The sequence below is a fragment of the Curcuma longa genome, chromosome 20 (assembly GCF_044706935.1).
Source record: "Curcuma longa cultivar G26 ecotype Majalengka, Jawa Barat chromosome 20, ITB_CL_G26_1.1, whole genome shotgun sequence".
In the NCBI taxonomy this organism is placed as follows: Eukaryota; Viridiplantae; Streptophyta; class Magnoliopsida; order Zingiberales; family Zingiberaceae; genus Curcuma; species Curcuma longa.
The window spans coordinates 2,988,223-3,130,201 of NC_133880.1; the positions used below are offsets into that span (position 1 = coordinate 2,988,223).

Consider the following 141,979-nt stretch of genomic DNA (forward strand, 5'->3'; position numbering starts at 1 on the left):
GGAAAAGAAAGAAGAAGAAAAATTGACAATTTTGTACTTTTAAACTGAGTCAATTAAATTAATGGTTGGCAAATGAGGATCCTCGTCGACATAGTCAGAAAAGAAGACAGCCATTGAAGACAGCCGATGGCTGTCAAATGTTAGCATTATTGGTGATTGCGTAAGGGTTCTTAAACTTTAGCTTCGATCACTTCAATCAATTCTTCATTTTCAATTTCTACTTTTCAAAAGCAAACAAAATTTAAATATTTATTATCATTTTCTTTTAAATTTTTTTAAAAAACGGCAGCACTACATTTTTTTCTTTTCGACAATAAAATACCAATTCAGGAAATAAAACAATACCAAACTACCAACCACCGTATCTATATGATCCAAAAAGAAGAAGCTACTTTTGGCTTATACCAACCACAGTAGAACTACAATTCTACTTTAATTAATAATTCAATTGATGATAAATCTTAATCAGTTTTATGGACTCAATCCTTGAGAGTGGCCGATCCGGTCTCACGAAAGTTTTCCACCGACCACCAGGGTAAATCAGGAAGCGCATACGACGGGCAATCCAGATGCCCAACATCCTTTGATTGTGTTCCCCATTTAAAAGAAAATTTTTGCAAATACACCGTAGCTGGGGATCGAATTGCAGGTCCCTGGGTCACAACCCGAATGTCCTACCGTTGCACCATTGTCCCAGAGATAATAATTTCAATTGATAAACATAGTAGAGATGGACCATATATTTACTAATTATTTTTTAAAGTAATTTAAATAGAATTTTAGGAAGTAAAAAATATTTAATCAAAAGAAATAACACTATCCCAATTTTTCCATTTTTTATTTTGTTTATTTTTTATAATACTCAAAAACAAGTAACTGTCCCTGAAACTTTCCCTTACTCAAAAACAAGCAGAAAATATCATCCAAATGAAGGAATTCATTGAAGGGAAGAAAAAAACGTGTGAAAAGGAAAAAATAAAAGGTAGGTCTTTTAGGAAAGCATTAATGAGTTGTTGTTTTGTTTTCCATAATTTTTCTTGCTTTTGATTGATATGGAGGTCAGACTTTAATGCCATCAACTTAATTAGAGAGGCCTACTTGGGCATTATTTGAATGCTAATTCTTTTTAAGAACACATAATCAAGAAATAAAAAAATTTGGATCGCTAAAGTCCTTTTTTGCCACCATAATGAAAAGATAATTAAGTAATATAGAAGACTAATTTGAACGTGTTCTTGTCATGTTCTGCTTTTTAAAGAACATACTCGGTAAAATTTAAAGAACGTATTTAAACGGAAATTCTAGCTTTGAATTTAAGGACTATTAGATGGTGACATAATTTGCAACAGCATGGAAATCTAGGGTTTCGTATTGCAGAAGCATCGCTAAGAACTATCAATGGTATACGCGATGAGGATGATCCCAGACCTAAAAGACGCAACAATTCTAGAACTAAATGATTCTGGATGTTCCGTGTGCAATGATGCATAAATAGCGGAGCATAAAACCCCTACTTCTGGAAGCAAAGCAGATGCCGATTGCTCAGTCTCGAAGAAACAAAGGAATCTACATGATAAAAGAGGGAATAAAGCAGGAGAGAGACGAATCGAAATCTCAAACAAATCAGACGGCTAATCCATGCACCAAATTGCAAAATTTCGACAAGGAGAGAAAAGAAAAAAAAAAAAAGTCGAACAATCGACATTAGGGATCACGGACGCAATGAGCCCTAAATCCGTTCTCGGCGAGGCGCGAAAGATATTACCTCGATCGGAGACGGGATCAAATGCGGCGGAGAGGGATCGTCGGTGGTATCCGCATCGATGGGAAAAGCTCGGAATTGATGAGAGTTCAATCTTCGATCGGGGACACCTTCGGCGAAGGAGAAGGAGGAGGAGGAGGAGGTTTTGGATCCAAGGGAGAGAGGAAGCCAGCGTTTTCTGGCGTTGGCGAGGGATAGCCGGCGAGAAGCGAGGAGCGGCATTCCCCGCTTTAAATACTTCGCTTGCTTTCACGGCACCAAGTAGATAAATAAAATAAATAAATAAGAAAATATTTTTAAATGAAAAAAAAAAAAGAAACTTGTTGCTTAGAGTTAATTTGAGGTTGCATATTTATTAAAATCTTGACTAATTTTCTAAAAATATTTTGTGTTTTAATTAATATTTGGAGATGAAAATTTAATTGAATGTTTTAGAATGGAAAAGGAGTAAAATTAAAATGGAAGGAGGAATAGAGGAAGGAAATAAAGAGGGGGAGAAATGAAATTATTTATAGAAATTATTAAATAAATTTAGAATTGTATAGGAAAATATTCACTAATTTCTCGGAGTACTTAAAAATTCAAAGACAAATCTTCAAAGTTATTTTTTTTTGAAAAATTATATATATATAGAGAGAGAGAAATGATATACTGCGCGAATTCTCCTGCGCGACCCGTGCGCAACACCCGTGATCTACCGTCACTATCACCGCCCTCGCGGCGCCATCCGGCTACCGCCGACCGCCGCCTCGGACGCGATCGACGCGCCACAGGGAGAAAATATTATATATATATATATATATATATATATATGTGTGTGTGTGTGTGTGTGAGTTTTGATATTCTATGCGACCTCGTGAGCAACACAACCGACCTCCGCCGCTGCCGGCCGCCATGCCACGCGTTCGACCACCGCTGGCTGTCGCCCCAGATACGATCGACGCGCCACTCATCGGCACGTCGGATTCCGATCGGATTGTGGGCGGAATCCGGTGTAATTTGGTTAGAACGCAACGGTAGTGACACGCACCGGATTCCGACCAAATCGCAGTCGGAGATCCGGTCGCGATTTGGTCGGAATCCAGCCGCAATTTGGTCGGAAATCGGTGCGTGTCACTGCCATCGCATTCTGACCAAATTACGCGGAACAGATTCCGACCACAATTCGGTCGGAATCTAACGCCGATCGACGCGCCAGCGAATGGTGCATCGATCCTGCCCGGGCCCACGGTCGGCGGTGGTCGAACAACGCGGCGAGAGCGACCAGCAGCGGTGGGGGTCGGGGCGGAGGAATACTGTGTATTCTCACATTTGGACGGTCAGATCTGGTGCGCGATCGCATGATAGACGGTGAATCACGTGACACTCATGGGCGCGCACGAGGGAGTCGCGCAAAATATCAAAATCGTGTATATATATATATATATATATATATTTATTTATTTATTTTGTTCCTAGGGCGACGGCGATGGCGACGGCGATGGTGATGGTGACGGTGTCGTGGTCGATACACTCGTCGAAGTTGGAGACGGGAAAGGAAGCTGAGAATGCAACCAAGGCAACCAGACGGTGTCGTGGCCGACATAGAAATCGAGTCGCCGCGTCGATGCCAACCAAGGCGAAGAGGACCTTGACGCTGACCTCCTTCAGCTCCGTCAGCGTCCCGGCGTCCACCGTCTCGCGCCGTTCTCCCTTCCGTACTTGAGCAAGTACCCGCCGCCGAGGAACACCTCCAGTCCTAGGCCAGATCGCAGCCCCTCGGGGAACTTCGCGAGTTTCTCGATCGTAGGCGGAGGACCGGTCGGCTGGCCGGCGAGTCTACGGCGGAGAAGACGAGGAGGAGGAGGGTGCAAGGTCTGATTTTGAAATTTGAAGCCCGGCATCGTCGGGAGATCGGATTTTGAGACGGTTTTGTGGAGATCGTGTTGCGGGGAATTGAATTGAATCGGAAGGAGAACACAAGGAATTTGATAACGATGAACGGGAAACATGGCCGGAAATCGCAGGCGAGGAACAAGGAATTAACGGTGCTTTCAGTTGATCGAAATCGATCGCATGAAATTTATATAAAATAAAATTTAAATTAAAAAAAAAATTATGAGCATTTTCCATTTCAGCCCTCAAAGGAATCATTTTTCCGAGAGTGGGGTTTGGCGGAAGACCTTGATGCGGTGTGGATGGCGGCGCAGCGTACAGCTGATCCCTTCCGCCCGCCTCGATCTCGTTCTGCCAGACGCCACGATCCGCAATGGATCTCCGCCGTCCGTTCGCCCTCCGCTTCGGCTACCTCGGACAGGAATGTCGTGCTTCCTCGCGTTGCGGCTCTGTCTTCCTTCTTCCTCTTCTTCTTCTTCCTCTCTCCTCCTCCTCCTCTTCCTCCGCCTAGTCCCATCACTTTCGTATCGGTCGCAGTATTTTACGCCCTAAAAGTGCGGCTTTTCTGGCCCATCTTGTTCTTCCGCCGTCTCTTTGATTCCATTGCGAAAATATCTGCGTGTCTCCTCCTGGCGAGATCTCTCCTCTTGCGGCGGCGACCTCTTGGTTCTTCTTCCCATTGGATCACACAAAAATCGCGCCTTTTGCCCTTTTTGGGTCGTTTCTTTGGGAGAGGGAATATACTGGTAGTTTTTGGCTCCTTTTCGTTGTTCCTCATTTGTGATTTTGTTTCCTCGTCTTCTAAAAGATTCGTCGTCGAGAAAAGATCGGAGGTGGGAGAATCAGAGGCAGCGACGCCGAAGTTCGAGCAAAATGCTCATATTTGCGCTGACTACATAGGATCATTACCGGATTCCGTCGGTCTTCGTTGTTGAATTCGTCTATTCTTCTATTTGGCGGATTGCAGGCCTGCAACTGGCCGACGGAGAGATATCTTGACTTTATGCCATTTGGATCGTCATTTGACTGGCTATTTGTTATTGTTTCAACTGATAGCTTCCCTTTTGGATTTTTCTATTGGGACAACCAAAAGGGTTATTCTGGAGATCTCGTGATTTTTTTCTTCGTGCATCGTTGGATTCAGCTTATAAGGAGTTCGTGGTTCCATTCAAGATTTCAAAATGGTTTTTGGTTCCCTTCAGTAAAAAAGCCGAATTTTTCCTTGATCTAAGTGCGTCAATAATTACGATCGCTTGGTTGTAACGGGGGAGGTTTAAGAAGTTTCTTATGGGCTGCGTTTCCTCCAAGGGATTCAGGGGAGATGACGTCCCGGAGTTTCAGAGACCCAAGGCCTCAAGAAGGACGCTAAGTAGATTGCTTTCTTCAACGACTGAGGACTCTTTGCATAGGCTGGTTTCTTCTTCAAGGAGAGATGAAGTTGGAGTGATAGATGTTGATGCTGCTGCTAGCACTGATGGAAGTACCGCACAGCTTATGTCCATGCCACAGGAGAATGGAACCACTTCTCCTGCTCCATTTGTTGGCACGGGAGAGAGGAATTTATTGCCTATGGTCGAGAGGAATGGAAGAGTCACAACTCTCTCGGTGGATGATGGAGAAAGAAAGGTATCCCCTGGAGTTAGGACGAATTCTAAGGGGGCTGGGCTGCAGAGACAAGCAACATTTGATGCTCAGGCAAGTATGGTAGAGCCATCTTCAGCAGTTGTCAGGTCTGCTACAGTGGAGGAACACAAAACAATGATCCCTCATGTATCAAATGGGTTTAAATTCGAGTATGCTGCAGCTGGTTGGCCTTCTTGGCTCACAGCAGTTGCTGGTGATGCAGTGAAAGGCTGGCTTCCTCGAAGGGCAGATTCCTTTGAGAAATTAAACAAGGTGGGTAACAGCATCATCAGAGTTTTTTCACACCATCATATATTGTGCAAATTATTTGTCATCTGCACGTTGTATATGGTGAATCTTTTGTTTGTATGTTTAATCAGTTGCTGTTCTATACCTGAAAATATAATTGTCTCTCAATTATTTTGTTTATAATGCTCATACTAAAGCAATTTGATTAACTTCTTTTTTTAATGCTTTCTGAAGCTTCACAGAAACTATAAATCTCACAGCTCAGACTTCTTCCTTATATCGAATATTGTAAATTCTGTTATGAGGCGCTCATTTTGGTGCAATTGTCATATAGAAAGTAGAAAAAAAAAAATACTGTTTCCACAATTATCTGGTTGATATTTTTCTTTTAGACAACATGGTCAATCGCTTGCAAATATTGGGATAGGAAGGTCCAAATCATGGCCAACACTTCCAGTTCATGCTAAGCTGGCCAGCACATATAATAATTAGTGGAGATTAAACTTGATTTAGTGAAGTAGGGGGAAGGGGCACTTTGCAACAATAGCTAACATATTATTTGGTATAATTCATTGAATATTTATCTGACAGTCCACATTGGTTGGCAACTTAACGCACAACCCTCGCCCTTTTTCATTCGAGCTTAGGACCAGCATTGGCGGGATTTTATTTGGTATAATTGCTGGGGAAAATAATGTTTATGATTGAAGTATGATAGGTTGTGCTGGAAGTTGGGTAGGAGCTAAAATGACAAAAGCATGCTATTTTAGTGGCAATTACCTTACTTTCCCCTCAAAAAAGCTAGTTTTGTTATACAATACCAAAGGGAGCCGTGAAATTGAAAACCTATCGTGACACAGCTGTTCTTGATCACGATTTATTTAGATGGATAAAGTTGCCTTTTGAAATTATTATCAAGTATTTGTCCCAACTATTTGGAGTCGACCATGTAAATTTATCTTTCTATTGAGTTATAAGCAAGACTATTTTTAGTGATATTCAAGTTAGCTAAATCAAAGGGGAGCCTTGACGCAACTGTAAAGTTGTTATCGTGTGACTTAGAGGTCACGAGTTCGAGTCTCAGAAACAGTCTCTTGCAAAGCAGGATAAGGAAGGTTGCGTACGATAGTCTTCCCTAGGATTTCGTATTGGTTGGAGCTTCGTGCACTGGGCTATCCTTTTATTCAAGTTAGATAAATCATGTTTATCACACTAAAGTTTTCTGAGTCTCCCTCTATCCTTAATATCTTTAACTATAACCAATTCAATTCAACTAACTATATAATTTATTAGTAGCTTTTCAACATGTTCATATCTTCTCAGTTTATTTTCTAACATTTTTATAATTACTCAGAGCTTACCTAATTGGTTCCTCATTAGAGGTCTTTTTTTAAAAAAATATTTCTACTTTATTATGGAAACTACATTTCATATTCAGTTTTAGTTCTACTTAACACTTCTAATTATTCATTTGATTCTTATCTTAACAATTACTTGTCTTTAACTGTAGTTTTTCTCCACTACTTCAACGTCAAATTTAATTTATTTACACTCATCAATTAAGAGAATATTATCTGCAGCAGTTGATAACATTTTCCAATCATGTTTAATCCATGTCAAGCATAGTTTATCAGCTTCTATAAGGACAATCGAAATCCATGAATCTGAATGAAAGACTGTGTATTTATCTATTTGAGGAAAAAGTAACTTATTTAATTATACAACTTGTGGAGAGTTTATTCTGCTTCTATTAGGACAATGTAAACCAACCAACCTCAATGAAATATAATGTGTATTTATCTATTAAAAAATTAATTATACAACTTGTGCATCACTTTCCCAGTCAACTTTATGGTTTCTTGATAAACAACTGGAAGCTGGGCGTACAACTTTTGCTAGCATTTAAGCACCCTATTACACTCGTTACAACCTTTAATGTGCAAATTCTTCAAATTTTATCATATTTAACTGAGCTAGGATTTTTTTGTTTATTGTTGTTTATTGCTAAGGTGAAATCAATTATAGTAGGGCTACCATCCCTATTTACATTTCATTTCCTAATAGATATTTTTACTACGAGATCATCAGATTTTTTTTTTATTCCACAGTTTGTTTAGGTGATTTTCTTTCTTTTTGAAAATAAGGATGATTTTTGTTATTTCAGTTGCACACCAATTTCCTTATCTTGTATTAGCATGCTATTTTGCATGAGATAGGTCCAAGCTGGAGAGGCACTAAGTAATCAGTACTTGATGGTTCCTATTACTGTGACCTAAAATTGTTATATTATAGTTTATCAATTTGTAGTCTAGGGTTTTCTGTTTTATTTGCACTCTCTTTTTTTTTTTGTTGATAAGTAAAATTTTTATATATAGCACTGACAAAGCGTTCTGTTTTATTTGCACTCTCTTTTTTTGGATAAGTAAAATTTTTATATATAGCACTGACAAAGCGTACAATAAGCGGACTTTAGTAGCGAGCTCATGATTGACAAAGTGTTAGATCAAAGTACACTCCTAAGGACCGAAATACATGAATTTGCATACTCTTGAAAATTTCTCACAGTCTAACTGCCCCACATCAAAGAAACTATTATTTCTTGCTCTCCACACATAGTGGATCAAAGAGGATAAGGCAAGATGTCGGATCTTTGTCAACATTCAACTCCCACGATAGTATCTCCCGAAGACTCTCAATGTCCTCTGATAGGTAGACATCTCCTGCCGCATGTGTAGTCAATCTCGGATCCTCCTCTATAACTCCGTAATAGGGCGCATCTGAAGAATAGGTGCTCCTGCGACTCTAATACCTGTCCTCTGGTAGGTAGACGCCTCTGTGCTAACATCTAGAGTGTGACTGCATGACTCAGCTGTAAGTTGGCCTTCCACACTGTTCGGGTCCATGTCTTCTTAGAACTAGGATGTCTAAAGAAGTCATATGTCCGAGCCACCCCGCCATCTTGAGCAAACCATATCTGCTAGTCTTTGTCCAGTAGCCTTCGGGGAGCCGACATCCAATAATATAAGATTCTGTATCTGCAGCAGGCGCTTGATCAGAGGGGAATCCGAGTGGATTGCCTCTCATGTCCATATATTGAGAAGACACATACATTGAGAAGCTTACATGTATAAGTGAAATTCTGATGTAACTGTATTTCTGTTGCTAATAGTTGGTTTTCAGGATTTATATATGGATCTTCTTAATTTTAGCTCATCTTGATCGTTTTTGTGCATCATAGGTTTCTAACTTTTAGCACTTTTTCCCTTGTTTCTATTCACTATCTTGTTGGAACCTAGCAGCATGAGAAATAGGTCTGAATTTTGTTGTTTATAGATTTTCCATTCCGAAAAACTTCTTTTGTTATCTGAAGGACCAATCATAATGATGACGCTGTTGTCTTTTATCAGCAACAAGTTAATTTTAGATGTTACTTGCTTGTGAAATTTAGTCGTATCTAATTTCCTTGTGGAAATTATTGTTTAGATATATACATAATTGCATATTTAAAATTATAAATATATGCTGTTGAGTTCATTGCGAAATATGTGATGGTTAAAATTTTTTTGTTTTCTGCTGATAATCTTTATCATTCCTGCAGATTGGGCAGGGAACTTATAGTACTGTGTACAAAGCCCGTGATCTTGAAACTGGCAAAACTGTTGCACTTAAGAAAGTTCGTTTTGCTAATATGGATCCAGAAAGTGTACGGTTTATGGCAAGGGAAATACACATTTTACGTAAACTTGATCACCCTAACGTCGTGAAGCTTGAAGCTTTAATTACCTCGAAAATATCATCTAGCTTATATCTTGTTTTTGAATATATGGAGCATGATCTTGCAGGACTTCTGGGGACGCCTGGCATCAAGTTTACTGAACCTCAGGTATTTTCCTCGATGCATAATTTCTTACTGCGTAATTTTACTGATCCTGTTTTTATTTTGGGAGTATACTCATTATGGAAAATGGCATCCAGGTCAAATGCTATATGCAGCAGCTACTTTTTGGTCTTGAGCATTGCCATGACCGTGGTGTGCTGCACCGGGACATCAAAGGTTCAAATCTTTTGATCGACAATAATGGGATCTTAAAAATAGCAGATTTTGGACTGGCTACATTATATAATCCTGGTCAGAAGCAGCATTTGACTAGCCGGGTAGTTACATTGTGGTATCGTCCTCCCGAGCTCTTGCTGGGTGCCACAGAGTATGGTGTTGCTGTCGATATGTGGAGTACTGGTTGTATTCTTGCGGAACTGCTTTCTGGGAGACCTATTATGCCAGGAAGAACAGAGGTAGCACTTGTCTTTTAAACTAGGCATGCATTTACGTTTCATGATTACACCTGGAAAAAAGGATCAAACTATTAACGGGTTTGATTCAAAAGCATCTAGAATGGACTATGGTGTGTTGAAGAATTGGAAATTATCTTATCTAATATTGTCCAAATAATATCTTCTAGATTGGTATATAGCATAGAACTACATGGTTAAGTAAACATCACTCATAGCACAGTGAGATGTATGGAGAGGGACTATTGCTATTAAATAGAGTTTAAGTAGGTTGTTCAAAGAGGAGGAAAATGTGTCGGAAGAAAGAACAGATCACAAATAAGGCCAACACTATATGCCTAGCTCTATGATAAATTCTATACTGATTCTCTTTGTTAATTGACATCCCTTGTGATGTTATTTTCAGTTAACCTTTGATTTGGCTTGGATTAACTTTCACAAACTTTTATAGTCACAAGTTTTTGGTTAATTTCTGACCTCTGGCTAAATCAATAAATATTACATTTGTCTTTTGATCCTCTTGCTAAATCTGAATAAAATATGTCAAATATAAAAAGATGAAAAGAGAATCCTGGTTACTGACTCATACTTTATGTTTATTATATGTCGTTACATTATTAAACCAAATATAAGAAGAAGTTTTGACATCTTGTCGATGTTGAATTGATGGTTGAGAACACGCTTTCAAGTTTCAACTCATGGTCTGTAACCAAAAAGAAGGAAAAAGAAGAAGAAAAATGTTTGTGGGGCAATTACCAACTTCTACAATGGAATTTCCATGTGAAATTTTGATATTTTGTTGTGGATTGGACTATATTAGTGATCCTCAAACCTTGAAGCAGGTGCTGGATTACAGTTCATTCAATCTGCATTGTCATCCACAACAAGAAGATAGCATCCACCAAACTCTATTATTTATTGCGTTCGCTTGATTAGTAAAAGAAATAGAATATGCACTGTCAACTGTGTATGAAAGCTTCTTAATGTACTCATTGCAAGCACTTTATAATGAGTATTACAAAGCTAGTTTTAATCTGAGTTCTAATTCCATATTTTTCTGCTTAGCAGTTTGTTTGATTTCTCATGGCCTTCTCTTTCCAGTTTTCTTTTGCTATGTACAACTTGTATATGCACATCAATCTTATCGCCAAGTATCCCTTGATTTTTAGGTGGAGCAACTGCATAAGATATTCAAGTTATGTGGATCACCTGCAGAGGAATTCTGGAGGACATCAAAGTTGCCCCACGCTACGTCCTTTAAACCCCAACAACCCTATCCACGATGCATCAGGGAGACATTTAAGGATTTTCCTTCTTCGGCTTTTGCTCTTCTTGATTATCTACTTTCAGTAGATCCAAGATTCCGTGGAACAGCAACTTCTGCCCTCAAGAGCGAAGTAAATATTTTCCCTTTCCTTTGGTTCATCTAATTCCCTAGGCCAGCATCAGAAATCTGGTTGGAAATTTGCCCTCATTTCAACAAGTTAAACAAATAATTCTTTTGTCATCATTTATCGTTCTATTGGTTTACTAATTGCTCGTGATGATCACACTCATTCACTGGTTCATGCTAATTCGTTCCTCAAGATGCGTTTCTACAGGCCAACATTTGCCATTGTTTGAACTTATCCTGCATGAATGTGTATGCGAAAGAAGAGCATGAAAAATCCTATGTGCGATTATGTTGCATAAATGGATCTTTTGTTTTGGACTTGTTTATGCATATTCCCTTTCGGCTCCAAAAGTTAATACATAACTGCAACTATGGTGCCATAAAATGATGGTCGAGATGTTTTGGGACGTTAATTTTTCCCGTTGAATGTTACATTAGTTCCATATCTCCTTTTTTAATATTTAATTGTTACTTCTTATCAGTTCTTCACCACAAAGCCTTTTGCTTGTGACCCTTCAAGTTTGCCAAAGTATCCTCCAAGCAAGGAATATGATGCTAAACTTCGGAACGAGGAAGCTAGAAGGTGCTTTACTATATGCTCAAGCACATTTCGCAAAAGTCCTACTCGTTAAACTGAAACTTTGTCTTTAGTTTAAGATATCGACCTGCCTTGAAATTCACTACATAACTAAAAGGGCAATCTTTTTGTTTGCAGGCAGAGGGAAGCCGCCATCAAAGAGTATGGAAGTAGGAAAGGAATGCCTGTGCACGATAGCAACATTGAGTCACAGGTATATTCACTAAATAAACTATTCGCAAATCTTCAGTTTGTTTGAATGTACAACGAAAATGGAAAGATTACCATTTGCAACTGCAAAATAAAACATTATTATTTCTTGCTGCAGTTACAGAAATTGCATGGAAGTCTTAGAACAAGCAGTGACAAGTACAAACCGAAAGATGATGCACTGGCAGGTTTCTGGGTAGACCATCCGAGAGGAACAGCTCAGAATGGTTTCACTCATGGTGGCCCTTCGATGCACTCTGGTCGATTATCTACTACTGGAGTGCCCACTGGCCCGGAAATAAAAACACATGCGTCATACATTCCTCAGGGTGGGGGAACTGCTCTCGCGACAGGTCTGGTGGTTGCGAGAAGCCATACTGCAAAGTTGGACCGTAGGCAGAGTGCTAAGCACACACATTTGCCGGAAAATCAACCGGCCTCCAAATACAATCAACTTGAATCTGATTCATCAGAGAAGCCAGAATGGACTCACCACTTGCTGGACGTCCCTTCATCTTCCCACAAGAAGGATGAGAAAACTGGAGAAGAGGAACAAGCAACTGTAAGTGCTCATACAACCTTGCGATTTGGCCAAATGGCACATTTTATCGAAACACCTTAGCTATTGAAACTGTGCAATGCATGATTTTTAATTAGTTTTTTTATTCTTGTATCATTTTGTTTCTCCACCGAAACCAACGGTTTAACATACTCCTTCTGCTAGGTAACAATCATATAGAAATCCATTGTCTTAGCTTAGATTGCAAAAGAAAAAGTTAATTAGTAGGGATTTTCTGAAGGAAAGTGAAGGTAGGAAAACATAGAGAAGATGGAAATTATGGTAGGTAATCGGTTTCATCGTTCTGTTATATGTTTAAAAATCGAATCTGAACTCTTGTAATATTGTTATAGGATCTATTTTTTATGCATCTTATCCTAACATTCAGATTGTATAATCTCATAAACCGACATATTCATACCCTCACAAATTATGTTACCACATGTTATTCAGGGCCATGGCACTAGGAAGAATCGCATCCATTACTCTGGACCTTTGATGCCTCCAAGGGGAAACATTGATGAAATTCTCAAAGAACACGAGCGACAAATCCAGCAGGCTGTTCGCAGAGCCCGCCACGACCGAGCCAAACCCCGAAAATATGGCGAGAGGGCTCAGTTCGAAGCCTTGCTTTATGCTAGCCGAAATGGCAGGTCAGATCATTGATACATCAAACATACGGTTCCATTCTCCAGGCGGAAGAAGACATTAGACAACTTGGCTACATCACTTTGCTTGGTCTACACAAAAGATATAACCAACACATCGAGTTCGCTACGTCGAAAAGTGAGTTGTGAATTGTTTGTAACATCGAAAAGCTGTACTTTAGCATTAGTTTGACCCTGATCCTGGCTAGGGATGCCTAATGTGTAGGTGAGATCCATCCTATGATTAATTGTATATATATCATAGAAACAATTCATGACAAAATTTGGCCTGTGTTTCTCTCCATTGGTGTTACCTGAGATTGCATTCTGAATTTGGGAAGTGGAAAAGGGAAAAAAAAATTGCTGCACTGGCAGATTTTGTATGTGAAATGTATTTGTCTTGTAATTTATGTGCAAGTTCTTCATTTTGTGTGATGATTTGTGTATGAGTTTGATTCTTATTTATTTTTGTTTGAATTGGACAGCAATAACATTGGCCAAAATGAAAATGCAGTTTTCCAGTATCCTTTCTGAGTTTTGTGTAACGATTTCAGTTAAGAATTGTTTCCAAACTGTTCTAATAAATGGAGTTTTTGTAAAATAGAATGTTCTTATTGACAATAATAAAAAATTATCATTTTAATTTTTAACTAAATAAAAAGATAGTTGTAGATATCTAGGAAGAAAAGATTATTTTCATGATTCAAATCTGTTATGTCACTGTTATGTAATAGCAACTGTACTATTGGATCAATGCTCTCCTTTAATTTTTGTCCAAATAAAATCTAAAAAATAAACAGGATTATATCAAAAAAATAATTTGATATTCAAGTGGTAGGAAGATTTTTAAAAAATGAAATAAAAAGTTGGAGCAATAACTGCAAGATGGCAAGTTTTCAAAGAAATAAATAAATTTCAAACTTAACAAAAACATATCCAAGTATATGAGAAGACTAGCACCATCCTGTTCTTCCAAAGGTAAAAAACAACACAACCAAGTATTTTTGTTATTATTCCAAGAAAAAAAAGTTCTTTTGTTTAACTTACAACAGAAATACTCCATTTTTGGATTTAAAATGGCACAAGCTAGAAATCCTTAGGCAGCTTCTGTACAAAAAAAAAACTAATTTGAAGCCTCACTTCTGCACCTCAATCAGCCTTCAAGCATCATCCTGTTTGGGCTTCCTGCTCAACTCCAAATATCGGCCGGCCATCAGCTGCAAAACCTCCTCCGACAGGTTTGACGACGTTTCAGAAACTTCATGAATCAGATGTGAGCTGCAAGAAGCGACAACCCAGTATTTGGACTCGAGCTCATCGATCAACTGATCAAATTCCCAACCTGAATAACCCTCAAAGAACATGTTTGCCTCAAAGACCTGGCAATGGTAAATTGTGAGTCGACTTCAGTAAAAACATTGGAACATTGGCACCCGTCGAGTTTCTCCGTAGCAAGTAGCATGCATCCAGTCTCCAGCATTGGGATGGGGTGTGCCCACTTGGAACCAAGCATCTGGGGTTGCTGACTTAAGGTGATACTAAGGCCATCAGTATCAAGTAGACGTTCCTAGAGTAATTGGTGAATTCAGTTTTCGATTGATCCGAAACTGGCATCATTTAGCCCAGCCATGAAAACAAGTGGCACGGTGTTAAATAATGGCAATAATCAGAACATACAGAACAAATGGCAAGGAGCAAAAGCCTACAAACAAAAACTGAAATTGTCTGATATTAGGTAATTTATTTGCTAGTGTGATCATAAGCCAGTAACATTATGTGGGCAATTCCATTTAGTAGAAAAAAAATATAGAAGTATCAAAATCTTCTTTTGAGTAACTGGAAACTAGTTTCTGTACCTATTTTGCATTGCGACTAGAGTTTTTGACATTAATTACTTGAAAAAAAAATGACTTAAGAGTGAGTCAGCTCACAAGGTTGAAGTTCTACACACCAAAGTTTATCCAAATATCCAACAAGACTAAACAGCATAAACTAGTCCTCAGACGACCAGTCCAGTGATATTCAAATAACCTAAGCATTCTTGACCTCATTCTTGACCTCAGCATCAATGCAAAAAAAAAAAAAAAATTGTACCGATCTTAGATATTCTTAAATCAAGATTCTGTTGTGAAAGAAGGATTTGTTTATGACAGGTTTGGTTTCTTGTATTGTTTTCTGTCCTCTGGCATCAAAGAAATCTGTCCTCTGGCAAAAGTCTGCTAGGTTTGGTTTCTTGTATTGTTTTCTAACCAACACTAGGATAAAATAAGACAGGATTACAGGCGAAGCAACAAGAATAATTGTATCCACAATCCAAATTATATCACCTAATTATTCGGAGATCAAGCAATAATAATGATCAAATGCAGCAGTATATGTTGACTATTTAGAACTCCAATGTAAACAAACTTAACTATTATTAGTCCAGAATGAACTAGTTAACCACCAAAAAATTCCTGGAAGTACTGACCAACAACAATGAGAAATAAACTGGAGGGTGGTCCTTCATGGTTCACACTCAAATCCTAGGACGACCACTTATGTGCAAGTCACATAGACCCCCCCTTAAAATTGTTTAATGTTTACTCGAACATAAAATGTGACATGCATTCAAGAATACGTACATATCACTAGATTACTTGGAGGAATACCATTATCATTTTCAACTGACCTGTTCTTTGGCAACAAGATTTGCTCTGACATCTCACCAAATAGACAATGTAAAATGGGGCTTTCTGAAGTAATCATTGGTTTTTGATTTGTCATCAGACTGTGGAGCAGTTACCTCAAGACCATCTTCTTCAGGAATTGAAGGATCATTTTTCCCTGCTAACCAAAAGGCTTAAATCATAAAGGCAACAAACATCAACCAAAAAAGATGATATATTAACAACGCCGCATGCCAAGATTGGAGCAAGTAGGTCATTTTTTACCTCATCAATGTACGCTAAAAGTCTATAATCCTACAAAATCTATGAATAATGGGAGCCCGCCAATTGACAATGCTGCTAATACTTTCAAGAGGAAGACCACAAAAGAGTAAAAATAAGAGAGAAACGAGCATAAAAACAACCATGTGTTAGTATCTAATGGGACATTTGTATAATTAATGAATATATATGGTCATCGAATATATTAAGTCAAAAATTGTGATCTAAATTTTATTTGGAATTTGACTTAAGGGCATAATTGTTATGAATTATAAATGTGGATACCATTTGTAAGATTTCTAATTTGATGAGGGGCCAAATTAGAAATATGTCAATCCTTATAAGGGGTTATGGTCCCCAAAAGGCAGAGCGACAGAATTGTTTCGCTGAATCCCCATCGTCAGAGAAACCTAAGGAAACCTAAGGAACTCTGCACCTTTTGGAAGATCATCCTCGGCTGCTAGCGATGGATTCCGGTACGCTTCCGAATTTTCCCTTCTTGTTGTTTCTTAAGAATTGGATAGACGATGCATGCGTTGAGATTTCTCGACATTAGGAAAATTGTAAAATTTCAACAATTGGTATCAGAGCCAGGTTTATCTCAGTTCTTAAGAAATTTCATTATTTTAAATCGCCTACTGTATTGTTCGATTTTATTTCTGTTTTTCGCGATTTCTCTACGTGGTTGGACGACGAACACGGCAGTGCACCGGCGCTGTCCGCGTCTCGTGACACCGGCGATTTGGCAAGAAACGGGCGGCCTCGTGCAGGCGCCGGCAAGGCCGGTGCAGGCGGCGGGCGGCCGGAGAACGCTCGTTTCTATTAGGGCAGAGAACGTGAATTAATCAAGTTAATTAAAAAAAAACCCACGTAAGCAGGCGGGCGGAACTGCAGGCTCGGCGTGGGTTAGGAAAGAAACGTGTTTTTTTTAAAGTTAATAATTAAAAAAAACCACCAGAAACGTTGCATTGGTTTTGGCAACGTGGCATTTACTGTTTTTTTTTAATGAACAGTTAATTAATGAAGAAAGTATAACGTTGATTAATTAAAGGAAAGAGTTAATTAATTTTACAGTTAATTACATGGCCGTCAGTTAATTAATTTTACAGTTAATTACATGGCCGTGAGTTCATTTAAAGAGTAACTTTCATTTTTAATCTTGTTCTTTAATTAGCATTTAGTTCTTTATTCAAATTAAATAAGTTGAATTATGATGTTGCCAAAGTGACCTCTCTAATTTGGTTTATTTAATTTTGAATTTTTTGAATGTTTGTAATTGTGTATTTCCATGTGATCATTTGATCGACCCAAAGGACGGTCAATGGTTGACCGGAGTACATAAATTACCTGTGATAGTAAACACGTAACAATTATAAGGATTTCACATGAAAATAGCAAATCAATCCAAAGAGGGGTTTGTTATTTGTCATGCTTTATTGTTAGTGTTTGATTATTACAACAAGAATATTACTAGCAGTTAATTTTACTGTCCAAAGACTTGAAATTAATGGTGCACTAAATATCTTGGATGGGTTTGCTAATTATTTTGAACTAGATTGAAAATTAAAGTAGTGTGCATGTTATTTATAGTTTATTTTCTGTTCTCTTTTCAGCTAATGTTGCAAATATCTCTGCCAACTTAAATTCAATACCGGTCCTTAATGGTTCCAACTTTAAGGACTGGAAGGAGAACATTCAGATAGTTCTCGGATGCATGGACATGGACCTTGCGATACGGACGGAGCAACCCCCTACTCCTACGGTAGCTAGCTCTCTTGAAGAGAAAGCTAAATTTGAGAAATGGGAACGCTCTAACCGCATGAGTCTAATGATCATTAAGCGTGCAATTCCGGAGGTGTTCAGGGGTGCAGTGTCTAAGGACACCACCAATGCTAAAGATTACCTTGCAGAACTTGAAAAGCGCTTTGCCAAAAGCGATAAGGCTGAAACAAGCACTATTCTTAAGAGCTTGATTTCAATGAAGTATAAGGGCAATGGTAACATAAGGGAGTACATCATGGAGATGTCCAATCTTGCTTCAAAACTTAAGGCATTAAAGCTTGATTTGCATGAGGAGTTACTTGTGCATCTCATTCTGATTTCTCTTCCAGTTCAATTCAACCACTTTAAGGTCAGTTTTAACTGTCAAAAGGAAACGTGGAATTTGAATGAACTGATCTCTCATTGTGTTCAAGAGGAAGAGAGATTGAAGCAAGAAAAGACTGAAAGTGCTCATCTAGCAAGCACCTCTAAGGATAAGGGCAAGAAAAGGAAGAATGTGGATGTTGCAGGTTCAAATGCAAAGAAACAAAACAAAGGAGATTGTTTCTTTTGCAATAAGGCTGGACACATGAAGAAGGAATGTACCAAATATCGTGCATGGCGCGAGAAAAAGGGTATGTTTCTTAATTTGGTTTGTTCTGAAGTAAATTTAGCTTCAGTACCTAGAAATACTTGGTGGTTAGACTCCGGTGCTACTACTAACATCAGTATTTCAATGCAGGGTTGCCTGAACTACCGAAAGCCAAGTGATGCTGAAAGACGCATTTTTGTGGGCGATGGAAAATCGGTAGAAGTTGAAGCAATAGGGCACTTTAGATTGTTGCTTAGTACTGGTTACTATTTGGACTTAATAGATACTTTTGTGGTACCGTCTTTTAGACGGAATTTAATTTCTGTTTGTTATTTGGACAAATTTGGTTACTCTTGTTCATTTGGAAACAGTCAATTTAAGTTATCTATTGGTGATTCAGTTGTTGGAACCGGTTCATTAATGCAATATGACAATCTATATTTACTTGATACAAATGCTTCATATAATGAAACCCTAAACATTGAATCAAGAGGTACTAAACGAAAACTAAATGATAATACTTCGGGTGCATTATGGCACAAACGTCTAGGTCACATCTCTAGAAATAGAGTTGAACGTCTTGTGTCAGATGGGATCCTGAATTTCATTGATTTCACGGACTTTAATGTCTGTGTTGAATGCATTAAAGGAAAACAAACCAAAGATAGAAAATTGAATGCATATAGAGCTACGGAACTCCTTGAGTTGATACATACGGATGTATGTGGGCCATTTCCAATTCCTTCTTGGAATGGTCAACGCTATTTCGTATCATTCATAGACGATTTCTCTAGATATGCATACATTTTTCTTATTCAGGAAAAGGCTCAAACATTGGACGTGTTCAAGTCATTTAAGGCTGAAGTTGAAAATCAACTTAACAGAAAGATAAAGAAAGTAAAGTCCGATCGTGGTGGTGAATACTACGGTCGGTATGACGGTTCAGGTGAACAACGTCCAGGGCCTTTTGCCAAATACCTAGAGGAGTGTGGTATCGTCCCACAATACACCATGCCGGGCTCTCCAAGCATGAATGGTGTAGCGGAAAGACGAAACCGCACTCTACAGGATATGGTAAGGAGTATGGTTAGTCATTCTTCATTACCAAAGTCACTCTGGGGTGAGGCATTAAAAATTGCAGCATACATTCTCAATAGAGTACCAACAAAAGCAGCTGCTAAAACACCTTATGAGCTTTGGTTAGGGCGAAAACCTAGCCTAAAGCATTTCCATGTTTGGGGATGTCCAGCTGAAGCAAGACCTTATAAGCCTCATACGGATAAATTGGACCCCAAAACAGTTAGCAGCTATTTTATTGGCTATTCTGAGCGATCAAGGGGCTATAAATTTTATGATCCCAACTTAAAGTCGATTTTTGAGACGAGTACAGCTGTATTTTTTGAGGATATTGAGTTTGGGGGGAAGAATCAAATAAAAGATTTTGTCTTTGAGGAAGAATCAACTTCTACTTCGGTTAACGAGGAGTTGATTCCTATTCCGATTTCTTTGGACAATGATCAGGATTCTCGTCCGGTCATTGAAAATACCGGAATAATTCTAGAAAATCAAGACAATGTTAATCTTCCAGAGGTGCAAACTCAACAACCTCAAGAAGAAGCTATTGAGGAACAAGTGTCATTACGACGATCTACAAGAGAAAGGAGAAACACTATGTCGGATGACTATGTATTTCTTCAGGAACATGAGGATGATCCTGGTATGACGGAAGATGATCTCATCAATTTTAGTCAAGCTCATGTGGAAAAGAGATTGTGGCAAAAGGGATGCCCATTGGATTTCGACGGTCATACCCTTACGGTATTTCTGTATCGTGGTATGTAGATAATAAATTTGGGGACCAAATTTTTGTTAGTGGGGGAGAATGTAAAATACCGAAAATGTAGGGGTTTTAATTGGAAAATAAACTAAATTTATATTGAGTGGGTTTGATCAATTAAAACTAACTCAATTAATATGATTAAGGTTGATGGGGTAATAGGATAATGGATATTAGGGGTTAATGGGTTATTGGATGTTAATACCCAACCCGATAAGGAAAACCTTAATATAGCTATAGTAACCTAGGTCTTTTCCAATCACGATTCGTGGTTTCTTCCCTCTTGCGCCGCAGCCCTGTTTCGCCTCTGCCTCTCCCGTTTCTCCCCTCCGTCGCACCTTTCTTCCTCGCCAGCAGCACACCACCGCCGCTCGACGCCTTCTGTCCGCCGCTGCCTTGCCCCCGATCGCTGCTGCACAGCCGCGCTCCTTGCTGCCGCCGCGTTCCTTCCCTAGCCGCCGCTGTCGCTCGCTTGGCAGCAATCCAGCCCGCAGCCAACCCCTGCAAACCAGTACTGCCGACCAGCACTGCGTCTTCCATCGAGTTGAAGTTGGCAACACCATTCGGAGCTTGATTTGGGTTCAAGCTGAGGTGAGTTGAACTCTAGTTTAGCAACGAAATTGGAGAATATGGGGAATTCTTGATTTGGTTCTAGTATATTGATTTGCTCTGTGTTCGGTTGGAATAGGTAGTAAATGGGATCCCGATTTTATGTAACTGAGCTAACAACTGATTAGTAGGGTTAATTTGGTTAGGTTATATTGATAGATTAGGTTTGGTTGTGGGTGGCCTAATTAATTGACACAAGGTTGTTAGGATTAATCCTGTTTTGTAGGGTAGATGAAATTGAAGTTGGATTTTTGGGGTTCTATTTGATTAACTGAGTTAATGGATTAATCTGATCAAAGAATGAGTTTAATGGAGTAAATTAGACTCAAGTTGCTTATAATTAAATAATTAAATTAATTAGATAATTAATTAGTCAGTTAAAGTATTAATAGTTAATAATTGATTTAATCAGTTTAATTGATTCATTGGAAATGATAAAGGTTAACATTAGATTTGGTTAACATTAGGGTTAATGGATTTAAATTGGTTTGATAATTTGAGCTTAATTGGAATAGGATTAGATGTTGTTTTGTTTGATTTAAGGTTTCTGTTGGGACTTTTGAACTGGTTAGGATCTTGTTTAGGGTTGAAATTGTTAGAATATTGATCTAGTATGGGTTAGGTGAATGTTTGATGCGGTTAGCATGCCTAGTCAACAAAGAGAGTAATTTAATTGGAGTGTAATGGGATGGGTTAGTTGGATTCGATTCCGGTTTGATACGGATGAATAGTGGTTTGGTGAAGGTTGGTAAATGAGATTTAGGTTGTGTTTAATTGATAAACAAGTATAATTGAGTAAATTACGGATGAATAGTGGTTTGGTGAAGGTTGGTAAATGAGATTTAGGTTGTGTTTAATTGATAAACAAGTATAATTGAGTAAATTAGGATATAGTTTGCATATAGTTAAGTAATTAAATTAATTAGATAATTAATTGGTTAGAGTAATAATATGCAGTTAATAATTGAAATATGTTTAGTTAAGGGGGTTGATAATGACTTCACATATCATGGTTGTTGTTAATAGAATTCAATATGTAATTGTAGTTAGTAAGTATTGGTTATTGTAAATTTCAGGACTTGAATCTAGCGATCCTGCAAGACACGGAGGATTTTATTAGGGTGTGTCGTGACGATTCATCAATCAGGTGGGTACTCCTGTGCTTGGTCAACACAGGTCTCATTTTCGTAGTGCATGATTTATTATTACTGTTATCTATCCTGTTGATACTTTTGTTGCTCGTGTTATTTATCTAGTTGATACTTTTGTTAATCGTGGCTTGATACTTGTTGCTTGACCTTTGAATAATCTATGTTGACTCCTGTTGATTCTTGTCGATACCATGTTGATACCTAGTGACACCATGTTGACTCCTGTTGATTCTTGTCGATACCATGTTGATACCTCATGATACCATGTTGACTCCTGTTGATACTTCTCGATACCATGTTGATACTTATGTTGATACCTGTGGATTATGTTGCTATCATGTAGTTATTATATGTTGAGATGATCCTCATGACATCTGCATGTTGGTTGCTATTGATTGTTATATCTCACTGCCGGTGTAGGTGAGATCATTATAGCACTGCCTGTATGGGTGCGAACATTTTAGTACTGCCTGTGTGGGTGCTACGTATTGCCTGTGTGGGTGCGACCATTATTGCACTGCCTGTGTGGGTGCGACTATTATTGCACTGCCTGTGTGGGTGCTAGTATATATTTGTTGTAGATTATACTGCATTGTTGGTTACAGTATTTTCGTGTGATGATTGATGCACTTGTATGCTTCATGATTGTTGCATTGTATGCCATGACCTGCATTGCATGATTTTACATGATTCCTATACCTGATACACTGTATTGATCTTCCCTTATTATCTTAGTTGATATATCACGATCTATTACCATGATTCCTGTTACCTGTTGATTAGTAGTTACCTTTTCCTTATGTAACCTTTGGAGGAACTGTTTACCTTTTCATTACCTCAGTTGGTATATCATGGTTTATTATCCTGATGTCGGTTACCTGTTGGTTAGTATTTACCTTTTTTTATTTATCCATGATAGAGATTGTATATCATCTGTGTTTCTGTTATTATTACTCTTACTGATACCTATCTTTACATGCACTTCTTCCCTGTACCCACTGAGTATCTAATACTCACTACCCAGACCCTGGGGTGTTCCTTGTTTCCTCCCCAGGTAGCAGATAGCGTTCTTGGAGCTTGGAGATTCTGGCAGCTGGATTCCATCTCACATGCAGAGGGTTTTTGGTATAATGTAGTTCGTTGGGTTGTCATTTTATTATGGTATTTCTTTTGATTATGGAGTACATTGCTGGTGAGATTCATAGTGTTGACTTAGATTGTGGGGTATTGGAGTCGTACTTGTTATCGGATATTGTGTCGGATTTTGGATGTTTTCGCTTAGTATGTGTTGCTTTTGGTGCATATGAGTTATTTGTACATGTGTTGTGGTTGTGTGGCCGTGTAGGCCTTATTTTATAGTTGTTTGTGGTGGTGGTGATTTACATGGACGTGTAGTCCTTAGTCCAGCCGCCTGTGGCTGTGTATGCATGTTTGTACTAGGGGAATTGTCATAGTTACTGGGGAGATGCTGCCGAAATCTTTCGGACGGCCTTCCCGGGGCGTGATACTTTGTGTCAGGAGATCCAAAGAATATTAAAGAAATCCATCTATGGGCTTAAGGAAGCGTCTCGTCAGTGGTACCATAAATTTCATGAGGTAATTCTCTCATTTAGTTTTGGAGCGAATTTAATTGATGATTTATCACAAATTCAGTGGGAGTAAACACATATATTTGGTTTTATATGTGGATGACATTTTGCTTGCCACAAATGATATAGGCTTATTGCACCAAACCAAGAATTTTTTATCAAGAAATTTCGAGATGAAAGATCTTGGTGAGACCTCATTTGTATTAGGAATTCAGATACATCGGGATCGTTCTCGAGGTATTCTTAGATTGTCACAAATGAGCTATATCGATAAAGTACTAAAAAGATATGGCATGCAAGATTGTAAACCAGGAAACACCCCGGTCGCTAAGGGAGACAAATTTAGCCTCAAACAATGCCCTAAAGGAAATCTTGAAATTCAGGAAATGCAAAAGATTTCATATGCTTCGGCAGTTGGAAGTCTTATGTATGCTCAGGTTTGTACGCGTCCAGATATTGTGTACATAGTTTGCGTATTAGGCAGATATTTAAGCAACCCAGGTATGGATCACTGGAAGGCAGCTAAAAGGGTTATGAGATATCTGAAGAGAACTAGAGGTTACATGCTCACGTATTAGAGATCAGATAGTCTTGAGATCATTGGGTATTCTGACTCTGATTTCGGAGGATGCCAAGATAGTTTGAGATCCACTTCGGGCTATGTCTTCATGTTGGCTGGTGGAGCCATTTCTTGGAGGAGTTCCAAACAGGGACTTACAGCTTCCTCCACCATGGCAGCAGAATTTGTAGCATGTTATGAGGCATCAAATCATGCAATATGGCTGAAGAGTCTTGTCACGGAGCTGCACATTCTAGAAGGGATTGAAAGACCCCTTAGATTATTTTGTGACAACAAATCAGCTATATTATATTTCTAACAACATCAAAGCAGTATTCCTAGTTGTGAAGGAAAGAGTACAAGGTGGACAGATTTCTATAGAACACTTGGGTACAAACTCCATGGTAGCTGACCCTCTGACAAAGGGTTTGCCACCTAATGTCTTTCTTGAGCATACTGCTCGTATGGGAGTTTTAGAGATGGATGATCTCTAGGTTGAGTGAGAGTTTATAATTCTGATTGTTTTTCAGTTTGTTTTATAGATACTCATGTATTTGTTATTCTGATCAGTACTAAAGCATCATTCAGTTATTACATTTTGTACAATTGAGTTAAAGTTTGATCTCACTAAAGTTAAAGTTGGACAAGTTGAAAATTGACATGAACAGATCACCTTGCATGTAATTTTCATGCCACTAATTCATGATTGATCTATGTCATTTAGTTATGTTGATGTATGTGACCATTGATAGGTTTAGTTGTGATTGATACAACGAAGACCGCTTTGATCCTATGTTAATATGACTAATGGACGAGATTGTTAGGAATGTCCTCGGATTTAATGACAATATTGTGCACACTAAGGATATATCATTCATTTTAATTATATATATGTCCAGTGGGAGATTGTTAGTATCTAATGGGACATTTGTATAATTAATGAATATATATGGTCATCGAATATATTAAGTCAAAAATTGTGATCTAAATTTTATTTGGAATTTGACTTAAGGGCATAATTGTTATGAATTATAAATGTGGATACCATTTGTAAGATTTCTAATTTGATGAGGGGCCAAATTAGAAATATGTCAATCCTTATAAGGGGTTATGGTCCCCAAAAGGCAGAACGACAAAATTGTTTCGCTGAATCCCCATCGTCAAAGAAACCTAAGGAAACCTAAGGAACTCTGCACCTTTTGGAAGATCATCCTCGGCTGCTAGCGATGGATTCCGGTACGCTTCCGAATTTTTCCTTCTTGTTGTTTCTTAAGAATTGGATAGACGATGCATGCGTTAAGATTTCTCGATATTAGGAAAATTACAAAATTTCAACACCATGGTCCCAAACAAATCACTTTGTTATAGGCATAGATGTGAATGGAGTAGGAGATACAGATGAAGGAAAGTAATTTGCAGTATGGACTCATTTCTTCCTTTATCATGGTTCTATTTTTCCAGTCGCCCTAATCAATTTTATTTCTTCCCATTCTTATTATCTTATTCTTCCACTCACAGATGTATAAGCTGAACACAGTCAAATCTTTCACAAATTAGCTAACCCAAGCTGAGCTCTCACAAGTAATTCCACAAATTTTCCAATTCTATATAATTCAGAACCATAAGTCATTAGCTCTACAAAAATATTTACTTTGCCCTTTACTTCTCAGGACTCAGATTACTCAATCTCAGTGCTCGTAAGCATGTTTTAATGAATCTTGGACCTGAAAAGATAGTTTTATCATATGGGCTGATACAACGAAGATCGTCATACACCACTGTTCCGGTTGAGAACAGCTTCAGGACGTGTCACCGGACCTCCTCGTAGTTAGCCGTGAACAGTGGCGGATGACGGGGGCAATGACAGCTTCACGATTGCCGGGAACTTCGGCGGAGCAGACCAGGACCAGCAACAATTTCAGGGACGGCCTAAGAACACAGGAATCGTCAGTAGGATTGACAGGGGGATGCCCTGGCACGACCACTCCGACGATCAAGTCAGGGACGAAGGAGAAGAAGATGATAAACAGTAGAAAATAGAGAATAGTTGAGAGAGCGAGAGTTCGAAAGAGCTACCTGTCGTCAGGAGTGGTCTCTTTAAGGGGAGATGAGCGTGCATACCTGTCACGTCATCATTTAAGGAATGTCTCATTATGATTAATGAAGTGGCAGGAATAATCGAGTTTCTTGTCCCATCACCGATAAAGCGTCATGTTGTCACCATCTGAAAATGCAGCGGGGCATGCCGCAGAGAGATAGCATTAAATATAGGGGGCGTGGGCTTGTCAGAAGATCATGATGAGGTGGGACAGGGCAATGTAGGTGGTCTGATAGATCCCACGTGCTAGTGTCTAAGTGTCTCTCCTGTCCGATTCAGCCAAGTTAGCTGTCGAACGGAAGGATTCGGCAAGGCTTCCACCGAATATAAAAATTCGGCGAGGCTTCTGTTGAATGGAAAGGATTCGGCATATAGTTAGCCGAAGGGAGTGATTAGGCCTGTGGTTAGCCGAGGGGGAGGATTCGACATGTGCCGAGCCGAATGGAATGATTCGACGTATAGTTAGCCGAATGGAGTGATTCGGCGTATAATTAGCCGAATGAGAGGATTCGGCATGTGATTAGCCGAATGGAATTGGTTCAGCGTAAAGCTGGCCGAATGGGAGGATTCGACATGTGATTAGCCGCATGGAATAATTCGGCGAATAGTTAGCCGAATGGGAGGATTCGACATGTGATTAGCCGAATGAAATGATTCGACGTATAGTTAGCCGAATGGGAGGATTCGACATGTAATTAGCCGAATGGAATGGTTCGGCGTATAGCTAGCCGAATGGGAGGATTCGGCATGTGATTAGCCGAATGGAATGATTCGACGTATAGTTAGCCAAATAGGAGGATTCGACATGTGATTAACCGAATGAAATGGACGTACTTTGCTGGTGTATGCTTGAATGCCTCGAAGGAATCAGCTTAGCAAGTGGGGTCCTCTACAGTGGAACCAACTCCAGACTCGAGTCTGATCATAGCTAACCCCTTGTATTATCTCCGGAACAACCACTAAATAGAGGTATTAAAATGAGCTGACTGTGTTGGCATGGCATGAGCCCAATTAGCCTGTTCATCTGTCAAACCTGTTTGGGCATGGCAAGATTCGTTCATTGTAGCACAAGAAACTCTTTTTTCCACAAAAGATGGCATTGCATTTGCATATCCTCCACCATAGACTTCGTGGTATTCATCAACTATTCTGCAAATTATGACCTTGATACCCATCAAATTGTACTAGTTGGAGACAAATCATGCATTTCTATCCACCATTAAGAGACGAAAAATCCACTAGATTTCAACAGATCCTGACGAAACACCTACTCCCCCAAATCCAACCAGCAAAATCAACAGAAAGTCCATTTCTCCCTTCGATTAGGGTTTCGATCGAGTTTCGGGAGGAGCAATCGACCGGCAGTGCTAAGGCGAGAGGAGACAAAGACGGGAGGATGGAATGGGCGAAGCGAGCGTTGTCACCGGTCGGTAATGATAAGCAATTGACTTTCGATTGAGAACAGCGACCCGGAGGAAGCGAGTTAGCGTCCAAACAAACAAACAATCCAGAAAGCAAATCGATCGCTTATTTACGAACTCATACAATTGAACAAGAACAATCATTTGAGAGAAAAGAAACGTCGATCCAGTTGGAAATCATTATATTACAGCAAGAATCCACCCACTCCAACATCAAACTGATATTTCAAAAGGTCGCATTCGGCTAATCAATAAAGCGCAGCAGAAGAACAAAGAGATCGTTGCCATAAATCAGAGTCAGATCTGAGATGCCACTTGATTTGAAACCATAAACATCTTGTTAAGAGCTGGTGAACTTCGTAACGGCCTTCGTACCTTCGGAAACAGCGTGCTTGGCGAGCTCGCCGGGGAGCACCAGGCGCACAGAGGTCTGGATCTCGCGCGAAGTGATGGTGGGTTTCTTGTTGTAGCGGGCCAGACGGGAAGCCTCCGCCGCGAGCTTCTCGAAGATGTCGTTGATGAAGGAGTTCATGATGGACATCGCCTTGCTCGAGATTCCGATGTCGGGGTGGACCTGCTTCAGCACCTTGAAGATGTAAATCTTGTAGGTCTCCGTCCCCTTCTTGGCTTTCTTCTTCCTCTTCTTGTCGCCGGAGGCGGCATCCTTGGACGGAAGGCGCTTCTCGGCCTTGGGCTTCTTCTCGGCGGGGGCCTTCTCGGCCTTCTTCTCCTTCTCCTCCGCCGGCTTCTCGGCCGCGGGCTTCTTCTCCGCCGGCTTCTTCTCGGCCTTCGGCGCCATCGGATCCACAAACGAAGAGAAGATCGAGAGCACGAGGGTTACCACGCAGAAACCTACCGCGAGCGATGAAGAGGGAGGGCGCGTCGGTTTCCTATTTAAAGAGAAAAGTGCTGCCTCCTGATTGGTTGCGGGGTGAGTCTCGGGGATCGGTGTCCGGGCGCGATCGGTACGTTGATTGGTCCACGAAACGGACGGACAGGATCTCTTCTTGGCCTCGCGTCGCGTTCAAACGAGCGCGCTAATATTTGAAAATTGGTGGGAATATCCCGCTCGCGATTTCAACGAATTCGACCGGTTTATTCGGAATTTTCTAACGAATTGAACCGATCGAGCACCCGGTCCAGCCGGTTCGATGGATAAATTAGCCATAAGATAATTATTTAATCATGTGATAAAATTAAAGATTTATATATATAATTATATTTCATATTCATTTTAAAATTTCCTCCTTCATGACCTTTTTCATGAGCTAGAGTTGACAAAAGATTCAGTTCTAGGTCAACCTCTTGCAGTAAGGTCAATGCACTAGGGAAGCAAAATTTTGCTTATTGATACAACCTTGAACACTAATGGGAGATCAATTTTGTAAAAGTCGAAGAGACAGTCTTTTCTGCGCTAACCGTGTCTAGTATTTGTTGTATGTTTAAATCATCACCACCGTAACATATCAAAATTTGAATGTCAAGAACATGAAAAAAAATGTCATCGGTAGTGATGTGTATGTATAGTTAGTTTCCTTAGAGACGAAGATTCACATTTATTGTTTAAACTAGTCTCACTCGACTAATAACATTATTTTCATCACTTTTGACTATATATGATCTAGGGGTAGGGGTGAAGTTAGAATCTTAATTCAATGTAAGTGATAATATAATCTAATTAATAAAATAAAAAATATATATATATATAATCTTATAATTATAAAATATTATAAAATAATTACCTTACTATCATTTTTTTAGAATCTTTATATCTTAAAATTTTTATATAATAACTTCATTATTAATTATTAAATTGTTTTTTACATACATAATAAGATTATCATTCATAGTGCTATCCAACATGAGCATATTATTCATTTTAAAAATATCATTATAATATTATTTAAAAAAATAATTAATATTTTTTAAAAATGAATATTAATCATCATCTCTTATACTTTGAAATTGATGTTTGTATACTTGTATCAAATCCATTGCATTCATAATATCTTGATATTTTCTTTGCAATGTCGTTGATAATTCACTTAAAATTCCTAAGACATGTTTCATAAATGTAGATTGAAACTGTTTCTGTTTGAAATCACCTATGGATGAGTCACCGGTTGATGATGGTAAAATCATGCAAGACCCACAGACAGTGGAGCTCCTGTTAGGCTGCAAAGAGGAGAGTGAGAACGAAGGCCAGAGGGGTGCCTTGGCTTAACCGCTCCAACGCTCAAGTCATGTCGCGAGCCAGAGATCAACCACTGAGTTCGAGGGGAGAGCTTGGGCGGTTGACTAGGGGGTCGAGTCGGAGATCGACTACTGAGCTAGAAGGGAGAGCTCGGGCGGTTGACTAGAAGATCGAGTTGGAGATTGACCACTGAGCTAGAGTGGAGACCTCGGGCGATCGACCAGGAAGTCGAGTCGAAGATCGACCACTGAACTAGAGTGGAGAGCTCAGGCATAGAGTTAATTCGAGGCATTGAGCCGAGTTAGGTAATGAGCCGAACTAGCTGTGGGGTTGGGTACCAAACTAAGCCAATCAGCCACGAGATCGAGTCTTGTCTCTGTCGTGTCGCTGTCAATTGATCAGATTTTGACTTTCTTGACCTAGGGGTACTAACCCATAATAATACAAAATCAAATGAAAGTATTAACTCTGATAAATTTAATATCTCAATTTTTTAACTAAAAGAACTATAAATGGCGTTTCCAAAGCATGTTTGGAGCTTTGTGCTATTTGTTTATCCTTGCATTGTAGAAGACTACATGCCTCATTGATCCATTTGATGGATCTTTACCGTCGAATATGTAAAGTAAAGATAGCAACCACCAAGAACAACACAATCAAAATCAAGAGCTTCAAAATAATCAACAAGAACAGGTAGAAGTGCCCTTCAGAATTGATAATTAGGATCAAATGTTTGTCTTGCCGGGATATCTTTCTAGGTTTCTCTCGATGACATACACCTACTCTCTCCTTTGTCACACTTAGCTTTTGAATACAAAATCATTTTTTATCTGGGCCCACCAGCCACGTGGGCAATGAATTATTGCAAACCTCTCAAATTAAAACAAATTACTATTTTTCAACTTGAGATAGATCCCAAGAATGTGATAGAGAGGCATTTAGATACATCATTTCGGAAGGCATTTGTTGTTGTTATGAAGAATGCAACCATAATAGATGGTAACATCTTGTATATGTTACAATGTAGCTTAGTCTCATCGCGAACTTCGATTCAATTTTGACCACAGCCAATAACTTCAACAAAAGGTGGAATCCGTCATCCTAGCGGCCCCATGACCATCTATAAGGAGGTAAATCGAGAAATTACAGTTGATCACTACAGGGAGGGTATTACTTCGGTTTCGTTGAGATTCGACCCTCGCTCACTTCAGTAAGTCTATCCCATAGTAACCAACTTAACCATCAGAGTTGTCAAACGGGTCAACCCATGGCGGGGCGGACCAACCCACTAAAAACTCGTCATATGGTGGGGCGGGGCGGGGCGGGCCGACCCACTAACTTAGCGGGTTGAAAAATCTCCAATCCAATCCAACTCAGTGTTAGGACCTTGTGAGCTAGAAGGGGGTTGAATAGCTCAACTCGCTCAAATTAAATCTCGATGAAGACTTCTTGTTACCCAATCATTCAATGAACACAATGCTAACTCAACAATTTACTTGGTATCCGCCTCCTTGAGGCAACTAATCCAATGATTCACACTCAACGTAACTCACCACTTCCACTATATCTTCTCCTTCTTGGACAAATTTCGAAGGTGGAGAAACCCTCTTACAGCAGAATTTTAGTTGTACAAAATAATCAAAAATCACAAAGAAGAAGAAGAGAGATTTTACAATAATCTTGATGAATTTGCTTCTTCTTCTTCTAGGAATTGCTCCAAGTTTTGTAGTTGAACACCAAATGTTTCTTCAACACTATAGTAAGAAGACTTGGGGCAAAATGGCATTTAGGGTGTCCATCAACAGCTAACTCTCACCATTTAAACAGGTTCAGCTTCTCTTGAGATCAGTCGACTGATTTTCTCATACCAGTCGACTGATTTGGTCATCGACAGATAACGACCTCTGAACCTTCTGAAATCATTTCTGATTTTGTCGAATTTCAAATGTCAGTCGACTGATTTTTCTCATCAATCGCTTGTTATGAATTAATCGAGTCACCAGTCGAATTGATTCTCTTCTGTTTGTATTTGAAATAGAATCAGTTGATTGATGTGAAAAATCAGTCGAGTCAATTCTATTTTATTTGCTTCCAAAACAGAATCAGTCGACTGATGTAAATAATCAGTTAAGTCGATTCATAATCAGTCAACTGATATGAAAAATCAGTCGAGTCGATTCTATTCTGTTTGCTTCCAAAACAGAATCAGTCGACTGATATGAAAAATCAATCGAGTCGATTCTAAAATCCATTCGACTGACATGAACATTAGTGAAACTGGCCAAAAAACTTAGTATCAGTCGACTGATATTTCTTCAATTGACTGATACCAATATCAGTCAACTGTATATTATAATCAGTCGACTGATAGAGGCTTTACTGCATCCATCTAATTTACCTTTCGCGCATCTAATCCGTGATGCACTCATTCTTTCCTCGCTTGCCAAGAGTCTGGTCATCGACCTTCTTGAATTTTATTTGTCTTACATCCAACCTTCTGACTTGTAAGGACTTTCTCACGTCAAGAGTTCGCTTCTCGACTTTCTTGGACTTCCTTTTGCCTCACACCGGTCTTCTTACCTGTAAGGACTTTCCTACACACTTGATGCACAAGTGAGATTTCTTATATTGTGCTCCAAGCTTTATTGATGTCACTCATCAAAATTATAACTCATAAGCATGATTGCATCAACAATTTCTCCCTTTTTGATGTTTGACAATACGAAAGCTTTAGAGCACAGTTATCTCCCCCTTTGATAAATATCAAAATATGATGACAGTATAAAAGGAAGAAGAGAAAACATAACGAGGGTCACCTCCCCCCTAAAACAATGCATGCGGAAGAAAGGCTCATTTAGCACACATATAGCAATCAAGACAACAAAGATGGAACATGTATCAAAAAATTAAAGGAAACATTGATACAATACACAAACACACATAAGAAGAGATACAAAGTAAAAGGATTGCATTTACTTCAAAAGGTTTCTTATACAGAAGCACTCAGATGGTGCTAAAAATAAAATACAGAGTGAAAGACGGTTAGAGTGAAAGATGATAGTCTAATCAAGATCCATATCTGGAGGAGCACGGCTAGCAGACGCCCCACCGGAAGTAGAAGACGGCAGAGGAAGATGATCGGACATCCATGACTGCAACATCCTAGTCAAATGGGCAACTGACCCATCATTGAAGTCAAGACGACTGATAAGCTCAAGGCGTAGCTCCTCAATTCGAGTGTCAAGAGACTCAATAGTCGCCTCCAAGTAATCGTCCCGATCCGCCGAGAACTCATCGTCGTCAGAGGCAACTCGGGCTGGCAAAGGCAGTGCTCCCTCAGCCTCCTCACCACCAAGCTCGTCAGCATGATCATCATGCCCGTCGTCCCACTCCATGGTGTGAAAGCCATCTCACATCCCAGCGAGAGAGAAGTTCCGGAGGCCAATCCGATCATAGTCAGTGAGAGGCTTAGTCTATCCCTAGTCACAACAATGCCTAAAGATGTAAGTCATGCAGTAATAAGATGAGGGAAATACATATGGATCTTCTTCTGGATGGTTTGGTAAAATGGACAATGCAACGAAATATGTTTAGACCAACATCGACATCTAACCTATGACGAAATGCATATAGAAGAAATAGATGGCTGAGCCTCATGGAAGCTAGACCATGCATGACAATACGAAGTAGACACCCGACAATGACCTTATGAAGGACATTATTGGGAGCTAAGATACCCTGAGCAGAGAAAATTTTCTTATGCAGTGGCCGAACTCGGTGAAAAAAATACTCGAACATGTGATCCAAGGTCAAATGAGCAAAAGGCTCTAGAAGAAGCTCGTAAAGAGTCGGATAACATACAAAGTCGTTGTTGGCCGGATGACAACCCAAAAAGAAATGCCAAATGGCCGGAGAGAAATCAAGGTCACGTTTGACCACACGAGTTCTATATAAGAGAGGGTCATCACTGACACAATGGAGGTTATCATAGAACTCAACAACCAAATCTAAATGCATAGGACTATCACAAAACATGATGGTTTTTAAATGATAGTGGGTGATAATGTCTACGACGTCAGGACACTGTTTGCGAAAAAAATTATCGTGCAAATAGTGAGCAGGAATGATTTTGAACGAACTCGGTCGTTCATTGGGGCCCTTGCCCTTAGAGGAGGTCCTAGAAGGACCTTGACTCACCTTAACATGTCTATGGTTATACCTATATGAATGCATGAATGCATTGACAATAATGGATTAGTGATAAGTAATATGAAAATGGATAAAAGAGATAAAGGGCAGGATTATACTTAGGGGCCATTATCATCGTGGAAGTTGGAGATTGGAGCTTCGGTAGCTTCTACCGCGGCAATGTCACTAAAGAGAAAGCAAAACCAACCCTAAAAGTCAATAAAATGTGGGTTAAGCATGAATACATTGGAATCCATTAGACAACGAATCAATGAACTGATGGGGTTAGGATTTATCAGGGTTAACGGGCTTATAAGACTGTTGGAAGAGTTACTGACGTGAAATCGCTGGAGAGAGTCGCCGGAGGAGAAAGAAAGAGAACCAGTGCTAATCTTGGCTGGAAGAACGAGAGCGAGAGGGAGAACAGTCGACTCGCAGCGGAGAAAGTCGCGAGATTAGGATTTTTTTGGGATGAATCGTGATGGTATCGGGCAGTTACAACTCGAGTTGGGGGATAAGTCAGTCGACTGATTTATACAATCAATCAACTAAATCGAACCACAGTCGACTGTAATTTTTTTCCAATCGAATCAATTTGTTGTTGTACTGATCCTTTTAATAAACTAATCGATTGGACTTAAATCCAATCGAGTCAATTTGCTACTGTGCCCAACGTTTTACCAAACAGTCGACTGAAATTAATCTCAGTCGAGTCAATTATCTACTGTGTCAAACCCTAAACCAATCAATCGACTGGAATTAAATCCAGTCGAGTTAATTTGTCACTGTGCCTAATGTTTTAACCTAATAGTCGACTGGAATGAAATCCAGTCGAGTCAATTTGCTACTGTATCGAACGGTTTAACCCACCAATCCACTGGAATGAAATTCAATCGAGTCAGTTTGCTACTATACTGAATGATATAACCTACCAGTCGATTGTAATGAAATCCAGTCGAGTCAATTTGCTACTGTGTTGAAAGTTTTATCCAATCAGTAGACTGATATTGTGAACCAGTTGATCGGTATGTGTGCAATCGACTGGTTACTAATATCAGTCGACTGAATGTCTGAAGATAGTTGTGTCATATGAAATCTAGCAGAGTAGGATTTTCATTGTGAATCCCAATCAAAATTATTGGATCGAGTTCGACCGGCTAGAGGGGGTGAATAAACGGTTAAGCAAGGTTATAGGATAGACACTCGTTGTTTTTTTTTTAAAAAGAAAACTTAGTTGTAACTCGGTTGTTGCTTCCAAGGCAGTTGACGCTCGAACAAAACTCCTTTAGACGGAGAAGCCTTTACAGTTGAAAGCACACAGACTTAGTGAGTTTACAATAGAATGTATTTCTTGTTTAACTCTAAAACTCTAAATCTATTTATAGGCTAAGAAAATAAATCCTAATCGTAGATCATTGATAAGTTTCTCTTAGCCGTTGATCTTCAGATGCAATCTTGATCGTCGATCTTAGATGAACTTAATAAAAGATTAATCTTTAAACTTCAGCCAAAGGTTTCAACAGAAATTCTGTCAAAGCTTTTTTGAATCAATGCTAAAGCTTTGATCGTATTTGGCTTTATCAAGGCTTTATCATTGATCAAATTTTGGCTTTGTCAAAGCTTCATCAAGAAGCTTTGTTTTTATCCTTGATTAGCTGTTCTTGAAGTTCACGTGGCTTCACAACTTTGTATCCAATTAATAAGCCTTAGCAAAGCTTTAATAAAAGCTTTGACCAGTCAACTTCTTGATTCATTTTCTTCACAGCTTTTGGTCTTTGATTAATCTTCATCGTTGGATGGCTGAACTTGAAATTTGGAGGCGCCCCTCCAACCAGTCAAAGTCTTGGTCCAGTCCAAGTGAAAGGTTGACTCGATCAAAGTCAACTCTATTGACTTTTTGTAGATTGATTCTGGGTGATTTCTAGCCAATCGGAGTTAGGTTCACCCGAACTTTATTCTGGCCTTTCGTCCCTTAAGCGTGCTTCCTCCCGGCTTCTCGTCCCTCAGACGTCACATACGTCCTTCTCACTCCACTAGCATACTCTTCCGCAGCTTCTGCATTCCTCGGATTGCACCGAGCCCCGTCAGCTCACTTCCCCGTGCAATCCTTCTTGTCCGCTACGTCTTACGTTTGACTTCCTTCGTACCTAAATTATTGCATACTTAGCAGAAGAATCAGAACAACACAGGACCTAACTTAATATTGTTGATCACATCAAAACTAATTGGGACACCAACAAAGATATCAGGTTGATTAATTTATTTTTGGATGTCCAACCATGATCTTTGAATCAAATACACATTGATTTTATATCGATCTTCCCCATGGTTGGTCAAATGAATCATTCTTTAAAATTTTTACCATTTAGCCTAAAGTAATGCATCATAACAAGCATTATGAACCAAATAGATAATCCTAGCATCTCATCCCATCTAGATTGCACAATACACAAATAAGATATTTCCTATGTGTGTAAGAGATGCATTCTAGTTGAGGTTCTAAAGTGGTTTATTAGGCTACGGAACACATTCTCAATTCTCATCTTAAGTAGTTAAATTCGAATTCAGAAAGTGATTTAGTAAAAATATCAACTAGGTTTGATTTTGATTCAACATAATTAAGTACAATATCACCCCTAGTTACATGATCTCGTATGAAATGGTGTTTTACTTCAATGTGTTTTGTTCTAGAATGATGAACTGGATTTTTAGTTAAATTTATAGTGCTTATATTATCACAAAGAACTTGAACATTTTTATAAGTAAGTCCATAGTCCTCTAAAGTGTGAGTCATCAATAACAATTGTGAAACACATTTTTCCATAGCGATATATTAAGCTTCGATTGTTGAGAGTGCAACACAATGTTGTTTTCTACTTGTCTAGCTTACTAGAGATGATCCAAGAAACTGACATCCTCCACTAGTACTTTTACGATCCAATTTGCAACCAGTATAATCGGAATTAGAAATAGCCCACAAGATCAAAAGTTTCAGTTCGAGGATACCATAATCCTACATCCTGCGTTCCTTTCAAGTATCATAGGATTCGTTTCACTGCACTAAGATGTAACTCCTTGGCACAAGATTGATATCTTGCGCACATACCTATGGCAAATAATATATCAGGTCTACTAACCGTAAGATAGAGGAGACTACCTATGACACTATGATATAGTTTTGGATCAACATCTTTTCCTTCAGGATCACTATCTAAGTTTTGTGTTGGTGGCCATAGAAGTAGATATTTCCTTTGACATTTTTCATTCCAAATTTCTTGAAGATTTCTTTTGCATATTTAGATTGATGAACATATATACCTTCCCTAGTTTGTTTGATTTGTAAACCCAAGAAAAAAGTCAGCTCACCAACCAAACTCATTTCAAATTCACTTTCCATGTGATTTATAAACTCATTTAGATAGTCTTTGTTGATAGAACCACAGATAATGTCATCTACATATACCTGGGCCACAAAAATATCATCTCCACTATTTTTCAAAAATAATGTTGGATCAATTTGCCCGTCTATAAAATCCCTTATATACTAAAAATGTTGACAACCGTTCATACCAAGTATGAGGTGCTTGTTTTAGGCCATACAGGTCTTCTTAAGCTTAAATACGTGGTTTGAAAATTTTAAATTTTCAAACCCCGGTGGTTACTCAACATAGACTTCTTCCTTGATATACTCATTTAAGAAGACTGACCTCACATCCATTTGAAATAATTTGAAACCTTTTTGAACAACAAATGCTAACATCATTCTAATGGATTCTAATCGAGCTACAAGTGCATATGTCTCAAACCCCACTTCACATCAGTCGACTGATTATGTTTCGGAAGCAAACAGAATAGAATCGACTTGACTGATTATTCACATCAGTCGATTGATGTTGTTTTAGAAGCAAACAGAATAGAATCGGCTCGACTGATTCTTCTCATCAGTCGACTGATGATGAATCGACTCAACTAATTTTTTATATCAGTTGACTGACTCTATTTCGGATCTTTTTTTAAAAACAAAGATTGCAGTGAAAAAATGAATTAAAACATAAATTTTTTATTTGATTCATAACTTTTATAGAATTTCTATTCTAAATAGGAGCTAGCAAAAGTTTGGTTAAACCGAACAACCCCACTGAATTTAAAAATTTAGATCAGTTATTTCAGAATTTTAGTTTTTATTCTAAAAAAATCAATTATATCGGTTAATTCAGTTTGGTTTCGATTTTAAAATTTCTTATTCGAATAAATCGAATAAATCAAAATAAGAAATTAGTAAATTCCTAATTAAGTGAATCTATAAATCCTTAATTAATCGGTAAATCTCCGATAATACTTGAAAAATTCTATTATTTCGGTTAATTTAATTTTTAATGAATTAATCGATATTTTATCGGTTCGGTATATTTGATTTTTATTTAAAAATCTAGTTAATTATGTTAGTTCGAAAAAATTTAATTTTTCAATTATGAGTAATTCAGTTCAACTCAATTTTAACTGAATTATCAATTTTAAATGTAAAGGATATAACTTATTGCTTAACATGTGAGAGACTCGAGGATTGATACTCCACGTCTTTATGTTTTTAATTTTTTTGAGAAAAATATGATTTAATATAATTGCTCACAATATAAAAATAATAATTTTTAAACCTATAAAAAATTAAATTATTTTTAAATATAGCTACTAATACAGTATCAAAATTTAGCAATGAGAATTTTATTTTTTATTAAAAATTAATTATTAAATAATTTTAAATTAGAATATTTAATAAAAATTGATTAAATTAGTTTAGTGTTTATATTAAAATAGGGGAATTTTTTATTCTTTATAAAGTTTATTTTTTATTAAAAATTAATTATTAAATATTTTCAAATTAAAATAATTAATAAAATTAATTAAATTAGTTTAATGTTTATATTAATAGGGGATGTATCGGTAAAACATTTGTTTAATATGCAAAATGCATGGAAATATCTTACATCTTTAGTGGTTTGATCCCTCCCTTATCGTATACATACATGACTATTAGAGGAGACATTTCGATAATAAAAAGAGAAGTTTGAGGGCAAAATCAAGAATTTGAAACTAAAGGAGGTTTATTGCAAAATTAAAAAATCCCATATCTCCTGCGAAGGATCGAACGAGAAAAGGTTGTTAATCTGCCGCGAACACTTTGTGATTCAGTTGGTGAGCGCCGGTGAAGAACACGAGCAAGCACAAGTAGGTCGACAAGGCGCTGCTCATCACGCACGCCCCGACGAGCATGTTGGTGACCACAATCTGCAGCTGGATCGCCTCCACCGGCGACGCCCCGGCCATGATAAGACCTGTCATCGTCCCCGGTAGCGTGATGAGTCCGACGGTCTTGACGCTGTCGAGATCCGGTGACAGGGCGCGACCACCAGCGCCCGCTTGGCCTGCTGAATCGTGGCCTGCCGGGGCGTCGCGTCGAGCGCCAGCGCGGTCCGATCTCGACCAAGTTTCTCTCGGTCCTAATTAATGTCTTGGTGAAACTACTTCATCGCGACGCCGGTGACGGCCATGGCGTGGCCGACCATCATCCCGGCGACGGAGACGATGTTAAAATTAACCCTTACGGCTTGTTTGGGAAGAGGTGAGGGAAGGGAAAGGAAGGGTAAATAAGGGGAAGGGAATTTGTAACCTTGTTTGTAAAACAGTGAGGGAAGGGGAGAGAAGGGGAAGGAAAGGTAAGCTTTCCCCTTGCATGCCCATAAATAGACATAATTCCTTACACTCCGATTTGGGGTGTAAGGAAGGGGAAGGAAATGTTAAAACATATTTATTTCAATTTTATCCTTATATTAAAATATTAATTATTAAAATAACGTATCTATTAGATTTTTGCACCGTTGCTCCTCGTCACATAATCCAGTCGTCACATAATCCAGTCGTCACATGATCTCATCACTCGCACTCCTCGATGTCGACCTTCGTCGTAAATTTTTACATCAGTAAATTTTTATAAAAAAAAATATATATATATATATGCTGATTTATCTTTTATCGTACTAAAGTGTACAAATTCTGAATTTTATATATTTTTTATATATCTATTTATTATTTTTTAAATTTTTTATTTATTTAAGTTGTAAATATTAATTTTTGTTAATCTTATGAGCTATATATATTTTTTCACATATAGATTTATTTTAAAAAATAAAAATATTTTTGTAATTTTATATATTTAGTTTATAATTTCGATTGACGAACTAATAGTTATAAGACATTAAATAAAATACCTAATGAACAATTATTTCTAAATTATTGTGCATGTGAATTAATAAAATATTAATTTCGTGGATCACTGAAAGTCAAGAAAACCCTTCATCCTTCATATCTCATGGTGGGATATAAAAAGAGGTGAAAAGCTCTTGATGAAGAGGTTGTTGGATGCTCTTGCTCTCCCTCTTCTTCTCTTCTTCTTCTCTTGGCCGAACCCTATTTTGTGGCTAGCACCACAGTTTGGTTCTTCTCCATCTCAGTTCTTCTCCATCTCAGTGTTCGTGTAGATACCATGGAGGCGCAAACACACTGATCGTGCTGAGATCCGATGACCTTGAAGGCAAAAAGTTGCTGTCGGGATTGCGAAGGGCACGCATCGAAGGTAACCTCGATTCTAGTAGGTAGAATCGTCAAACGAATATGTTTTTCACATTGATCTTCTGGAGGAATCCTGTTTTCCGATGCGTTATATGCGGTTTAATAAATTTTTCGCGCATATAGATCCTACGTATCCGGGAGAGAAAGGCCCGATATTTAGGGCGATAGGCAGCGCCGACCACGCTGCGGCGATCCACTTGCCGCAGGGAACCATCCTCGCGCGATGCCCTGCGGTGTGCCCTGCGACGAGTACCTGTCCGAAAGGAGCGATCTTTGAGAAAAGCCCTAATTTTTATGCTCTCTCGAGAAGGGATACCTACCATGAACAAGTAGGGAAGCAGAATCCAAGCCGCGGTCTTCTGAGAGAAGATAAAGTGGAGGAAGAATCCGACAAGGGAGAGCTGGAGAAAGGACCTGGCGGTGGCGTAGATCATCTCGGCATGGAGATCGAGGCTTTGCGAGAAGGAAAGCGCCACGGCCATGGCGACCACCGCGGTGGAAGCCACCGGCTTGAGCATGCCTCCGGCGACATCGATCCAGAAAGAAGAAAACTGGTACAGATCCATGGCGGACTATGAATTGGAGGATCAGTAGTGGTCCCCACGGGCGGGGTCAGCTGGTCAGGGGCGTGGATGCTTGCAGCATGAGGTGGGCGGTTCGAGGTCTCATGGTTGCATTTGCGATAACATCAATCTGTGCCATGTTTCAAATTCCTCGGCCACCACGCCCTGGTCAGTCCCGCATTCACCGTGATTTACTCCCCCTCATACTTGTGGGGCCGGGGTGGGGGGCCGCTAGGTTGGCGGTTCCAACCTTTTGCAGCAGGAGGATCAGTAGTGACCTGTGGAAGAACTTTATCTTAAAAAGAAAATTTCATTTCAGTCCTCCTAATCGTTAATATTACAACATTGGAAATATACAGTTCTACAATTTCTTCCTCCAATCTATCCATTGCGTCCATTACAGTTCTACATTTCATTTCAGTCTACAATCCACACTAACATTTTGCTTTATACAAAGAGTAATCCACACAACCTTATTGTTCTATACAAGACAGTATCAACACCAAACACTTAAAAAGTATTCAAACATCATCCTCAAGAAAGAGGAACAATCTTATGAAACTTGTTGATCTTCCCACAAGAGACTCCTTGATCATTTCTGTTCTTGCATTGCTAGCTACCCAGTGCTAAAGTTCTTTGTAAACGCCCTTTTCGGTATTGTAGGATCTTCGAATCGGAACATGAGTAACTCGTGGATAATCTTCACCTTCCAATCTCAGCATGAATTCTTCAGGCATGTCGAACAAATGAATCTCCTTGAGGAGCACTAGTTGCTGAATTCCCTGGGGAACCTCCTGTAACTGCACGCAGGATCTGATGTACATCTTTTGCAGGTTAGGCATCGAACCACCATCCACAACGACATGGTTCAAGTTGTTCAGTCGCTCTAAATCCAGTATCTTGAGCTTCTGAAACCCTCCTTTCTGGCAACGTAAACTGGCACCATCGTATGCATATATCAGCGTGAGCTCAACTAGGCTTGGAAGTTCTTCAAGAACTCCGAAAGAGTCCTCCGTCAGTCGCGACCACCTCAACCTCATCCTCACCAGGTGCGTCAGCGAGGAAATCCAATTCGGCAATGTCTGCAGTGGCCCTCTCAAGTAGAGTCGCTGAAGAAGCGGTGGGGGAGAAGTCAGAGATCGCAGATTGAGATACTCATCCATGCCAACAGATGTCACTGAAAGGGAGAGAAGTTTTTCCATCTTTTCGATCGATTTGCAGAGGCTTGCTCCGTCCACTCTTCTCAATTTCACCAAGCCCAACCTCTTTAGCTGCGTGAGATTCCCCAGCTCCCTCACAATTCTACTGTCTTGATTTATTTCCAGGTACGTGAGCTTCTGCAGTTCTCTGAACTTGCCTATTCCGTGAGGCAACTTCACACCATCTGCGAGGTAGTAAGGTGGACGATGGCTCGTGTAGTAGTGGTAAGCAAGGAGATGGCGCAGGTTTTGGAGGTTCAAGATGGTCTTAGGCAATGCAGTGACGTAAGTTCCCTTCAGGTCCAAAGTCTCTAGGTTCTTGAGCTGCCCTAAGGACTTGGACAATTTGCTGATCCTTGTGTTTCTGAAGCTCAAGTACCTCAGATGTGGTAGCTTTCCGAATTTAAGAGGGAAGCTTTCGATCGGTGCACCGCACAAATCCAAGATCCTCAATAATCTGAGTCTGCTTAAGAGATTCACCACGGAAGAAATGGGGAGTACATTTTCTCCATACATGAACAAGGCACGCAAGTGAGATAAGTCGCTCTGTAGCAAATGCTCACCGGCGGCGTGCGTAGACGAGCGACGAATCTTGCCGTGGCGCTTTGTGTCCCTTGTGATCATCAGCGTGCTGAAATTTTCTTCCTCTGATTTCAGAAGGATAACCTCGTGGATGAGATCATGCACTCGGCAGCTTCGGACTCTTCCGTAATCATAGCGCTCTGCCACTTGGACCATGCTTCGGTCAATGAGATCGTTGAGGTGATCGGCGGCGATCCTCTCCATGGTCTCTCCCCTTTCACTCTCTATGAATCCTTCAGCAATCCACAGTCTGATCAGAGTTATTCGCGTGACAGCATGCTCCTTGGGGAAGATACTGAAGTACAAGATGCATGACTTGAGGAAGTGTGGCAGATCATTGTAGCTCAGCAGCAGTATCTGTGTGATGATTTCAAGCTTAGGATTGTTGGCTAACTCCGCATGAAGATTATCGCGCAGCTTTCTCCATTCCAAAACATGAGCTTTTTTAGACAAGAGGCCAGCTATCGTCACGATTGCCAAAGGTAATCCCCCACAAACTTTTACGATATCTTCAGCGACATCCTGCAGCTCCGGCGGGCAGACTCCGGCGGAGACTGATCGGAAGGCCTTCTTGCAGAAGAGGAACCATGCTTCTGGTTGAGGCAGAGGTTGGAGTTCATAGAGGGAGCCACATGACTCAATGCACGAGAGACCAATATCCTTGTTTCGTGTTGTTACTACGATTCTGCTACCACAATCACTGTTAGGGAGTGCATATTTGAGACACTCCCATGCATTTATATGCCACAGATCATCTAAGACGACTATGTACCTCTTGTCCTGCAGGAACTGCCGCAGTGTATCTATTAGCTGGACGCACTCCATTGTTTGAATTCTGACTGGGAGCTTCTCGTGTGTTTCTTCATAGAACTGGATTATGATGCGCTTGAGAAGCTCTTCGACTGTAAATGATGGAGTGACGGTGATCCAAGCATGGCTGTTGAACCATCCTTTTACTTGTTCATCATCGTAGACTTTCCTGACAAGGGTTGTCTTGCCCAAGCCGCCCATGCCCACCACCGAGACCACTGTCAGGCTCGAAGATCCTCCTCCTTTCACTAGCCGTCCGACAATTTCCTCTTTGGGTTTCCTGATGCCCACCAATTCGGCTTCCTCCATAAAAAGAGCTGCGAGATGTCTGTCATGCACTCTCTTCTGGGAGGCATTAAAGCCTGATTTGAACTTGTACGTGCTTCTTCTCTCCGAGATGTTTCTCAATTGGGTTTTGATGTCTTGAATTGCGATGCTCATCTTGCGACGAGTGAACAAGTGCCTTAGACTTTGAATGGTTGTAGTCAGGAATCCCAAGAACCGGTGGCTGCGAGGTTGGCCAAAGTGAAACATGTATTCTTCAAGGAGATCTTCCATGTCGTAAGCTATGTCTCTCAGTTGCCTCATCCATGCTTTAATGTCGTCTTTGTCGTCTCCTGCATCGGCACCTCTCAGGAATATCTTTAGGCTCTCGAGCTCATCCCTGATATCTTTGATGCCAGTGTTGAATCCTCGAAGTAGTTGCTGTTCTTGCACCAATATAGAGTCCAACTTCTGGAGAGCAAATTGTAGGGCGCCACTGCCCGTCATTGCCATCCTTGCCTAGTTCCCCTCCCTGTAGATGCCTTCTTCAGAAATTTTTGATATCCTTCTGATCAAAATGCAAACTTGTGCTTTGGTCATGTAGATCAGTATAAATTTTAATAATAAAACAACAATTTATTATCTCGAAGAAACTAAAGAATAAGTTAAAAGACATAATTATACATGAACAATTTGGTAGAGATTCTCAAAGGCTCTTATCTATCCAATAGTCGACGATCATGTTAAACAAAGCACTCTATAACTTACTAGTCATTTTGAAGTTCAAAATCAAAATCAGGAACTAAATGACAGTATATATATATATATAGATATCACGAAGTTTGTACTTACAGGATATTTTTGTGCTTGTAAAAGAAGTTGCAAGCATTTAATGCTTCATCCAAAATACGTTAGAACCCTTGAATCCATCATCCATGGTGCTTCACCTCAAGTTGTTGAACTTTTGATGCTTCATCAAAAATACTTTAGAGCCCTTCAATTGGCTTTGGTTTCTCCTCTACTCCGATCGATGATGCTTCACAACTGAAGACTAATCTTTAATCTTTAAGTTACTTTGATGTTTTTATGATGGGTGAATGCTTTTGACCAAGAAATATATAAATGCAAGAAAGTTCCAAGAAGCAAACTAATCTTTAATCTCTTTTAGAGATCTTGTTGAAGCTCAGTGATGCCATAGTTGGCCTCATCCTAACATTGTTAATCAAGGAAGCTTCTTTGAAAAAGCTTGGTTGACTTTCTTTTACAAGTAACTTTGACTTGTTTTGCATCATGATCTTATCCAACTGACTCAGTTGACAGTTATATATATTCAAGCAACCAATGGTGAATGAACTGCCTGTTCATTGTCAAGTGACATGAGCCTAATGTTTGCCTTGCTATGTAGGATCCAGCACAGTTCTGACAATGCTGGTCTGTTCATCAAGCAATGCAACGTCTCGAGGAGGAATATGAGGTACACACTATTCTGCTCAGCAGCATAGCAAGTTTTAGATATTGTTTGGATAACAATTACATAAAATCATGTCTACTTATTTTTTTAAAAAATAATTGAGTATGCAGCTTTCTAAGTTTGTGCTATTTAGCATGCAAAAATGTTGCAAATAGCACAAGGACTCAAAAGTTACTAAGATCTTATCAAGATAGAGCAGTGTATGTTTCTAGAAGGTGATTGGCAAAATAAGGGATCAATAATTCTAGATACATATTTCTTTGGTATATAAAATCTAAAAATATTATATAAAACTTATGTACTGCTGGCAGTGACTGACTGCATTCTCAATTATTGTGTTTCTTTCTTGTCTCAAATTTTATGAAAAGTTTCTGTTTACTGTTTTTTTTCAAGAAAATAGAATTTGAAAATTGAAAAGAAATAATAAAAACAAATTTTTCATTAGCTTTTTTTGGCACCTTTGAATTTATTAGGGATGAATGGTGTTAAAAAGTTATGATAGATATTTTTCTTTTCAGTTTGCAAATGATTTTTTATGGAAAATAAAAACTGAAATAGAAAAATTACATGGACCAAATGTTTCATGAGTAAGCATTGTTTAACTAGCAAATTGTAGCATAAGATCTTTCTCTTCATTGTGCTGCAAGGCCTTTTACATGGAAATGTTATTTGATTTGGATGTATTTTGCAGTTCATGACATCAGAGCACCAATATATTTCCCAAAAAAATGAGGACAATAAGATGCTTGTTTTTGAACGAGGAGACTTGGTATTTGTTTTCAATTTTCATTGGGCCAATAGCTATTTCGACTACCGCATTGGTTGCTTAAAACCTGGAAAATACAAGGTAAATATACTTTCACAAGATTAATCTTGCTGTTAACCCCAAGATTATTATTGGTTTTATTAGTCACACCATATGTTATATGCGCTCTTGAAGCCCCAGTAGCATAAGCCCTTGGAAGTCTTGAACTTTTGCTCATATAGAGACTGGCACTAGTGTTCTTCCTTCCCTTCCATTCATTATGAGACGGGTGTTGATAAACGTTCTTTTCAGGTAGTTTTGGATTCTGACGATAAACTATTTGGTGGATTCAACAGAATTGATCATACAACAGAATACTTTGCTAACGTAAGACTTTACTTATTTGATATCTTTTAGATTCTAATATCATAGAAATAACCTTCACTATCTTTGCAAACTTGCAGAAAGGTACTTACGACAACAGGCCTTGCTCGTTCTCAGTATATGCCCCAAGTAGAACCGCAGTTGTTTATGCTCTTGTTGACTGATTGAAGAGTGCCATGAAATGTTGTTACTTCCCTAAGACTAATTTTTTTTTTAAAGTTATAAAGACCATACCGGCTATTGGGAAAAGACAGTTTAACGTGTCCTACGTTTGATAAAATAGAATCCATTCATATCCATGCATACCCTCTTTGTTCTCAATGGTCATTTAGCTAGTTGCTTGTATTGGCATTTATTTCTTTTACAAAAAGATAGAATCTGCTATCCTAACGGTCTTACATGATCGATCTCATGATTATTTGAGACTTTTTCTCTTTTATATTTGTATGTAAAAAAGAGCATAGCCATGAAACTAAAACGAGTTCAAGATTTTCGCTACTATCATTAGGATGAAACTAAAACTACATAGCACTCCACACCCTTAGCTCTTTTTTTTTATCCAGTGCTTTTACAATCACAGGCATTGGGACTCTATTTCAAATATTATTTACAAGTCACCATATTTCGATTAACGATGCCAATTTTGTTTTTAATATTTGGAAATCGTAGTTATCAACAAAAAATTGAGAAAAAAAGGGAAAAAGTGAGGCATGTTACACCAATACAGGCTCCTTTTATTCTATAGAAAATGTTTTTAATTTTTTTTAGTATTTAATGCAATAGGAAATAATGATAGAATTATCAATATTATTATGATATCTAACGAGTATTCAGTTAAAATTGAATCAAATTGAATTAATTAATTAAAATTAAATTGAATTAAATTTTTTTGAATTAATCAAATCAAATTTTTAAATAAAAATTAAATCGATAAAATATCGAGTAATTTAATTTTCAATTAAAATAATTAAAATAATTAAAAATTTTAAATATTATAAAAAATTTATTAATTAATTAGAAATTTATAAATTTATTTATTTAAGAATTTATAAATTATTTTTTTTATTTTGATTAATTTGATATATTCAGTTTATTCAATTTAATCGAATAAAAATTTTAAAATAAAAATAAAAATAAAAAAATTAATTTTTTAAAAATAATTAAAATTTTAAAATAATTAAATTAAAATTTTAAAAATTTGATGTATTCAATCAATTTATTCAATTTAATTGAATTTGCTCACTGCTAATGATATCCCGCACTCCAGGTAAATAAAGCGATGGCAATTAAATTGTATTGAATTATTGCGGAAAAGTACATATTGAATTATTGTACAATAGAGATGCGCTGAGTGTCATACGCGATGTTTTCTCCCTCTGATGGATTCCAGGACCTCCTCTTCCCAGCCACCACGTCCTCTGCCAAAGAAGGAGCCTCCTGGAGAGGATCCGCTCTCCCCTTTGCCCTTGGCTGCTTCCTCCTTCCAATCGGGCGGAGGTGGCGACGACGGGAAAAAAAACCCTCAGCCACTGGAGGCTCTTCGGGTTGCCCCTATTCCTCCGTTCCTATCCAAGACTTATGAACTTGTCGATGACCCCGCCCTCGATTCCATTCTTGCCTAGGCCCCCACCGGCCGGAGCTTCGTGGTGTGGGATCCCCTGGAGTTCGCCCGCACAGACAGTCCTCCCCCGGCACTTCAAGCACAACAACTTCTCTAGCTTCGTCTGCCAGCTCAACACTTATGTGCGTATCTTTTTTTTTTTTCCTTTTTGAGTATTCTTTTCTTCTCCTTTGCTCCTCCTTTACTGTTGTAATTCTCCGGAAAATATGGTTCCTTTGTATTCTTTTTGATGTTTATTGGTGCTGAGTTTCGAACGATGATTGTTGCAGTGTAGATTGCTTATTGCAGAGGGATAATTTGATAGAGGGCTAATAAGATGACATTGTATCCTTCATTAGCTTTGGCATGCGTTGTTGATTCATTGTGTCATACAACAATTATTCTTGCAGTTTTTTTCTCCTCTAAATAATGTTTGATTGAATCAGTACAACAAACTTGGTTCTTTTAGCCCCCAATTAGTGGGAACTTTAGGAAAATCTTGAATTAGATTATGAGCAAATAATATGCAGCATGAAAAAATACAATATGAAATCAATATGACACATTACATGCAATGGGATCCACAACCATGTAGTTAGTTTGCCATGTTGATTTCATATTGCATTTTCATATTGTATATCATTTCTTTTAGATTATATTGTGCAAAATGTCAATAAACAAATAGTCTGTTCTCCACTTCCTTTAAGTCCTATTTGGTACTTAACAAGACAAACAATCAGAAATGACATCTGTCATGGTGCCGAAGAGATGTGGTCAAAATGCAATGAACACTACAAAAATTACACGGATTAGCGACGGAATTATTCCGTCTCTAAATTTTCGGTCGTTGATGTTATCATAGCGACCGATTTTAATTTCCGTCGCTAAATAGCGACGGATTTTTTATTCCATCTCTAAAATTTAGAGACGGAAAAATAAAATTCCGTCTCTAAATAGAGACGGAATTTTAAATTTCCGTCTCTAAATAGAGACGGAATTTTAAATTTTCGTCGCTAATGGAAATTAATTTTTAAAAATAATACAAAAAATTAGCGACGGAAATTTAAATTTCCGTCGCTAATGAAAATAAATTTTTAAAAATAATACAGGAAATTTAAATTCCGTCACTAATTTTCTGTATTTTTAAAATAATTTTTTTGTTTATTTTAATTCCCTGATTTACATAAACAATATAAAAGAATTAAACAATCCAATTCAACAATTAATTACCACAATACTATATACTTCCACAATCACAAATAATTATCAATCACAATACAACTCACATAGATCATAATCATAAAACTACATCAATCTGAATTAAAAAATACATATGCAAATCTCTGAATACAAATATCTCAATACAATACTACTGCATCAAATATTTAAATACAATAAAAACTAATAAAAATATCTAAACTAATCGAGCCAAAATATCCAATCCTACAAAAAATACAATAAGATAGGTTAGTAATAAATTAATGATAACAAGGTATTTTGAAAATGCATATTTTACAAGTCATAACTAAAAAGAGAAATTATACAAGTATTAACATACCTCGCAGGCAGCTACTGATCAGAATCATTAGGGTCCTGAGTCTCTGCATCTTGAGTCCAACCAGATGAGGTGAAACTGCATTATAAAACATATAAATATTAGACATCCTCCAACAACTCGCAAAACAATCAATATCTGTATCTGCAAAATAATATCAAAACATATAAATATAAAAAGTACTAATAACATCAAAATATGTACCACCCTCCAACAACTCGCAAAATAATCCGTCCACCGGGTGCTGCTGTTTGATCGGATATATCTGTATCTGCAAAATAATATTATAACACAAAACTTATTCGAAATAAAAATGAAATCATCCTAGAGTTGTTGTGGTTGATCTTTCATGAACCAATGGGGCTGACAAGAGTTAATAAGGACTGTATGGTACAGCTAGCAAGCACTTATTAAATTTGTGAAGTGCAGCAAGCACCAATTAACCTCAACTAAATAGGTACAGCAAGTAGTAAAAATAGAGCATTCAAAACATTAAAAAGAGACAAAGAAAAACATTATTCATAAAAAACTCTAACCTGTTCCAATTTCTTTGTACATATCCTCAAGCTGGCTAAGAACCATAAATACAAGATACACAAACATGTAGATATAAATTTACTTAAAAAATTCTACTTACCTCGCAGTCAGCTACTGATCAGGGGCATTAGGGTCCTGAGTCTCATCGTTTAGGAAGTCTGCGAATGATTGAGTACAACCAGGTGGGAGTGGGTGTATAGTTATCACATTTAGTACCATGAGGTTATAACATTGTTGCTAATGCTCATAGTGCTTAAATGTTTTCATGAGACGTAACATTGATATCCATATAACATGAGTTTAACCTCTATACCTCTTTTGTCCTACTAAATTATTTTGGTTAAAACACGCACCTTGTTGCTAAATAAATTAAAAGGACACTCAAAATTATGTAAATCATCAAGAGAACATGCCTGCTAAAAGACACTGTTTTTTATTAAAACATAAAGTATTCGGTAGCTATTTCTCTAGCAAGCATTATAACAAGCTCACCTTCACTCATTCAAAATTAAAAAGTTTAGCAAAGAACTAACTTAAACCAAGCACTCTTTCAAACATGTATTGTTAAATGCTAACAGCTTAGGATTAACCTTAAAGATGTTATAAACAAGCAGCTTAGGGTTTACCTGTTTAGCTTTGGAGAGTTCCGCGAGTTAGGGTTGGGAGGAGACTGCCGCGAGGAGACTGCCGCGAAGGTTGGGAGGAGAGTTAGCGAGGGTTCGGAGGGAGTCAGCGATGTTAGAAATGCAAAATCGACAGAAAAAAGCTTAGGGCTTACCTTGGAGAGTTTCGCGAGCTAGGGTTCGGAGCTAGGAAGGGAGGCTTCGCCGGAGCTAGGGATCTGAGCTAGGGTTCGGAGATAGGGAGGGAACCTTCGCCGGAGGACAATGCCGCTAGGGTTCGCCGGAGGAGACGCAGTCGGTGGAGTGCCGGAGGAACGGCCGACGAGCTATCAGAGGGAGAGGGAGGAGCGAACGTTCGCGCAGGGTTCGCCACAGGAGAAGCTGTTCGCGCAGGAGAAAAGAAAAGGTTCGGGAAACCTAAAATTCCCGATAATAGCGACGGATATTTATTCCGTCGCTACCCGTCGCAATTATTAGAGATGGAATATTATTTCCGTCACTAATTAGCGACAGAATAATAATTTCTGTTGCTAATTAACGACGGAAATAATATTCCGTCTCTAAGTAGAGACGGAATTAATATTAAAAACGGAAATTATTATTCCGTCGCTAATATTAGAGACGGAATTAAATTCCGTCTCTAATTCCGTCACTAATTCGTAGTTTTTTTTAGTGGAATTTCAAATGTTTTGTGAAAAGTTTCTGTTTATTGTATTTTTTTTCAAGAAAATAGAATTCGAAATTGAAAAGAAATAATAAAAACAAATTTGTCATTAGCTTTTTTGGCGCCTTTGAATTTATTAGGGATGAATGGTGTCAAAAAGTTATGATAGATATTTTTCTTTTCAGTTTGTAAATGATTTTTTATGGAAAATAAAAACTGAAATAGAAAAATTACATGGACCAAATATTGTTTCATGAGTAAGCATTGTTTACCTAGCAAATTGTAGCATAAGATCTTTCTCTTCATTGTGTTGCAAGGCCTTTTACATGGGAATGTTGTTTGATTTGGATGTATTTTGCAGTTCATGACATCAGAGCACCAATATATTTCTCGAAAAAATGAGGGTTATAAGATGCTTGTTTTTGAACGAGAAGACATGGTATTTGTTTTCAATTTTCATTGGGCCAATAACTATTTCGACTCGCGTCAAGAGTTCGCTTCTCGACTTTCTTGGACTTCCCTTTGTCTCACATTCGGTCTCCTTATCTGTAAGGACTTTCCTGCACACTTGATGCACAAGTGAGATTTCTTATATTGTGCTCTAAGCTTTACTGATGTCACTCATCAAAATTATAACTCATGAGCATGATTGCATCAACACTTAGGATGGATTGCGGATTAGGCAGGTCAACCTATGGGTCTATAAAAAAATATTAAAAATATTAAAAATTTTAAGTTTGGATTATAGTTTAAATTGGTCAATTTGAAATTCTTAAGTTTAATTGTGATTTAGATGGATTAAACCTACTAATCCATTAAATTTTCTATTTTAAGGGGCAGGAGCAAAAATAAAAATGGAGAAGTAGGGTATCGATCCCCATACCTCTCGCATGCTAAGCGAGCACTCTACCATCTGAGCTACATCCCCATACTTTATATAAATTGGTAGAGAAATATGAGAGAATGGAAAATTTAAATTTCAATGAACACCACTAGAAAATTTCAATATTACTCATTTCACGTACCTAACTTTTATAATTCTAAAAATACCTATTACATTTCTATCGTACCCTTCTCTTCTTTCCACAAAATAATTACGTGGGTTTGCATGTGTGCATTTTAGAATTTTTCTTGATCCGTTAAAAATTCACTAAACTGTTAATTTATACTATCGAATTCAAATTTAAAGACATAGATACATTAAGTACATTAAATTTGGTTTGAAATGATTTAAAATTTTCTAGATCCTTTAGTTAATTTTGAAAGATATTGATCGATGGATATACACTATTCAAAAATTTAAAAGTTTGATATTTTTTGAACCAAGGAGTCTTAATAACTTATTTGTGGTGTTGATTAGTGAGTATCATTATTTTAAGCCTTATAATGAATTTGTGATAAATTTTATCAAACCTTTGCAAGCTTAAAAAAATTTCTGTTTTAAATTTATATTATTGAATTCAAGTTTGAGGGCATGAATATATTAAGGAGGCTTCCAAAAGTATATTAGTTTTGGTTTGAAGTGATTTAGAATTCTCTAGGTTCATCAACAAATTTTATTCGAAATTGGCTAACGGACTTACACCATTTAGAAATTCAAAAGTTTGATATTTTTCAAACCAAAGGAGTCCTAAGAACTCATTTGTGGTGTTGGTAAGTGAGTATCATTATCTTAGGCCTTATAATGAACTTGTGATAAATTTTGTTAATTTTTTATAAATTTAAAAATTACTACTCTCAATTTATGCTATCAAATTTAAATATGAGGACATGAATACATTAAGAAGGATTGCAGGAGTACATTGATTTTTATTTAAAGTAAGTGGAAGTTCTCTAAGTCTATCAATCAATTTTGTCTAAACTCACTGACCATGAACCTACACAAATATTCAAAAGTTTAATATTTTTTTAATGAAAGGAGTTCTAGGAACCCATTGGCGTTGTTGATTAGGTAGTATCATTGTCCTACGTCTTATAATAAGCTAATGATAAATATTCTCAAGCTTTTTCAAGTTTAAAAATTTATTACTCTCAATTTATGTTATTTAATTTATATCCAAGAGCATAGATACATTAAAGAGGTTTGCAAGAATACATTAGTTTTGATTTCAAGTGATTTGAAGCTCTCTAAGTCCATCGGTTAGTTTCAGACAAAACTAGTTGATGAACCTAGAGAATCCTAAACTACTTCAAATCAAAGCCAATGTACTTCTATAAACCTCCTTAACGCAATAATGTCCTAATTCTATAGCATAAATTTAGAGGCACACGCAAGAACACCCACATAATTATTTTGTGAAAAAAAAGGAGGTATAATGAGAATATGATATATGTTTTTGAAATTATGAAAACTAAGTGAAATGGATAATTCTGAAACTTTCTTAAGTAATTTAGTAAAATGTCTAAATTCCAAACTCAATGTTTCAGTTGCAACGTTGAGGGAAAAAAGTAAATAAAGAAATATATAAAACTTTTGTAATCTTCGACAATGATAATTTTCCTCTTCTCACCTTAAGACATCCATATTGATTTGAACCTTAATATATATCACCTCTTTAAAAAATATAAAACTTATATACCACATATCTATTATATTAACATCGACTTTTTATTAATACATATTCATATTCATTTTAATATTAACACTCATTATTTATGAGTCTCACTGTTCACTCATTCATATTTATTTTTATTTTATATTAAATAAAAAATACACCCTCCACATTAACTGCGTTCAAATAATTGAATGTTGACATGTGTGTGAGTGTTATAACACTCATTCATATCGATTGTAACACTATTTGAATATTATAATACTCATATATTAACACCAAGGTCGATACTCTTGGATCTTCACATGATTAAACAAGGCTTTAGGGAGTGAGCTAGTGGAAGAGAAGTCAAAGGAAATGGAATTGGAAAGGTTTCTAAGTTAGCGAACCCTTTGTGAATGTTACTTTAGGGTTTTCAAATGGTTTTCTAGGCAACCATCTTAGGTTCAACCATTTAGGCCTCTCCTAAAAAAAAATTAGTATAAGTTGTAAAACAAGATAGGTTAAACAAATTTTACAATGCATATGGATCGTGATGTGGTGATGATTATACGATAAAGTTTATCGAGACCCGAAGGGAAACCGAGAGGCCACCATCGCATTGACAATTTACGCTTTCTTCATTTTATTTAGACTCGAGAGGTTTTTTTTAGTTAATGACTTGAGATATATTTTCTTTCAATTTTGATAAATAAACTTTCTTTCTTAATTAATTAATTTGATTGTGTATATTAATATTAATTTTTCCTCATCTCAATTGGAATTCATAAATTATATTCATAAATGGTATGAAATCGAGATTAATCTATTATTACTTAATTGACTTAAGAAGGTTAGAGACTAAGAGGAGATTCTATAAAAATAATTATTCTGATTAAAAACATAAAAAATTATAGTGAATCAACTAAGATTTAGATTTAGATCACAAATAAGTGATTAAAAGATTTGTAAAATTACCTTTGTATATTGCAAAATTCTTAAAATCCTCGAGCAATTTTAAGGTGGAGGGTAAAAATCTTAGGTTCTATTTATTTTATTTTATTTTATTTTATTTTATTTTATTTTGATAATATATGTATTTAGATTTTGAACTCAATTAATTTTAAAGACGGATGACCTTGGTTCGTCTATTGGATAAATTTGAAAACATGAATGGTTTCTCACTCAATAGTCATCGTTTCATATTTTTCATTTCACTAGATAAAAATATCATTGTTCCCACCAATACACCATGGATGATTAAGTCACTGGTTCATGAACTGTTGTGCATGTTTTTCGAAGATAATCATTCAAAAAGATGAAAAGACTTGAAAAGTACTCAAAAAGAGAGTTAAAATGACACTAAGATGAATCTCAACAAGCCACTCTGATGCTAAGTTAGAGTTTTACGTGAGAAAAATTAAGATTTGATGTGCGCATATCTATGCAATACGTATGAACTACCTTTTATATAATTGATTTTCAAAATATTAATATCCGTTTAGGAAATATTTTGAAATACCTATTCCAGTTTTAAAAAGATTCTGATCGTCCATGTCTTTTGGAAATATTTTTTATTTTTTCGAAAGAAACATTCTTAGACTCCTCTGATTGTGCGGGTTGATCAACTTCTGAGATTAAGCAAACTCAAGGTCGAGACTCGAGGTCAATACGGGATGTCGAGTCAATACCGAGCAATTGTAGAGGTTAGACCTTAGATTTGATCTTTCTTAATGATTCTTCTCTTTTCTATTTCTCGATCACCTAATATTCCATCAACAACCACATACTGATTTCAAGATTCTACTGTATCAATCGTGTAGTTTAGTATATCATACTTGAAATTAAAATCGCAAGTACTTGGATGCACCACATTTAAGACTCTTTTTTAACCTATTTTTCACTTCAGCAAATAAATTTTATGGTAATTATTAAGCACGATTTAAATCTAAAAATTTATATTTTCTAAACATTTAAATTTAAAAATTTGAAAGAAAAATAAAGTTATCATTAACTTCTAAGAACCAATTGGGCGTTTCTGCAAAAGAGGGAAAAAAATTGACGGAATTTGTCTTTTAGGGCTTATCCTCATACAATACGTGCATCTGGTCACCGACCCGGTAACATTGTGCGGCCCCGTCTACACTTCGCTGTCCGCACAATCTATTCATTGCAACACCTCATCTTCCACAACAGCTCCATCGCCACCTTCGCTTCTCTTTCTTTCCCTCTTCCTCTTCCTCTCCGCCTCTCCTCCCTTCCTCCTCCCTCTCGAGGCGCCGCGTCGACGACGCGCTCCGCTCCCACTCCGACCGAAGCCCTAGTCCTTCCCTCACAGGTACTCAAAACCCTAACTTCCCCCCATCTCACCCTTTCCCGGGGCGGAATCTTCGCTCCTTTCCTACTCTGGGGTTCAAAGTTTCTTCTTTTTTTTCTCTTGTTCCCCCTCACACCTCCAGGTGGCGGTTCGCAGATGGACGGCGGCGGCGCGGCGCGCGTTACTCGCACGCCCGAGGACGTCTTCCGGGACTTCAGAGGCCGACGTGCCGGCATGATCAAGGCTCTCACCACTGGTTTGGCACCCTCTCCTACTCTATTTCGCGTTATTCTTCATGCCTCGTGGTTTCTAATGCTCCTTTTGGCTTGCAGAGGTCGAGAAGTTCTACCAGCAGTGCGATCCAGGTGAGGATTTCTCAAGCTCTGAAGTGTTGATTGCGCTATTTTCTTCTCTGCGAGAAACTGTTGGCTTGTAATTGATCCTTGAAATGAACTGTTTTTAGCAAGCTTCTTGTTTTAGCCTCTTTGAAACTTCAGGAGATGATGATGTTGTTCGACGGTGGCTTTATTATCACACTAAACGAGCCACACAGTTTTTTGGTTTGACTTATTTTCCACGTTTTCTTATCCTGTTTAGTTTATTTACCTGATTTTTCTCAAGAAGTAATTTAGAACTATGTTTAAGTACATTGCGAACTTTCATCTATGACTGTGAGAAACCTATGTTCATTTGTGGAACAGTACCCTGTACCAAGGCAAATTAGCCAGTATTACTGTCATTCAAAGATGTATCTTTAGGCTGCCGCTGTTGTCCTGTATCCTCTTTCCAAAGAACTATTTAGAGAAAGATTGTGGCACTAGGCATAATTTGTTGCGCTTTTTAAGAGAACACTTGATGGCATGTCTTTTGTCAATCTATATAACAATACTCATCTATAACTTCTTCTTACTGATCATTTAGTTTGTTAAGTATTAATAACATGGGCATTATTAAATTCAAAGTCTCTGTATTTGAAAAAATTGCAGAAAAAGAGAACTTGTCGCTTTATGGATTTCCTAATGAGACTTGGGAAGTAAACTTGCCAGCCGAAGAAGTGCCACCAGAACTTCCTGAGCCAGCTTTAGGAATCAACTTTGCTAGGGATGGAATGGCTGAGAAAGATTGGCTAGCACTAGTTGCAGTTCACAGTGATTCATGGTTACTTGCAGTTGCCTTCTATTTTAGTGCACGCTTTGGATTTGACAAAGAGTCAAGGTAAATGATTATCACACAGTTGAGGCTTTTGTCTTTCTAGTTGTTCTTCTTTTCTGCTCTAATGAATTTGATAAATTAGCTCTGGTGTACATTTTTTAGCAAGAAACATAAAAACATAATAGATAGTGGCTACAGTTGTTGCATTTTGTAATTATTCTACTATTTTATGAAAATACTTAGCCATCTTGCTGCATGAGTTTATTATCGATGTCTTCATGAGTTCATGGAGAACAACAGTTCTTAAATTTCTGAATGTGCATGTGCTAAATTTGTTGTTGACTACACTAGGTTTTTCTGCTTGAAGGCATCATTGCCAGAAACTGTATCTTGGCTCGTTTCACATGGATGCTCAGGTTTGGTGCTTATTAGTAGACCAAACAGCACTGCATTTAGAATCTAAACTCTAGCCAACCTGTGATTAACTTAGTTAATCCCAATTACTAGAGATTTTATCCTTTTTTCTGTTGAAATTTGATTTGTATTTCAACAGATTTAGCTTGCAAATATATTTTTGTTGTTGATGTATATATTCTTCTTGAAGTTATGGCTACACAAAGCAAGATTTTTGGTCGATCATATCTCATACCTTTGCTAGTTATTAGTTGAGCACTTGAGCTGATATGGGTATTGTTCCGGTCAAATACCACAGATGGTCAAGCCACCAATCAATGAGCAGTTCGACGTGGACGACCTCCTGGATGAGCTAGGATGCGGGAGACGATCTAAACCTGAAACACACTTGAAAGAGAAGTTAGACTGGTGTCGGGGAGTCTCGGCAGATCACTCCGATGCTCAAGTTAGGATTCTGAGGAAGATGATGAAATGTAGACAGGAAAGAAGATAATACTAGCAGAGTTTTCAGAGTCGAACCTGGAATAAGACAGTGGGATAAACCTTTTATAACTTGTTCAAGGTCTCTCCACGTCGGATGGGATAGAGCCCTTGTAGCAACCTGCAAAAGGGATCAAATCCGACAATCGTTTCCTTTTGATCTTATGCGCAAAAAGAGAGGTATTCGAGGGGACAGAGTCTGACAACCTTGTAATCGCCTATACATCCTCGGACTGCTGCATGTCTGTGAGAATATTCGCGTGCTTCTTTAGCAGACTATGTAAGATAGCGGTTCACCAAAGATATGAGGGCGGAATCCAAGATGAGGCGGAGCGAGGTGGAGTGGTCTAGACGAGACTGACTGAGACGAGACGACTGAGGGCCGAGACTCGATTGGCTGAGACGAGACAACTGAGGTTGGCCGAGACGGGACGATTGGGACTGCTGAGACAAGACGATTGAGGGCCGAGACGAGACTAGTCTAGACGAGCCTGGCCGAGAAGGCTTCGGGGATCCAAGTCGAACCCTGGACTGAGCCCATACTGTGTTTGAAGTACAGTCTAAGTCCGAGGTCACAGAAATCCAACTTTGGTGGTATTGGGTCCATGTTGACCCGTCTTGCCACATCGGCCTGAACCTTGACCTTCGCGTGACTCGTGACTTTCACCATTTTGCCACATCGGCTTGGACCTTGACCTTCGCATGACTTTTGACTTTTACCCTAGGGGAGCGACGTCCTTCACGACACCCGCATCAGGTACTAGTCTCTTTCTTGTCAAAATTTGTGTCAACCAAAATGTTGTTTGGATATTGGAAGAATAATTAATGGTTAATTTTAATGCACACTACATGCTATCTGTACTTGGTGCTAATTAATTACTTATCTGATCCTTTAGAAGGACAAAGTACATCAAATACTGGTATTATAGTTGACTTTTGTTTAAGAGACTTGTGCTTTCTTCCATTCAAGTTTTATTGGATCTGGCCAGTAACATGGAAGTGGACAATTCTGGTAGAATAGATCATAGATTGCAATCTAGTGTAACAGACCAATGCTATCATTACTACCCTTTTAGGTTCTTATCATCGAGCCTAGCTTTAGTTGTCTTCTATTTTACCTGGTTTATAGAATTCAGAATACCACTTGCCAAATAATAACATATCTGATGCTGTTTGTGATGTTACGATTCAATGCTACAGAAGGAGGCTTTTCAATATGATGAACAACCACCCTACTATATATGAAGTAGTAACCGGAACAGCCAAGAAGCAGTCAAAAGAGAAGAATCCTAATAGTAGTAGTAAGAGCAATAAATCAGGCTCCAAGAAGGTGATACACACTCCCATTTCATTTTGAATTATATTTTCTCTCGAATATTCATCTCTACCCCTCCCTTGAAATTATTTTCTCAGCGGTACAGTGAGGCAGAGTCTCGCAAGTCACCGCCATCAATGCCTCCTTACAAAGAAGAAGAAGAAGAAGAAGAAGATAACAGGGAGGGTCCTGAAGACGGCAATGAAGAGCATGACAACACCCCGTGCGGTGCGTGTGGGGAAAGCTACGGTAAGGACGAGTTCTGGATATGCTGTGACTTGTGTGAACAGTGGTTTCATGGGAAGTGTGTCAGGATCACACCTGCCCGTGCCGAGCACATCAAGCAGTACAAATGCCCAAGCTGCAGCAGCAACAAGCGGGCTAAGGTATGACGAACAACAGACGGATGGTAAGAATGATAGGGTTACTCTAACAACAGAGGATCACTTTTGCATGGCTTTTCAACTTGTAGACTAAACCCTTTGACGCTTGTTTTCAGCTTGTAGACTAAACCTTTCAAGTTTGGCACAAAACCTTTCAAGTTTGGCACATGTCTGTGTTAGATTTGTCGTTTGTTTGGTAGATATCTCTAATTTGGTTGTTAAGGAAAAAAAATGTTAGGATTGACGTAATATGTATGCTAATCTCTATCATCAGTGTTTGAGAATCTGGCCGCCTATGAATCGGTCGAGCTCTTGATTTGTGGTATTTCTGATTGAGTTGATACAAGTTCCTGTTTGATCCAGCTGGTTTTATAATTTTGATTGGATCGGATTGTTCTCTAACTCTTTTGGATGGCTAAATTTAGTCATGACTAGATTACTGTATCTATGATCTATGTATACTCTTTGACCTTAACAACTAGTTTTTTAGATCAGTTTTCACATTTTTTTCTAGCCTTGACATGTTGGTGGCACATAACTCTCTCAAGGTTGTTTGAAACTTGTGAAGTCAGCTAAGACCCTGAGCTATTGCGATGTTCGCAACCGACTAAACCCTGTGAAGTCTGTAATGCTCCCATGGCAAGGCTACGGACTGCGACGATGTCGCCCGGTTTGTAACACAAGGCACTTGCTATGAGGGTTAGGATTCATATTTCATCTCTGAATCTTTTCCCTCTTCTGATTCCTTTCTCAGCACAACTACACAATTCCTTCCAGCCAGTGACCATTTCAAACCTTGTTGTCTCATGCTACTTTTTCAGAGCTTCAATTCTAATCAATTCAATTAACCTACCCAGCAAAATTGTTCAGGGAAGGTTTACAAGAAATTGTTAACATGAGTCAAGTTTGTGTAATCATCGGTCGGTATAAGCCGATAATAGATAAGAGTAGAAAGCACAACAAGATAAGGCAATTTACCAACGAACACACCTAGTTCAAGCATGTCATTGTTTTTCACTACATGCATGATTACAATAGCAAGGATACATTAAACACAACAGCTGATACTGTGAGACACCCACCTGGAACAGAGTTCTAAAGAATAAGCAAATAAACAAATTTACTAGTCATTTCCTGGAGAAATTCAAGGGCCTTTAATATGAATTAACAGTGTAACTTGAAGAACTGATTGGAGATATCTCATACGAGCGCAAGACCCTGCTCATAGCCGTCTGTGCGTATTGAGAATCTGTGAGCATGGTATTAAAACCTGGCTTTAGTGATCGAAAACCAAAAATATTGTATCATCGTCCTGTTTTAGCACGTTTCATGCCAGTGCTGTTGAACGGGGATGCGCTTGGGCTCATTTGCGGGCTGTCTTCCCTCAACGTGCCGTTGAGTATGGCTAACTCCCTGAGCTGTTGCTTCTTGTAGTAGTCCATTGACTCGTCCTGCAAGATTTGGAGTTAGAATAGTGACTATGTTTCAATGATAAGGTTCATGTGGGCATCTTGTAGAAACAACACAGAGATGCAACCCAGGTGAAAGTTTTTGTTACCACAGGTTTCAGAAGATCTTCAAGGGTGGCAACAGCTTGGTTTAAGCGAGCATCGATTATGTCTGCTGTGAATTCTGCCTCCACTAGTATGTGCAGCGGTTCGCTTAAGTGTTCGTATCCCGGTTTATCCCGTAAGCTTTCTTCCTGTTCAAAAAAGGTGGGAAAAACTTGAGTTCCAAGTTATAAGATGCTAATGGCCACATCGAAAATTACATAGGTTCTAAAATGCTGGTTTAACTTAATGTTGGTGGCATACTCTAGTAGAAACAAGAGACGAGAAATCCATATCACATTCAAAAACATGGATTAATTTGCCTTAAAACATAAAGACAAAGACCTATTTTTTTCATGTAGGTAGGCCTTGACGAATAAGTTAGTAGTGAGGATGATACATCAAGGTTTGGGAGATTGGAATATACCCATTTTTCATTAAGATAAATAATACTACATGATATCCACATACCATTATGGAATCCTTCACTGAACCCCGACCCCGTATATAAACCCTGCATTGAGTTGAAGCTTCAACTCTTTTTAAGGAGTTCCCACGCGGTCCCAGCAAACGGCCAACGAAGTTGTACTGAAACGCACAAAACGAGCAGTTTAATACATGTTGAGAGATTGACTAGTTGAAGCTAAGAAAACACAAACATACACTTGGATACTTGTCGACAGGAACATCTAGTCTCACAACTTTCTTTACAAGACTTTTAGCAAGTCCAGGAGTTCCACCCCAGCCTGGACTTGATGCTCGGAGGACCCCCATTCTGTGGAGGTATTCATTTTCCTGAAAACAAGTTAAGTCGTGGTGAGATCATCTCAAAATGAAAACTACGAATAGTTAAGCAACAATCAAATTTCCAGAAGTAAACTTATAAAACAGCTTGGCAACTCCTCAAATTGAAAAACATGAAGATATAAGTTTATAAGAAATCTTGTAGTCAAGTTTCAGGAATCATAGAAACGGATCCAACAACAAATTGATATTTATAAGTATGCCAAATGAAACATATTTGTACTTCCTAACAATAAACACAGGAAACAGTGTAGTAAATCAATTCAAAAATTGATGTAAGATTTGGGAATAAATCTAAGGCTTTAAGATAGTCAAACACTTTTAGCCAAATGTGTTTGATTGCAACCAGTGAATCATATCCAGTCGACTAGTGCGTGACTTCCAGTCACCTGATGGCCTGGGTAGTAATGATACTGCTGAAGAGGGTTAGATGGAGAAATAGGTGCGCCTTTGGTAAATTCCAAAGTGTGGCGCATCCTTTGGGTATTTTGGTTAAATGCGTTCTTTGATGAATTGTCGTTTTAAAGTGAGTGAAAGAGGTAAAGGAATGCCTTTTAGTACTTTGGAATGCGATGAGGATGTGAATGTTGGTTGATGGCAAAAAGTGGAAAGTTCAGGGCTGCAAACATTGGTCAATGACACATGGTTGAAACTTGAGGGAAAATAGAGAGGACTGGGTTAGTGAGCTAGGCTGCAATGCCAATTGATGGCTGGAGGCAGCTTCAATGGAAATAAGGATCAGAATAAGAAAAAGTGGTTGGGGTTAGGGCTTTTTTATGCTTACTTTTTACTGAATTGGGCTCAATTAGCTCTATTGTAATTATCATATCAATTAGATGCATTTGTTGAACCCTTGGACTGGAGGTGCAAAATTTTAGCTTGGTTAAAGGAATTTTATCCTTATTTGATTTCATCCTGAAAGCTAGTTAATAGCTTCAGCATGAAAACAATTGCATACTTAAACGAGTATACTTTGTAGGCTGCTGTATCTCTTGATAAAAATGAAAATGAAACAATCCCACAAGTTGCTTATGGTTGATCCTCATCTTCAGAATGCAATAAATCATTTGGGAATGTTCAACGTTTAGGTCTTAAAACTAACTCCAAAATAAAAATTGCTTGAAATGTCTACAATTTGAAGACTACTGGTGAATTGAAAGTAGAAAATATGGATGTTAATGAATGCTCCAGCCACAAAAGAAGAAAGAACATTAAAAAAAATGCTCAAAGAAAAAGAGAAATGTAACAGGCATTTTAATTACTTCACAGTCAGCATATGCTAAAGTACAAGGAATTAAAATTAAGCCAAGTACTACTAGGAATTACATTAGCTAGCGCTCACTTTTTGAAAGGAAAAGGTGCTCATGTAATGCCCTCATCAATCATAGAGATCATAATAAAAGTCAGGGGCAAACTAGCAAATAATCTGCGCTCTTCACCCAAGGTAATGGATTCACAGATAAATAAATGTTTCCATCATTTCTCAATGTATAGTCATTGATATCTTCTTTAAACTGCAGCTAAAGAAATCATAGGTCAATACAATTTGGTTCCACTGCCAATAATGTTTTACTTCTTCACAGTGTAAATCTTCAAAAGGCGAAAGACCACAACTCTCAGTTCATAGGAAGTGGCATATGCCACAGCAATTAGCTAGAGAATTGTATTTGTTAAAAGCAAACCACTATTTACAACTATTAGGTCCTTTCCTGGTCAACTTGCAATTAATCATACAGTTTTTTCTTAAACTGTTCTGATATGACTTTCATGGAAACATCATCTTGATGCAATAAACAATCATGGAAGTTTTTTGCATAGACATTAAATTAAAGGTGGAAGATATGGCTTTCATGCTTAGGCAAAGAAGATGAAGATTAGTCTATCACACTAACTGATATTGTTAATTTAAGTTGCCATTGTAAGAATTGATATGGTAAAGTATCTAACTGAAACCTTACGGCTAGTATTTGGCCATCAAAGTTCATATATACTCTCTACTGCAGTTATTTTTGAACTAGACCGTATCCTACTTAAATCTTGTGGAATGAACATTGACCAGAGTGGCACATATTGCACATTTCACGCAAACAACCCAAAGATGAGATCAGTAAAATTTCTATGATTAACTCAAAAAGATGTGTGATCTCCTAGAACAAACCACAGGGGTATAATTGCATAAAGATACACATAAAGAGATTGAACTCATTCATAGATTGAACATGAAGTTGCATGGATTATGATTCTGAAAGAAAAGCAAGTGGTAACATACCTCCGTGTACATTCCGGACCTTCCCTCCAAATCCATGGGTCCACCATTGAGTGGGTGCCCAGTCAACCTTAGAGGGGAAGCATGCTCAATTCTCTCATGGTCAGCAAATGACGGGTTAGATACAAAAGCAGAAGCCCTCAAAATTTCTGCAAAAATAATTAATATCTTAATCATCACGATCATAAATTTGGCTGGATGCAGCATACACTTCATTGATGCATGCTGCAGAATTTTCTTTTCAGTCTATAAGATGAAATCACTGATCCGGACTAGTTGGAAAGTCATTTCCTGCACTCAAACAGGTTGACTTCAATGGAAGCTATATACAGCACAACGAGTTTGGGTTCCTGAATAATGAGATGGGTGATGCAGAATATTGTTTGACAGAGTAGTTGCAGCAAATCAAGGGCCAATCATTTTATAGAACAACATAGCTGGAAAAATAAAGCCAAAAATTCTGAAGATGAAGAATATAGGTTGAAGACATTGAGGCCAACAAACAACAGGTTCTGTTTCCAGAAGGAAAGAGAGAGTTCAACAACAATCTATACTGAAGCAGTAAGACCTATAAAACCTTGCTTGAACATATACACAATAAGAGCTATCATGTAAAAAATGAATTTTAAAAATTTTCAAATTAACAAGTATAAGAAAAGAACATCTCAGAATCCATCAAGCCAATTGTGCAAGAGGATGTTATAACAGCCAGCCGAGAAACACAGGAGAGCATACCTTGGTTTAGAAGCCTGTAACAAAATGGCAATACTTGCAAAAATGGCCCTAATTTCTGCCTCTCAGCCAGTAGTTCAGCTAAGTACCTGCAAAATAGATTCAGTTCTTTCACAATGACAGTTACTGAGCCATGAATGAAGCACACTATAAAATCAACAAGCATTCAGCTTCCCTATGTTTATCATCTTGATTTCAAACACTCAAATTCATGACTTTATAGGAAGTACACAATCCGATGAATTTGCTGCATCTATTATACGCTGGTTGCTAAATTCACTCAACTGTAAGTTGAAACTTCATCAAATTCCACTGTAACTGCGCTTATATCCTAAAGTAAGCTCCTTTTCCACGGCAGAGAACGCAACATGCTTTATTATAATAAACAAACTCACTAAACACATCCAACTGAAACACTCCACATAGTGACACAATCAAAAAGCAAGTTGTTTGTTGGCAACCAATTTAATCAGTTAATATTTCAACACTCTAGAATCACCAGCTACAGTAAATCCCTAAAGAATTCGACCAGTCACACACAAATCAGAAACAATTCAAGGGTCATCAAAACAAAAAACTCCGAAAAATGACGGAGCCAGCTAATCAATGCACGCGATTACTCAATCGCACAAAAAGGATCATGAATCACGACAGAGAGAAAGAAAGAAAGAAAAAGGAGGAACCTTTCCCTATCCGCGGTGGCCGCGGAAGGCCTCATAGGGTGGTGAGGCGAGGGGGACGAGTGGACACCAGAGGGGGAGGAGTAGTGGAAGTAGCCAGGAGGTGGGATCCTTTCATCCATAGCCTTTTTGGCCGTCTACGAGACTGACTGATTGAGAACGTGAAGCAAAGAAAAAGCGTGCCAAAAAGATATCAACTTTCTGCAGATATAGAAGGAAAAGTAGCGGAGATCAGCTACTCCTCTCGTCCCTGCTGCTGATGCTGGCGGCGGCAGCGGCGGTGGCGGAGGCAGCCGCGGAGGCCGACGAGAGAGGAAAGAGAGAGACCTAAAAAAAGAGGGCTTCAGAGCTTTGGATTCTCTTTTGGTCGAGCAATTTATACAGCGCAGGTTGTCAATCTTCTTCAATGCCACTGGTGGTCCCCTTCCCTGTTCTTCAAAAACCGGACCGGAATCGAACCGGTCATTTTCAGATCCTCAATTTTCATAACTGAGTCATTGAAATCACTCCGTTATACCAGTTATGGCCGTTACAACTTATATCAGTTTTGGCTATAAATTATAAGCAAATTGCTTTTCCCACGCCCTTGATACCGCACCCCCCCTCCCCTCCTCTCTCTCTCCTATTCAAATGACTTTTATACCCTTTTTTCTTTGTTTTTTATTTTATTTTACTTATATCTCTCTCTCCTATTCAAATGACTTTTATACCATTTTTTTCTTTATTTTTTATTTTATTTTACTTATATATATATATATATATTTAATTTTAATTAATTTTTATTTAGTTTTATTTTTTAAATTAAAACTGTTTATTATTTTTTCATTAATACTTATATATATATTTTTAATTTTATTTAATTTTTATTTAGTTTTATTTTTAAATTAATTTTGTTTATTATTTTTTAAATTTTATTTATTTTATTTCTTTAATAATTTTGTTTATTATTTTTTTATCAAATTTTTTATTTTTTATTTTATATAATTTTTAACATTATATAATTTTATAAATAATAACTCCTAAACTTTATAACTAAAAATAAATAAAAGATTATAAACATATAAAAAATTTATTCAAAAAAATAAAACTGATAAAAAAAATTGAAAAAAAACTGATTAACAAAAAAATAAAATCAATAAAAAAACAAAATTTAAAAAATAATACATTGAAAAAAATACAAGTATTATGAAAAAAATAATAAATAAAATTAATTAAAAAATAAAAATTATATAAAATCAAAAAAATATAATAAATAAAATTGATTAAAAATAAAACTAAATAAAATTTATATAAAATTCTAAAAATAAAGTATTGATAAAAAATAATAAACAAAATTGATTAAAAATAAAACTAAATAAAAATTAAATAAAATTAAAAAAATATCATATTGATGAAAATAATAATAAATTAAATTAATTAAAAAATAAAACTAAATAAAAATAAAAATATATGAGAGTTATTTTTAAATAAAATTAATTAAAAAATAAAACTAAATAAAAATTTTAAAAAAATAAATAAATAAATACAAAGAAAAGGATAAAACTGTCATTAGAAGAGGAGAGAGAGGAAGTGGGAGGGGGGGCGTGCGCTGTTGGGGGTGGGAAAAGTAGTGCTCAAATTATAATAGAGTAATGATATACTATATAAAAAATATAGCATAAAATTTAACATGACATACTACATGTAATAAATCCTATATCTATATAGTAGTCCCCGGGGCAATGGTGTAACGGTAGGACATCCAGATTGTAACTCAGGGATCTGCGATTCGATCCCCAGCTACGGCATATTTATAGAAATTTTCCTCCAAATGAAGAACGCAATCAAAGGATGCTGGATTTACCCTGGTGGTCGGTGGGAAATTTCCTCCATGTCTATCCAATTGAATATGTCATGTTGAATTTCATACTATATATTTTTTATGTAATATATCATTATAAATAAATAAATATATATATATATATAATAAAGAGTCTCTTTTATTTTTTTATTTTTACCAGAGAATAATTTGTATAATTTAGAACATTAAATTATTTGCTTATAACTGCCTTACCGTTATTTAGGGTTTGTAACGGCTTCCCGGTGCCCAAATCCCTCCATTCCCTCTCTTCCTCTGCTTCTTCCTCGCCTCCTCCCAACTCCTTCGCTTTCAAACTTCAGTCCCTCCCATTCGTCTTCCTCCCCGGGCGGTTCTGGAGTCGAAGCCGGGGCCTTCCTCCTAATGCCTCTCCTTGCCCCCTTTTTGTTTTCGCCCCGCAGCCGGTTTGATTTTAGGGATTTAATCCAAGGCGTGGGGATTTTAGGGCAACCTTTCCTTTGATCCGAGGCTCAGAAGGTCTAGCTTCGTCCGGCAGTCCTCGCTCGATCCCAAACGGGACTGCAGGAGCCCGACCTCAATGGATGAGTTCACGGTGCCGGAGAACCTGGATTCCACCATGCAGCTGTTGTTCCTCGCATCCCAAGGGGACGCCATGGGGGTGGAGGAGCTGTTGAAGGATGGTGTAGATGTGAACAGCATTGATCTGGACGGCAGGACGGCCCTGCATTTAGCGGCGTGCGAGGGAAATGTGGATGTTGTTAAACTGTTGCTCAGCTGGAGAGCCAATGTCGACGCAAGGGATCGGTGGGGCAGCAAGGTAAAAATCTTGTTTTTTTCTCCATTCGGGATTTTATGTCATTCAACATCTATTGTTATCGTAAGCCATGCTGCAGATTATTGAACTTTGATTTGATAAGCTGCTGTTGCATGGTAAGCTGCTGTAGATGCCAAGTACTACGGTAATGTTGCAGTCTACAACATCTTGAAAGCTAGAGGAGCCAAAGTCCTGGTATTTCTTCTGTTCCTCGCCAACTATTTCTTTTGGTAGCTAACGTTCTAACCGTTTCCTAACAAACTCCCTCAGAAGATTAGGAGGACGCCCATGTGTCAAATCCTGGAGAAGTTCCAGAGTATGAACTAAACCCAGGGGAACTTCAATTCCGTCGAGGTGAAGAGGCCTTAAAGGCATGTATCTCCTGTCTTTCCTGACATATCCAACTAAAAATATATAATATAATTTTCTAACTGATGCATACATAAGAGGATAAATTTGTGCTATTTATCAGTTTTTCATTTTCTACCACAATGTTATTCTGCTTCTATACTTTTGGACATAAGCAAAGTCTTTGGTGAGAAATTATAGTGTCTTACAAATTTTGTTCTGAGCAGTTTAAAAGGCCCTGATTGAGTTTTAGTCACTAGTACATGCTACTGCCATATCTAGTATATGATGAGCCCTAAAGGATCCATATAGCTAAAAAAAATTGATTTTAGTATTTGGATTAAGGTATCAAAAAGTGGCCAGTTGCAGTGAAAAATCAAAATTTCCGTGCTGGTTTCTTTATCCCTGTTTTCCCCCCTTTGTTCCAGATAGGACATACAAAATAAAATATTTTTCAATAGAGCTGCCTCCTTCTCATTTCATTCTTGGTATATATTTTCAGTCGCATATTAGTTAGTCCAACGGATGAAAGTTAAGTTCTTCTACACACTTTGTCAGGGTACTTATCAAGTCGCCAAGTGGAATGGCACAAAGATTTCTGTGAAAATTCTTGACAAAGACAGCTATTCAGATCCGGATAGTATGTAAGTTCAAAGATTCTTATGTTGTGAAACTTCTTTAGGCCACCTTGACCTAGAGTCATTTATTTAATATTATCTGGAAGTTTTTGTTGGTATAAATGCCCCATCAATTACCTGCCTGACTTTTCAGATTCTCTAGAGGAATACATTTCATAGTACTCGATATGCTACATTTCATACCTGTTCCTTACTTGCACAAACCGATTACTCAATTTCTTGATCTTCTCTGTTATATATTTTTAGATGTCTAAGATGGCTTTCATGACACTTATACAGAAATGCCTTCAAGCATGAATTCGATGTGTTGCAAAAGGTTTGACATCCAAATGTGATCCAGTTCATAGGAGCTGTTACACAAAATATACCCATGATGATTGTTGTAGAGTATCATCCAAAAGTAAGTTTTTTATGCTTGTCATGTTTACATTATCATACCTTTGTGGTTCATTTCCTTATGATCTATGGTTAATGTGTCTCTCTTAGCATTATGTTTAAATGTTTTTGTTCTAATTTTCCTCTTGGCACAATTTTATATTCTTTTCAAACCAACTCTAATGTCGGTTTCTAATCATAATTTTTATCTCTGTTGATAATCAGGGTGACCTAGGGAGCTATCTCCAAAAGAAAGGACGTCTACAACCCCATAAAGCTTTAAGATATGCTCTTGAGATTGCCAGGCATGTCATGCACTCGTTCTGAAATTCCAGAGATAACTGTGGACTATTTTCCCCACTAGGAAAAAGTCCATGCTTTTTTTTTTTTTTGTTTTCAATGAAAAGAGGAGGGTTACTGTGAGTACTAACAGAGCCACAATAATTCTGAGAAAAAGGATCATGGACAAAAGAAAATTTGTTACTAAATGATACTCCAAATCATAATTCCTAGTCTTTGTCAGTCATACTATATCATGAGCTAACACAGTGTTTTGTTTATAAACAAAGAAAGATCAATTATGACACTCCTTGCAAGAGAAGCAATTAATCTTAGTTAGCTACTATGAGACATCAATGGGGAATCTAAGGCTGCAATATAACAAAATCAACCAAATTTATCTGTGCGAAATAACAAAAAAGAGTTAGGATCCCCAAGAAAATGTCATATAACCAAATTGTCATATGCTGGAGTAGATGGTCTTTATTCATTCCTCATTTCAAAAACGAATGGTCTTCTTCTAGTAAACAGAAGGTTTCCTAATGGTGGTGTTGTTGCTTCATATTCAGGGGAATGAATTATCTTCATCAGTGTAAACTGGACCCAATCATTCATTGCAATTTAAAGCCAAAGTGAGACTGAGGAAGTGAGCTCATTTCCAAATAGATAGATTATGCTTTAAAATTTGCAGTTGTTATTTTGTTGTACAGTAGTTAACTATTCAAAGTTCTGGTAAGGTGGCAGAAAGATCTTGCTCGACTATGGTGGACAATTGAAGGTGTCAGGCTTTGGGATAATGAATCTCTCAAAAGTTTCACCTGGTAAAGTAAGATTGGAAAATGTAAAAGCTCAAATTGATAACTTTTATTAAATATAATTTTTCAGACTAACAAACAAAATATTGTAAGTGCCAAATTTTTTACTTCACAGATTTATTGTTCTATACACAATCAAAATCCATGGTTCAATAGTCAGTACATATATACAAATGCTTTCTAATCGGTGCTATGAATTATCCTTCTATCTTCATATGGGGTTATACTGCATTTTATTTCTTCTTATTTCTTAATTTGATAATTGGATTTTTACTTAATTTTAGTGTTTTTTTACTATCAATGTTGAAACCGATGATTATTAACTAAAATTTTCAGTAATAGGAATTTTACATAAATTCAAAAAAAGTATAAGAGAATGAGAAGGTAATTAAGAAATATACTATATTTCTACCTGACATTCTCTGTGAGATAATGATTGAAAAAAGAGGGCAATTTTTTGTCAGTTACAATGTTGACATTGATAAGCCTAAGTCTGCCTTTTACAGAAGAAAAAGGACATTGACATGTAATCCTTGTGAATCTAACTGATGGCGATGTCAACTGGGAGTAGAGCAATTTATGAAAGCCTTCATACAACATGAGTAGAGATTTCTTGACATTAAATATGATACTTCAGATCTTGATTCAATTTTCTCAATTTGAACTAATTGCAAGAGCTGAAGATAAGACTACATGTTAATTCATATCAAACAGACCACCTTTATTTGCTTGCTATACATCCATTAACGGGAGGAGGTTATTACAGTAGAACACAACATAATTTATTATGGGTTTTAAGTGTCTAACCACACTTTGTCTTCCACATCCTTGAACTGATCTAGGTTAAGTATCCGAGGTGTGACCTCTTTCAGTTAAATAAGGAGTGTTTGAGCTAACAAATTGATATTCGTGGAGAGAAGAAATAGCTCAATAGTATGTGATTGGTATCTTCATCTACTAGTATGTGTTAAAGAATAATTCCTGTTGATATTCTTAGAGAGAAGAAATGGGTTAATAGTATGTTATTGGTATCTTATGACTTCATCTACTAGCATGTGTTAAAGAATAATCCTCACAAAGAAGGATAACAATTATGTATTAATTGGTTTTTCTCAATGCTGCAAATAAAGGTGAGACTCTTGGTTTTATCCAAATTGATGATCTTGCATTTCTGACTCAACAACTTCATCTGGTAGGTTTGTACACGGCGCCTGAACTTTAGAAGGATGAAGTATTTGTCAATGCATTCTCTTTTGGTCTAATTCTTTATGAGGTTTGTCAAAGCTAAATTTCATTTCCAAGTTTACCATTTAGTTTTCTCTAGAAATCTTCTTTGCTATCCAATAATATCCCTTGGCACCCAAAAAGAAGCGCAATATGCAAGGCCAAAAATATTTCATTAATTGCTATATGCCTACATTAAGCTCGAAGAGTAAGCTTATATTGAGAGAGATACCTTAGGTTTTCTCCTTTTTTGTTAGCTAGTGGTGCTTGATATTGCATATCTTGTGCACTATGTGGCTCTCTAGTTCAACTATTGATGACAATTTTCGAAATGGATGATATTTAGGACAATGTTGTATTCTATGCATTCTTTCTTGATATTGGAGACTTTACAAAGTACACTTAACTGTTTATCTGATCACATTAAACTACCAAAGTAATTTATGTAGTATTTCATTTTTGTAGGAAATGGAAGGTAGAAAGCCTACCAGTTATAATTTCAAAGTAGATTGGATGAATTGATTAACATTTATAATTTTATAATACTGTTGGTCAATTTGATGATCATTGTTAAGGCCTTGTTTACTTTGGAACAAATTGTTATATCTATTAATCTTTTTTCATGCTTTACCCATATCCAAGAATTAAATATATGTATCTTTTGCAATGATAGTACATTCTCCAAGCAAGAACCCCATATCTAGGATTATTCCAGAACTCAAGTTACGAACATATATCTTTATCAATATATTGGATAAGAATGCCATTTTCACCATTTCGTAGGTGAATATTTTAGTTCCTATATAATCTTGGTATCATATAAACAAAGAATCAGATCTTTATACCGTCCACCCAGTATAACAGTGGATACTTGAAGTTGATTCTATTTCAAATGTTTTAGTTGTTTTACAAACAGGGTTTCCATTTGCATTTATTCTTTTGTTGGTTACATCCATCCTAAATGGTTCAGATGATTGAAGGAGCACCAGCATTCAACCCCAAAAGCCCAGAGGAAGCTTCTAAAATGATTTGCTTGGATCGACTGAGGACCTCCATTGAAGATCACATCTAAACTTTATCCACTAGATGTTAAGGAGTGAGTTTAACATATTGATTATCCAAATACATTTTACCAAATCCAGTCAATCTCCGTGTTTCAAAAAAATATAACAGTTATATTAAAGGAAAAAACATTGCTGGATGCACTGCACAAGTGGTACGGAATTATCAAATACTGTGTTGGCACTGACAATCCAAACTATGAAATAAAGCTGTGCTATCCTATTTTGTTACTTCTCTTGGATGAAGGATGTCTAAAAGATCCTCATTTTGCAGGTTAATTGAAGAATGCTGGAATCCTAAGCCTGTAGTTAGGCCAACCTTTTCAGAAATTATCATCCGATAAGACAAAGTCTACGCCATATGTGCTAAGCAGGGACTGTGGAAAGACACCTTTAAACTCCCTTGGTATGTATGCATATACTGATGTTTGCGGATTCATGCCCAAATATTTCATCTATGGAACTCAATTTTCTGGGAAAAAAAGCCCAAATAATAATCCTTCCTGAGATGGTTGATGGTTGTCATCGAGTAAAGGGAGATTCATTAATAAAGTTAACGGCTTATCAGGACTTCTGATAAACAAAAGATTAACTCATCCATTATCATAAGTACAATTCTCTCCTTTTCTAGATACATAATCTTATTTTCAGTTTCAAGGTTCATACCTTGTTACGGTTCACACTTGTGCAAAGGTGAAACAACCTGAGGTTCTTGTTCTATTAATGATGATCTTAGATTAACCGAAAAGCCCTAGTACATGGCATCTCATTTTTCACTAACAACACAGAATTTACCAGGAGTGTGCTCGCCTTGTTTATTTACTTATCACATACATGGAGATGCCTTCTTTTGGCAATGTGGTGCATTCTCAATAGAACCTAAAAATAAAAGTCTGTCTAATCTTTTCATATATTTCTCATGAACAAACAATCAAATGCCAGTCATGGATGTTCATCAAATCGCATTAACAGAATCTCATACCATTTCAGAAATTCCTTAAATAGTTCAGTTCAGCTATGTGTTTCTTGCTATCTCAAATTCTCATCCTTGTCGTGTTCATTCTAACAAGAAATTCATCATCCATTTGCAGGAAGTAACGAAGAGATGCTGGAAGAAGGTATTCTACCAGAGATGTACAATTTTGACACACCCAGATTCTCAAAAACTTGAACAATGTACTGGCTGATAGTCCAAATACAACACAATGGGAGCTCCATGTTCTATTCTGTTCTCTCGCTTCCTAAAATCATAATTAACAATCGTCGGGAAGATGAAGGACCTATCTCTACATTGCCTTAAGATCTAAGAAGTGTGTCTCTCACTAATCTGAAGCCAAAAGCACCATGGTCGTGAGCACCAATCATTATATGATTAGGGTTTTAAAGGGGAAAACGGGTTTAAAACTAGCTTCATGGCCATGTTGGGTTTGTATTCTTCAGTTGGAATGGTGATCATATACTATGTTTGCATGGAACCTCACTATCTTGGTCTGGGAATGAGCTGCTATATACCATTTAATGAGATTTATATTATTGAAAAACTATTGTTGGGATAGATCCCAATAAGATACATGTTATCATTTTCACCTATTATTTTAGGGTGTGATCATCAAACTACATAATGTTGGATGATGATTCCAAGGAAGAACAAAATCTTCATCCAACCTTTCTTCTACTTTCTATCAATCTGATAGTGTTGTCCTTGATTAATATAACTTGACATTTTTTTTTTGACTTAGATCTAGTTATTGTCCTTTTATTTTTCTTCAAATATATCAAAATGTCAACAGGTTCATATTAAAATTATAATATATATATAAAATTTGTATGATGTTAGAACATTGATGTGACATCTTTGTGGCTTACATCAACTTACTAAAATTTTTAAAATTATGTTGGATTATTATCACAAAATTCTCAATTCAAACTCACTAAAGGCCCCTTCAAAACTTTTTATATATTTATCTTGTCTAAATTTTCAATTGATTACCTAAGTGATTTCACTTTGGCTAAACTATGTGCAATTCAAGTGAATTAAACTTTACTTTTAGCCAACTTCTTAACCAAAGGTGGAGTTACATTTTCAAAACTAAAGAACTTCACTAATTTGTTATAGTTTTTATGGTAATGCCTACTTAATTCCATGCAAATCTTTTATTCTGTCTTAGCAAAAGTTATACATATATAAGCATCAATGATAAAAATTAAAGAGCCCCACGGGTGTAACTGAGAAGAGTTGGTCGGTGTGGCTTTTGAGGCATAGCTAAGTTGGTTATGACGTAGCAGAGTTGTAGAAGAGGGTAAGAGTTCGAATCCTGACGAAGCCAGACAATACCCTCTTGTATCGTGACCAACTGCAGTTTCTCGATTTACCTCCTCATAAATAATCATGGGACCGATCGTGTGGGACCACCTTTGCAGAAGAGTTGGTACGGATGGATTTCACCTTTTACAGAAGAAAAGAGTTGGTCGGTGTGAAATTTTTGTGCTGATCATTTTGGAATTAATTAGATAGTAAGAATTAGATATTGATTAAAAATAAATAAAAATTAGAATTTTAATTTATGAATTGTGTGTATTAGTTAATAAAAATATATATATATATATATTAATTTTCTGTTTTTCCTTTATTTTTTAATTATAAAATTTTAGATTCAAACCGAACTCCTATTAAAGCGAAACGTTATCCTCTTTCTCCCTCCGTCCATGGAGATCGCGAGGCCGATGCTCCGGTCGGCGCTCAAGATCCCTCCAACTCCCTTATATTTCTCCACCAACGGCGACGGCGGCGGCGGCGGCGGCGGCAGGTCCCTCCGGGTATTCCTCATACCCACCCCGAGTCCCACGGCAGCGCTGTCTCTCTTCTCCAAACCTCTGAAACCTTCTCTTCCCCACCCAGGTAAAATCCTCTTCGGCTTGCGATTTTACAAGACAATTGGTTTTTTTTTTTTTGTTTCGAACCTTGTAGTGTGGACCAAGATCGCATTTCTATTCATCAAGTCGGCGCGTTAATTTGAAAACCCTATTTGGCTTTCGATTTGACGAGGAAAGGGTTGTTCTTTTGCTTGTGAATCGGCTTTTCCCCCCACTAATTTGGGCTATTCGTTTGGTTCAGTTCACCTCGCAGTTTCTAGCGGTCAGTCAAGCGTGAGTGCCGCTTCGGAAACAGTTGAATGGGCTATGCAAGGTATGTAACTAGAGTACGCTCATCACTAACAGGTAGGTATAATCCATATAAAAATGTACTCCTGTTGAAAATCAGTGTAACCTTTTTTTTTTTAATTTCTGATAGATTGCTTGGTTTATTCATGCTATTTTGTGTTCCACGATTTTCTTCTTTTAGTATCAAGAATCAAAAGATCCAACAACTTAGGTTGTGAAAAATGCAGATTTCTATGCATTGAGAAAGGATGTTGAAGCTACTGCAGTGCGTGTGGAAGACATAAGGATGTCAGCTGGTTTGGAACTGTTAGAAGCTGATCTTGCTTCACTGGAGAAGAAGGCTGCAGATGATTCTCTATGGGATGATCGAGCAAAGGCACAGGAAATACTTCTTTCCTTGACTGATGTGAAAGAGAAAATCAAGTTGCTCGATGATTTTAAATCTCAGGTTTGGATATTGGCAACTTTTGATTGTTTCAAACATTATATGATGTAGTGCATCAATGACAATATAAGGCCACAAAGAAATCTTATGGCCTCTTCCCCCAAAGAAAAGAAAACAGAAAACAGCACCATTCTCTTTGATTCCCTCCTTCGATAATGTCGCAAGGGAAACATATAGGCACAGCAATGATTCATTTGAAGCTGAAATAGTAAAAAATGTTGAAAATTATACCTTTCCTTTTCATCATACATTTTGGTTAAACAAATATTTGTAGAAATCTGTGCCCTTGGATGATTGTAAGCTGAATGATAACTCTCGTTACATTTTTTTTTAAAAAAAAACTAATAAAATAATGTTCTTATTTTGTGATTGTAGGTTGAAGAAGCTGAAACAATAGTGGCACTGACTGAAGAGTCAGAAACTATAGATAGTAGTCTCCTACAAGAGGCTTCTAAGATAATTAGAGGGTTAAGTAAGGCTCTAGATCGGTTTGAGTTGACACAACTTCTTTCTGGGCCTTATGACAAGGAAGGTGCAGTAGTTACTATAACAGCTGGTGCTGGTGGTACTGATGCACAGGTATGCATCTATTTACCATTTTTTCCTTAAATATATTTGGCTGTTTGTTAACCTGGAACATTTAGCAATTGGTGATTAGTTATCTTATCTGTGTAATATGTTGATTGTTAGAGAGCCTATGCTGTATAAGTCAAACTGATCTGGATCAAAGAGGAAACATCTGGAGTGTAATGGCATTTGCTCAAATCATTACAATTTGATCATTCTAACAGATTAAACACTGCAAGTTTTAGCTTTGTGCTATGAAGATAGATCCATATATAATCTTTCAATAACATAATTAACTAATTTGAAGTATGTGATTGCCAATTTCAGTTAATAAAATCTTTGTGTTCCAATTCTTGAAGAAGTAATTGCAGACAACCTGACACCAATTACCTGTTCTTGGTCCATGGAATGAATATTTCATGTGCACTTCTCTTCTAGTAAGACTTTTGCATGATATCCAGTGCAGGATTGGGCAGATATGCTACTTCGCATGTATGTGAGGTGGGGAGAGAAGCAAGGATACAAGACAAAGGTGGTTGAGAAATCTCCTGGAGAGGAAGCTGGAATTAAATCAGCTTCAATTGAAATTGAAGGTCGTTATGCCTACGGGTATCTGTCAGGGGAGAAAGGAACACACCGTATTGTTCGCCAATCACCATTCAATGCTAAAGGCCTTCGCCAGGTAATGAAAAATACATTCACTGCTGTACTGTTATGTAGACTATGAAAGTTGTGTTTGCTAACTGGTGGTTAAGATTGAGGTCCATTAGACAATCATCTCAGTGTTCGTCAATTAACTCTGCCCGCGAATCTTGCTTCAATATAAAAGGCAGCCATCCTCATTTCCAAACTTGTTTCAGTATATGTATGCACTTAAGTCTGCTGTTAATGCCTTTTTTTTCTCTAATGAAATCCATCTGCTGAAATGACCAATGCGAATGATATTGATTCCCTGCAATGTTCTCTTGCCATGCCATATTGTGATAGAAGCATGCTGGCATATTCAAGAATCTGTGACGACTCCAGTTTCATTTGAGGTTTCATGCTTGCATTGTTGATTTTGATAAGTTCCAGCTGCAAAAATCTTGCAATAATGGAGATGTTCATCGATGAATATTCTAATTCTCTGTAATGGTACCTGCAGACTAGCTTTTCCGGTGTGGAAGTTATGCCCCTTCTTCCTGAAGAATCTCTAGATGTAGATATACCTGAAGAAGACCTGGAAATCAGCTATTCTAGGGCTGGAGGAAAAGGAGGACAGAACGTGAACAAAGTGGAAACAGCTGTTCGGATTGTTCACATTCCCACTGGAGTTGCAGTTCGCTGTACAGGTTTGTCTTATAAGGAGTTAGTTGAAACAAACTCATTTCTTCTAAATGATGATCAAACTTGAAACAACCTTTTCCACTTTGATTCGCCTATTCAATATGTGTTGAACCATAGGCCTATAATTCATATATACGCACGTCTCATGAGTCATGATCTATCTTTTAGGGTTAGACTAATAGCTTATCTTAAGTGAACTTAGCTGAACCTTTGCCATCTGCTTGTACTCAAATGTAACTAATCTCAAATAGTTGAGACTTTGCATCTTCTTCTTGTTATAATTTCTCTTAGTACTAGTCCCATGGCAACTAAGAAAAGAAAATTGTCACAGCCAACCTGCATAAACGAGAGAACAATCCTGTTAAATCATCGAGTTCGACTACCGGTTTAGAATGCTCGAGCAAAAGTTAGTGGTAGCTTACTTATCTAAGTTTATAAATTCTCTTTATTAGCATGCAACTTACCATGTGAGTAGAGAGTTTGATCACTACATCTGCTGATTGCTATTTGGTGTCACCATTTTCTTCTCCTGTTCCAGAGGAAAGAACTCAATTAGCTAACAAGATAAAGGCCCTCGCGCGTTTGAAAGCCAAACTGCTAGTGATCGCCGAGGAACAGCGAGCTTCTGAAATCAAACAGATAAGAGGTGATGCAGTGAAGGCAGAGTGGGGTCAGCAGATCCGCAACTACGTCTTCCACCCTTACAAGCTCGTAAAAGATGTGCGAACCGGGCACGACACCTCTGATATCTCATCGGTGATGGATGGTGAACTTGAATCATTCATCAAAGCTTACTTGAAGCACAAGTACACCGCAAATGTTGCTGAAGCCAGAGCTTGAAGTAGCAGAGCTCAGTTGATAGCAGCAACAAAGTATCTCTAGCCTTTTTATATATTGTAGCATTCTGCAACTCCTTTGATAAAACAGATGGAAAAAAAGGAACTTCTTTTATCGAACACACACGGAATCTTTCTCATTGTCACACACACTTAGCTTCGACTAAACAGAGACCTCAGCTCTGTATTAATATTATCAAAAATAATAAGCACATTCACAAACACGATGTAGGGTTATGCAGAAATCTACAACTCCATTTGGCTTTCTAACAAATGCCACTTTCATTTACCAATTTGTGATTACAAATCCATTTAGCACTGCAAACATCTGCCATCTGAATCATCAAAGACCATTGGCAGATCTAAAATACATGATCGATCAAAAGCTCATCTTCCTCTGCCAGGTGCGCATGCATGCTTGCTTGCTGATCCACTTTATCGGATGATAAAACTATCGAGGTACATTGATACTAGTAGTAGTTGTCCACTACTTCCAAACAAACAAACATGGACCACCTTCTCTGTTAGTCTCATGTCTATCGCCTTCTATGAACTGGCGTGCCAGATCTAGACCTCCTGTAACAAAAACAAAAGAGCTATTATCAATAGCTACATAAAAAATTAAAACCAATTTGAAGGAAGCAGAGCCTTCGAGCTCAATTCACATTCACCTGGATGAAAATTGTTTTTTAGGTGCAACATACATGTTAACCTAAAAAATGATGGAAATTTCATGACTAACCTCCGTTCAGAAGAATAGGGAGAATGCCTGCGATGAGAGTGCTTCCTATTTGGAGACGGCGATACTTGTCTAGAATTGAAACATAAATACTAATTTGGTAAGTAAAAGCATTTGAAAAAACAATGTGTTTCTGAATTCTTTACTCCCTCAACTCAACCTGCAAGCTATTTATCAGTTTCTTTAAGAAACACGCTTTTACACAAGTCAATACTGGTAAATTAACCATCACAAACAAACTAGAGAAAGGCTAAATATGTGACAGCTACAAAGAATTCCCAACGTATCAAAAAAGAAAGATTTAAAAGAAGTTGTTTGTCAACAATGTTACAGTACATCCTGAAGCATCTAAGAACATGAAAGATTAGGAGGTAACCCTACCTTCAAGTAAGGCCAAGCATGATATATAACGAGGATATCGTGAATTTGCCAGTACTGAATGGGAAAGTAAAATCAATTCTTGTAAAGCTTATTCCAAAGTAATTATTAGAACTTTGGACAATTTTTTATCTGCTCTTGTCCTTATCCGTCAGGTGGCATATGGCATAAAAAAAGAGAGTTGGCTACATTGACGGGAAAGTTATCTGAAGAGCTCCATGGCAAAATTATCCTTACAGACAACACAATGAAGCTTGAAATAGAAAATTTGCAATTTCAACTAACAACACTAAACCCATCATATTAGAATAAATTTCCTATAAAAAAACTTTACTAAATAGTATGGAGTTTGCTAAGAGGCTTTAAGTGTGATAATTCTTCCTTGAAGCTAGCATGCACTATGCACATGGAGATTTCCACATTGGAACCTAAATTTTGGGCTAATCCTTGTTTCCAATGTCTGAATAAGATGTGAAGTGCAAACACAAACAAAGAGCAGGCATAAATCACAGCAACAACACTTTAAGGATTACCAAAAGATAGTGGGACAAGACCAAGAGATACAGGCATGAATAATATATTTTAACCTCCTATAAATGTGTTGAGCTAACTTAAACATTGATCTTCCAGTAACTTGATTAGGGTCTCTCAGCCTCCAGCTTATACACCATTATTTTTTAACATGTTAGACTAAAGTTATAAAAGAGATGCAGTAAATCCCCAAATCAATTGAAATGACCTGCATCTAGTGGCAGTAAAATCCTACTAGTTTATTTAATGACCATGTGCAAATTGGACAACTGAAGATTCAATAATCATTACTCATGTTAAAGTTAATTGGCTGATGACTTGTTACAATGCTTAAATCAAGAATGACCAGTAGACATAATTAGATTCTTAATACCCCCTCCTCATGTGTCAAAGACAGACTAAATACATTGGCCTAAACCCAACACATGTATGATAGTGACATGGGGAGGGGATTCAAATACAGAACCTCCTGTTGATTAACCATGTTAAAGTGGATGACTGACCGCTGTATAAAAATACATTTATATTCCTAACAACTTAGAAGGATAAAGCTTCCCTAGAAAGAACTATATACAAGTCAAATGCAAAAGAACGGTCAAGAATGACGACTATATGGTTTAATCTCATCTGTTGATTAGGCAAAAAGATCATGAAAGATCTATAATACCTGGCCTTGGATCTGCTTGGTGATGGTGAAGGAGAATGCATCCTCCTATATTAAAGATTAGAATTATCAAGATAAGCAAGCAAAATATGCTAGCTCAATAAAGAAACCATAACATACCTTCTTTTTGGCACCTCACATGATTCGTCATTTGAAATACCATGACCATGCAAGGAACCTTCCTTGCTACTTCTACTCCTTTGACTAGGTGATTTTCTACTGACATACCTTGAATCCTTTGTATCGCGTTTAGACTTACCTTCTCTGTCATCCTTTGATTTCTCTTTTTTCCTTTCAGTATCCTCTTTGTCTCTTTCCTTTTTATCTTTTACAACGCCTATCTTTTTCTTGTTGATGCTATCATGACCTTTGGCATCAGACTCCTTAGAATTTGCTCCTCGCCTTTTACTCCTTTCCTCAGTTGTATCATTCGAATTATTCCTCTCATTAGCACTTTCTTTCAATCGTTTGTTTTCATAATTGATTGTCTCAGTGCAATCAGAAACCTCACTGATTGATTTTCCTGTGATATGTGATTCCTTCTTAATAGTTTCTTTGCTATAGCTCCTCTTTTCTGGGTATCTTTCACTGATGTTAAACTTTTTCAATTCCCTTACATGCTCCTCAGCAGTTAGAGACTCCCCAGCTGCATTACTAGCAAGTGCATTTTCCACTTTCATACCTTTATTACTAACTGTCTTACCTTTTGACTCTGAAACATTGTGACCATCTGAAGACACTTCAGATGGAAGATCATTCTTGTAAGGTAGATGTTGTGAACCAGTGACAGAGGAATCTTTTAGTTCCTTTGCATGATTGGGTAATTTACTGTCAGAAACTGAGGCATCCATCCTGACAGAATTTGCAACATGATTTCTTGAATTGGACTTAGAAGAACCAATGGATTCTAATCTTCCATTAGCAACACCATCTGGATCTCTTAGAGGCCCCTTGCTAATTAAATCCTTCTCAATCTCACCATTTCTTGGTTCATTTTCAGTAGACCTACTTTCATTAACCAATAACGATTTGGAGTTTTTGGCTACATCCTCATCCTCATCTTCATCAGAAGCATAACTAGCAAGACCCAGAATATCACCTGCAGGAGACTGCATGCCAGAACTTACATGAACACCATTTTCAGTCTGGTCTTCTTTAACTGTTACTAAAACCTTTGCAGAAGCCTTAGTTGTTGACACTCCTAAAATAGGGACCTTAAGATTTCCAAGTTCTTTGTTCTCAGTTACTGCAGGGAAAGATGTGGGAAGTTAGAGTCCAGGACAAGTTAAACCTTCAACAGAATGTAGAACTTTCAATTGTTTGTAAAGAGATTCTTTACTTTCGTCAATTAGATCATCTTCATCAAGAACTTTCGTAGCAATTTCATCAAAAAGCTCATCTGTAACCTGCTGGTTCAAACATGATAAGCACCACAAATGCACTCGGAAAAATATTAAGAATAGACATCCAGTGAGAAAGAAAACCTTTAACAAAACTTCAGTTAGCACACGTTTTATCTCCTGGTTTAATGCTGCTGATCTAACAGCTTCAACTCCATCCTACACAATATAAAGCTGGATTTTATAACAAAAAGAAAAAAATTTCGAAAGCACTTTCTTCTGATTATGAAAGAAATCTAACTTCATCGTGCAAGGGCAATAGCCATAATTGGAATTGCAAAAGCTAGTATGAAAGCCAATTGACAGAATTTAAAAGGCTTGCATGAATAATTCCAGAGACCAACAAAGGCATTTAGGTAAAGATAAAAAGAAGCCGCATACTATCTGAAACAAAATTCTAGCTTTCATAAACTTTACGAATACATCCTTGTAATATACGTTGCTAAAGAGCAGCCCGGTGCACGAAACTCCCATCAGTGTGGGTCTCAAGGAAGGGTCAGATTACATTGGGTCTATTATACGTAGCCTTATTTTGCATTTTGCAAGAGATTGTTTCCACAACTCGAACCCGTGATCTCAAGGTTATATGACAACAACTTTACCGTTGTGTCAAGGCTCTCCTTCAATATATATTGCTAGAGTTAAGAAAATAATATATCATAAGTAAATAATGGTTATAGCAGATAATGGCAATGGAAAGCAGGATAAAGCTGATAAAAGACTATTGATCAACTAACAAACTACAAAAGTTAATTTTAAATATAAGCGTGCTACTCAAGGAAAAGTGGCACCAACAGTATCAAAGAGAAGTAATATTGAGATAATAAATATATAGGAAAATAAATTCCTGTAATGGGATTAATTTTAATAGTAAAATAAAATCATCAAGGAAGAATGATAAATTCCTCGGCTAAAAAAATGATAATTTCTTCATAAGACTTTCTGTACCACAAGAATTCAACATTAAAGTTCCATTCACAAATATGAATCGCCATCTGCCAACTGACGAATTTCAGAATGTGAGATAAACTGGTCATGCAAGATCAAGATCTCCATTCAATCAGAGTCATCAGGTGAATACCATGTAAACTTTAAGCTCTCAGACGTTCACCTTGCATGTGCATTGTCATACAACTAGGTAATTTTACAATTTAAACAATCTTATGGATCATTATGCTACAATCCGAGTTGTGGAACCAAAAATAATAATAATAATGTTTACTGAAATCCCAAGAAGAAAATCAAACTAGTATCTTTTAAAATGAACACTAGGCATACACAAAAAGTACACAGACCACACATGATTTTGAGTTAGAATAAAGTCACTACATACTCCTGGCTGCCACAAGCCAATTCCGATTATGTAAGAGTGTACCAATTCATGTCAGGGTTTTCATCGTCAAGTCTCATGGCATCTACATTCCCCAGTTTCAGAATATTCTAAATATGTTTTCTATATTTTTTTCATATATATTATTTTTGCATAGTTTTCATACCTATTTTAAATGTGTTCATATCTATTTTAAATGTGGTTTATAAAATCATATTTGGTTATGACTACCAAATGAAAGTGGGTAACTCATATTAGGTCTCATTGTGCTAGGTTCTCTTAATATCAATTTAATGGTATAAGGGGAAATATTTCCCCTTGAGAGGATCAAAACTAGGGCATATTATGCAGCAAGTGCAGTGCCTGACCATCAGGTAGGCGATAAGATGGTAGCAGACAAAGGCAGTGCAACAAATATAGTGTTCTCTTAACTGTCTAAAGCTATCACAGTTAAGGTTTCAATAAAAAAGGACAGCCCGGTGCACGAAACTCCAAATGGCATATGATGACCCACTAAATAGTGCATGTGATATGCAAAAGATACGCAGTCAGTATCAAAACACATATAAAATATAAATATATCAATAGAACTGATTAACATATATACCATACAGTATACCAATAAATACATCCAATTCAGAATTTCACAAAAAATATATATATTTGAATCAGACAATGCAAGACGCATGACATATTACAATAAATTTAATTATATAGATATATAACATTCACAAAATCACACTGGTAAGAAAGGAATTTGTCCCTTACAAGTTACAAGCTACCAAATAGAGTAGCTTAGGGTTCATTTAAACCAGTTCAAATGAACCAAATTATTTTATTTTTTTCAATTACATTTGTGTGTCATTGTAAAATACCAAAATCCAACCTGACAGAGTAGAATACCTAACATTTTGGGTTACTTTCCAGAGCTATGTTAGGTTGTCCTAGTTTCTACCAACCTCTATTTGAGAATATCAGGGCACAAGAATGGGATAAACATCAATGATCAACATGTAAGAATTAAGATATGATCAGATCATAATTATATTTATTTCAGAATTAAATGGTCACATGGTGTGAGTGATGAGATGTACCAAAACTTACTGGACAGTTTACCCTAATATATAAGATGCTCCTAAAACCATAATCTGGGAGCCATCACCTCATTCAAATGCTTAACATGCTTGCTTCTGCATGTCACAATTTTCAGGTATTCTGTGAGGTTCACCATTCAATATCTAAACATTAAAGTTAACTTTACACAGTTTTTCTTGTGAGATACTACTGTGGTTTTACATATATGTTTTGCTATATTACCATAAACGAAGACAAGCACTTCCTATAGAGACAACATATGCATTGGCCTAGGCACTATCAGAGTATTCAACAGATAATACTCTTTCTTATGTTTGCACATAAAACCATGCATAATAAGTGAATAAGCAAGCTTGATCAAATGCAATGCAGCTGTATGATTCAGCATAAAAAAGAAAGTCCAATATCAGAATATTTTGACATCAAAATCTAAGGCAAAACCTCGTCATCATCTTCGTCTTCAGTAGATTTGGTTGAATCAGCACTCTTGTTGTCAATTTGATCACCTGTCCTATACAATTTATCATCATCCTCCAGTCCCATAGAATTGTAAGAATTCCCACTTTGATGACTGGCATAAGTACTTGCAATAGATGACTTATTTTTTATGATTTCTTCTCGAAGCCAATTAGGCACTGCAGCCTTGATTTAGAAACAAAAATGTCGGTCACACTTAACATTGAACAAAATGAAGATTGAAAGTACACAATCCAACCTACTTTTTTTGGACGTTCAGAAAGATTAAAATTGGCACTTGCATCAGCAGACATTATTGTTGCATGATTAAGAGATGTCCCTGTGACTAAACCAAAAGGAGGACTAGTAGGTGGCACACTAGGCCGAAAATCAGGCCCCATCAACCTTCCAAAGACTGGCGGTGGTTGCGGCCCTAAGGTAGGGTGTGGAACGAAAGGATGATCCAACTGTACTAGAGAAAATTGAATTCAGATCAGAAATTCAAATACACAAACTACATGGTTATGAAACACCAGTGGCAACCTGTGCTACTGATTCTGAAATGGAAACTTGGGGAAGAACTGCTGGAGTAGCTGGAGGAGCCCAAGCATGAGCAGGCATAGTAATCGCATCATGATCCATCATTCCCATAGACTTAGATGGAAGAGGAACATAACTGATTTTTGAATGTGATTCAAGGCCCAAGAGAGGCCTAGATTCAAAATCAAGAGGCATGTTGCTGGGATCAGTTGCATAGTTAACAGACTGTCCACCATGGGTCAAATCATACTGATCAACAGCTACATTTGGATCAGTTAATGCTGGTGGTGGATGAACAAAGCCTTCTTGTGTGGATAATACAGGCAGATGTAACTTACTTACAGTGTCTCTGTTACCTGCGTTTACAATCAAAAGTCACTTGCAGAAGATTGTGGCACAAGCAGAAAAATGTGCACTTCTATTCAATGACAGTGAAATGGACACTGTCAAGAACACAGAGTTTGCTCTTATAAAAGAAACCAACTTTCTTAAATTATAATGATGATAATTAAGAAATGGCTGAAAAACAATATGGACCAAAAATCCAGAAAGCATATCCAAAATTCAAAACTGATAGATAGTGGCTTTCTAACTTGCGGATCAGTACATCAACAAGAAAGAATTACAGCCTAATTTAACTAATTACAAACTTGATACACAGTTATTACATCAGTAGTTGTTTTTTATTCCAACCTTGAAGCATGCTCATTTCTAGTCAGGCTTTCTAGGTAATCCTTGACCAAAATCCTATAAAAATAAGAGAAAGAGAGAAAAAAGACGACGACGACAACCCAACCTTATCCCACTAGGTGGGGTCGCGTATATGGATCTTTCTATGCCATTGAGCTTTATCTCCTACTATATCATCATTTATAAAAGGCAACTCAGTGCACAAAGTTCCCGCCAATGCGGGATCCCGGGAAAGAATCTAGGATCCAGGGTTTAATAAATTTCATCTTATTTTATTGTTGTTAACCAAATCTTTTTTAGTTTTCCTCTTCCTCATTTGATGTGCACATTTGTCATAGTTTTACAACATCAAATTGAAGCATTTATTATTTAAGTAGATATCTGTACCATCTTAAACATGTCTTTCGGAGTTTCCCCTAAATAGATACAATCCCGACTTTACCTCTAATATTTTCATTTCTTATCTTATCCATCCTTATATGTTCGCATGTCCACTTTAACATCCTCATTTATACAACTCTCATTTTTTACTCATGTGCTCGAGTAATAGTATAACATTCAAATCCATATAACATAGTAGATGTAGCTGTCATTTTGTTAAACTTTCCTTTAAGTCTTAAAGGTATTTTACGATCACAGAAAACATCAGAAGCTCTCCTACATTTGAATCATCCTATTTATATTTTATGTAAGACATCTCTCAATCCTTGCATCCTTTTGTAAAAATAATCCTAAATGCTTAAAACTCTCAGTTACAAACAACTCGTCATCTCCTATCTTAACAATTGTTTCATTACGTCTAATATTGCTAAATTTAAATTCCATATATTCTATCTTTACTCTAATAAACCTAAAACCTTTCACTTCTAGTGTTTTATGTCAAGAAAAAAAACACTTCAACAAAAATAAATTAGGAATTAATCAATCAGTTTGATTGAAATGATCCTTCATTCTTATGCCCTTACACCTCTTCAACTAAAAAAAATTGAGGGATTTGGGGGGGGTGTCAGCCACTCCCACCGCCCCCTTGGCTCCGTCCCTACTCATCAGGATATCGAATGAGCTTATTCACTTTATGTTATAGTTTTAACATCGATGATTTTGTCTTCAACAACTTTTCTTTTCTACTACTTATTATAAACTTGAGCTAAAGAAATGAAACTTCATAGCAATTTATCCCTATCTTTTTATGCCAATAATCCTTGACTAGCATGACTAACCAATACAAACTATCCAACTAGATGCATTATCGAGTTATCCACAACTGTTGAACACATTTTATGCTAAAAGCATTGAATACTTGAGTTCCAACATCATTATTCTATTACAAAGCAGTCAACCTCAGAAATCTCTTCAGACATATTTAATCTCTTATGATATTGATCATATACTATAAAGTGTCTTCATTTCAATAATAATTTTAGCATCCATAATCTACCATTTTGCAAATAAGTTCTGAAGTCATAACAGTCATAATAATAAGAATTATCAATGCTGCAGCTAAATAAGAGGAATTACCTTTACATATAAAAGGAGGCAAAAGTAAAGTAAATACATTTCATATTGCAAAAATATAAGCAATCTGAGCAACAGGTTTAATTCCATTCTAGAACTGTGAGCACTTAACATTTACACTCATTCAATTGGATTTGCAAGATAATCACAGATGAAACCGCCATAGTAAAATATCAGAAAGGAAATTGTTGCAGATACTGTACCAAATGATTACAACAAGAACAACAACAAGCCATAGTCAACTATATAGATCCTTCTATATCATTGGGTTCAATCCCCTATTATATCATCATCTATATTTAAATGAATTTTATCTTCCTTTATCATCACTAACTGAGTCTTCTTTGATCTCATTCTTCCTCTATTAATATGTGTATTTGTTGTGGCCTCGTATCGCTTAACTAGGATATTTATTGAGCATGTAAATATATATCCATATCATTTTAAATGTCTTTCGGAGTATTCCCTTAATAGATGTAACACCAACTTTCTTTATAATATTCTCGTTTCTTATCATGTCTATCCTCGTACGTTTGCACATTCATCTTAATATCGTCATCTCCGCGACTCTATCTTTTGCTCATGTTCTCGCTTAATAGTACAGCATTCAGCTCTATATAATATAGTTGATCTAACCGCCATTTAATAAAACTTTCCTTTAAAAAAAATATTTTATATTGTAGCAAATGATTGTCTGAGAAAAATATTTTTCTCTAACGTCACCAAAGAGGGAAAGGTGAAGATTAATATATGCAATGTTGGTAGCAATAACAGTAAGTAACTACTAGAAATAAATGTAAGCAAAAACTAAAAACCATCAATAACTAATTGCTCTTGAAGAATTTCTGCAATGTTCTGACTAATATAAACAGTGAAACTGAAAATACTTCACAACCACAAGCTTGTTTGTCTATGAAATACAATGTAACATATAATGCTAAGCTACAAAACGCCTTTCTAAAACCAATGACAAGGAGAAAACAACAATCCAACAAAGGTTATGGTCCCGGAAATTGGTACATCATCCAGATGCAGATGAAATTACTACAAGGAACTTTACCTTGGATAGAAGAATAACTACAAGGTACCTCCTGCTCATAAATGGATGGTGTATGCCCAAAATTTTCCCCTGGCGAAGTATGATCCTTCCGTTGGGCAGCAGCTTCTTCTCCAGTAGTGGAATGGATATGCATGTCTCCTACATAAATTGACCCAGAGGCCAATGAAGCAGAGAGATATGCATGATTGACTTGTTTCTGTTGATTCATTGTAAAATGGGGTGGCTGTTGATTAGTGGACTGAGAAAGCAAAGATTGTTGAGCATCTGTAGGAGGACCCACTGTGGCTTGATATTGATCACGATAAGTCTGACCATGCACTTCTGTTCTTCCCTCAGGCACAACCTGAGGATGACTATGATGTATATCTGTCCCTGATTTGGCAGTTGCCCATGCTTTTGCTCGAGCAGCCCAGTCATCCACAGCATTATATGTTAGGCTTCTTTCTGAAAGAAATTGAAGGGAAATAACCAGCATATAAGCAATAGAAACCTTCTAATAAAATGTTTTCAAGTCTAAGCATTTTAAGGAAACAGAAAACTGTAAACTGCAGGCCCAATGGAATCAAGCAAATTAACTTGGAAAATGGTCAAGGAGAACAATCAGATTCTAATAAATGGAAAAGCAAAAGAAAACTGTCAATCTCCATATATCATGATTGTCTTCAAAGGTCAGAAGGCAGAGTAGAGTAGTGCCACTATGAGCTTTCAAGAAGTGAAGAGGTTTTCTAAAGAAAATTGCTCCCCTGAATACACTGTGATTTCTCTAGAATGAAAATTGCTTCCAGGCTAGGTGTATTAAAAAAGCTTGAGACTCACACTAAAGACAAACCGGAGTATAAAGCCATAACATGACAGGATTCTGGTGGATGCAGTTCAAAAGTGTATATAGCATGGTGTTGCATGGAAAACAATCTCAAATAAGTAAAGATACAACCAAAATGCGGAAGACCCCTCAAAGACAATGCCACTAAGTTTATTCAATTTCCATTGGATGGCAATTTAATCATAAACAACTGACATATGGCAATATATGATACCCAACAAAGACGCATCCTTGATTCCTAATTATAATCATCAAGTCTCAGAAAAAAAAAGGCCAGCTAGGTAAAAAAAAGATAAGCTTTAAGATGAATATATCATTTACAAAATTGCAAAGAATTAGTATTTTCCTTCCTTTTGATAGTAAAAGCTTTCATAGTGTTCTAGCTTGTGGTTTCACTTTTGAATATCTTTGTAAGCCTAGAGATTAGTATATAATCAGAGGGGTTATTTGAAAAAGAAGAGATTGTTTCTCCTGGAACCTAGAAGGCTGGTGTAAGAATTTATAGATATTCTAGCGTTTATTTATTTTGGAAAAGAAACACCTACAAGGAGGTCAGCTCTAGTCCTATACGAAATCAAATTGAACACTTTGAGCTCGTGCCTTATGGTTTTGAAACCCAAAATACCCACCAGCACCTCTCCAAAGCAACAGAAGCAAGAGGCCAGCAAATTGTTTTCTCAGTTATACATATTTACTGTTCCTAGAATCATGCAATTGGTTTAGATCTGTGGTTGTTTCTATTTGCATCATTACAAAATATCTATTGTGATGTTCAGTTACTAGATAAACAAAGTCTTTAAAGATTTTCTAACCACAAAGGGCAATGAAAATTAAAAGTTATGCAAAAGCAGGGTTAGGATAAGAAATAAAATGTAATAGATGAAAAAAAAAGAAGCTGCATGATTTATGAAGCTATGACATGGAATAGGATGTCTTCAATCATTAATGACGAATAGAATGAATTCCATGTATCAACTATAACCTAAGTCTGACCTGAGTATTCCCATGCCTGATTCTGTGGCCAAGATTGGCCTCCCCATCCCTGCAAAAAAAAATCTTTGGTTATTAAAGAAATATGTGCAGCAAGCTCCTTAGGATCATTTCTTCAACACACAAAAGAGAATTTCTAAGCATATCTGAATGCAAAAGATAAACATACTTAAAAATGGACTATTGATCCAATCAACCTCTTTTTCTATCAACAAGATCCTAACCTAAATTAAAAACGGATGTAAAAAATAAATAAATAAATCACCTCGATAAAGTTTTACACACGAGGCATTTTAGGTAGTCGTAACTCAACCAGATAAACTATTATTTTCTTTGCTGGTATCAAATCCAACTGAATCCACCGCATAAACCCAAAGCACGTGAAAAAAAATTTAGAAAAAAAAACAACGATCGACAATTCAGATACTTCGCTACCTGAAAAATATTATCGAACTGATGTTTGGAAAACGAGTAAAGAAGCGATAACAACAAAACGAACCTGATACGGTTGCGGAGGAGGGTAAGCAGACGGAGGAAGCGGAGGCGGCTGCATCTGCGGCGCATGGTGGAGCGGAGGGTGAGGAGGGTACTGATGTTGCTGCACGGGCTGCGCTGCGTAAGGCGATGGATAGGGCGGTGGAAAAGCGGGGTAATGGTGGTGGTGCTGCTGAAAGTGGCCATCTGGATGAACCCACTGCGGCGGAGGCGGCTGATTCTGGGAGGAAATATGATGATGCGGAGGGGGAGGAGGAGGAGACGGATAGTGGTTGTGGTGAGGAGGCGGAGGCGGATAACTAGAGGCGGGAAGGGAATGAGATTGGGGTTGATGATGGTAGGGATTAGGGAAAGGGTTCTGCTGAGGTTGCTGGAGATCTCCACCGCCACCGCCGGCGAAGCGGCGACCTTGGAACGAATCCATCGAGGAGGCTAGGGATTCGAGAGGAGGAGGAAATCAAACTGGAAGGCTGCCCAAGTGGACTCTTTCATGTTTAAAGGAATGGGCTTATTGGGCCTATTGGGCCTATTGGGCTTCTGTGTAAATTATGACTCTTTTTAAATATAATAATTAAGATTTCGAAACTCCTAATTAAAAATAGTACCATTTTATAATTTTTTTATTTATTATTTTTTTTTTACTTAGAATGAAGTCATTTAAAATTTTTTCTTTCCTTTAAAGGTTGAGTTATAGTATTAAACATAAAAATAATTTAAAATGAAAAAAATTTAGTTGCTTGTAGAATGTACAAAATAAGAAGTACAGGATAACAACTCCGCCATACCTCATGAGTCTCTAAATTTTTTTTTTTTAAATTTTTTTATATATAAGATTATAATCCAACTCTTAAATTTAAAAAAAAAATCTTAAATGATTTAACTATAAAAAAAATAATAAAAAATAAATAATATTATTATTCCTATTTGGAGGCTCGGACTCTTTTTATAGTATAAGTTATGAAGTAAATAATTTTACTAGACTATTTACATTAGTAATTTAATTTAAAAAACATCTTAATTATGATAAAAATGTATATAAATGTTCACAAAAGTTTTTTATCTCAATTTATTGAAAGTGAATTGTTCATTTTAATTAGGAATGGCAATTTCCTTCCAATCCATCTCATAGACTCGAATAGAGGAAAATTGAGGAGAATATGAAAGGATTTCTATCCTATTAAATAATTTAGTAATTAAGTATAAAATTTTCGGATTCGAATATGGAGGTCAATCTAATAAAATCTTATTATATCGAGTATGGGTATAGGAATGAAGATGGAAGTTTTCGATTTACCTTTTCATAGATAGTTGTGGAGTTGATTGTGTGGGCCGCTGGAGTGGTGGATTCAACTTTTTATTGAAAAGATGAAAATTGAATATCCGATGAAAATGAAAATAAATATAATAAATGAAAATGAGAACAAAGGATATAGAATATAATCCGATCCATTATCATCTCTCATTTTAATACAATGATATTTGATTTGTTCATTAATCGTCAATTTAGAATTATATATTGTCAATTTAGAATTGTATATAATGTACACATTATAGAATCTAGTTTGAACTAAATTTTATTGCATGACAATGCAATAACCAACCTTTAATGATAATCTCAAATCTCAAATACAAATATGATGATTCATTAATTCCTCTTTCAGAGACAAAATTAAGAATTCATGTTGCATAAAGCGAAAATATACAAGAAAGCCATATACAAAAACAAATACAAGCACACGTATCTGAGTGTTATCTAGATATCTCTCAAGTAATTATATTTGCCTCATGTATAAAATAGTCCCTGGTCCAATATCGTCAGTGTCACCTATATGAGGGTTATCGTCCAAGATAAAGATATTGTTACACTTGACGCTGATAGTCTGGAGAGTCTCCCCTTCCTCGGCAACATAGAGCTCATTGCACCGGCCATGCGTCAGCCGCGAAGCACCAACGGAGAAGGCGAAGCAAGCGAAGACGACAACGACGACGATGACAGCTTGAAGGACGAGCAGCAGGATGACTGAGGATCTCTTGCTCATGGCCTACTGCTTTGATGTATCACTGAGGAGGGGAATTGGGGGTTGTAAATTGCTTGAAGGCTTGGAGAACTAAGTAGAAGTTTGAAGATTAAATAAATAAATGGGATTTGGAAGAAGGCTGGGTCAAATTGGATGGATACTTCATCAATGAAATATTCATTTTGGTCCACAAAGTTTCTACACACTTTCTATACTAAAAATTGGCCGTTGGCCAAGGGTAAAGTGTGACAAAACTCAAAAACAAGGGGGGTGGTTAAAGTGAATTTCCTCTAATAATTGGTCCACCTAACGAGAGAGAGAGAGAGAGAGAGAGAGAGAGAGAGAGAGAGAGAGAGAGATGGGGAGAGCATGGTTGGTTGAACGACTTGGGTGGCGTTGTGAGAAAGTGACCAGATGGAGATGGAGTTTTATCAAATTGGCTGATTACGGTGATGATCATCTTTTAAATGGAGTAGGAAATTTGAAGTTGATGGCATGTTTAGCACAATGGAAATTGTTGTTTGACAATGAGACACGGGTGTCTTTTCCATCTGTTTTTTTTTCCTTTTTCTTTTTGGTTCGAAGGAAAAGGAGAAGATGCTCTAAGCTTTGTGTCAATTTCTTGAAGAATAATGTTTTTTGTCCGATTAATTTTAGAGTCTATCAAATAAATTTAGAATATAACTTGTGCATAATTATATTTGTTCCATTTAAGATTCTGAAGTTTTAAAAATCTTAAATTGAAGAAAAACGATCAAACCATTCACTAGACATAAGCGAGAAACTCAATTGAAAGGAAATGATCAAACCATTTGCTTGTAATAGATAAGATCGAGCTTGTTTTCGCTAAAGTTACAATATTTGAGTAGTCAATTTTATGCTTTTAATTTTATGAAGTGCGAGTCATGTCAGTCCCACAACGATTCCAATCGAATTGAAGAAATAATTGACCTTTTACCAAAAAAAGACTTTAAGCAAATGTGGTAAGTTACCTCATTTTAGCTATGGAACCCGATTCGTGGTCCATGTCAGGCTTGATCGAGTGCCCATTAAGGGACTTGAGCTCACCGTGACTCGACCAATTGGCGTCGGGCAAATTCGGAACACATTTTTGAAATATTATGTAGCAAAGAAGAAGAAGAAAAAAACAGAACACGTCTACACACCAGTTCTCTTGTTTACACAGTTGCGCGCTTGAAATAATATTAGTTGATGAAAGAAGAAACGAAATAAAATATAGACACTCTCTATAACATGCATTATTAGATTTATCACGCGCAAACTGATCCTGGATCGACTCAATAGCCAGCAGCTTTCAAGAATTTGTCGTACGGGGTCGCGGCCGGTAGTCTGAAGGACTCCTCAGACTCATTTGGCAATGGGTTAGTGTGTCGAACTTGCTCGTTTTCGATTGATCTTAGCACTGCTGCAGGAGAATTCAGGACCTGCCAGGAGATACAGAGTCTCTGTTATGTGTAAATAGTCACTGGAAGAAAGATGATCTGAAAGGATTTTTAGGGAGGCTTGCCTCGTTTGCATCCACTGCGTCGGGGAATTTCTCTTCTGGCATGACTCTGCAGTCGACTTGCGGTTGCTTGAAGCTTCGAAGCACCGACATCTTTTCTTTCTGCCCGTTCACTAGGGCTTCACATTGGCTTTTCATCTGGTCATATGGTACTGGAATTGTTGGAGTCGGTGAACTAGCAACTCGTCGCGCTGTCTCGTTAACCTGCAAGAAGATTTGGGTGGCAAGAATGCTCATAATTTAGGAATGTACGCATGGAATATCACTAGATTGCAAGAACATTTATTTGATAAGCTGTAAACTTGGTGCTAAGAGTTTCGATATCATTCGAGAACAAGCAAGGAGACGATTTTCAAAGTCTGAATTACTTCTTGTGAAGCTAAAAAAATGGAAAAACAATCTGTAGCACTATCGGTTTTCAAATTATTAGGTAATATCATGCATCTAAATTATATTATCGGGTAATATCGTTTATTGCAAAAAAAAAAAGTTAAAAGAAAAAGGTAAACATTAACAACAACATATTCATTCATGAGTCCACCATTTCACGCCCCAGGGCATAGCTGAGTTGGTTACGACATAGCAGAGTTACAGAAGAAGGCAAGAGTTCGAATCTTGGCAAAGCCAGGCAATACCCTTCCTCCGTCGTGATCAACTGCAGCTTCTCTATTTGCCTCCTCACAGACGGTCGTGGACCGACCGTGTGGGGTAAAGTGGCGGATTCCACTTTTTTGCAGAAGATGAGTCCACCATTTGACTCATTATAAGTTTTTCTAAATCAATAAAAAAATATGTGCAAACAATAGGTCTACCTAAGCATAAAAATCATGTTTACATCTTTTTCCCCATATATTTCTCCATTCATTAAGTTTTTAAAAAATAAATAGCATCTACAGTTCTCTCAATCATCATTTTCCCAAAGTTTCACAGTTCAGCAGAAGTTCAGACAATATTTTGGCTATCAAAATCTTGCTGACCTGAGTTTGAGGATAGTCGTCATCATTAGGGTTGGACATCTATAATAACACAAAATTGATAAACCAAATACACTAGATAGAAAGAGGAAACTCAAGTTTGGTTTTGATTTGTAAGCTTGGTAAACTTATTTCAGTTCAATCCTGTGTGGCTAAATTACTATATTAATCAGTATCCCTATTAAGGTCATTGGCTATTTGTGTTCATTGTCAAACAAAAAATCTTAAACTATAGCAATTTTTGATGTTATTAACCTTGCTTAAAAAGTAGTCATTAATTAATTTTTCATTGATATATGTTCAATTTAAAACTGAACTGACTTGAAATGAAATAGATAATTCAGTTTGGTTCAAATGGCAAAAATGATTTGGATTCAGTTTTGGTTTATATTATTCAAAGCAAAATATTTAAGTTTGGATTTGATTTTTCACAATCTGATAAACCAAACTATGCTAATGTTCCTTACTAAGTTGTTGTAAGATCTTTATGTTGGGTTTCAAAGATAGCACATACCGATTCAATCAATTGGTTAACATTCAAGACGTCAAAATTTTTCATAGACTCGGGCATCTTCCCATTTGACTGCCTCCTGAATGCTTCTGAAAATGGATCCGCATCCTCCAAAAATGTAGGAGTCATGACCTGCATAATGAAAGTAGAAAGAAATAATTTATGAAAATGTTGACCTAGACTGACAACTGAACAAGAGAGAGCACCTCCTCAAAAGATTGATGTCCATTTTGTAAAAGAGGTGAAGACGGGTAAGACGTCTCCATGAACAAAGGTGCACTAGTTGGAAGGGTATCATCAGGGGAAAATTCCTGTAAGATCTGCTCTCTTACACAAATGAGCTTTCCCTGCAATTTGGTTGATAAAACATGTTAACATTAGCTGAATGGAAAACAAAAAGGGAAAAAGTATGAAAAAAATTCAGAAAAGTGGAATTAGTTAAAAGATGAAAGTATGAGCAAGCAATGAATTTACCTTTGGTAGATTCTCAAATTTCTTCGTCAGGTGTGAAATGACAGCTTCTTTTAGTTGTGTATCATTTTCAACTTTCTCAAGTAACTCCATTGCAGCAATGTCATCTTCCTCAGAACCATAAATGTAAGAGCAAGATTCTGTTTCTTGCAACCTACTTTCTTCAATTAGACAAAGATGAGGATCAACCTGCAAATCAGACTACTTAGTACAACATTAGGAGATGCAAAGGAAGCGCATAAACATTATGAAATGTCTAACCATTGTGCCCATCTTCACCAAAGTAATCACTTCTGGAATATCACCTACCCTGGCTGAAAATATAAGCATTGATGTTGCCAGGGTATACAAACATCTTCTACGTGAAGGCTGCAATGGGTCTGCATTACTGATAATATGTTAGAGCAACAAGATGAAACTTTCAGGGCGCCCTGATGACACTAATACTGAAAGCCCAACACAAATCTATTTAAACATTTAATTAGCTTAGATGTATGATATAACTAGCACCCTATGGAAATGTAAGGAAGAACGTAAGGTTTGTTGTTTCAAAATTTCATTTGCTCTAATGAAATGTTAAACTTACCATAACTGCTCCTGAGATTTGAACTAATGTATTATTCTATTCACTATTTCTCTCTCAATCAAACTTAGTCTACTTAGTTGAATCTTAATAGACTGAATTTATTCTAAAGACAATAAATATGGTGCTAGAGTTATCCATGAAATACACAGTTTTGCAGTTCTAGTCTATTAATAAAAAAAAATCTCTTTGATTCTATAAAATTGACACCAGAGGCATGAGCCATTATTGTGTAGTCTCATGGCAAATAATCATATTTTCCCCCTCTCTTACTCTTCATTCTATGTTGCGTTAAGCCGTACCAAAACAAGTCCTGTGTTCCATAACCATTGCCGCCACATCACCTCTCACCATCCACAACATCTTCCCCATCTCCACATTACTCAATTCCTTTCTGATCCTTCAAAAGAAAAAAAAAAAAGATTGGATTCATTGGAAGGGGCCTACTGAAACTTTTATTGCAAAAATCATGCAGGAACAGAGCTTTAATTGGGATCTTCAACGTGCAAATTTCAATCATCAAATCAAAATGTTTTGTAATATTGCAAACTCACTGAACATTGTTTGTGGTTATTTTGTTGGAAAGTTTGAATATATTGCCAATATATCAAATTTTCAGAAATCCTATATTTATCATATTAGAAACAATGGGTTTAGTTAGTCCTACATTGTTAGTTCAAGTAGGGTTGGGTTTGGGATAATATAAACATTGGTTGTAAACAATGATTAAAATAGACTTTTCCCTACTTTGTATCAGAACACCCATATCTCTCTATCTCTCTGTAGCCCCTCCCCTTCAGCATCTTTGTAGATCCTACATCAACTCTACTCTTCATTCTCCTTCCTCCATTTCCCCTCTCCCTATTCATCCCATCCCTCCTCTCCACCAAGGTTCACAACTCAACTATTCCACTCAGTTTATCTTCAACTCGACTATTGTGTGTTTAACTCATAAAATGCACTAAAGTCAATATATTACCCAGTATTAGCAATAGGACCATAACTTGGAAATTAAACTTCAAAGTTCAAACATGGAAACAAGGAAGATAAAATTTGTCTGTCATGAACTGATCTTCACATTGAAAATTAATCATATTGGAGTGATCGACGAATAAAAAGTAGCATGATGATCAAAGGAACTCACTTTTGATCTCTAGAGCAATCCTCCTCAATGAGAATGCTAACTGAAAACAACGAACCAGGACCACATGACTAGAATTCTAGCAAGAGCATATGAATGTGTCAATCAAACAAGGAAAGAAGAATTGGTATCATCACTGACAAAAGGGCACAAGATGTTGACAATCATTTCTCATGACAAAACACAAGTTGACAGTGAGCATGCTACTCAATTAAAATTACAAATCAGGTACTTTCCTAACATCCAAAATCATTGATATAGATGATTATCCAATCAAATATTTTTACGTTAGCACTGCACATATGATAATCTGAGTCTTCACAAATCTATCTTAATTTCCATTATGAGATTCTCAAAGTCTTAGTCAGCCCTCTAACCTCGACTTGCACTTTGTTCAAGCTTTAGTGCAATTTGACTGTGATGGAGATAGGGCACATTGTAACTTCTGGAGCTTTTTAGAGTAGTGGTTACCAGTTGACAATATGAAAAAAGAATACTGTACACCAAATTTGTAAGAAACTGGTCCTTGAAGTAGGTACCTTTGTTCGAGAAAATAATAAAACCAGATTGCATGTATGGGCCAATGCCTCAAAATTTGCAGGGGTATTTTCTGGCGACATGGCTTGGACCCAAATTGATGACAGCAAAAGACCCAGTTGGTGACTACTCAGTCGCATAAGAATCAACTCCTAATTTAATCAAATGAAAATAGATGATTAGTATAGACAATTCCATCAGATATGAGAATATAAGTCCAATTTAAAACTATTAGTACAAATATTTTCTTTTAAGAAAAAAGTAATTGTAAAATGTCATTATCAACAGCTAAAGAAGTAGCAGTGCCTACTTCCTCTGCAAGTCTGCCAGCTGCATTCCCCTCGGTTAAATTATCTAGATGAAGAAACGCCATGCTCTGACTTTTGTTCTGGAAAGGGTCGACTCTGTACTGCTCAGAGCTTGCATCAGAGTTTTGCAATTCTCCCTCCATCCCCTTTCTGGTGGCCTCATTTTGTTCCTTTACATTTACTAGGGATTCATTAACATGGGAGTTCTTGAATCTGAGCTTCTCCAAAATGATTCTAGAGGAAGCATAACCTGACAGTGCTACCAAATGTGTTCCTCTTGGATCATATCCATTGAAAGAAAGTGGAATAACTGGTGTCGACCAAGGACAAACAATTGTGGGCATAAGAACAGAAGAAAAGATCCGATGAGAGCCAACTCTTATGTCATGCTCAGGATGTGACATTGCTAGAAGCAGCTGGTGAAATAGCGCATCTGGAAAAGACTGCAATGTATGGGTAAGTCATACACCTGAATTCACTAATATATTGGAAATAATAAAGAGAACATAAGGCGATCTTACCTTCTTTTGATACAACAAGTTAGGGATGGAGGCAACTAGCTGACAAGTGCGGTAGACAGAAGAAACTGTTGCTCTGGCTACAGTTGCAGCAGTAGGAACATTTTCCAGTAGAACAGCCATCATGTCAATAATAGGTCCAACATCTCCAACCTGTTAATCAAATATGAAAGAAATCAAGAGATTGAAGAAAGCTCCAGTGGCTGATGATAATTGAAAAAGTAAATAGTATTCAAGAAGCTAGTTTGAACTCATCTATGTGTTGAAAGCTAAAAGGACCTTATTGGCTAATTTTCTGATACAATCTTCCACAGCGAAATGGAGCACAGAGTTCCATCTTTCAGAATCTTCATCGCCCAGATTTGATGCTTCAATTGAAAATTGTAAGCATTTGCGCATATGTCTTGTCAAGTCACTTATTGAAGTGATTACAGATAGTGAGGCTTGGAGTTTCGCTTGTAATGTAAGATGAGCAGCAACATTGACGATATTGACCTGCATGATAATCTGCTTGCCTGTATTCTTATGATCTAGGTGCTTTATTAATGTAGATATCAACATATCATTGTTCTGTCCTGAAAGTAGACAGAATCTATGTTTATCCATGTCTAGCAGAGGCCAAAATAAGAAAACACAAAAACAAAGGAACAAGTAACAGAAAGTACCTGAATTCTCCATCAGAAGCTGCAATTCAGATAGAACAGAAGAAGCAATTCCTTTCTCAGGAGACCAGTACCTCCCACTGTCAAGTTTACGAAATAAAGGCTCTAAAACTCGTCTTACAGTGGTTGCTTCTTTGGCAAGTTTAGCCATATTATGCAAACAAACTTTTGACCAGTGTGCAGGGCATTTTGTCAAGTCCCTGCTTAACAATATAGAAGTTAATAGCACGAAACAAGGTAAGAAGGACAAAAACACATCAACAGTGAAACTTTTACACTGAAAATTAAGAAACAAGATAAATAATAGAAGTAAAAAAACATGACAACAGTTAAGTTCTTACACTGTGGCATCAAGTTCCACATTTATGATCTGATGGACTGTTAGAACTTTTTTCCAGGAGTCCTGGAAGGATGAAACATTATCTTCTACCCTAACAACTTCCTCAGCCCATTTATTCTGATCATGAATCGACTGAAAATCATGCTTACTATTATCAGAGCCAATTTGAGGAACTTCATAGTTATCCAAGATCACTTCGACAATCTGTTTCGAGTGGAAGAAAAAAATATAAAACATTTTTTCCTATAAAGGCAAGTAGGAAACACACAAGCCCTAGAAAATAAACTAACTTGCGATCAAAATAAATATATCATGAAAAAAAGTTCATGAACCCAATTTGAATGCTTCTTATAAACTGTAAAAGGTCAAAGCAAAAAATGACATTCTAAATCAAAAAAGTCAAATATACATAAATGTGCCTTTTCATCACCTCAAAGTGTTAGGTCAATTTAAGATAGACTGCTAGTAGCTTAGTTGCTATGGGCTTTAGTAATGTTGCACAATGCTTTTGGACTATTTCCTTCCAGTCACTCACGTGGAGTTTATTACCCCTTCCTTTCCATAGAAAAAAGGTCCAAAATTGGCCTATTCGTTTTCCATTTTAAATAAAACATGAAAAGTTGCATGTGTCTAGTGATGTGTATGTGGTAAACCCCAATCTAGGTATATGGCAGTCCACATCAAGAGACAGAGATGTTAATATAGAAAGCTAACAACCCAATAAATTGTATGGAAGGGACTAATAGCAATTAAGGAATAAAATCTAAGAATAGAACATTTCTTCAAGTAGGAGAACTACAAAATGCAAGTCAAACATGGAAAGTTTTATCAAATTATTGGTCTTCATCTAGCATGACTAGGCAGACTTTTTCAAGGTAAGATTTCTAGGCACAAAGTGGAAACAGCTACAACTACCTTAGATTCAGAAATAGGATTCAGTATAAACCATGCTGAGACCACAGAATGGCTGGGACTGATTAACCTTTTTATTCTGGCAGAACTTGCAAAGGAAAATGATGCTTAAATTTCTCATTAAGAATGAATATAAATTACAGGACTTCAAAAGAAATCTATCACATTGGATAAATTTCTTGTTGCAGAGTTATACAGTGATAGGTAAATATTTTTCAACTATAAAGAGAAGGATTTCCAAATTCTGTGATAGGGATGATGAACATGAGTTTGAAGCATTTGCCATGATCCTAAAATATCCTTCTTAAAATGAGTTTGACACTTCATAAGATCAAATGTCAAATAAATGCCTGAACTAGCGATAGAAACCACAGATATTAGGATCACCCTACCATCTTAGAACTGTGACTAAAGATTTTTGTAACCATTAATGCAAAGGGATAGTCCTTTTGACTTTCGCACTCCCAAAAAATGAAAAGATAGTTCATCCAAAATTCAACAGCAAATATTTATATTCTATTACCATCCTACAAACATAAGCAAACACAATTGTGCAATGTAAAAGGAATTTAAAAAGGATGGTGACGCCAAAAAATATCCTATACATGAAGTGTGCATAACATAAGATTCTATGCTGCTAACAATAAGAGCTGATAAAATTAAAAAGAACTCAATCAAATGCCTCTAGGTACAATACCTTTAAATTGTAAACTTGGACATAATAATCTTGTTACAATCATGAGAACTCAGAATACAAGGAACATTGAAAAGGAAAAACTTACATCATCAAAATTCGTCGAGATATGAGAGTATTCACCCATGAAAAGCACCTGGCATCGAGGGATAAAATCAGTATCTTGAAAAAGAAAGAAACTAGAGATGAAAAAGCATGAATGGAGGAAGGCGAACATGTCTTATAGATAATGTACAGATTCATCTTGTCCCAATTCATGAATTTATTAAAACCAAGAGTTTTACAAATTAGTTTGGATTTAGAAACTAGCACAGTAAATATTCATACATCTAAGAATAATAAAATATTGGTAAATTATTCGGCATAAGCAAACATGCATCAAGGTATACCAGCTAATCACAACAGTGAAAATAACTGTTTCCAGCTGTCATATGTCAATCTTTTTAAGCCAATTTTTCTCTCTCCAAGGAATAGGGACTTACAAAAGATAGTAAACTCAAGCCACTAACTAAATTTTGATGATCTTGCACTAAATTAAAAATAAAAGAAATACGACAGTAAGACAGGTTTATAGTAGCTACTTGACCCCTGATAACTAAATATTAAGTAACATAGCAAACTGACATTAGAAAATAATAATATAGATAAAATAATTTGAATTGAACATTGTCGATACAGGAGTATAGAAAAATGAAATTGCAATTCTTGCAGATCATAGACTAGAGTACCATGGAAGCAAGAGCTTGCAGGCCTGCTGAACGCAAACGAAGTCCCCTATCATCTTCCCCTACTTCTCGACTAAGTTCGCAAAGCTTTGGTATGAGGCCTTCTACATTGAACATGTACGTGCTATCCACCTTGTACAAATGCATACCACAAAAGAACAATTAAGTGCACCTGACAGATGATCGATCAAAATTTAATTTGACAAAATATCAAGAAACTGTGCAAACTAAGATTACTACTAGAAGTCCAGAAAGTTCTGTGGTCAACTTTGACACTTGGCTACAGTCCAGGGTTAGAAATTTAACATTTTTTAAACCATCAATATCCATCCAGGAGTATTGAAGTCATACCAGGAAGTGGAACCACCAATTTTGTGATAGATATTAATTCCCAAAGAAAAAGAATAGGAATAATGATGCAACTGTGCAGGGTAATGGTGGTGTGTCTAAGTAGAATAGGTTGAAATTAAAGCTCTTTGAGACAATTAAGGTGTTTAAAGAAGGAGTGCCTAAGGAACTACCAATCGATCTTATCAAGGAAAAGAAATAAGTCATAGTTGGTAGTTAGGGAGGAGTTATCAATGTCTAAAATAATGAACTAATGAGCACTTATATCCTACTGGAGCATTTAGAACCTAATTTCTAAACATTCACTTATCACTATTAAACAAATATCTTCTACCAAAACAAAAGAGAATACAGAAAATAGGTGCCTAACACAAGAAATTCCATAATCCTGCTTAAATATATTCATTTCTCTTAAGAAATTGCAAGTTCCAAATCTAACTCTCAAACTTCTTTAATATTGTCTCTCATATAGGACAAAAAGTTGGACAAATGCAAAGATTATTACAACAATTCGACTCTGGAGGCAAATTTCTTTTTAACTTGGCAGCTCACATTTGCTGATTAATTAAGCTGAAACAAAGATTTCAGTGAAAGTGTTCCTGGTTGTTTCTTAACAATGGAACACATGAAAGTTGACACAGGTTGGTAGGAATGGACTTGTATCATGATTTTCAGTACATGCCAGCCAATCTGTGCCACAGACACAGGAGGGTTAACTTTTGGCTTCAACCTGTTGGTAAAAGAGGGCATTGAGATTGAACAAAACTGTTAAATGCCTATCAGAAATTCCCTACACTAGGAGATATCAACTCAAAAACATGATCTAATATTTGTTGTTGTTAACTACAGTAATAGATCCTTCATTACAGAAAGATAATAAATAAACCTATAAAAGATCATAAACAACACTGAACAAGTTACCTGATTGTTAAGGAAGTCAACAAGCGTAAGACAACCAAGAATACACATATCGTCTTGTTGTGTTTGGTCAAGTAATATTTGCACAATGCTCAACAAGCTAGTAGCATACAATGGCCTGAGTGAACTCATACATAATTAAACCAATTAGAAGATGAATTAAAGCCCAATACAACAAGATAACAGAATTCATTCTAAATATTAAGGAATTCAAACTAATACCAAAAGTGCTTTAATTTATTCAAAGCATTATACTTGATATATTTCCAATGATTATCCCACCTTGAGAAAGATGAAAGAGCTTGAATTACTTGCATAAAACAAAGCAACAAGATACTGACTTTGAAATGTGAAAGATAATGAGGAAACATTTTCCTCTTGGATGAAATCATAATGACTAATTGAGAAGTCAAGGGGCCTAGCACATAATTTCCAAAGTAAAAAATTATGATCTTAGACACCGGTACAACAAATTTTAAATATGTATGTGCTGTGTCCATACACCGAGAGATGCACTGACAACTCCTATGTGGTAAAGTTGTATGAGATAACAAGAAGGAGAAGCAAGAACTGCATTGAATCATTGTCAAAATGAAATGAATTGGAACAAATTGTATAAGAAATACAGACACCAAGTACTTAGCTGACTTTCTCATTCTTCTTTTCAAGTGTCATGCCTATGTTAATTACCAAGTGACTACAAGATATAATATTCAAGCATAAGTATGGCTGAGTGAATATAAGTTCACCAAGTTACTAACCAGTATCAATAAGATATGTTTCAGAATGTCAAGAGATCATGAAGGGTAGTGCAGAAAATTGAAAGTTCATCATGTTTGTGTCTCATATAATGTGAATCACATCTTGCATACTTCTCCGTGGTGTTCATTCATACAACAATAGTATGAGACTGTTGTATTTTATTGACATCAACCTAAACAGGAAATGTGCAAGTCCAAGTTTTTTTGCCTTTGCATCGAAAGGGGAAAACCTTAGCAAGTTAGAACAAGGTTGACTTAAAAAGTTCAAATACAGGCAACAACTAGCATGTGCAGAATTTTAAATAACCAAAAGAAGTTAATTAACAAAAAAGTATGCATTATATTGTGATAATCTAAGATAACATGTACAATAAACTCACATTTGCTCCTTACATGATGCTAAAAATTTCCTATAAACACAAGGGACCACTTTTGCCAAAGAAAAATGCTCATTTCTCAATTCTTTATAAAATCTCTGCTCCAAGTAGTTCGTGATCTACAGATAAAATACACATGAATTACTGAATAAGTCTTCAGATGAAACTCCACAGGAAAAATAGATACAATAAACTAAGTTTCTCTATAACAACTTGATGAAGAAATTTATACAGCATCTAGATGATGACTTGTGTAAATAGCCAGAGGAATTACAAATAGTTTTTACTAGTCTCCTGAAGTGGTTACTAACATTGAACAGAAGTAACCAGAGCTAATTCTAACTACATTTTTCTAATTCAACAAAAGCTCCAACTCATTGAAGGAAGGTACAAAAGTAAACAATATTCTAGCAATACAATTACACAAGGAAAAAGGTTGTCACTATTTGGAGGCAATTCCAGCCTAGAAGCCTGCCGGATCTTAGACTTGGAGCTACTTCATTAAATGAAAGACAACAAAACAGCAAGCAAGTAGTCCATTGACAAAATATATTCATGCCAATCCTTCTATAACATTAAATGTGTTACTTTACAAGGGGCATCACAGATTCTCTCAGTGCCTTGTGTGAATAGGCTTATGCTTATCCATCTCGAGTTCCCACCTAATTATGAGCTATTGATGTCTTTTCTTCTTTATTTGTCACATCTCTAATTCAAAGACCATCAACAGCATATGAAATCAAAATATGCAGAATACTGTGTCCTATGTACTAGTTTGAGCTTATATTTGCAGTAGCATATGAACCAACACCAGGAAATTGTGATCCTATATAAACTAGTAAAAAAATTGTCTAGCCGTTGCATTTTTATGTCATGCAAAATAATCAATCAGAGAAATGATTGGCATATCACAAATATACATTGAAAAGAGAAGAGGAGCACAATCAGTCAGTCTTGTCTTGCATCTCTGATTTAATAATTAAACATATCATCTCCCTCCTTGGTCCTTCCCTACTTCAGTCAATTTATGTCAACTCTCTGTTTCCTGATGAACTTCACCCAGCGCCCAACTCTAGCTGGCTAAAGATTTCAGTTTCCAAGCAGCTAAGAATTTGAAACTGAAAAAGACAACTTAGCCTCTCTTGCCACCCTTCTCTTTCCACTGTTACACAACGTATGTGCCATGCCTTAGGCCTTCACATCAGGAGACTTTTAAAGTGTAACACATGCCAATGTAAGATAAGAAATTTATTGGATTGAAATTTTTGAATAATTTCTACTATAATTGGTGTATTAAAAATATAAAAAATATAGAATGGGTCATTTCCAAACAACTTAAGCTATTAGGATTACAATAACAACAACAAGCCTTGAAGTGGGGTCAACTATATAAATCCACCTATGCCATTGGACTCAATCTCCTACTATATTCTCATCTATATTTAAATTAATTTTATCTCGTTGCTAATCAAGTTTTCTTTAATCTCCCTATTCCGTGATTAATATGTGTAATTATCATAATCTCACATTTCGTAAGTGGGGCATTTATTGATCGCCTAAGTAGATGCCCATTCATGTGTCTTTCAAAATTTCCCTCAATAGGTGTAACCACAACTTTCTCTCTAATGATCTCATTTCTTATTCTATCATGAAAGTTGTTAGGCTTACAATAGCCATCCAAATTTACCATGGTAACAAAGGAGGAGATCCAATGTTTGAATCATGAAAGCCTCTGTAATTTCAAAAATATCAATCAAATCCATGAGTGGTTGGATGAGTCCAATCCACCCACCCACAACAAAGGAGAGTGTTAAGTGAAACATACAATTGAAGCCTTTCCTAACAGTTTTTGCTGCGGAAATTATGGTAGGCCAATCAAACTTGGCATGATTAGTGTAAACCAAAATAAAGAAGAAAAGGATATCATATGAAGGTTACTCAACTAGAAATAGTAGAAAGAGTCACATAATGACACATTTAAGAAACATCATATGTTTCAAACTGAGGTGATATTTTCCCACCTTAGCACAAACAATATGTACCTAAGATGGGCCAATGGCAAAGGTACCAATTACACACATTGGCAGTGAATGTATGATGCTAGTAAGGTAAGACAAAATTGTATCTTGATCAATTTCAGAGCTTCCATTGTATAACTGTGGCAACTTATGATGCATTGAAAGAAAATACAATCAGATCAGCCTCAACAGCATCAAACTGTAACACATTGAAAGATAAATGATGGTTCTGAGTGGACATTCAATATACAGCTTACATGCAGAAGCTCATGATGTGTGAAGGGAACAAACACCAGGGTTATTCTAATGTGTTAAATACTATGCTACAAACCGATTATCAGCAATAACGGGAATAAATGTCCGATGAATGGAAAATAATTCAGGTATAAGAACATGCATAGCATGATGAAGCATCATCCAAAATTAGAAAATCACAGCACTTCATCATGAATTTCAAGTTCAAAGTAATTCGGAGTTTTACAGTGTGTTCCTTGCTGCGCGTATTAAGGCTCATGGTGCTGTCATAGATATCATATCTTAAAACTCCTACAATGACAAGTTAGGTAAGCAACAGGTAGGAGGAGCTTAAGGTAAAAACATGAATAGCGGAGAAGTGGACACCAAAAAGTTCTTTGAACAGGTAAAATGCCAAAAACTTCTCATACTCCCAATTAACAGGATTATGTCTAAGTGACAGTATCATTTGATTGTGGCATAAATTCAAACATTATCAATGCAAAGAACAAACATAACATAGGAAAATCAGTATTCAGAGGTAAAATCTACCATGGTGATTTAGCATAACATGCAGTGAAATAACAGTAATGTTACAAGATACCTTTGGGATACAAATTGGATTTTTTGAGGCATAATCACAAAGCTTGCCAATCATTCTGTCATTTGGTTCTCCATCCTGTAATTTCACACGAGTTATTCTAAACAAATGAAATCAAATTACATTTTCTATGTTTGTAATATATTTTATTTTAGGCAATAACAAGATAGCAAGCTTCATTTTGCACTGGTACTGAAAGTTAATAGATATTTCATGTATAGTAATTAGTTGGAACCTGGATCAAAAGTACTCATAATCGGAGTATGAAAAATAAATAAATAAATAAATGATAAATTATGACATAAAAAGTTGTGTATCTACTCTTCCAGACCTAAACTGACAAGTTTGTACTGGGATACCCTTAATTCCCAACCAATTTTTGTCAGCTAACTAGGGATGCTAAATCTGCTCACAAAGAACAATGTGGCCATCAATTAATTACTCAATTACTGTAAGTAGATGGAACACTAAAACTCCATTTAATGCATATCTATTAGCAGAATACCTTAATGATAATCTGTGAAATAGGAAGGGCATAGTTGGTAGATCTATTTGCCCATTTGTAAAAACAACAATGAGTTTGCATGTTAGAAGAAAGCATTCTTTCAAATCCACAACATCCATTGAGAATGGAATTAATTCTGGAGGCACTAGTTGATAACACCACAAGAAAGGGTAGGTTGGTCAACAACAAGAAGCAAAACTAAAGTTTGATCGAAGCATTATACGCAACCTTGATCACACTTTTTAAGAATAGTTTCAGTTTTGCCAATTATTTTTTCACTAAAATATAATGTCTAGTCGTCTATGAGATTACAAAACAATTTGAAAGAAGCTAAAAGCTGAGATGGATAATGAACAAAATCTAAGGACAGAAAAATAGCATGACAGCAAGTGTCCAGTTAACTCAGCTTCAACAGAAAAACAAAAAAAAATGAAAATTGTAGTTCCATTGTAAGTGAATGCTCACCAGAGAGCGAGGGAAGACATCTGTGAGGAGTTTCTTATACCGTTTAACAGGTTGACGTGATCGTGCTCGCAAAGATGGGCAGAAGCAACAGAGCCTGCCACATGCAGGCAACACGCGCCTCGACATGACCCCCATTTTCTGTCACGCCCAAATTGTAGAGTATAAACAAACGCCAAGTACCTACTCGATAAATTAGCCTGTATGTTAGGAAACAGACTGTATAGAACAATTTTCATTTCATAACTAACCTTTCTATAAAGCCTTACATGTAGGATATATGTACATATCAAAAAGATATTTACAAGATTATTCTTACCAAAGATTTTACAAGTGCTAGAGCACTCCACTCGAACCCTTTAGCTTGGTATGTGCACTTCTTTATCTGAAAACAGATTATTAAGCACAAAATGAGTATACCCAGGAGAGTTGAAGTAGCACATCAATGAGAATGCATATATTCTAATACATTCAAACAAAGAAACCAAAAATACTTAATTATAGATTCCATTTAAATCAAATCGGTGGCATAGAATCCAACATCAAGAATTTAATCTAATCTATTGTCTCAGGTTCAGGTTATGACCATGATCAACTCTAGTGGTAAAGGTCACTTAGCACAGCTACACTTTTGATTCACTGCCATGACAACCTGACCAACATATAACCCCACCAAGTTGGTGGGTCATTTTCACTCTATAGTGATCACCTTGAAACTAGTTAATCAATTAAATATGTTGGTCACTTAGCACAGATACACATTCACTTTTAATGAATAGTGGGAACTAGTATCATATGACAATTCAATGCCATGTCAACGTGACCAACATATAAGCCCGCCAAGTTGGTGTCATTTTCACTTTATAGCCATCACCTTAAAAGTAGTTAATCAATTAAATGAGTTGTCAAACTTTCTTTCGATATAACAATTAACACTAATCAATACACAACATTTTCAATAGATATATCATATATGATCTGAAACTTTATTCATTTAATCATAAACAATAACTATAACTATACATATCATGATATTGTGCCACTTCGAAGTTTGTAGTCATATCTTATGATACAAGTATCATATACTAAAATGATCCAGATGTTCTCTTTTGAAACTGGAATTCCTAAACAAGTTTGCCCTACAACTAATTCAATAATTATTAAAAACTATAATAAAACAAGAAAAAGAACAACCTTGGTGTTTTAATGATTCCGAGATTTGGTAGAGGCTTACATTATGGATGGTCGATGTTCTTTCACTTTTGATCAAAGGTCAAACGAGGACTACTCCCCACCACACCCTCTTGTTCTACTTCCTCAAGAACACAACAACACTAACCCTTTCTTCTCTGTTTCTTCCCAATTTCCTCTTCTTCGTTTCCCCTTCCTGTCTCTGCTCACAGGACCATTCTGAGCAAATCCTACAGCCCGCTGCTCTCCCTCCTCTTCTCTTCCCCCTTTCTATTCTTCTTTCTCTTCTTTTCTCTCCCCTTCCCACCCCCACCCCGCCAATTACTGCTTACTGCAAAGACCTCTACTTTCTCTGAAAGTCAGCAGTCCTACCCTCCACTTCCTTTTTTCTTCTTCCATCTTCCTCTGTTTGCTGCCTTCTCTGCTCTCATCCCCAATGAGAATTCAACCTGCAATCTGTCCATTCCTGATCCCTTGATGTCAATCCTTCTTCACCACTCATTGCCCTTGCCCCAACCCACAGACCCCTCCCTCCCCTTCGATCTCCCTATCTTTCCTCCTACATAGTTAAGTGGTTAGCCAGTCAGTTTGATTAAAAATTAGATTTAATCTAAATAACCAATTTCAGGCCATCCCCACAATCTCACCTTCCAAACTAAACTTGCGAGTGCATATCAAGACACAAACAAAATAGGAATTTTTCAGACAATATTGTGGCTTATCAATTCAATTTCAAAAAAACCAAATGAGTATAGCCCTCCTAACTTTTAGAATTTTTATGTAGTCCTCCCCGACACACTCTAACTCACCTCATGCTTTAAGTATAGCCCTTATACAAATTTTTCATGTTAGTGCATCGTTTCACATAAAAGATGCTAAATCTAAAAATGTTTAATAAAATAAATCTCTAAACATGCATCATTATTAGTAAAAAGACAGATATTATATATGCATCATTCTCGGCTAAAGAAACAAAAACATTAAACAAGTTGTATGAGGATAACAAAAGTACTGTTTCTCACCTTTGAAGCTGCTTCCCTAAAACAAAATAGAAGGAATTCTTTGTGAAACATTATGAAACAAAATAAGGGAGAGACATCAACCTTCGCATTACTTACCGACTTACTAGGCTATGGATGGACCGGAGTAGGGAAACCAACAAAGCCTATCTTAATCAATCATGAATTAGGAATTTATTAATCCTTCGATTACAATATCGGAGACAAAGATTAAATTTCGATTTAAAACGCACCTACCAAGCTACCACCGAGGGAGGAAAGAACGCCAAGTTTCTGTCTCACAGCGCAAACACCAAGAAGCCTAGCTGCAACGGCACCTGTTTAGCACTGAAGTCCATCAGAGCAGGAAGATTATCTTCTTTGACGGCCTCAAGCGTAGGGAGGAGGTAGGCCGGCGTCGGAAACAACCCGAAGAGAAAAAACCACTTAGAACTCACGGCTCGCTAAGGAAGGATGCAGATGGAAGAAGACCCGATCTCTCCTAGATCTCCTTCCCCTCGAGGCGACGGAGACAGCAATCTCCCCAAATCCGGAAACGGCCGATATGGCCGATTCCCTTCCAATTCGGCAGCACCGCGGATATCCAATCGGTAGGCGGAAATCGAATGCCCGACAACCTCACAATGCCGAAGCAACTTCCCAAATCGAGGGCGTAACGTTAACTTCTTTCCGGGAACGGTGATTGCTACAGGGGCTTCCCAGATTGGCGGCGAACCTTCCGAATGGGTAGAAGAAGATAGGGATCAAGCTTCCCAAATCTAGAGGAGGCGGCAAGAGATTTGGCAATCAAGGAGCTCGTTCGAGATCCCCCGGTCGCGATCGATTGGAGAGATGCAGGCGACGACTCGATTGGAGGAGAAGACGGTGCCGAGGAAAGCGTTAACGCTGGAGAGCGAAGACGGAATGGAATGTACGCGAGAATCACGAATTCCGTGGGGTATGATAAATTTAAAAATTTTAAAATAGTCAGCATGTTAATATATAATTTATTTAATTAATAGTGTAAAAAAAATCAATATAATTAGACGAATAAATTAGAAATACAATGGAATAGAATTAAATTCATTAAAACATCCTTCATCTCATATTATCTGGAGCGACGGATTCTATCTTTTTGTAAAAAATATATTATATATATAATATCTTAGATAGAACTATCAAATGAGTCAATCTAAGATAGAACAGATCAACTCACTAAAAATTCATGACAAGACGGACTGATCCATAAACTTGGCAGATTAAGAAATCATCAATCCAACTCAACCCAAAATGAATTGTGAATTAGATGAACCGACTCACAAATCTATCAAAAAATAAAAAATATTAAAATTTTAAATTTAAATTATAATTTAAATTATCAAGTTGAAATTTTTAAATTTGAATTGTAATATAGATGGATCAAGCTCATTAATTCATCAAGTTTTTTTACTTTAATTTTAAAATTTAAAATAAATAAATAAACTTTCTCAATTTACGAACCAAACAACGTGGATCGCGGACCTAGATGGGTCAACCCATCTAAATCCATTTTAAAATAGGTTGATAAAATTTCAACCCAATCCGTTTAAATTGTTTGACGAGGTGAACCAATCCGGCAGATCCAATTCAAATTGACAACTATAGCCCTGGAACATGATTGAGTTGGTTACTACGGGATAGACTTGCTAAAGTAAGCAAGAGTCAAATCTCGACAAAACCGAGATAATATCCTCATCTATAGTGGTCAATTATAATTTTTTAATTTACCTCTCACAGATAGTTTTGGAATCGATCGTATGTGAAACTATTACCGTGGCAAATTCTATCTTTTTACTGAAATGAAAAAAAAATTACAACTCATCGTCAATATATAAAATTTGCCAGCATAGGGGAATTAAGCACCATGAACATATTTTCACTTTTAATATACACATTTAAACGATTGAACTAACTTCTGGTTTTTAAATTAATAAAAAGTAAATGGCTTTACCCTAAACACCTGCAAGGCAAGAGCCACCCCTTTCTCCATAATTGTCATCAAACAAAAACCAAGCAGAATGATCACAAGTGAAACTGAGCTTTTTGGACATGGAACGGTGACAAAAAGGAATAATCTTGAGTCAGTGGAAGCCATGAATTTTGAGCATGGAAACAATGAATACAACTACTCATGCACCGAGAAGGGTACATCATTACCTTCCTCCGTCGTAACCAACTGTATTTTATCGATTTACCTCCTCACAAATGGTCATGGGATCGACCGTGTGGAGCCATTAAGGATGACATTCTACTTTTTTGCAGAAGAAGAAAGTACATCATTTTCAACTTTTATAAGGTTCAAATGTTTGATTTGCCAGCACATTTCTTGGAAGGTCTGGAGAAGATTAAGCAACTAGGCAGTCTTCCTGCTAAATTAATTGATACTTAAGATCCAATTACTTGGAGGGAAAATATGACTGAGAAGTGAAAGGCTCACAAAATTACATGTGGAGATCCATTATTGTATCTTCTGTCAAGTAAATAGACCCTAATTGTCTGAGTGATGAAGAACAATACAATGTCCCGATTCTTTCTGGTAACTCATGTCTATGCTTTAAGTACTTTAAATGGATCCTGAAAGAAATTGGACTGATCAGTAGTTCATACAACTTGAAAAAATGTTGAACTAAAAGGAAAGACTAATGAGTTAACTGAAAGAATGAGAAAATACGAAGAGTGCAAAGTAGTTAAGAATTTGGACACCAAGAAGAAATATCTGGAAAAACTAACCTGCATTTTGGAACGGTGTATTATAAAATAGTATCTCAGCTAAATTTCTGTCTCCTCCTCCCTCTGCCCTTTTTGGTTTTCTCTAGTTTCAGTCCAAACCATGTTTACCTTGAATTACAGTTACAGGAGCATGCTTGTGTTCTTCAATTTTCTTGTCTCTCTTATAAATGTTTTCTCGCCCGAGCTCAAAACATGTCCTCTTTTGCTTCAAATTTATTTGCAAAGAAGTTTGCTTCTCTGGAAATGTAGTCACTAAACCATAGATTGATACAATCCATGACCTTTGAGAAGGTAGCAACACCTCTTCCGCATGCACACAGCCAATGCACGCTGAATTACCCTTTGGGCCCTGCTTCATGAAGGAATCAGCATGTATTATGAACTCCAGAATGAACTTGGTCTCTCCTAGCAAACAGATTTTTCAACTAATCAGACCTGCAGAAAACCAATCTACCCGAGCGATCTTTTCATCCATGTTGCTCCGAATCATTCAGTGTCTGTGGCAACCTCCTGCATGGAAAACTAAACACTCCTATGTCATAGATAGCTGTGGAATAGAGTCTACAAGATTAAGTTGGAATGCAAAAACACACCCTTACCTTTTATAGCCTTCTGTGTTTGGTCCGATTTGAGTGCAACCTGAGCCAAGTGATGTAAAAGAGTTCATGTGTCGAACAGTGGTGAAGGTTTTTCAAGGCGAATGAAATCCTTCGAGTTGATGAAAGAGTGGACTGATAAGCCTGGGCTTAATTAGCATTGTGATAGCATGTGGTTGATGAATCATGGATGAATACACCAACATAATCATGAAAGTAGACATTGGGTACTTCTTACCAAACTAGCACATGTTTTTGTGTTTCTTGCTTCTCTTTTGTACAGTTCACTCACAGCCCTTCAGCAACAACATTATACCTAATTCTTGTAGCCAGCACAAACATCAAAATTCAATGTAAGCTAAATGTCTTATAGGGTATTCATTTTAATTTGTTGTGCATGTTCTCTAACAGTCACTTTCTAAATGTGTGCGAGTTAGAATTCCATTCATTTCTTGACTACTGTATAAGAATATCATAACTGATATATGGGTGTTCAAAGAACCCACCAACCAGACCCCAATGAACTCCAAGGTTTTTTATTACAATATGTTAAAATTTAATCCCAACTTGATCTATGTGTTATTAGAAAAACAATCTAAGATACTCAAAGAACCCACCCTCCCCGACCCCAAAACTCTGAGGTTTTGGGTGGTTCTGTCTGTAAAATGCCAAAAAAATTATTCCAGATGATGTATATGTTATTCAAGTATGAGAAAAATGCAATCTTGTTACATAGTCTGCTTGTCTTTTACAGCTAAAGTTTGTCTTTCGTAAGAAAGAGGTATGGACATGGACCTTTGAGACAATGAAGACTATGACTTTCTGATTTGCTTTCAATTTGCATTTATTACCTTCAAATAAGCAAATCTCCTCAACAATACAACCTACCTGTTCTTTGAGACAACATACAGATCCTGATGAGCATACAACCTAATTGTTCTTTGAGACATTAACATACAGATCCTGATGATTGTACGGAGAAAACCTGTAGAAAATAATCAAAACTTTCCTTATGGAGAGTCAATCAAATCATGGGTGATATAGAAATTAATCATATCTTGTCTTATGGAGAGTCAATCAAATCATGAGTGAAAAAGATATAATTAGATTAATTTGGTTGAGAATAATTTATTTTTATTAAAATATTTTTTATGAGTTTTTATTTATTTATTAATTCTCATTGTATAAAAGTGTATCTTTGGTTCATAAAAAAAATTGTGTGAGAATTTCTTCATGGGATCAGAGCAAGATTCCTCTCTATAAACAAACACGTGCAATTCTTCTCCTCCGAAGACAATCATGATGTCTATGGATTCTTCCACACAATCTAAGGCTGAAAAACCTTCTGTCATCGTCTCTTCTTTTTCCGAAAGCAACGTCTCATCCTTGCAAATTACGACCCATAAGTTGAATGGTCATAATTATTTGCAATGGGCTCAGTCAATAAAGATAGTAATCTGCGGCAGAGGGAAGTTGAGTTATCTTACAGGTGACTCCTCTCAGCCCACATCAAGTGATGCATCATACCAGACATGGATGGCTGAGAATTCAATCGTGCTTACCTGGCTAATTAATTCCATGGAACCCAAAACCCAACATTAGTCGTTGTTATCTCTGGTTCAAGAGAGCCAAAGAGGTGCGGGACACAACTCGGAAGATGTATTCCGATCTAGGCACTTCTCAGATCTTTGAGCTACGATCGAAGATGAAAGAATTAAAACAAAGTTCAAATTATGTAACACAATACTTCTCTAATCTTCAAGATCTTTGGCAGGAACTTGATCTATTTTTTGAAGAAGATTCAACGTGCATTGATTGTAGTATCAAAATTCGCCGCAATATTGAAAAGGAACGTGTGTTTGATTTTTTGCTGGTCTTAATCGTAATTTAGATGAGGTACATGGTCGTATAGTTGCACGTGATCCATTCTCATCTCCTAAAGAAGCCTTTGCAAAAATCCAATGGGAAGAAGCCTGTCGTAAGGTCATGCTTACTTTTGAGATTATAACACCACAATCCATTACAACAAACGTTTCGACGTTGGTTTCTATAAAAAATTCCACACTAAATCAACGTCAAAATAAACGTCTTTGGTGTGAACATTGCAAGCAGTCAGGCCATACCAAAGATAAATGTTGGAAAATATCTAGGAAACTAACAAATTGGCAACCTCGAAAAAGGAATGAAGGTCGTGGATTTCATACTCAATCAAGCCAAGAAAAATATACTATCTCTGGTGTTCCTGCCCCCTTCACCAAAGAACAAATTGAGTAATATTGCAAATTGTTCAATCAAATGGCCCTCAATGTGTCTTTCAGCTCTAATGTTGGTTCGTGCTTTATGACTCAATCTGGTAAACTCAATTCTCCCTTTCGTAACCATTCAACGATCCCTTGGATCGTTGATTCTATAGCCTTTGACTATATGACAAGTGACCAAGTCTTTTTTCTTCCTATTATCCATGTTCTCGCCAAACTACTGTTAGGATTGCTAATGGATCATTAACTGTAGTTGTTGGTATAGGCGATATTCAATTGTCTCAGTATATCATTTTGAAACCTATTTTTCATGTACCTATTTTAAAATGCAATCTAATTTCTGTTAGTAAAGTCACGCTTGATAATCAGTGTTTTACTAAATTCTTGCCTTTCTCGTGTCTTTTTCAAGACCTACTATTGAGGAAGATAATTGGCAATGCTAGAATTCATGAAGGTCTTTATTATTTCGAGAATAAAAATGGTCGGTCTTTGCTGTCTCATGTTGCTTTTTCTGATTCTAGTAATAAGGAAATAATATCTTGGCACTATCGTCTTGGTCATCCTAGTTTTTGTTATTTGAAACGTCTGTTTCCTTCATTGTTTACAAACAAAGATCATTTGAATTTCAATTGTGAAGTATGTCAACTAACTAAGCATACTCGCACCGATTTTTCTCCCAAACGATATAAACTATCTACTCCATTTTTATTAATTCATAGTGATATTTGTGTCCCTTACAAATTCATACTTCTCATGGGAAAAGATGGTTTATCTTATTCATTGATGATCATACACGGATTACTTGGGTTTATCTTCTTAAGGACAAGTCTGAAACTAGTAACATCTTTAAAGTCTTTCACAAAATGATCTAGAACCAATTCTAAACAAATATCCAAATTCTTAGAACCAACAATGGCAAAGAATATTTCAATGCTATTTTAAGTGACTATTTAGTGGAAAATGAAATTATTCACCAAAACTCATGTGTCAATACTCCACGATAAAATGGAGTTTCTAAACGTAAAAATCGTCATTTGTTGGAGGTTGCCCATGCTCTTATGTTCACCATGCATGTTCCAAAATATTTATGGGGTGATGCAATCCTCACAGCCACGTATCTTACCAATCGTCTTCTTAGTCGCTCCATAAACTTTGTCACACCTTTATCTCTTCTCACTCAAACATATCCACAAATTTTCAACTTCAATAATCTACCATTGAAGACATTTGGATATATGGCTTTTGTGCATATCCATGTCCATAAGCGCAACAAACTTTACCTTCGAGCCCTTAAAACTATCTTTGTCGAGTATTCTCTTACTCAAAAAGGTTATTGATGTTATTGTCTGCAAACAAATAAAATATATGTTAATTGTGATGTCACCTTTTTTTAAGGTACCCCGTATTTCTCTCACATTTTACCTCAAGAGGGGAAGGATGATGAAGTTCTAAAGTTGGTGGAAGAGGAGAACCAGAGTGTGCCACAGCTTGACCGTGTCACACTACACGACCGTGGTAATGATGATCACGATCTTCTAGAGTCCGACATGGCTTAACCGTGTTACATCACACAGCCATGGTGACAACTATTGTGGCAGTAGAACTCCCTCAAAGGGTGATGAAGATACTCTTCCTGTCCTTAGTTTTAATTTGGACACCACACCTCCTTCCATGCCTGATCCTATCCAAGTCAGTCCTTAAATTAGTGAAACGAGGGGAGTATCGAGTAAAAAATCGGATATTCTAGTTTATTCAAGGAGAAAGACTTCAATCTAATGAAGAAATTATGAATTCTAATCACAGCCAAGAAGATGAACCGATGGTAGAATCCTATAACGAGTCAAGTACATTTTTCGATATTGATATTCCTATTGCATTTAGAAAAGGTGTTCGATCCCGTCCCAAATATCTCATCTCGAACTTTATCTCCTATTTTAATCTATCGTCCACATTTTGTGCTTTTTCTTCAAAATTGTCTAGTGAATTAATTCCCAAATCTATCATGGAGGCACTAGCTATTCCTAAGTGGAAGACTGTTGTTCTTGAAAAAATGCATGCTCTCAAACAGAATAATACCTGAGATTTGATGGAATTACCACAAGGGAAATGTATTGTTGATTGTAAATGGGTTTTCACGATTAAGTACAAGGCTGATGGTTCAATTGAAAGACACAAGACTCGTTTGGTGGCTAAAGGCTTTACTCAAACCTATGGAATTAATTACACCGAGACTTTTGCTCCAGTTGTCAAACTTAATACTGTCAGAATTCTTCTATCATTGGCGGCTAATCTAGATAGGCCATTATATCAACTTAATATAAAAAATATATTTCTCAATGGAGAGCTTGAAGAGGGGGTTTATATGAATCAACTTTAGAGCCATCAATTTGGGTTAGGCCTGTTGGGTTGGCCCGCCCCGCCGAACAATTTAAACAGGTTGGGTTGAAATTTTATTAACCCATTTTAAGATGGGTTCAGGTGGATCGACCCGCCTAGGCCCGCGACCAGCGTGGGTTGGCCCGCGACGCACATGGGTTGGCCACGACCTACGTGGGTTAGCCCACGAGTTGAGAAAAATTATTCTTTTCTTCAAAATGTAAATTTAAAGAAGAAAATTCAATAAATTAGTGGGCTTGACACGTCTAAACCACAATCCAAACTTAAAATTTTCAACTTGACCCGTTTAAACAACAATCTAAACTTAAAAATTTTAATATTTTTTTATTTTTTTATGTTGACAGGCCCGTGGGTTGACCCGCCTAACCCGTGACCCGCCTAAAATTGGGTTGAGTTGGAAATTTTCCAACCCGCCAATTGGTGGGTCGGCCCGCCCCGCCCCGCCATATAATGGATTTCTAACGAGTTGGCCCGTCCCGTCATGGATTGGCTCATTTGATAGCTCTAATCAATTTCCAGGATTCGAAGAAAATTTGGATGCTAAAATTGTATGCAAGCTCAACAAATCTCTATATGGTTTAAAACAATCACCTCGTGCCTAGTTCGATCAATTCTCCAAGGTAATCTGAATTTTGGATATATTCAAGGACAAGCAGATCATACATTATTTGTGAAACACTTGATGAGGAAAATCATTCTTATAGTGTATGTTGATGATATCATCATCACTGGGAATGATAATAAAGAATTGGAAGAAATCAAGAAAATGATGACACGAGAATTTGAAATCAAAGATCTTGGAACATTGAGATATTTTCTGAGAATGGAGATTGCTTGAAATAAAAAAGATATTTCGGTCTCTCAAAGGAAATATACTTTAGATCTGTTAAAAGAAATTAGCATGTTGGGATGCAAGCCAAGTAACATGCCAATTGAATTAGGGAATAAGAGAAAAATATTTGAAGGAAACCCGGTTGACAAAGATAATTATCAGTGCCTTGTTGGAAAACTCATATATCTCTCACATACACACCCAGATATTGCCTTTGCAGTAAGCCTAGTAAGTTAATATATGCACTCACCATGTCAAGGTCATTTAAATGGAGTATACAAAATTTTGAGATATCTAAAACAAACTCCTGGAAAAGGTCTATTCTTTACAAAAACTGAGGATAGAAGAGTGTGTGCATACACTGATGCAGATTGGGCAGGATCAATTGATGATAGGAAGTCAACTTCTGGGTATTGCACGATGGTATGGGAGAATTTAGTGACATAGCATAGCAAAAAACAATGTGTGATTGCAAAAAGTAGTGCTGAAGGGGAATACAAAACTATGACTCATGGAATTTGTGAACTCATCTAGATCAAAAGAGTGATGAAAGATTTGAAAATTCAAATTGAAGATACTATGCTACTCCATTGTGATAATAAATCAGCTATCAGTATAGCTCACAATCCAATTCATCATAATCGAACAAAACATGTAGAGGTTGATCGTCACTTCATTAGAGAAAAGGTGGATGAAGGCATTATCGGTATTGAGTATATTCCTATATCTTACCAACTAGCCGATCTTCTTACAAAAAGATTATCTAAACAAGCTCATAAATTTCTTGAAGATAAGCTTGGTCTCATCAATATCTACAGCCAAGCTTGAGGGGGAGTGTAGAAAATAATCAAAACTTTCCTTATAGAGAGTCAATCAAATCATGGGTGATATAGAAATTAATCAAATCTTTCCTTATGGAGAGTCAATCAAACCATGAGTGAAAATGATATAATTAAATTAATTTGGTTGAGAATAATTTATTTTTAATAAAATATTTTTTTATTTTTTTATTTTTCTTTATTTATTAATTCTCATTGTATAAAAGTGTATCCTTGGTTCATAAATAAAATTGTGTGAGAATTTCTTCAAAACCTAACATATTTTTCAAGCGAAACACCCATATCAGACCAGGCAAATTTGCAATATAGAAACAACATAACCTTAATTCAAAGAGTATTAATGAATGTTTCACAACTTATGGAGTGATTCATTGTTGTATATATGCACACACACATCTGAAAACAAGGCTCAGTTTCAGTGCAAGGCAGGTTTTGAATTTGAGACCAACAACTTCAAAGATCTTTGCCAACATGGTAGCATTCTCCTACTTTCTTCCAAATAAGTATATGTTTCACAGTTTAAAATTTCAAGCTGTGTTAGTTTCAATTTTTGACTGAAGTGATTATTTTGGTGTTGTCTCAACTTCCTGATGTATAGTGCCGGTAAGGAATTGGAAGTGGAAAAAGAAAAATAAGAGAAACAACCATATAAATAAATTCAGTTTTCATATTTCATTTGGAATGATAATTCTGACATTATGTTGCATGAACACAATGTACAAAAAATAATCATTATTTCAATTCATCTTAACATGTCTATGTCAAGGGGCATCAAGTGTCATGTGTTGCATCTACAACGATACAATTTTAACATATGTTGTATGGATACGAGCTACAAAAAATAGCAAATATTGTTTCAATTTATCTTGAGCGTTCTAGCATATCAACAAGTGTCAAGTGTCGGTATGACACGATGTTCATAGACATGATTGACACAATGACATAGGGAAGATTATATTTGCCAAATAGTATCGAGATTAGGTAATTTATCAAAATGATATCTTTTGACTATGTATGAGATTCCAAACCATGATATGATCTAGAATTGTTCACTGTTTATCAAAACCATATATTTTGACTATGCCACCCAGCACACAGGCAGCAGCCACAGCAATCACAATATTAAATTCGTATATATAAAATAAGTATTTACTTGAAGTGATAAATGATGCATTAGGAGTAAGAATCCTCAAGCTCTTATTTATCGTTTACAATAAAGAGGATAGATAGATATTTGAAAAGATAAACGTAAACATTAATTCTTAGTAACTCATCCAATACAATAGCAAAGAAAGCCAATTAATATTTGTAGATTACAGAAAATGATTCATCCTCTTCATTTACATCCAAAATGATTTTGAACTGTAGATTTCAAAATCCTAGAAACACAACTACAATAAACGTAAATAACTTGACAGAATTTTGTGTACTGGAATCTACTAGATCCAAAGTAACGGAAATCAAATTGCATCCTTTTCCCACAATTTCGGAAATAGAGATCCAACCAGAAAAGATAATACCTAGGGGTATTCGAGTTTCTCGGATCCAGCGACGTGGACGCCAGCGCGTTCAACGGATCCAAAGAGGGAAACAGCGGAGCGGCGGAAGTGCGACAATCGGGAGGGTTCCTGGCCGAGGTCGATCTCGACGGTGAACACGCCGATGCCGCGGAGGCGGAGGGCCAGCTTCTCGCCGACCCGGGACGCGATGCGGGAGTCCAAGGAGAGTGGCGGGCGGGGGAAACGGTTGCGCCAGAGGTGATTCCGGACCAAGAACTCGGGCTCGTCGGAGGATGCCATGGCGACGACGGTGGAGGAACGTGGAGCAGTGACCTCCGCCGCTATCTTCCGGCAGCTCACCATCAGCCTCAGCAGATGCGGCGGCATCGCCATTGCAGACAGACTCCTCCAGCTCCTTTGGATCCTAATTCGGCCAAGAAGAGGGGCTATAAATAAGGGGATTTTTTTATAAAAAAAAATCAGACATTAAAAATATTTTTAAAATTATTCTTAAATGTATTACTTTATCAAAATAACATAATAATTTTTTTAAGGAATTAGTTTGATATTGTGAATATTAAAAATAATTTATCATTATTATTATTAATTATTTTTTAATACTTCAAGTATTAATTCATTAATCTTGAAAATGTCTAATTTCAAAAAAATTTCACCAACAAAAACACAAAAAAACAGTCGAAAATTCCCCAATATAATATATATTGTAAATCTTCATTATCTAAAAAACATATCTCTTCAGCAAACAATAAAATCTATCTTTCCAACGACTCCATACAATTAATCTCGTGATCATCTGTGTACAAGAGAGGACATTATCTCGACTTCACCTAAATTCGACCCTTGTCTACTTCAACAAATCTATTTCGTAATAATCAACTCAATCATGTCCTGAAAACTAAAGAACATATCTCGTATCTTATCATCACATCATAATTTGCAAGGTAACTTGCAACAAATGAACTACAATTTAGACGTTAGCATTTGCGAAAACTTCACCACCATGAAAATTGTCGCGCCGCTTAGCATCAACTTTACGACGAATGATCGTCAATATTTGAGAAGAGTAGTTTCCAAATCTCTAGCAACTCAACAAGTAAGAGTTCATGGGTTCCCCATAAATTGCACAAACGATACCCGAAATAGATTCGAAAGCATACATAGAACTGGAAGTCGATGGCTCATTTACACGAGGGAGCTTAAGATTACAGCAGTTTACATATCGAATTGCTTTTTTCACAGATAGATAAGGGTGAGCATCAAGAAAGATTGTTCCACCTGCACATGTTTTTCAAAGAGCAATAGCTTACACAAACTCGATCGGCATGTGTTTACTCGAGCAGGACCACCTTTGGTGTCCTGCCGCGGCGAAAAGCTGAGAGTTCCTACAGATACACAGCCAGGTCGATCATCAAATCTGCAAGGCAATTGCACAGTGAGTTTGTCAACTGAACTATGGAAGAAATGAATCTCAAAGCAGTCTATGTTTAACAAGTTTTGTCAATTAGGCTCCCTGGTACCCCTTCAACATCAATGAAAAATGAATCGCATAGACAAATATTGCAAGTTTCGCGTCGGGATATTTTAAAAGTGAATGAATTTCAAATGGCTAAATGCTATCGCGAACAGCCCAACTGAATTTTGACTGAAAAGGGTAGGCAGAAAATGCGACATCCCGTTAAGGATGTGAGTTTAGGGCCGAGGTGCCTGAGTTACATATTAAGAGTAAGCCAATGTATCTGCAAGGTTTAGTTGCTAAAGAATCTATAGAGTAAGAGCAAGGTTTAATATTATTCTGAGTCGGGACCAAAATGAGAAAGTTGTGTTGTTTTAGCCATGTCGGCGGTTGGGCTAGTTCAACTAGTAAGAGAAAGACGAGGCGCTTCCTTGAGGTGTGGTTGGCCAAAGAAGCCTTCAACCATCGCATGGAGGCATTTCACCTAGCAACGACATCAGCACAAACAGGGTTCCAAGAGGAGAGGAAAGCTCGATTCTCACTATGAAGGATGAGCTTGCGGATGAGCTCACAAACGAAGAATGAGCTCGCGGAATGTGAGCCATATACATGGGGTAAATAAACCCATATTATGACTGCCAAAATAAAGCTACTAACAATCCTCTGGCTACCTATTCGATACAACTTTCATCATAACCTATAAATAGAGCATATCGATTGCATCTCTCTTGCACCCTTCCTCTCTAACTCAAGTTCAATCCCAGCTAAAGCCGCAACCCCACCCGATCTTACAAGCAATTAACAAAGAAAACATTGAAAAGTAATATCACAATATAACTTTTCTAGTTGACTCGTATGTGATGGCCTTTTTATAACATGATTAACTTGCATGATATCGAACTATTTGCCATGAAACAATGGTGATTAGCGAGTTACTTTATAGCATGTACTAAACGACATTTCCTTTGACCTATGCTAAGCATAACAATTATAGTTTATACAGCATGATCGCATCCTGGAAAATGGAAATAGAGAACATCATCAAGCATACCTGCTACCTCCTCCGGTTTGGTATTCGATAACAAGAACGGGCTATTACATAGCAAGGTAAGAAAAAGCCAACAAACTCCAAAATTATCTGAAACGACAAATATTCGATCAATATAAAAGTTTCTTGAGAAATAGAAAGCTTGTGTACATAAATACAAAGACACTTTAATGTAACAAAATTCATTAGAAGAAGTAAGCTTTTGATAAGGAGAAGTGATAAAGGAGTGAAAAATAACCAGAATCATCGCTTTCATTTGTGTTTCTGAATGACAATAAAAGAGAAGTGTAGGGAATTGAATACATAAAACAAATGAACTATTAGGTTTTATAGTTAAAAGAACTTTCAAATCAAGTAGTGTTCACTTAATTGCTTTAATTAGGCATCTATATTAACTTAAAGTTAAGAACAAACTGTAGCAGCTAGCACAAATTAATGTTAATTCATACACAAACTAATTCTTAGTTTAGTTAGATATTCATCTTGGTGAATCTTTAAGATGATGTGATAGACTTGAACAACCACATGCACGAGAAGATAGAGAACATGATGAGGTTTAAGAGGCTAGCAGCTCTAACTAATCAAAATTCAGCCTGGATTTGTGGTTTTGAAGTTAGAATTAGGTTCATAAGCATCAAGCTTCGGGTAATATTCAGAAATTAAACCTAAAAAATTTATAAACAAGGAACCAAAGCAAAGGAGGAATTACATGACTGAACTTTGCACCTTTGAAAATTGTGTAAAGTGAGCTTACATTAAACAAGGCTGATATGTCCTGCACCATCTCAATATTCTTCACGACAACAAAGATGTGGCGAAGAAGCAAGAGAAGCATCAACTGTATGAGTTTGAACCATTTGAGACCTCCAAAATCAAATACAAAACAAGGAAACAAGCATGCCACAACAAAAATTTGACGTACAACAAGCGTAATGACACGACAGCAAGCAATTCCGTTGGCATTTTCAGCTGCATAATCCTCGTACTCATTCAGCAGATCTTGCTGTGCAGCAGCAATGGCAAGAAAATGTGGGTCATGAAGATCTATCAGTGTATCCCAATCCTCCCTACTAAGAAATGAAATAAGATAAGTTCAGTTTCTGAATAAAAAGAAAATCAAAAACTAATATGCTGGTCAATTTCATTGACAGAAATAGTTAGGCATATACTAAGCAGCAAAGAGCATATGCACAATTATCACTTTCAATCTGAATGTCGTGAGGCAGGCCTTGGAATGCTATGGAATAGGAAGGGGGAGTTCATAGGTCCTCCAAAAGCAGAGCAGTAACAGTTAGAACCTTTTCCAAAATGTTTCAATTTATTAGCTTACCAATCACATAGTAGCTATTGCATATTAGTAACGAAAGCTGTGTAGCATTATGAATCTATGACCAAATCCAAATTTTATTAAGAGATTAAGTTGCATTATTCAAAATTGAGGGTGGGGCAATTGAAATTGCTACTTTCAGGAACGAGTAGTGAATATAAGAAACCACAGAATGGTCATACCCAGACATTCTATCAACATTATATCTTATATGGAGGCCAGGTCTGCCTACAACTAAATTTATTTGTAACTATGCAGTCCATTCTCAATGTATGATTTTAAACCAACATCGACAGCATGGGAATGCTGAAAAACATGTGAGATTCCCACAAACTCAAGTGCAGAACTCTACAAAAGATGTTCAATCAACGTTTAACACCTAGAGAACAGGTCATGTTCGTCCCAATTTTTTGATAATGGATACATGAATGTTCTACCTCCATTAAGCTCTCTATGCATGACAATATCACTAGTAGTATTCAAATCAATTAAATTATGTTTATAACATTAACTAATATTTTTTTAGTGTTCCTCAATCCTCCATCCTTGCACACACCTTTTACTCTTAACATATTTTATTTTTAACTATAAAGTGTAATAGTTATCTTTGAATATGTTTCTCTCATTTTATCATGTATTAGAGCTACACCTAATTGTTTTTTGAATTAGGTTTTTCAATTTTATCCTTATTGCCAAGTGCCTTGGGATATGTTATGCTATTTTTTTTTGTCTTGATCATAAGGTGTACTCACACAACATAGATGTACCCACACCACATTAGATGTGAGACTATTCTCATACGAAGAGGAGCAAGAAGGTTAAACACCTCTCAACAATATTATTATAGATTCAAACCCTTCATCTTTGGCCAGAAGCACTTCTGAGTCTAGCTCACTTACCAATAGACCAAGCAACTTTTAGGCTATTTTATATTGTGGTTACATAGAGTTTCCTCCAATATAGATAGAAATGCTTGCAATATATATATATATATATATATATATATATATATATATATATATATATATATATATATATATATCATGGTGCAAATGTTGTTTGGCTCTACTCCATGTACTAGCCGCTACAAGATTTAGCAGTCAATGTTGAACTAAAATCTGTTAAGTGTGCAGGAAAATGTTAGTGATAGAAAAAATTGATAATCATATTTGCATCAGATGAGGAGCTTGGTAGTGAGCACTTTAAGCTAACCCAATTACATAATCAGTTGTACCATTAAATTAATTAACAAAGCTAATTAAAAAGTTCACTAAATGCATCCAGAATGAAACTAAGGATAGCATTGATAACCAGAATTTATTTATTTATTATTCATATGGGCCTCTTAAAATAATCCCTATCAGTACATGTGTAAAAGATGAACATTGACCCCTAAACAAGAAGAAAAAAGGCTTCAAACAATTCTTTTTAAGCTCCACTAACACAACTATTCTTTTATAGGAAACTGAAGAATTTACACAAGAAACCACCAAAAAATATCCAACAATGCAACAAATACCTGATATCAATGGCCAATACATCAGAACTTGGTCTACTTGGCGGCACAGTATAGTTGGGGCCAAAAGCCTGTGAAGTTAAATTATTTTAACATCAACAATGCTAGACGCATAGGTAATCTACAACAACATAAGGATCATCATGAGTTTTGACTTAAGGAAATGGGAATGTGTTCTCTAGGATATGACAGAGATACTGTCAATTCATACTGAAGTTGTACAAGGAAAAGGAAATAGATTTGTTCAACCAAGAATGCTAATCAGAAACTAGAAAAGGCTGCAAGAAACTCATAAATTTTGCCATATTTAGGAAAGATTTACATGATTAACAAAAGAAATGAAGTTTCAAATTTTTTCTTTCAGTGTACCAAAGGAACAAAGTATTATCAATATCTTAGTGAATTACCTGATTGCATATTTCACAGGTGATATTCCCTTTCTTATCACACCATCTTTGGATACACCTCCTATGGGCAAACTGAAGATAAGAAAAAATATCTGATTCAAACAAAGTACTCGCATCATCTGAACATGAAAAGGAGTCTTCTGCATAAAGAGCTTATCTCTCAGAACTTTGCAAAAACATTACTGAAACTGACATCATCACTCTAGAAATATGGAATGCAGAACATAGACCTAAGACATTATTGCCTAAAGTAGGTGAGAAAAAATGGCTAGCAGAAAACAAAGGCAAAGCAATCAGCAGAAAGATTTACAACTTCATAAAAGAACGCAAAAAACATTTTGAGTGTTTTTGAACTTGAATTATAAATCTGAAACGCTTAAAGAGAAAATTTTGCTTTCAGTAAAACATGATGATATGGATAATTTATATTTACTACCATAAGTCTTTGAAAAGCACACCTGTAAAAGATCATTGTGGTAAAGAGGGCAAAATTTTGGTACCATATGCCTTTGGTTCTTTTCCTAAACTTGTCAGCTATGCGTTCCGTGCATTTTGGCATTCAGCTGACCGACAAGTGATAACTACCAAAGCACCCAAATGAAGCCTGTGCAATCATCTAGGCCACTGTGGTCCACTTTTTTGTTTTTCCAAATGTGCTTATTCTTACAACTTTAAGTAGAGTAAATAGGGTTTCAATTATACATGCATAGCATGATGTGTGCACCAATCTCAGAGATAACAACATGACAAGCAGTGGTCTTAATAATTTGGAAACTTGCAGTTATTATGCACATTTCAGCAATAAACAATTAAAACACCTTGTTTATTGATTTTAAAATTACATGCTTCCATTTGCAGAGCAGCATGGTATCTTAACTTAATCAGCACAATATTTCTTTGTGCTTTTGTTTTGGCTTTACATTTGATTTAATGAGCACCTTAAGAAAGACTTCCAAGTTCCAACAATCAGAGAGGTCCATATTACTCATGTTTATTTCATATTACATCATTTGGACAAAAAAGTCTATGCCAAACTGCACATGATTGTTAGAGTTAAAAATAGTCCGACTTTTAACCACCAACTGAAGATCTTAGACTGTTTGCTTTTTCAAGGCAATGAAGGTGGTATTAAGGCTAAAAGTCACTCAACAATTTCTATTGCATTAAACACTTGACATCTTTGTTCAGGTTATGTGAAAATCACAAGTCTCTCATTTGCTGACTTAATTTAATGTAAAACTCAATCAAAACTACCATAAAACTGGGATAGTTCTTAAATGCAGTGCTCCTTGACGCAAAATCGCGTTAAGGGAGACCCCTGCGCTGCTGGATGCAGTGGGATTTAATCCCCATTGCACAACATTTTTTGTGGGACAGGATTATCAATACAATAGTGGAGAAGCATCTGTCATGCGATTTGGCCTTGAAGGGAGTTGCCCCCTAGTTTTCTTTTAAACAATTTGGATCAGGTGTAACGTTTAAGTGGCATAAATTCAATCATTCATCCCAATTGTAAACTAATATCCTGAAGTGATTAAACTTACATTACTTGTGGTTTGTAGTTTACACTTGCTGCACACATGCCAATCCAACCACTCACCCTCCTGGCATAGCATCATAGGACTACCCTAGAATCTCCTATAGGAATACTTAGTATCCCTCTAAAAGTTAAACAAAGAAGTGCATAACCATCCCCCAGTGACAAGGCTCATGAGCTAATTGTGTCGCATCTCAGAATCTGCCAGAACCCTGTAGACACTTAATCTGGCATCCACTTTAAAAACTGAAAATATAAAAGAAATCAGTTTTAAATTGAGATTAACAAGTCAATCCTAGCTAAAATTAAAGGGGATAAACTTTTAAACTACCCATCATGAGCACCGAACATGTTCATGAGAAAGCAAGGACACATTTGGCTTTGTTCAGAAGATGAAAACAACAACATGCAAAACAAACTAAAGCAGGCTTAGTTAGATAAACAAACAACTAAGCGCGACAAAGAGACAAATCACGGATTCAGGATTGTCCATCTCACAACAGCATTTACGAAGTTGTAAAAGCATAGATAGGTTTTAGCTGTGAGTGTTTACCAAGGTCCCAACTTAACAAACGCCTAAGGAAAAGCCCTCGGCGTGCAAGATAAAGAGAAGGGAGAGCGGAAAAGGTACAAGGGATGGAAAAGAAATAGTTGCTTTCAAACACACATATATAATGAAAACTACTTTTGTGGGTACCAAATTTAGGAAAAATACACACACTTTAGTGGATGATAAATTATCAATTATGATCAATTTCCTTGGAACTGGCAACAAATTAGTACGATGAACCATTTTGGTTTATCTTCTTCGATAAAACTACAAGTCATCGTACAAGAAAATATTTTAGATCAAGATGGGATTTTTAACATTTGCAATACAAAGTTGAACGATGACACAAAAGGGGATTCAAAAGCGGAAAAGTAAATTCATTCCACGAACAAGAACAGCGAGAAATATCAAGTAGGTCAGAACCCCATCTCAAAGGCTCAAATAAATTCACAGAGAGAGAAAGTGAAGAGGGAGGGGGAAAAAAAGGAATAACCGCGCCGAAAAAAGTGGGATAGTGCGCCAGAAAACTCAGTGAGAGAGAGAGAGAGAGGGAAAAAGAAACCGCAAAAATAGCCATTCGCATAAGAGAGTTGTTTTTCCGAGGCAAGAACTAACACCAACGAAGACTTCAGAACATTTTACCAAATCAGAGAGGCGGAAAAAAATGCGAAATGGAGAAGAAAAAAAGAGACCTTGAGGGTGCCATTGCAAGCGCAAGGGGTTTCCAAGTCCGCCTCCTCCCCTTCCTCCTGGCATATCCTGCATTCTACTACCGCCGTTCCTCCCACTTCCTTGTCCTTCTTCTTGCCGCGTGAGCTTCTGTTGATGTTCCCTGGACACCCCACCACCACCACTGCTCCTCCGCCTTCCCCTTCCCCTTCCCCTTCCCCTGGCGAGTCGCCGCCAAAGCCTCCATTGACGGACCCCATTCGCCGGCACGATGCACGATTCCGAGCCCACGAGCCTGTCGATGCAAACCATGAACTCCCCCATCTCTCCGCTCTGCTCCGAACAGACGTCTTGAGCAAAAAGTAGAAGCTTTTATTTTATACGACGAGTCGAAGACAGCAGACAGGACCCAAAAGACAATTTTACGTAAATACCCCCAACAAACCTCAAATTTCCATTCAATAATTTTGAAAGGAAATTATTTGGCGTATTAGATACAATTCGATATCGTTATCAAAACACTATTAATTTTCGTTTACCCTCACAAATAAACGCAGATGATTTCTACATGTGAAATCCGTCACCCAGCGATCTTACACGATCGATTCCATAATTATCTATAAAAAAATAAATTGAGAAGTTACAATTGATCATGATAAAAGAGGAACCTCAGCTTCATCTAAATTTAATTCTGGTTCACTTCAACAATTTTATATCAGAATCAACTTAATTATGTCTTGAGAACGCAAATAATTTTTATAGGAATATTACTATCTATCTAAAAAAATGATAAATCTCAGTCATAACCAACTCAGAAATTTCCCACCGACCACCAGGTAAATCGAGAACGTATAATAATGCTCAGCATCCTTTGATTGCGTTCCTCATTTGGAAGAAAACAAATACGTAATAGATCTCACAAGAATCGCATCATTGTCCCGGACTACTATCTATCTAAGTATAAAATGCTCAGTTGATTATCTCATCCCTATAAATGTTATTATTGTCGGACAAAGTCTCTAGTGGAAGTATGGGATGATGGAGATGACGATTTTATAGACTTATTAATTCTCATTTATTTATAAAATTAATTCTATTTTTTAAGAATAAAAATGAAAACACCTTTTATCAAAAGAAAATATAATAACGATAAATTGAGTCAATCGATTTAGATATGAATTTTAAAATGATAAAATAAGACGGAATAAATTATTTTGACGGATCAAATTAAATTTTTTTACATAAATTAAATCGATCGAAATAACTATTAAAATCGAATAAATTTAATTAATATAAAATTATTTAATTCGATTGATTATTGCATGGACAACAACTGGAAAGATAACTGGAGTTTGTGGAGTGGAATCATTCAAGAACGAGTTTGGTCACCGAAAATCAACATAATTAGGGAATCCATCGAGGAGGAGGGGAAAAAAAGTCAAAGCTTGGAGTTGGGACCCGATTAAATAAATAAATAAATAAGTGAGTAGTTGAAGCCAGGATTAAAATATAAATGATTTTAAAATAAAAATAATTGTCCTTAGTTTAAATTGGTTAAGAAAAAATTAATAATGTGGTTTCGTGTAATTTTTCACCACTTGATTTTTGTTTTAATAATTCAGGTATCTTTTTAAAATCGAATTAATTTTAGAACTAATCGATTAATTTTTCATCGATAAATCGAGACGTATAAATGGATCTTGACGGACGATCCAATGTCATAAATGTTTCAAATTCTCAAATATAATATACCCAGGTGAAATTTAAACTTTTATTATTTAAGAAACTTGTTCCATTTCTTACTATTACATAGTAGCTTTTTCATCTCTTACTATTGCATCATTGCCAAGATGATGAATGACTCACAAAGAGACAAGGGATCATGACCCTCCTCTTAAAAATTTAATTAAAAGGGGTAGCCCGGTGAACAAAATTTCCGCCATGCGGGGTCTGGGGAAAGGATCCATTGTATGCAGTCTTACCCTGCCTTTGGCAAGAGGCTATTTCCAGGATTTGAACCCGTGACCTCTAGGTCACATGGCAGCAACCTTACCGTTGCGCCAAAGCTCCCTTTCTTAAAAATTTAATTAATAAAATAAATTTATTTTACAAGAATAAAAAGTCACAAAATTCTAAATTATTTGGTCTCTTGCCTTCTTTTCTTTTAAAAAAAACTTCTCCTCCTTTAACTTGTAATTTGTGAAAGTATCGTATGTTTCCTTACTTCCCTCTCCTTTTTGCCTTTCGATTTTAGCATATAGATTTTAGAAACATATATTATATTTATTTATTATTCTTGACGTGTTAATTGTTAATTTGATATTTTTGAGTTTTTATATAGTAGAAATCTTAAATCTTTTTTATTGTTTTAGTTTTTAAAGGGTTATTGTTGAATAGTTGTTAGATTTAACATTTAGAATTGATTCTAAGTATTTTTATTTCTTAAAATATGCTGTGATTTTTTATAGAATTATATATGTTGGGATATAATCAAAGTTCCACATTAAAAATATATGGAAAAGATCGCAGATTTAAAATGGAAGATATCTCGATTAGTATGAAACTTTTTGGGTTGAGCCCAACAACAAAATCACAAGGGTTTAGATCTAAAGTGGACAATATCATATCATTGTGGAGATATTTTGATTCCATCGGTACTAACAATTGATATCAGAGTCATGGTCTATGTAGAGTCAAAGTCACGTGGGACCCTCAGGAAAAAAATGAATGAGGTAGGGGAGACCCGGACCATGAAGAGAATAGTAGGGGAGCTCTCAGTAGGAGGAGTCTGGACCCGGACCATGAGGAGAATGGTAGGGGACTCTCAGTGATCCTTTGTCTGAGAGGAGGATTGTTGGGATACAATCAAAGTCTCACATTAGAAATACATGAAAAAGATCATGAGTTTAAGATGGAAGATATCTCCGGTATGAGACCTTTTGGGTTAAGTCTAAGAACAAAATCATAAGGGTTCAGACCCAAAGTGAACAATATCATACCATTGTGGAGATATTTTGATTTCATCGGTACTAACACTATAATATGTTAAGATATTTTTAAAGAAAATCAAATATTCAAAGAATCTCCATCTTCTCGAAAAAATATATTACTGATCAGTCGGTTGAAAAAAAGTTATGAAATTAGTGTTGAAAAAAAAATCTTAAGAGTTTTATGATGAATTTCATATTCATTAGTTCAGTAAACATAAATTCAAAGTTAAAGATTTCAATAACAAGCCAAGAAGATTTAATCTGTCATGATTTGATGAATTTGATTGATTGGAGTATAGCATTACTAAGGATGCTGCATTTTGTGTTTATTACTATCTTTTTAAGAAGGAGTGTAGGGAGTGATAAATTTGTCAGCAAAGATTTTACAAATTGAAAAAAGAAAGAAAAATTACAAGAGCATGGGGGGTCCTAATAGCAATAACTTAGCTTTCAATAAATATCGAGACTTGCTAAATCAATAACATATTAAGATTAATTTTGTTAAAGCAATAGAGAAAATGAAAATTGATTATAGGATTCGACTAGAGTCATTAATTAAGTGCAGTAGATTTTTTATGAATCATGATCTTTCATTTCATGGTTATAATAAATCTGAAGATTCAAGCAATCGGAGATTTTTTTTAAGCTATTAGAATTTCTTGCTGACAATAATGAAAAGTTAGAAGAGTCATACTTCAAAATGTCTTAGAAATATGAAGTTGACATCATCTAAAATTCAAAAAGATATTGTGAAAGTTGCATCATTTGAAACAACTAAAGTTATAATTAGGAGAGGAAAGATTAAGATATTGAGAATGCTACAAGATTAATTAATATTTCTAAACAACATTAATGAGGGATGATGGGTGGAGTTCTTTGTTGGATGTGACTTTCAATTTTTATGAAAAATATTTTATTTATGCTTCCAATATGGATGATACATTTGTAACTCAAAGAAGATCATGATGCAAAATTGAAGAGATGATAAATTACCATCACTACCCTGTTAAATTATTCAACACCTTAAATCCATCTAATTATTTTGCTTCTTTTGACAATCAAAAGTTGATTCGATTAGTTGAATTCTATCCAAGAGATTTTTTTGATATTGATCTTTTGGAACTCTCAAATCAACTAGATATTCGGTTAAATATTAAGCTTTCAAATTTAAAAGGATTGAGTGACATTACTTTGAAAAATAGAAGAGACATATCATATCTATTGGTTGACAAGTTTTTAACATTGACTTTGATTTTACAACTTCCACAATAGAGAGAGCATTTTCTAACTAGCTATGAAGATCGTGAAAAATAAACTTCGCAACAGAATTGGTGATCAATGGTTGAATATCTCTTTCGTGATGTAAATTGAAAAGATATATTTAGTAACTTATCAAATGAATTATTTCATGAATTAATATAAAAAATTAAAAAATCTTAAAGGTTACATTTGAATCTATTAGAATCGAGATGTATTTCACTATTTATTATCTATTAGAATCTTGGACTAATCAATATTAATAATATTATATGGTAATAATTATAATTTATAATTTTTATAATATGGATGTTTAATTTATGATCAACACGGATCAATTCATAAACAGGCGTATATAAATGCAATTAATTATCTTACGGAAAAGCTAACCATTATTATATTGAACTACATCTAATAAAAGCCTTGTCTGTAACAACTGTGATTAGCATCGAACATTAATTTATCGCCCAACAATTTATTAAAATAGCGGATTAAGAGCTTTTAATTTGGACAAGAAGAAAATTGTCGTTGGATGTGATGCCCTAGCAGTAAGCTAGCTAGAAATGGAATCTTTTAGGGTTGGTAAAGTTAACAATGGCAGAATCAAAAATTAATATTTACCCAGATTGATCCCGAATTGATCGAAAAAAAAATCAAGTTCATTAAGTTTTTGCACAATGATACACTATATGAAAAATGTAACATGAAATTCAACATGACACATTACATGTAGTGGTCCCACATCCATACAGTTGAGTATGTAATATTGAATTTCATACTATATTTTTCATACAATATATTATTTTTCTAAATTTTTATAGGCCCAAATTGATTAAATCTTTTCCGATAACATCGGTTGTTACCATCTACCTTTCTCTCTTTCACATTCTTCCTTTCTTCCATCTTAAATTCGAATAACAATTCTTCTCAATGTTGTCGGGGCCCGCCCTCGAAAGTTGGGAATGACAAACAAGTCCCGTTTGTTTGGCAAATTAAATTTACGATTCTCCTTCCTTCCTTCCTTCCTTCCTTTTTTCCTTCCAATTGTCTCTCAACGCTTATGCCTTCCAATTGTCTCTCAAGGCTTATGCCTTCCTACTGTCATATCTCTTGACATATGTGAGAAAAAAGAAAAGACATTCAAATCATTTCAATTTGATGTAAATTTTGTTTCTAATTTTTTTTTTTAATTTAAGATATCTATATCTATATATATATAAAAACAGAGTTGTCTGTCTAAAAATTTCCCGCCTAAATATTAATTATAGACATATTTAACTATATGGAAACAAACTTACACCCATCGAGGACCGCAAAAATCTTTCATACAATTAATATTTATCTATACGGAAACAATTTAAGGAACCTAATTTTTGGAACCTAATATAGCTACACTCAACTCTTTAGTTTCATTCAAATCTTTTATTATGAAAATAATAAATTATATATGCAGTGAATCTAATTTAAGAAAGATGTCATGAATCTGTGTATTTTGCATACAATTAATATTTATCTATATGAAAATAATTAATCATATATGCAGTGAACCTAATTTAAGGAAGATGTCTTAAATCTCTGTATTTTGCATATTAATGATTTTTTACAACTCGAACGGACATACATTTTATTTTTAATTAAGTTATGAAAATGTAGCCTTAGTTAATGTATTTAAATAATTATGTATTACATATCAATTATTATTATTTTTTATCTGATATAGAAATATTTATCTTATGAATTATCATTACCGAAACTGACATCATCACTCTAGAAATATGGAATGCAGAACATAGACCTAAGACATTATTGCCTAAAGTAGGTGAGAAAAAATGGCTAGCAGAAAACAAAGGCAAAGCAATCAGCAGAAAGATTTACAACTTCATAAAAGAACGCAAAAAACATTTTGAGTGTTTTTGAACTTGAATTATAAATCTGAAACGCTTAAAGAGAAAATTTTGCTTTCAGTAAAACATGATGATATGGATAATTTATATTTACTACCATAAGTCTTTGAAAAGCACACCTGTAAAAGATCATTGTGGTAAAGAGGGCAAAATTTTGGTACCATATGCCTTTGGTTCTTTTCCTAAACTCGTCAGCTATGCGTTCCGTGCATTTTGGCATTCAGCTGACCGACAAGTGATAACTACCAAAGCACCCAAATGAAGCCTGTGCAATCATCTAGGCCACTGTGGTCCACTTTTTTGTTTTTCCAAATGTGCTTATTCTTACAACTTTAAGTAGAGTAAATAGGGTTTCAATTATACATGCATAGCATGATGTGTGCACCAATCTCAGAGATAACAACATGACAAGCAGTGGTCTTAATAATTTGGAAACTTGCAGTTATTATGCACATTTCAGCAATAAACAATTAAAACACCTTGTTTATTGATTTTAAAATTACATGCTTCCATTTGCAGAGCAGCATGGTATCTTAACTTAATCAGCACAATATTTCTTTGTGCTTTTGTTTTGGCTTTACATTTGATTTAATGGGCACCTTAAGAAAGACTTCCAAGTTCCAACAATCAGAGAGGTCCATATTACTCATGTTTATTTCATATTACATCATTTGGACAAAAAAGTCTATGCCAAACTGCACATGATTGTTAGAGTTAAAAATAGTCCGACTTTTAACCACCAACTGAAGATCTTAGACTGTTTGCTTTTTCAAGGCAATGAAGGTGGTATTAAGGCTAAAAGTCACTCAACAATTTCTATTGCATTAAACACTTGGCATCTTTGTTCAGGTTATGTGAAAATCACAGGTCTCTCATTTGCTGACTTAATTTAATGTAAAACTCAATCAAAACTACCATAAAACTGGGATAGTTCTTAAATGCAGTGCTCCTTGACGCAAAATCACGTTAAGGGAGACCCCTGCGCTGCTGGATGCAGTGGGATTTAATCCCCATTGCACAACATTTTTTGTGGGACAGGATTATCAATACAATAGTGGAGAAGCATCTGTCATGCGATTTGGCCTTGAAGGGAGTTGCCCCTAGTTTTCTTTTAAACAATTTGGATCAGGTGTAACGTTTAAGTGGCACAAATTCAATCATTCATCCCAATTGTAAACTAATATCCTGAAGTGATTAAACTTACATTACTTGTGGTTTGCAGTTTACACTTGCTGCACACATGCCAATCCAACCACTCACCCTTCTGACATAGCATCATTGGACTACCCTAGAATCTCCTATATGAATACTTAGTATCCCTCTAAAAGTTAAACAAAGAAGTCCATAACCATCCCCCAGTGACAAGGCTCATGAGCTAATTGTGTCGAATCTCCAGAACCCTGTAGTTTTAAATTGAGATTAACAAGTCAATCCTAGCTAAAATTAAGGGGGATAAACTTTTAAACTACCCATCATGAGCACCGAACATGTTCATGAGAAAGCACGGGCACATTCGGCTTTGTTCAGAAGATGAAAACAACAACATGCAAAACAAACTAAAGCAGGCTTAGTTAGATAAACAAACAACTAAGCGCGACAAAGAGACAAATCACGGATTCAGGATTGTCCATCTCACAACAGCATTTACGAAGTTGTAAAAGCATAGATAGGTTTTAGCTGTGAGTGTTGCCAAGGTCCCAACTTAACAAACGCCTAAGGAAAAGCCCTCGGCGTGCAAGATAAAGAGAAGGGAGAGCGGAAAAGGTACAAGGGATGGAAAAGAAATAGTTGCTTTCAAACACACATATATAATGAAAACTACTTTTGTGGGTACCAAATTTAGGAAAAATACACACTTTAGTGGATGATAAATTATCAATTATGATCAATTTCCTTGGAACTGGCAACAAATTAGTACGATGATCCATTTTGGTTTATCTTCTTCGATAAAACTACAAGTCATCGTACAAGAAAATATTTTAGATCAAGATGGGATTTTTAACATTTGCAATACAAAGTTGAACGATGACACAAAAGGGGATTCAAAAGCGGAAAAGTAAATTCATTCCACGAACAAGAACAGCGAGAAATATCAAGTAGGTCAGAACCCCATCTCAAAGGCTCAAATAAATTCACAGAGAGAGAAAGTGAAGAGGGAGGGGAAAAAAAGGAATAACCGCGCCGAAAAAAGTGGGATAGTGCGCTAGAAAACTCAGTGAGAGAGAGAGAGAGAGGGAAAAAGAAACCGCAAAAATAGCCATTCGCATAAGAGGGTTGTTTTTCCGAGGCAAGAACTAACACCAACGAAGACTTCAGAACATTTTACCAAATCAGAGAGGCGGAAAAAATGCGAAATGGAGAAGAAAAAAAGAGACCTTGAGGGTGCCATTGCAAGCGCAAGGGGTTTCCAAGTCCGCCTCCTCCCCTTCCTCCTGGCATATCCTGCATTCTACTACCGCCGTTCCTCCCACTTCCTTGTCCTTCTTCTTGCCGCGTGAGCTTCTGTTGATGTTCCCTGGACACCCCACCACCACCGTTGCTCCTCCGCCTTCCCCTTCCCCTTCCCCTGGCGAGTCGCCGCCAAAGCCTCCATTGACGACCCCATTCGCCGGCACGATGCACGATTCCGAGGCCACGAGCCTATCGATGCAAACCATGAACTCCCCCATCTCTCCGCTCTGCTCCGAACAGACGTCTTGAGCAAAAAGTAGAAGCTTTTATTTTATACGACGAGTCGAAGACAGCAGACAGGACCCAAAAGACAATTTTACGTAAATACCCCCAACAAACCTCAAATTTCCATTCCCTCAAATTTCCATTCAATAATTTTGAAGTAAATTATTTGGTGTATTAGATATAATTCGATAACATTATCAAACACTACTAATTTTTCGTTTACCCTCACACAAATAAACGCAGATGATTTTTATAGGGATATTACTGCTGACGGATATGGTATCGATCTTCAACGAATGTAAAATATTCTGCTGATTATTTCATC

General features: G+C 36.6%; 14 protein-coding genes, 1 long non-coding RNA gene and 2 pseudogenes across 22 annotated transcripts in view; 6 read left to right on the forward strand and 11 right to left on the reverse strand.

The window, feature by feature from the left end:
* Nucleotides 1–1,890, reverse strand: part of LOC141813449 (chloride channel protein CLC-c-like) — a 5,556-nt gene extending 3,666 nt beyond the window's left edge. Inside the window, exon 1 of the mRNA XM_074701415.1 lies at nt 1,766–1,890. The gene's annotated coding sequence lies outside the window, so the exon portion shown is untranslated. The remainder of the gene's footprint in view (nt 1–1,765) is intronic.
* A 2,145-nt stretch (nt 1,891–4,035) lies between these two features.
* LOC141813448 (putative serine/threonine-protein kinase At1g54610) lies at nt 4,036–13,573 on the forward strand. Its single transcript, XM_074701414.1, has 8 exons — nt 4,036–5,533; nt 9,108–9,392; nt 9,485–9,802; nt 10,969–11,196; nt 11,675–11,775; nt 11,908–11,983; nt 12,098–12,541; nt 12,992–13,573. The coding sequence occupies exons 1-8, from the start codon at nt 4,925–4,927 to the stop codon at nt 13,202–13,204; spliced, it is 2,274 nt and encodes a 757-aa protein (XP_074557515.1). The 5' UTR covers nt 4,036–4,924; the 3' UTR covers nt 13,205–13,573.
* Nucleotides 13,574–14,345: 772 nt separating this feature from the next.
* On the reverse strand, nt 14,346–15,888 carry LOC141813565 (uncharacterized). Its single transcript, XM_074701523.1, has 4 exons — nt 15,857–15,888; nt 14,863–14,887; nt 14,603–14,752; nt 14,346–14,564 (listed from the first exon to the last, which is right to left on the reverse strand). Exons 1-4 carry the CDS (start codon nt 15,886–15,888, stop codon nt 14,346–14,348), a joined length of 426 nt encoding a protein of 141 aa, XP_074557624.1.
* A 1,755-nt stretch (nt 15,889–17,643) lies between these two features.
* On the forward strand, nt 17,644–18,647 carry LOC141813566 (uncharacterized). Its single transcript, XM_074701525.1, has 3 exons — nt 17,644–17,647; nt 17,729–18,511; nt 18,619–18,647. The coding sequence occupies exons 1-3, from the start codon at nt 17,644–17,646 to the stop codon at nt 18,645–18,647; spliced, it is 816 nt and encodes a 271-aa protein (XP_074557626.1).
* A 9,309-nt stretch (nt 18,648–27,956) lies between these two features.
* LOC141813333 (histone H2B.11-like) lies at nt 27,957–28,584 on the reverse strand. The gene has a single exon (XM_074701278.1). It carries the CDS (start codon nt 28,529–28,531, stop codon nt 28,073–28,075), a length of 459 nt encoding a protein of 152 aa, XP_074557379.1. The 5' UTR covers nt 28,532–28,584; the 3' UTR covers nt 27,957–28,072.
* Nucleotides 28,585–39,274: 10,690 nt separating this feature from the next.
* On the reverse strand, nt 39,275–41,321 carry LOC141813436 (UPF0014 membrane protein STAR2-like; annotated as a pseudogene).
* Nucleotides 41,322–41,658: 337 nt separating this feature from the next.
* LOC141813434 (disease resistance protein RPM1-like) lies at nt 41,659–44,691 on the reverse strand. The gene has a single exon (XM_074701403.1). It carries the CDS (start codon nt 44,670–44,672, stop codon nt 41,931–41,933), a length of 2,742 nt encoding a protein of 913 aa, XP_074557504.1. The 5' UTR covers nt 44,673–44,691; the 3' UTR covers nt 41,659–41,930.
* A 910-nt stretch (nt 44,692–45,601) lies between these two features.
* Nucleotides 45,602–47,159, forward strand: LOC141812890 (1,4-alpha-glucan-branching enzyme 2-2, chloroplastic/amyloplastic-like). The gene is made up of 4 exons (XM_074700839.1): nt 45,602–45,633; nt 46,322–46,477; nt 46,688–46,762; nt 46,840–47,159. Exons 1-4 carry the CDS (start codon nt 45,607–45,609, stop codon nt 46,921–46,923), a joined length of 342 nt encoding a protein of 113 aa, XP_074556940.1. The 5' UTR covers nt 45,602–45,606; the 3' UTR covers nt 46,924–47,159.
* Nucleotides 47,160–56,459: 9,300 nt separating this feature from the next.
* Nucleotides 56,460–60,531, forward strand: LOC141812896 (PHD finger protein ALFIN-LIKE 8-like). Of its 2 annotated transcripts, none has more exons than XM_074700846.1 (6): nt 56,460–56,607; nt 56,729–56,842; nt 56,919–56,951; nt 57,573–57,801; nt 59,833–59,962; nt 60,046–60,531. In XM_074700846.1, exons 2-6 carry the CDS (start codon nt 56,743–56,745, stop codon nt 60,337–60,339), a joined length of 786 nt encoding a protein of 261 aa, XP_074556947.1. In that variant the 5' UTR covers nt 56,460–56,607; nt 56,729–56,742; the 3' UTR covers nt 60,340–60,531. The 2 variants fall into 2 exon arrangements, with proteins under 2 accessions (XP_074556947.1, XP_074556948.1); XM_074700847.1 differs by having other exon boundaries at nt 56,462–56,607; nt 56,743–56,842.
* Nucleotides 60,532–61,266: 735 nt separating this feature from the next.
* LOC141813166 (KH domain-containing protein At1g09660/At1g09670-like) lies at nt 61,267–66,691 on the reverse strand. Its single transcript, XM_074701082.1, has 7 exons — nt 66,366–66,691; nt 65,686–65,771; nt 64,954–65,099; nt 62,544–62,675; nt 62,352–62,468; nt 61,889–62,032; nt 61,267–61,781 (listed from the first exon to the last, which is right to left on the reverse strand). The coding sequence occupies exons 1-7, from the start codon at nt 66,482–66,484 to the stop codon at nt 61,635–61,637; spliced, it is 891 nt and encodes a 296-aa protein (XP_074557183.1). The 5' UTR covers nt 66,485–66,691; the 3' UTR covers nt 61,267–61,634.
* A 1,392-nt stretch (nt 66,692–68,083) lies between these two features.
* Nucleotides 68,084–74,160, forward strand: LOC141813567 (integrin-linked protein kinase 1-like; annotated as a pseudogene).
* A 2,281-nt stretch (nt 74,161–76,441) lies between these two features.
* Nucleotides 76,442–80,268, forward strand: LOC141813147 (peptide chain release factor PrfB1, chloroplastic). The gene is made up of 7 exons (XM_074701058.1): nt 76,442–76,634; nt 76,851–76,922; nt 77,125–77,345; nt 77,718–77,921; nt 78,376–78,591; nt 79,054–79,240; nt 79,774–80,268. Exons 1-7 carry the CDS (start codon nt 76,442–76,444, stop codon nt 80,073–80,075), a joined length of 1,395 nt encoding a protein of 464 aa, XP_074557159.1. The 3' UTR covers nt 80,076–80,268.
* On the reverse strand, nt 80,230–93,202 carry LOC141813146 (uncharacterized). Of its 3 annotated transcripts, XM_074701057.1 has the most exons (13): nt 92,782–93,202; nt 92,286–92,334; nt 90,750–90,913; nt 90,470–90,665; nt 87,208–87,560; nt 86,928–87,131; nt 86,650–86,850; nt 83,868–83,942; nt 83,723–83,789; nt 82,504–83,629; nt 82,387–82,431; nt 80,814–80,882; nt 80,230–80,647 (listed from the first exon to the last, which is right to left on the reverse strand). In XM_074701057.1, the coding sequence occupies exons 1-13, from the start codon at nt 93,199–93,201 to the stop codon at nt 80,608–80,610; spliced, it is 3,009 nt and encodes a 1,002-aa protein (XP_074557158.1). In that variant the 5' UTR covers nt 93,202; the 3' UTR covers nt 80,230–80,607. The 3 variants fall into 3 exon arrangements, with proteins under 3 accessions (XP_074557158.1, XP_074557156.1, XP_074557155.1); XM_074701055.1 differs by having other exon boundaries at nt 90,470–90,913; XM_074701054.1 differs by having other exon boundaries at nt 80,230–80,882; nt 90,470–90,913.
* Nucleotides 93,203–95,912: 2,710 nt separating this feature from the next.
* LOC141813576 (protein SEMI-ROLLED LEAF 2-like) lies at nt 95,913–114,012 on the reverse strand. Of its 4 annotated transcripts, none has more exons than XM_074701534.1 (23): nt 113,568–114,012; nt 113,368–113,447; nt 113,230–113,276; nt 111,240–111,305; nt 110,924–111,103; nt 109,957–110,031; nt 107,104–107,219; nt 105,966–106,080; nt 104,700–104,828; nt 104,060–104,107; nt 102,367–102,569; nt 102,029–102,225; nt 101,643–101,938; nt 101,367–101,516; nt 100,848–101,288; nt 100,540–100,689; nt 100,004–100,079; nt 98,538–98,656; nt 98,280–98,465; nt 98,012–98,152; nt 97,809–97,937; nt 96,324–96,524; nt 95,913–96,240 (listed from the first exon to the last, which is right to left on the reverse strand). In XM_074701534.1, the coding sequence occupies exons 5-23, from the start codon at nt 111,056–111,058 to the stop codon at nt 96,094–96,096; spliced, it is 3,054 nt and encodes a 1,017-aa protein (XP_074557635.1). In that variant the 5' UTR covers nt 111,059–111,103; nt 111,240–111,305; nt 113,230–113,276; nt 113,368–113,447; nt 113,568–114,012; the 3' UTR covers nt 95,913–96,093. The 4 variants fall into 4 exon arrangements, with proteins under 4 accessions (XP_074557635.1, XP_074557634.1, XP_074557637.1 ...); XM_074701533.1 differs by having other exon boundaries at nt 113,364–113,447; XM_074701536.1 differs by lacking the exons at nt 111,240–111,305; nt 113,230–113,276; nt 113,368–113,447; nt 113,568–114,012 and having other exon boundaries at nt 110,964–110,990.
* Nucleotides 114,013–115,461: 1,449 nt separating this feature from the next.
* Nucleotides 115,462–116,209, reverse strand: LOC141813507 (uncharacterized). The gene is made up of 3 exons (XR_012600398.1): nt 115,879–116,209; nt 115,594–115,722; nt 115,462–115,514 (listed from the first exon to the last, which is right to left on the reverse strand). It is a non-coding gene; the product is annotated as an uncharacterized LOC141813507 (long non-coding RNA).
* A 268-nt stretch (nt 116,210–116,477) lies between these two features.
* LOC141813506 (uncharacterized) lies at nt 116,478–124,704 on the reverse strand. Of its 2 annotated transcripts, none has more exons than XM_074701477.1 (2): nt 124,321–124,704; nt 116,478–116,517 (listed from the first exon to the last, which is right to left on the reverse strand). In XM_074701477.1, exon 1 carries the CDS (start codon nt 124,690–124,692, stop codon nt 124,321–124,323), a length of 372 nt encoding a protein of 123 aa, XP_074557578.1. In that variant the 5' UTR covers nt 124,693–124,704; the 3' UTR covers nt 116,478–116,517. The 2 variants fall into 2 exon arrangements, with proteins under 2 accessions (XP_074557578.1, XP_074557579.1); XM_074701478.1 differs by lacking the exon at nt 116,478–116,517 and adding an exon at nt 117,169–117,459.
* A 731-nt stretch (nt 124,705–125,435) lies between these two features.
* Nucleotides 125,436–141,649, reverse strand: LOC141813505 (uncharacterized). The gene is made up of 7 exons (XM_074701475.1): nt 141,354–141,649; nt 130,072–130,143; nt 129,668–129,735; nt 127,744–127,888; nt 127,576–127,659; nt 126,825–126,911; nt 125,436–125,734 (listed from the first exon to the last, which is right to left on the reverse strand). Exons 1-6 carry the CDS (start codon nt 141,645–141,647, stop codon nt 126,828–126,830), a joined length of 747 nt encoding a protein of 248 aa, XP_074557576.1. The 5' UTR covers nt 141,648–141,649; the 3' UTR covers nt 125,436–125,734; nt 126,825–126,827.
* Nucleotides 141,650–141,979: the final 330 nt, after the last annotated feature.

What these genes read in the sequence shown, in the direction of transcription:
- LOC141813448 (XM_074701414.1), top strand. Translation starts at nt 4,925, where the DNA reads ATGGGCTGCGTTTCCTCCAAGGGATTCAGGGGAGATGACGTCCCGGAG. An exon ending in CCTTTGAGAAATTAAACAAG is followed by an intron (nt 5,534 to 9,107) that starts GTGGGTAACAGC and finishes TCATTCCTGCAG; the next exon opens with ATTGGGCAGGGAACTTATAG. An exon ending in TCAAGTTTACTGAACCTCAG is followed by an intron (nt 9,393 to 9,484) that starts GTATTTTCCTCG and finishes AATGGCATCCAG; the next exon opens with GTCAAATGCTATATGCAGCA.
- LOC141813565 (XM_074701523.1), bottom strand. Translation starts at nt 15,888, where the DNA reads ATGTCAGAGCAAATCTTGTTGCCAAAGAACAG. An exon ending in ATCTTGTTGCCAAAGAACAG is followed by an intron (nt 14,888 to 15,856) that starts GTCAGTTGAAAA and finishes TTTTGTTTGTAG; the next exon opens with GCTTTTGCTCCTTGCCATTT. An exon ending in TGCTCCTTGCCATTTGTTCT is followed by an intron (nt 14,753 to 14,862) that starts GTATGTTCTGAT and finishes CAATTACTCTAG; the next exon opens with GAACGTCTACTTGATACTGA.
- LOC141813566 (XM_074701525.1), top strand. An exon ending in TGCATGGCGCGAGAAAAAGG is followed by an intron (nt 18,512 to 18,618) that starts GTATGTTTCTTA and finishes ATTTCAATGCAG; the next exon opens with GGTTGCCTGAACTACCGAAA.
- LOC141813333 (XM_074701278.1), bottom strand. Translation starts at nt 28,531, where the DNA reads ATGGCGCCGAAGGCCGAGAAGAAGCCGGCGGAGAAGAAGCCCGCGGCC.
- LOC141813434 (XM_074701403.1), bottom strand. Translation starts at nt 44,672, where the DNA reads ATGGCAATGACGGGCAGTGGCGCCCTACAATTTGCTCTCCAGAAGTTG.
- LOC141812890 (XM_074700839.1), top strand. Translation starts at nt 45,607, where the DNA reads ATGCAACGTCTCGAGGAGGAATATGAG. An exon ending in GTCTCGAGGAGGAATATGAG is followed by an intron (nt 45,634 to 46,321) that starts GTACACACTATT and finishes TGTATTTTGCAG; the next exon opens with TTCATGACATCAGAGCACCA. An exon ending in TAAAACCTGGAAAATACAAG is followed by an intron (nt 46,478 to 46,687) that starts GTAAATATACTT and finishes CGTTCTTTTCAG; the next exon opens with GTAGTTTTGGATTCTGACGA.
- LOC141812896 (XM_074700846.1), top strand. Translation starts at nt 56,743, where the DNA reads ATGGACGGCGGCGGCGCGGCGCGCGTTACTCGCACGCCCGAGGACGTC. An exon ending in GATCAAGGCTCTCACCACTG is followed by an intron (nt 56,843 to 56,918) that starts GTTTGGCACCCT and finishes TTTGGCTTGCAG; the next exon opens with AGGTCGAGAAGTTCTACCAG. An exon ending in CTACCAGCAGTGCGATCCAG is followed by an intron (nt 56,952 to 57,572) that starts GTGAGGATTTCT and finishes AAAAAATTGCAG; the next exon opens with AAAAAGAGAACTTGTCGCTT.
- LOC141813166 (XM_074701082.1), bottom strand. Translation starts at nt 66,484, where the DNA reads ATGGATGAAAGGATCCCACCTCCTGGCTACTTCCACTACTCCTCCCCC. An exon ending in CAGTGAAGGATTCCATAATG is followed by an intron (nt 62,033 to 62,351) that starts GTATGTGGATAT and finishes TTTTTTGAACAG; the next exon opens with GAAGAAAGCTTACGGGATAA. An exon ending in AAGATCTTCTGAAACCTGTG is followed by an intron (nt 61,782 to 61,888) that starts GTAACAAAAACT and finishes CAAATCTTGCAG; the next exon opens with GACGAGTCAATGGACTACTA.
- LOC141813147 (XM_074701058.1), top strand. Translation starts at nt 76,442, where the DNA reads ATGGAGATCGCGAGGCCGATGCTCCGGTCGGCGCTCAAGATCCCTCCA. An exon ending in TCGATGATTTTAAATCTCAG is followed by an intron (nt 77,346 to 77,717) that starts GTTTGGATATTG and finishes TTGTGATTGTAG; the next exon opens with GTTGAAGAAGCTGAAACAAT. An exon ending in ATGCTAAAGGCCTTCGCCAG is followed by an intron (nt 78,592 to 79,053) that starts GTAATGAAAAAT and finishes TGGTACCTGCAG; the next exon opens with ACTAGCTTTTCCGGTGTGGA.
- LOC141813146 (XM_074701054.1), bottom strand. Translation starts at nt 93,201, where the DNA reads ATGGATTCGTTCCAAGGTCGCCGCTTCGCCGGCGGTGGCGGTGGAGAT. An exon ending in CTCCTCCGCAACCGTATCAG is followed by an intron (nt 92,335 to 92,781) that starts GTTCGTTTTGTT and finishes TTTTTTTTGCAG; the next exon opens with GGATGGGGAGGCCAATCTTG. An exon ending in TAGTTATTCTTCTATCCAAG is followed by an intron (nt 87,561 to 90,469) that starts GTAAAGTTCCTT and finishes TTGTAAACGCAG; the next exon opens with GTAACAGAGACACTGTAAGT.
- LOC141813576 (XM_074701534.1), bottom strand. Translation starts at nt 111,058, where the DNA reads ATGGGGGTCATGTCGAGGCGCGTGTTGCCTGCATGTGGCAGGCTCTGT. An exon ending in TATTATTTTCTCGAACAAAG is followed by an intron (nt 100,080 to 100,539) that starts GTACCTACTTCA and finishes TGCTCTTGCTAG; the next exon opens with AATTCTAGTCATGTGGTCCT. An exon ending in AATTTGAGAATCTACCAAAG is followed by an intron (nt 98,153 to 98,279) that starts GTAAATTCATTG and finishes ACCAAATTGCAG; the next exon opens with GGAAAGCTCATTTGTGTAAG.
- LOC141813506 (XM_074701477.1), bottom strand. Translation starts at nt 124,692, where the DNA reads ATGGCGATGCCGCCGCATCTGCTGAGGCTGATGGTGAGCTGCCGGAAG.
- LOC141813505 (XM_074701475.1), bottom strand. Translation starts at nt 141,647, where the DNA reads ATGGGGGAGTTCATGGTTTGCATCGATAGGCTCGTGGCCTCGGAATCG. An exon ending in GTCGTGTCATTACGCTTGTT is followed by an intron (nt 127,660 to 127,743) that starts GTACGTCAAATT and finishes AAACTCATACAG; the next exon opens with TTGATGCTTCTCTTGCTTCT. An exon ending in ACATATCAGCCTTGTTTAAT is followed by an intron (nt 126,912 to 127,575) that starts GTAAGCTCACTT and finishes TTGTCGTTTCAG; the next exon opens with ATAATTTTGGAGTTTGTTGG.